This window comes from Pan troglodytes, chromosome 19 (assembly GCF_028858775.2).
Source record: "Pan troglodytes isolate AG18354 chromosome 19, NHGRI_mPanTro3-v2.0_pri, whole genome shotgun sequence".
Lineage (NCBI taxonomy): Eukaryota > Metazoa > Chordata > Mammalia > Primates > Hominidae > Pan > Pan troglodytes.
The window spans coordinates 24,306,600-24,449,495 of NC_072417.2; the positions used below are offsets into that span (position 1 = coordinate 24,306,600).

A 142,896-nucleotide genomic window follows, 5' to 3' on the forward strand; every position below is an offset into this window, starting at 1 on the left:
ACACAGACCTGTAAATAGGTTTAACTATGGTGCAGAGGAACAAATGGGGTAACAGCTAAGCAGAGAGGAGTCAGGAAGCACGGAGAAGACTCTTGGGGCTGGCTCAGAGGCAGACGAGAGGAGAAAACGTATCAAAGGAAAGGGACTGTGTGTATAAAGACAGAAGCAGGAAAGAAGGGGGACACACTTACCCCACACCATGAGGAGTCTGGTGTGACTGCAGCGTAGGATCCACGGGCAGCTGGTCCGACTCAGGGAGGCAATTTGTTCTGTTAAAGAAAAAATTATTCTTTTTTTTTGAGACAGAGTCTCACTCTGTCACCCAGGCTAGAGTCCAGTGGCACCATGTTGGCTCACTGCAACCTCCGTCTCCTGGGTTCAAGCAATTCTCCTGCCTCAGCCCCCCGAGTAGCTGGGATTACAGGCATCCACCACCACTCCCGGCTAGTGTGTATATATATATGTATACATAAACTATATATATAAACCATATATATAAACTATATATATAAACCATATATATAAACTATATATATAAACCATATATATAACTATATATATAAACCATATATATAACTATATATATAAACCATATATATAACTATATATATAAACTATATATATATATAAACTATATATATATACTATATATATATATATGTATTTTTTTTTTTTTGAGACAGAGTCTCACACTCTCACCCAGGCTGGAGTGCAATGGCGCGATCTCGGCTCACTGCAAACTCCGCCTCCTGGGTTCACGCCATTCTCCTGCCTCAGCCTCCCGAGTAGCTGGGAATACAGGCGCCCACCACCACACCTGGCTAATTTTTTGTATTTTTAGTAGAGACGGGGTTTCACCATGTTAGCCAGGATGGTCTCGATCTTCTGACCTTGTGATCCTCTCGCCTCAGCCTCCCAAAGTGCTGGGCTTACAGGCATGAACCACCGCGCCCGCCCTTAGTTTTTATATTTTTAGTAGAGATGGGTTTTCACCATGTTGGGCAGGCTGGTCTCAAACTCCTGACCTCAGCTGATCCACCCGCCTCGGCCTCCCAAAGTGCTGGGATTGCAGGCATGAACCACCGTGCCCAGCTGAGAAAAAATTATTCTTAACACTTATTAAAGACAGTAAGGAAGATCTTATTTAAGGGGGGCGGGGCTGCTACACTGGGGTTTGGCAATAGGGAAAAGCGATCGAAGACAACAAGGACAAGTGGAGATTTATAGCCAAGGAACAGGGTGGGGTCAGTGGATGGAAAATCACTAAGGAGAAGCATTCAGGCCAGGGGATTCCTGCTGAAGGCAGGCCAGGGTGATGCGATATCAAGGGTGGGGGATGAGGAATTTCATCAGATAGGAAGGATAGGGGATTTTTGCTAAATGGGCCTGGCAGGATTCGTGCTACAACTGGACTAAATTGCCCAAGGACACAGCCCAAGGTCAAGATGCTGTCAAAAAGAGGACCCAGAGGACCCTGACTCAGGTTTGATCAAGGAGAAAGTCTGTCAGGTCAGGGCATTGGTGAAACTGCCTTTGCATTGGGACTCCGTGCCGAGGGCACTGGAGAGTTGAGCAGGGAAACACCAAGGGGAAATGTGCACTTTGTCCAGGTGACCCTGGTGGCACTGTGAAGGCTGGTGTGGAAAGGGGTGGGGCTGGAGGCAGGAGGACAGTCAGAAGAGAGCAGGGGCTGACAAGCAGGGCAGTGGGGATGCAGAGGAGGGCAGGCTTTAGAAGACATTTAGAAGCCAGGCCGGTGCTTGTAATTGCAGCACTTTGGGAGGCCAAGGAAGGCAGATCACTTGAGTTCAGGAGTTTGAGGCCAGCCTGGGCAACATGGTGAAACCCCTTCTCTACAAAAAGTACAAAAATTAGCCGGGTGTGGTGGTGCACACCTGTAATCCTAACTACTTGGTGGGGCTGAGATGAGAGGATCACTTGAGCCTGGGAGATTGAGGGTGCAGTAAGCCATGTTTGCACCACTGTACCCCAGCCTGGGCAACAGTGTGAGAAACCCAATTCTGTCACCTTTGGTGGCTGGCTGATGACAGCTGTTCAACAAAGAAACACCAGTGGATGAAGGGAGACCTAATTTCCTAAAGAAGCCAAACCAAAACCTCATGCCACAATTCCTGAAGGACAGGAAGTATCTGCCCACAGCTGTTTTGTCCAGGCTGCTTGGGGCTGCAGTCAGCCAGGGAACCAAGGGAACTGAACCCCAGGGCCCAGTCTTTACTGGCAGCTGCCCATCTTAGAATCCACGGTACAATGGGGGAAGGCCCTAAGAGACAATTAAGGCATTTGCCTCCAACACAACTTAAGGGAGTGCCCCAAAACTCAGAAATCAAGATAGATAACTGATATGGTTTGGCTCTGTGTCCCCACCCAAATCTCATCTTGAATTGTAACTCCCACCATTCCCACGTGTCGTGGGAGGAACCTAGTGGGAGGTGATTGAATTATGGGGGTAGATCTTCCTGCACTGTTCTTGTGATACTGAATGAGTCTCATGAGATCTGATGGTTTAAAAAAAAAAAAGCAGAAGTTTGCCTGCACAAGCTCTCTCTTTTTGCCTGCTGTCATCCGTGTAAGATGTGACTTGCTCCTCCTTGCCTTCTTCCATGATTGCGAGGCTTCCCCAGCCACGTGGAACTGTGAATTCTCTATTAAACCTCTTTCTTTTGTAATTTGCCCAGTCACAGGTATGTCTTTATCAGCAGCGTGAAAAGTGACAAATACAATAATACTTTTTTTTTGTTTTTGAGATGGAATCTCACTCTGTTCCCCAGGCTGGAGTGCAGTGGCATGATCTCGGCTCACTGCAACCTCTGCCTCCCAGGCTCAAGCGATCCTCCCACCTCAGCCTCCCTAGTAGCTGGAACTACAGGCATGCATCACCACCATGCCTGGCTAATTTTTGTATTTTTAGTAGAGATGGGATTTTACCATGTTGGCCAGGCTGGTCTCCAACTCCTGACCTCAGGTGATCCACCTGCCTCAGCCTCCCAAAGTGCTGGGATTACAGGTATGAGCCACTGTGCCCGGTCCAAGATAGATAATACTTTAACGCAATTTTTAAAAATCAAAATTGGCCAGGTGCATTGGCTCACGCCTGTAATCCCAGCACTTTGGGAGGCCAAGGCGGGTGGATCATGAGGTCAGGAGATCAAGACCATCCTGGCTAACACGGTGAAACCCCGTCTCTACTAAAAGTACAAAAAATTAGCCGGGCGTGGTGGCGGGTGCCTGTAGTCCCAGCTACTAGGGAGGCTGAGGTAGGAGAATGGCGTGAACCCAGGAGGCGGAGATTGCAGTGAGCTGAGATCGCGCCACTGCACTCCAGCCTGGGCAACAGTGTGAGACTCCATCTCAAAAAAAAAAAAAATCAAAATTAATGTAAAAATTGATGATGAACAAAATATTAAGATTTCGAATAAACACAAGATCCAACCCTTCCCTCAATATCGTGTCTCATTCACCTCACCCTAATCTCAGTCTTGGTTCCAATAAAACCTTGTTTTAAAAAACAGGCAGCCAGCTCACAGACTGTAGTTTACTGACAACAAAAATATTGCATTAGGCCAGGCACAGTGGCTCACATCTGTAATCCCAGCACTTTGGGAGGTTGAGTCAGGAAAAGTTTTTTTTTGAGATGGAGTCTCGCTCTGTTGCCCAGGCTGGAGTGCAATGGTGCAATCTCGGCTCACTGCAAGCTCCACCTCCTGGGTTTACGCCCTTCTCCTACCTCAGCCTCCCTAGTAGCTGGGACTACAGGTGCCTGCCACCATACCCGGCTAATTTTTTGTATTTTTAGTAGAGATGGGGTTTCACCATGTTAGCCAGGATGGTCTTAATCTCCTGACCTTGTGATCCGCCTGCCTCGGCCTCCCAAAGTGCTGGGATTACAGGCGTGAGCCACCACGCCTGGCCTAGGCAGGAAAATTTTTTGAGGCCGGGAGTTCAAGACCAGCCTGGGAAACATAGCAAGAACCTGTCTCTACAAAAAATAAATAAATTAGCTGGGCGTGGTGGCACATGCCTGTAGTTCCAGCTACTCAGGAGGCTGAGGCAGGAGGATTGCTTGAGCCCAGGAGTTCCAGGCTGCAGTGAGCCATAACTGTGCCACTGCATTCCAGCCTGAGGCACAGAACAAGACCCTGTCTCTGAAAGAAAAAAAAAATGCATTAAATTTTATTTATCTTGATTACTCGGTGCCCCTTACATTTTGGGCCTGTGGTGAGTTCCTCACTCCCCTCACTCTAAATCTGGGCCAGCCAGAGAAGGCCCCTTCCTGGAATACAAGCCCCAGTGAGAAGACCTACAGCCTGCAGAGAACAATGTGCCCACATTAATTCTGCTTGGGATCACAATCATTCCATGTGTGCTGAGGGCTCCACATTGGTCAGTAACCCCTAATGCCCCTGTCCCTTAGATTATCTGATGCCACCATACACCTAGGACGAGTTATTTAAGCTTTCTTTTTCTTTTCTTTTTTTTTTTGAGACAGAGTCTCGCTCTGTCACCTAGGCAGGAGTGCAGTGGTGCGATCTCGGCTCACTGCAAGCTCCGCCTCCTAGGTTCACGCCATTCTCCTGCCTCAGCCTCCCGAGCAGCTGGGACTACAGGTGCCCACCACCACGCCCGACTAATGTTTTGTATTTTTTAGTAGAGACGGGGTTTCACCGTGTTAGCCAGGATGGTCTTGATCTCCTGACCTCGTGATCCACCCGCCTCGGCTCCCAAAGTGCTGGGATTATAGGCGTGAGCCACCGCGCCCAGCCTGCTGAGTTGTTTAAGCTTTCTAAGCTCATCTGTCTCATTTGTAATAGGGAGAGAGGAATGTTAATTTGCTGCTCTTCATGCCAAAGAAATCTAAATTGGCCTGAACCCAGGACCTTTTGCACATCCAATGCACCAGCACTGAGAGCATTGTGCCAGGCATTGTCCTGGGGAAATGTTGACAAACAGGGTGTGAGATGTATTCCCAAGCCCTACTCACCACAGTTTATATTCACAGCTTAGGAAGAGATAGGCCCAGGAGCCGGGTGCGGTGTCTCATGCCTGTAACCCCAGCACTTTGGGAGGCCGAGGTGGGCAGATCACGAAGTCAGGAGATCGATACCATCCTGGCTAACATGGGGAAACCCCGTCTCTACTAAAAATACAAAAAAATTAGCTGGGTGTAGTGGCGGACACCTGCAGTCCCAGCTACTTGGGAGGCTGAGGCAGGAGAATGGCGTGAACCCAGGAGGCGGAACTTGCAGTGAGCCAAGATTGCGCCACTGAACTCCAACCTGGGTGACAGGGCCAGAATCCGTCTCAAAAAAAAAAAAAAAAGAAAGAAAGACGTAGGCCCAGAAACCAAAATCACTCATTCATTTGTTCATTCGTTAATTTCTTCAGTAATAGGCATCCACTGACTATATATGCCAGACACTGCCAGGCATTGGTTGAGTCAGACATGATCCTTGGCCTCAAAATATTTACAGCCTAGTACAGTGAGATAGATAAAGAAAAATAACTGCAATACGAAGCTATGTGTGCTCTTTGAAGATAAAGGAATGTGGGAATTTAGAGAGGACAACTATTTAGCTGATAGTGGGGAGGGATTTCGCAGAGGACACAAGTAGAATTGTGCGAGACAGACGGACTAGCACTTTTCAGACAAGGACCTGTATGTGCTAAGGCAGAGTGTGAAAGAAAGCATTGTGATTACAGGCCAGGAGGCTGAGCAAAGCATACAGTAAAAGTAGGTGATGGGTCCAGGCCTGGTGGCTCATACCCGTAATCCCAGCACTTTGAGATGCTGAGGTAGGAGGATTTCTTGAGGCCAGGATTTCAAAACTAGCCTAGGCGTCATAATGAGACCTTGTCTCTACAAAACAGTTTTTTTTAATTAAATTTTTTTAATTTAAAATTTTTAAAATTAAAAAGTAGGTGATGGGCTGGGGTGGCAGGTGAAATAAACTCAGCATAGACTATGAAAGGCCTTGAATGCTGAGATTAAAAATGGGATTTTATTCTGTTGGCAATGGGGAGACTCTGGAAGCTTATAGGCAGAAGATGGCATGTTTTGATCTGTTTTTTGAAAGAGAATGCTGGCAACCATGGAAAGGAGGGATTGAAACTGGAAGTGTGGGGAGGTAGAAAAGTCAGTTGGGATATTTTGCATTAATTCAGGGAGGAATGATAAAGGCCTGAACCAAGGCACTGCTGGTGGAAACAGAGAGCAGGGATGGAGTTTAGTGAGATTTCTGGTAAGAAGCTATACAACTTAGTGAGTAACTATATGTGCAGGGTGAGGATGAGAAAGGAGTCTAGCTTGATTTCCAGTTTTCTCATTTGGGCAATTTTACATAGTGGTAACCGTATACGAATAGGTAAATACGGGAGGAGGCACAAGTTGGGGAGCAGAAGATGTGCTCGTCTGTGGGATTTGTTGACTCAGACGTGCATGGAAGATTGTTCTGATAAAATGATCAGATGAGATATGATATGCTTAGGGCTCAGGGAAAAGTTTAGGCTGGAGATACTGCTGTGTGAGCAGAGGGTATATGAGCCTGGGTGAGCTGACCCGGGGAGAGTTTAGAGGGAGAAGACAGCTGAAGGTGAGAAGCCAACAGTGGAAAGTGGAAGAAATAAGGGAGACCAGGGGGCAGCAAGGGAGATCTGGGAGGAAGAACAGGAAAGAGTGACATCCAGGAGACCAGGAGAGCTTATAAACGAAAAGAGGAGAAAGGGTTCCACCCACCAGAGTGAGAAGAGCGTGAGGACAAGAACCAAGCCGTAGTTTGAAGACAAGTTGGCCATTGATGACTTTAGCAAGAGCAATTTCAAAATTGACCAAAGTCTGCACCTCATTAAACCACAGATCATTTCCATGGAAGGGTGGAAAGCGAGTTGAGGAATCCATGGGAGGTGAGGAAGTGGAGGCAGTGAGCGTGGACAGCTCCTTCGATAAGTTCTGGGGAAAGAGGAAAGAGGTGGTAGTATGTGGGAGCCACAGGGTCCAGAGGTAGCGAGAAAATGAGCAGGCTTTAGAAAGTGAGAGAGACTTGGGTAGCATTTTAGATTCGAGACGCAATGGAAAGAGAAGTGAGATCCCAACTGGGCAGCACAGGAGCACCCTGTTCAGACCCCAACCACAGAGAGCCTTGGTCAAAATTCAAGACTCGTTTTCTCTCATGGTGCTTAGGTTCCCCAGTCAGACCCCCAGAACCCATTTCCCACATAATCCACCAGAAGCATGGTACAAATTATGCATGAGAAACACACTCCCTGTTCCAACTCAAAGTTCTAGAGAATATCTCACCATCTGAAGGATGCCGGAAGGTGGGAACAAGGCTCCCAGGAGTGGGCAAGACAGATCTCTATTCTGGTCTGGCTCATTTATCTACAAGGAACAGAGGTCCCCTTAAGTCACCTCAAGGAAAAGGGGAGTTTGTGGCAAGGATATATGTGGCTAGCAGTTTAGAAACAGAATGGGAATGGGAAAGCGACTGAGAAGGGTGATGGTGGTTGGCCCCTGACTCGTGGTCACTCTGCTTCTCTCTGGACATCTGTCCTCTTGTTCTCCTCTCTCTGCCAACAGCTTCTTTCACTCTGTTTTCTCACTTACCTTGTCACTTTGGCTTAATAAGGCTTTGGCTTTTCATCCTCAACCTCTTGGAATCTCTTTCAACTACTATCCCACCTGCTACTGGGTCCAACTTCTGTTTCCCAGTTGAGACAGGAATGTGACTGACCCAGCTCCTGGTTCAGGGCAGGGCTTTGGGTCACTAGCCAGGCTGTAGTTGGCCGTCTTTAGATAAACTGCCCACCTCTGCTCCAATCACTGGGGGCAGTGAGCAGAGACAGGGACTTAGGACACCAACACTGTTTAGCCTGGTCCCTCCTACAGAGGCTGGAATGAGCAGGCGATACCCCAAAGCATGTCTGGCACAATAAATCTATGTTCCTGGCCGGGCGCGGTGGCTCACGCTTATAATCCCAGCACTTTGGGAGGCTGAGGTGGGTGGATCACTTCAGGACAGGAGTTCAAGACCAGCCTGGCCAACATGGTGAAATCCTGTCTCTACTAAAAACACAAAACAATTAGCCGGGTGTGGTGGCGGGCACCTGTAATCCCAGCTACTCAGGAGGCTGAGGCAGGAGAATCGCTCAAACCCAGCAGGCGGAGGTTGCAGTGAGCCAAGATCACACCATTGCAATCCAGCCTGGGCAACAAGAGCGAAACTCTGTCTCTAAATAAATAAATAAATAAATAAATGTTTCTTTCTAAGCCAACTGCCTGATGACATGGTCTGAATTGGGGGAACAACTAGGGATGGGAAATGACAAGGCTTTGAACCACTATTCAAGGGTTCTTATGGTAGTGATCACCTCTTATAGACATTTGAGATTATTGCATGAAGATCAGGAAGAGAATCTGTAGCAGAGAATTAGGAAGAAGATGGTGGTGAATGCCCATTGCCCCCACTACACACATCATGGCTCCCTCCACCCAGAGATCAAAGGAGTTGCCTCCTCTCCAGAGGGCTCAGGAGATGCCCATGCTCAGTGCCCTCCTGGTGTGCTGACTGCGTGCTGGCCTTTAGGAGCCCGCCTCCTCCAGTAAGTGCCAGGCCTGGGGAGACCTTGGATGTAAGCCTGAGGGAGTGTCCCGGACCTTGGACCGCAGGCCCACCCAGCAGGGTGTCCTGTCCCCAGCACAGTGGAAAGGTCTTCAGTCCCCTCTCCCTGCCCTCCAGCCTTCAGCTGGACTCTCCCAGATGTCACTGGCTATATTTTCAAAAATAGGAAGAATTCCAAAACCAGATTCCAAGTGCTATACCTCCCACATCCTCCCATAGCCCCACCAGCCTGCCAACCTTTTGAGGCAATTATAATTAGAAACCAGGGTCAGGCGCAGTGGCTCACGCCTGTAACCTCAACATTTTTGGGAGGGCAAGGCAGGAGGATCCCTTGGTCCCAGGAGCTCAAGACTAGCCTAAGCAACAGAGAGAGAGAATTAGAAGCCAGTGTGTGTGGAAGACAACATCAGCAGACATTGTTCAGAGACGTGCAAACCACAAAGGGAGCCAGTCTGTGGAGGAGGCCAAAGAGTGGGGACCTTAGCTGACCCATCACCCCTCCTGTATTCCGGCTTCTTTCTCCTCCAGCCCTTCTGGACTCCAAAGACCTAGCTCCACAGGAAGCTTAAAGTGAGGTGGAATGTTCGCCACTGTTGTTATTAACAGAACATCCGCTAACATTCTAATTGAAAATTTAACTCTAATTATTCCAGTTTACCAGGAATGCAAGCAAAAGCAGGACCAACTGTGATGCACCAAACAGATACACGTGAAAAGACAGATAAGCAAATAGGAAGAGACAAAGCTGGGACCAGTGAACCAGGGGACCCCGGGACATTTATTCCACTCACAACTCAAACACCATGTTGCCTCCCACCTGGAGAACCTTCTACCCCTCAAATCGTCCCCAAATATACATCCTTTCCCACTGCCCCTCTGCTCTTCCCAGCCCTACACTAGCCAATGATCCCTACTTCTTGCTCAAATCAGACCTGCAATCAGAGATTTTACTGCTGTGAATACAAAAAATGCCTAGAGTCTTTTTTTTTTTTTTTTTTTGGAGATGGAGTCTTGCTCTGTCACTCAGGCTGGAGTGCAGTGGCGCTCCAGATCTCAGCTCACTGCGACCTCTGTCTTCTGGGTTCAAGCAATTCTCCTGCCTCAGCCCCCCGAGTGGCTGGGATTATAGGCACCCGCCACCACGCCCAGCTAATTTTTTTGCATTTTTTTCAGTAGAGACAGGGTTTCACCATGTTGGCCAAGCTGGTTTCGAACTCCTGACCTCAAGTGATCTGCCCACCTCGGCCTCCCAAAGTGGTAGGATTACAGGCGTGAGCCACCATGCCCGGCCTAAGACTGTCCTTTGAAAATGGTGCTTCACCCTCCACAGGGCATGTGGCAGTATGCAGCACAGTCTAAAAAGCCACAATAAATAAACATGGTGGCAATATTTTACTGAAATGTTTGGCAAGGAGAACCTTTATTCTTACCTAAAAACAACTCGGGTAGGTTATAAGGAAGAGAGCAACACTTGCATGCATATTACATAAAACACCATCTTCAAAATCATGCAGGCTAAATACAATGCTGTATCCAGGATTAGATCCTGGAACAGAATGAAGATATTAATGGAAAAACTGGTGGAATCCAAATGAAGACTGGAGTTAATTACTAGTAATGTACCAACGTTAATTTCTCAGTTTTGACAAAAGTACCAGAGTTACATAATATGTTACCATGAGGGGAAACTGGGTAAAGGGTATATGAGAACTATGTGCTATCATTGCAGTTTTTCTATAGGTCTAACATTATTTTAAAATGTAATGTTCATTAAAAAAAAAAAAAGCATGTGGCTGCTTCCAGCTTTCTGAATCCCCACCGCACCCTCACCACTCCCCAGCACAAGGTCACCGTCCTCCCCAACAGAGTTCCTTGGGCAGCAACCACTAGAAACCCCACAAAGACCAGCTGGGGCCAGAGGCAGGATGTGTGGTCCTGGGCAGGTCTGAGACAGATCAAACACAAGGTAATCAGTCTGCAGAACCACAGACAACACAGACCTACGCCATGGAATTCCAGATCATTCCAGATCTACAAGTCATTGGTTCATTCCATAGGTATTTATCATAGCACATAGCACGTGCCAAGCACCGTGCTAGGCTGTCTTGAGAATGGAGGTGTGGGGAAAGAGGGATGAGGTACAAGGATGCATATCCAGAGAAGGAATCTCCTCCCTTAAGGAAGCAGTGAGGGGAACAGACGAGCTCCTCACACACAAAGGGACGGGAGGAGAGGGATAGATACAAAGCCTGCTAGAGGTGATCAGGGAAGGCTTCACAGAGGAGGCGGTATCAGTCCCAGCAACTGTAGCCCAGTTGCTCCCCGTCACCCAAAGACAGCCACACCTGATCCCCTGGCTCAGGCAGCTGGAAAGAGGAGCTGAGAAAAAGGAGAGTCATGCTCTCAGCAAACATCAAGTGCTGTAAGCAACATAAAATCATCATCATCATCATCACCATCAGACACTGATGGCCCAGTGGGAGGCCTGGGACCCTGAAGAGAGCCCAGGTAACGGGCAAACAGGCTTGGAGGAGGCAATTGCCTAGGGCAGTGGTGTGGGGGTGGGGGGCTGCTTCCCCATACCTGTAGCTAGCAGGGCCTCGGGGTAAGGGGCATGTTGACACAGCTGGTAAGAAAGGCTTTGTCCCTGCCTCATTAATCACTTCAGCACAGGAGCTCCGAGGGAGGGGACGCCCCAGGGGCACTGGGCTAGCTCTCACGGGGGAGCCCTTCAGAGGCAGAGAGAGGGGGCCCGGCTTCAGGCCCAGGAGCCAGGGGAAGGTCTGAAGAGGGCAGGATGGCGTGGAAGGAGGCTGCCCAGGCCCTAGGGACCTACGGGCCAGGGGATTTCCCAGCCAGGATGTTTGTCGCAGAACATCAGCCTTCCTGCCCAGAGGCTAAAGCACTTCCAGCAGGCAGCCCGCAGATGGTAACCCCCTAACAAGAAGGTCCCAGGAGGGGCATATATATTTTCCTTTCTCATTTGGCCAAGCCAGTGTCAGCTGCTTGCCATGCGATTCCTGACCCTCCTGCCCGGGTGTGTGTGTGTGTGTGTGTGTGTGTGTGTGTGTGTGTGTAAAGGGTCACAAGCCTTTGCTGAGAACAGAGAGGAGGTCCATCCACCTTTGCTCTGAATGCAGCAAGGGAGAGGATGGGGAAGCAGTGGAATTGTTTCCACTTCTATTATTTACTATTCACTCCACAAACACTTATGGAACACCTACTCTGCGTCTGGCACTGTTCTAGTGACTGGGAGCAGAGAGAACACAGAACAGAGAGAAGGTCTGCTTTTCTGGAGCTTGCCTTCTAGAGGGGGCAGCAGAGAATGGGAAAACATTATGTTCACCAGAGTGGTCAGGCAGGCCAACACCCTTCTGGGCCAACTGAGCTCAGACCTAGTTTCCAGAACCACCCTCCCTGGGCATCCTCTTCCTCCCTCCCAGCCCTCACTGAGGCCTCTCCCAAATCTGAACGTGGAGGCCCCAAGGTGGGCTGGCAGCTGGAAGGCATGAAGAACTCCCCAGGATCCCCTGTCTCTAATGAAAGAGAGAAGCCAGTTCCGGGCAGCTCGCGTCCAGTTTCATTGTAAATCCTCTAGACTGTCGGATGGCCAAGTGGCCCAGGGTCTCCTCTGCCCTCTCTCCTCTGCCTGGGGGGTGAGGGGCTCTTTGCCTCTCCCTCTGTCACTTCCTCACTCCTTTCTCTTTCCCTCCTGCATTCTCTTTCATTCTTTCTCCTCCTTTCTTCTTTCTGCTTCCCCTCCCCAGCCTCTGTTCTCTCTCTGAACCCCCCTCCCCTTCTTCCTGTCTTGCATTTTCCTGCCCAGGAATCAGACCCCAGACAGTACCTAGGAAGTCTGCGGCCTTGCCTAATAGAACCGTAATAGTCCTCAGGGAGGCGCGATAATGACATCCTCCTTAAATAAAAGGACTTAATGGAGATTTCCCAAATTTGAAAACCACATTTCCACTAGCAACCCATTCAGCAAGCGACTGCTCTGGAAAGGAACTCGTGGGAAGCTGCAGTGGGGAGGGGGTGAAGTGGCAGGAGGTAAGGAGTTTGTGCAAAGAAGGTTCTATTCATAGGGGGCTTTCTGTGGCAGGACAAAGAAGCCGGTCTGAGGACACAGATCATAAAGGTGGGCCATCTCATCCCTCCTCACCCTATTGGGCCAACTCCTTAAGAGAAGGGCTCAGCATCAGGAAATCCTGGATGAGCTACTTCGCCCCTCTGAGCCTCAACGTCCTCAGCTGGGAGTTGGGTGTAATCTTCTTCCAGTTACTCAACGAGGGTCAGGAGATTAGCACTCACCTAGTTCCTGACATGTAGCAGAAGCCAAATGCACTTCAGGCTGCCTCCTTAACAAACACAGCCAGACGGGGTCCTCCTAATCCTGGGACTGAGCGGACAAACCAGCCCAGCCCACCCCACCCATTCACCCTGGACTTCAGGGAATAACAAGCTATTGCTGGGGACGGGGTGGTGGAGGGGAGATCATGGGTTTCTCATCACCTCTGTCACTAGGATACTGATAAACCGTTAAGTGAGGTGTGGATATAGAGTCAAGATCTTGGGGACTCTGGGATCCCACAATTTATCTCAGGTAATCATGTAAACCTTTTTGGGTCCCATTGGCTCCACTGAAAACAGAGATGCAAAGACTGAACCAAGGACTCTGGAGCCCCCAAGTAATTCCCACTACCCCCCAAACCCAAGCCAAGGATGTGAATGAAGCTAAGGGAAGAGCAGTATGGCAAATGTGTGTTTCATGAATAAACTGTCAGGAGTCCCAGATAAAGGGCACAGCTCTGCCACCAACTCATTCTGTGATATTGGGCAAAGCTCTTCCCCTCTGTGGGCCTCCATTCCCAAGGTGTAGAATCATGGAATTAAGTATTCCCTTTCTAAAAAGAATTTAAACTGGAGGTAAAATTCTTCCCATCTGGGCCTCGTAGCAGTGGAGGATGTGGTTTGTTTGCCAACACTGCCACCTTGTGGCAGCAGCACACAACTCCCGACAGACCTCTGGACTTGGCACCCTGTGGTCAAAGCCCAGGGGACACACGCCCCCTGCCCACCCCACCCCCGTTCTACAACGGACACACATTCCTATCAGCAGAGTGACTCTGTTTCAAAAAATCCCTCACTCACAGCTTGTAACATAGGACGCTCGTTTTTGCAAATAAGACCCTGTCTTGGAAGAGTAAAAGAACTACCATTTCCAGCCCAACGCTGTGGCTCACTCCTGTAATCCCAGCACTTTGGGAGGCGGAGGCGAGCAGATCACAAGGTCAGGAGTTTGTAGACCAGCCTGGCCAATATGGTGAAACCCTGCAAAAATTAGCAGGGCATGGTGGCACATGCCTGTAGTCTCAGCTACTCGGGAGGCTGAGGCAAATGAATTGCTTGAACCCAGCAGGCGGAGGTTGCAGTTAGCCGAGATCATGCCACTGCACTCTAGCCTGGGCGACAGAGTGAGACTCTGTCTCAAAAAATAAATAAATAAATAAATAAATAAATAAATAAAAATAAAAAACCTACCATTTCCAAGCTCCTTTTTTGTGCCAGTGACCACGATAAATATGTTATACATACCTTGTCTTGTTTGATCCTAAAAGCAACACTGTGAGGGAGATATTATCGGCCCTCATTTTACAGATGAGGAGACTGAGGCTCGGAGAGGTAAAGTGATGCCCAGTTTCACACAGCTAGAACGAGATCACCGTGAAACTCCGAGAAAGCTCCCCTAACTCTAGAGCTCAGGCGGCCTGCCCAGGAATGAGTAGTTCATTATCCTCAGCTACATCAGGCTCCATCTTCACAGGCCTCTGCAGTTGAGGGGGTCACTGAGTTGAAGGGGATGAGGGAGCGAGGTCTCTAAGGAACACCCCTGCCCTACTCCTGGGATGGGACTGGAGGAAGCCTCACCCTAGCCTCTGGGCTCACCATGCTGACTTGGGGCACATCAGTGCTTTCTGAATGCTCCCTGAAATGCCAAAGAAAAACCACCAGACCCTAAAAAAGGCGTAAACTCATGACTCAGAGGAACCAGGGACTCGACTCCTGTGTCTGGGGCATATTTGTCAATTTATTCTTTTACCACTAAACATCCCCCACCAACCTCCCAGAGTCCATGGCCAATCTGAGGGGGTGAATGAAGACAGAGACCCATCTGGTTCTCATACTCTTAGGAAAAGTGATTCTCCTGGTGCGTTCCTGTGTTATAGGAACAGGACCAGCCCAGTTCCAAAAATTATATATTCATAAAATTGCTTATAAGCAACCCCCACAAACATATTAGAACATCTTTCACAACCCCCACTGCATTTAACCACTCCTATCCCCATAACAGCTGACTTCCCATAAGCAACACAGGCAGCAGCAGGAGAGAAGGAAGGAGGGAGCTGTGAGGATGCCCTTTACCTCTATCTGGGGATATGTATCTGTGATCAACTAATCTTAGCTTAGCTAATCTTAGCTGATTCGTGTGAGCTTTGTGGCTTCTTGAAGCATAGTCACCCACCTGTGAGCCCTGGAACTGTCCCAAATAGACCAGGAAATTGTCAATATCTCCCCTACGGTCGGCTGATCTAGATGACATAAATACCGTGGCTCTGTGACTCCCCTGTTTCTAAAGACAGACTGTAAAACTCAAAGATTAAACAATAACAATAATAATAATAAAGGGTGCATGTAGTCACTGGACAGAGAGTTCACCAGCAAAAGGTTGTGTCCAAAAGCAAATGAAAGGAGGAAAGGCACAAGTCTTGCTCCCTGCAACCCTCTGCCCAAGCCAGGCTCTGTCAAGCTCACCCCAATTCCATGTAAACATGCCCCCTTTTAAACTTACTCTAACATTTTCACATTTATTTGCAATGCATCAGCATGTCCAAATGTCCTTTACTGAAGACATTGTCACTGTCTGTTGGTGACGTTCTTTAGCAGCAGCCTTGGCTCTGTGAGACAAACTCAGCAGCTACACACACAGACACAGACACAGACAGACACAGTATGTGCAGCCTGGTGCTGCTGGTGACAACAGGCATGGCACAGGCTGTGCAGCATTCCCAGAACCAGCACACACCATCATGAGAGCTGCTCTCCTACCAACGTGCTCCCAAGTTTTTCTGTTTAACATAGCTTTACCCTGAAACCCACCAGCCCACCACAGTGTCCCTCGTTCCCTGCCCTGCTTGATGACAGCGAGCTGGAAGAGTCGCTGAAGCAGTGTGCAGGCCAAGCGAACGCCACTGTGCCACGCGAACACTATTGTGCCACGCGCTTTACCTTATCTTCAGCCGGTTTCTTGGGGACAGGTTTCGCTTCCTTTTAAACTCTAGAGGAGTGGCTCCTGCTAACTGGCAGGACGGTGTCAGGAGGCCTGGTCAAGGGCAAGGCATTGACCTCTAGCTCCCAACACCCAGGTCAGAGCAGGTGTTATAACTCGAAGGGAACTGAGGCAGAGACCTCCAGCTCATTTCTCTGTGGGCCAGAGAGGTGTCATCTCTAGGCAGCACCCCAAACAGAGCCTCAGGCCAACCCCACCTAGGAGGGAACACGTGCACCCCAAAGCACCAGTTTGAACAGGCAAGTGGCACAAAGAAATTAGACAGCAGGTACTCCTCAATATGGTGTGGGGAGACCCAGGGGCCCAGTGAAGCTGCAGAAGCTGCAGGCTCTGCTGCCGACTGAGTCGGGGCAGAGGCTACTCTGGGCCTCGAGAGGGTTAAAAACTTGCTTTTGGATCCATGGCTCCATTCCAAAGGGTCTCCGTTAACACCAGAGGTCTCCTGATATCTCACTCTCTTTAATAGATTTTTCCCATTGACGTCTCAGTTTATTGACTATCATTTCCTTTTCTGCAGGAGAGCTATTTTCTGGGTCACTGATCCAACCAACTTAAAAGGGGTTGCATTGATTAGGTTTTATTGGTGGTGACTTGCACAGAGATGGGCTGATTTGCTCCTACCTGCTAACAGCTCCTTTGTTTCCCCTCCCAGCCCCCACCCACCCTGTTGACTTATGAGAGGGACAAAGCTGGAGCACTTAGGTGGTGAGCTTTATGAAGTGATGGGGAACTCCTGGCTGCCTTGCCTCAAGGTCTCTGCAGAGTTAGGTTAAAGTCCATTTAAAAAAAAACAAAAAAACTCTAAAGAATTTATGTTCACAGAGCTGGAGTAAAAATAGAAGCAAGTCCAGAAAGTCACCCATTCATTTAGTGAGCCTTTCCTGATCACCTACTATGTGGGATAATCATAAATAACACCTTAGTGACGTTTGCAGGTTTCAAAACTCTTTTGAACGTATTATCTCACCTGATGCTTGTAACTGAGTGATAAACACAATGATTATTATTCCTACTTCGTGGATGACAGCCCAGAAGCAAAGAGAAGAAACCTGTCCTAAATCACATAGTTAGCTAATGGCAAACTCAAAAATTTAAACCAAGGGTTGTTTGACTCCAGAGTCTCCATCCTCCTCTACTAAGAGTTCAAGGGGCTACCAAGAGGAATTAGGCAAAATCCTTTCCTTTTTTTGAGATGGAGTCTCACTCTGCTGCCCAGGCTGGAGTGCAGTGGTGCGATCTTGTCTCGCTGCAACCTCCGCCTCCCAGGTTCAAGTGATTCTCCTGCCTCAGCCTCCACAGTAGCTGAGATTATAGGTGTGTGGCACCATGCCTGGCTAATTTTTGTATTTTAGTATAGATGGCTTTCACCATGTTGGCCAGGCTGGTCTCGAACTCCTGACCTCAAGTGATCCGCCCACCTGGGCTTCCCAAAGTGCTAGGATTATAGGCATGAACCACCACGCCCAGACGGCAAAATTCATATTTGATGTAAGTATATGATTATATCATATACTTTGATATTGATGCATGTGCAGTGCATGTACCACTAATTGACAAAGGGGAGATGGGAAACATGGCAGTGGAAACCCTGGAGGCATCTAGTTCAACCCCCTACAACTTACAGGTGAGAAAAAGTGAGTCCCAGAAATGTAAAATAGCTTGCTCAAGGTCAAACAGCATTCATTCATTCATTCATTCATTCATTCATTCATTCACTCAATGTGCCAGATACTTGTATTTGGTCTCACTAGAGCCTAAGAGGGTTCAGCAGAGGAGTGGCTGGTTGCCTGCAGGAACACTCATCTATATAGAGATAGCATCTGTAGGCAGCCTTTGACCCTTCTCTACTCTGAGTCACTGATCTCTTTTCACCACAGGCCCTCCTGCCCCAGTCCATTACCACATTCAGAGTAGCCCATTTCCGACCAGGAACCCAAAGCTCAAAGCCCCCCAACTTGGTCTTGGTTCAACATTGGAATGCCCCTCCAGTCCCACTTTTCTCCCTCATCCTGTGCTGCTCAGGTAAACCTTGTCTAAAAGGACAGCTGGGCCGGGCACGGTGGCTTACTTGGGGAGGCTGAGGCAGGTGGATCACTTGAGGTCAGGGGTTCGAGACTAGCCTGGCCAACAAGGTGTAACCCCATCTTTACTAAAAATATAAAAATTAGGCTGGGTGCAGATCCCAGCACTTTGGGAGGCCAAGGTGGGTGGATCACCTGAGCTCAGGAGTTCGAAACCAGTGTGGCCAATGTGATGAAACCCTGTCTCTACTAAAAATGCAAAAATTAGCTGGGTGTGGTGGCTGACGCCTGTAATCCCAGCTATGTGGGAGGCTGAGGCAGGAGAATCGCTTGAACCTGGAAGGCGGAGGTTGCAGTGCGCCAGTGCACTCCAGCCTGGGCGACAGAGCAAGACTCTGTCTCAAAAAAATAAAAATAGGGCCAGGTTTGGTGGTTCACGCCTGTAATCTCAGCACTTTGGGAGGCCGAGGCGGACAGATCACGAGGTCAGGAGATCAAGACCATCCTGGCTAACACGGTGAAACCCCATCTCTACTAAAAATACAAAAAAAAAAAAAAATAGCCGGGCGTGGTGGCGGGTGCCTGTAGTCCCAGCTACTTGGGAGGCTGAGGCAGGAGAATGGCGTGAACTCGGGAGGCGGAGCTTGCAGTGAGCTGAGATTGCACCACTGCACTCCAGCCTGGGCGAGAGAGTGAAACTCTGTCTCAATAATAATAATAATAATAATAATAATAATAATAAATAAAAATAAAGCTGGGTGTAGTGGCTCATGCCTGTATTCCCAGCACTTCGGGAGGCCAAGGCAGGCAGATCACCTGAGGTCAGGAATTAGAGACCAGCCTGGCTAACATGGCGAAACCCTGTCTCTACTAAAAATACAAAAATTAGGCCTGGCACGGTGGCTCAGGCCTGTAATCCCAGCACTTTGGGAGGCTGAAGCGGGCAGATCACGAGGTCAGGAGATCGAGACCATCCTGGCTAACATGGTGAAACCCCGTCTCTGCTAAAAATACAAAAAAAAAAAAAAAATAGCTGGGCGTGGTGGCGGGCGCCTGTAGTCCCAGCTACTCAGGAGGCTGAGGCAGGAGAATGGCGTGAACCCGGGAGTTGGAGGTTGCAGTGAGCCGAGATCGCGCCACTGCACTCCAGCCTGGGTGACAGAGCGAGACTCCGTCTCAAAAGAAAAAAAAAAATACAAAAGTTAGTCGGGCATGGTGGTGGGCACCTGTAATCTCAGCTACTCAGGAGGCTGAGGTGGGAGAATCACTTGAACCTGGAAGGCAGAGGTTGCTGTGAGCCAAGATTGCACCATTGCATTCCAGCCTGGGTGACAAGAGCAAAACTCTGTCTCAAAAAATATATATAAAATAATAAAAATAAATAAATAAATGAATTAAAGGACCGCTACAGCTACCAGAGCTCTTCTGAAAGAAAAATGCCAATGTGTGCAGAACAAGAATCAATTGTTAGAATTCAATTCAGCCACCCTGAGTTAGGGGTGAGAAGTATGCGTTTGCAGGAGTGAATATTTGTGTAATGACTCTGGCATAGGAGGTGGGATGGTGAGGAACTATGTGGGTGTCTGTGCAGGTCATCCTGTCCATTCTTCTGATTGTGTGCTCATTCATTCATGCATTCAGCAAGCTTCTAGGCCAGTATCTCCTGCGAGGCACGGACTGCACTAGGATCTGATGATTCAGAGATGAATAAGACACAACCTGTACCCAAGAGAAACTGATGGCTGAATGTGGGAGAAAAACACATGGGCAAAGAATTATAGCTCAGTGTGGTGAGCATCACAGTCAAGATATTTGCAAGGGATGGCTGGGCGTGGTGACTCATGCCTGTAATGCCAGCACTTAGGGAGGCTGAGGCAGGTGGATCACTTGAGGCCAGGAGTTTGACACCAGCTTGGCCAACATGGCAAAACCCCATCTCTACTAAAAATACAAAAATTAGCCAGGCGTGGTGGCACACAACTATAATTCCAGCTATTCGGGTGGTTGAGGCACAAGAATCACTTGAATTGGGGAGGCAGAGGCTGCAGTGAGCTGACATCATGCCACTGTACTCCAACCTGGGCGGCAGAGCAAGATTCTGTCTCCAAAAAAAAAAAAAAAAAAAAAAGATATTTGCAAGGGAGAGGAAATGGGAAGCACATCATAAAAAACAAAGTATGAACTGAGGACATAACAAGGACAAATAAGGGTTCAACAAGTAGGCCAAGAGTGAAGGAGGGCCGGGTGTGGTGACTCATGCCTATAATCTCAGCACTTTGGGAGGCCGAGGTGGGCGGATCACTTGAGGTCAGGGGTTCGAGACCAGCCTGGCCAGCATGGCGAAACCCTGTTTCTACTAAAAATATAAAAATTAGCCGGGTGTGGTGGTTGGTGCCTGTAAGCCCAGCTACTCAGGAGGCTGAGGCAGGATATCGCTTGAACCTGGGACGTAGAGGTTGCAGTGAGTTGAGATTGCACCGTTTCATTCCAGCCTGGGTGACAGTGTGAGACTCTGTCTCAGAAAAAAAAAAAAAAAGAAGAAAGAAAGAAAGAAAAAAGAAAGAAAGAAAGAAAGAAGGAAAGAAAGAAAGAAAAGAGTGAAGGAGGATGTTCCAAGCAATAGAGAGAAACATGCAGAGGTGTGGTGTGTTCTTGGAAGGAAAACAGTCAAGTTCAAGGGAGGGAGAGAGAGGAGCCCGCAGAGGTGGGCCAGGAGATCGCACTGGGCAGGCTCTGCTGCTGGAGACTGAGACTGGGGGAAGCCCGATCTCCAGAAGGGCCAAGCTGGGTGACAGAGGGTGGAAGGAGGGAATGTTCTTTCTCAAATCTCACCAACGAGACCAGTTGTTTTTCACAGAAAAGTCCCAAAGACAGGCCCTTATTCTTTGGGCCACCATAACTACGCCCAGTTGTGAAATGTGTTCCCTTGGACAGAAGTCCTCTCCCAGCTCCAGCTGAAATCACCAGATTTCAACCTTCTGCATCCCTCTGTCTTTCTCACTCTCTCCTTCAGGCCCCTGTAATGCAAAATGTGTGTTTTGTTCCCTCTGAATGAGAGAATTAAATCATCTGAATAAAATAAATGTCTTCTCGTAGGCAGGAAGCTTGACACATTTCAGACAGAATTGCAGCAAACCCTTCAGAAACAGAGGGCCTGAGATCCACCCAAATGAGCAACAGCTAAAAGGGTCGGCCTGTTACCAGAACCCGTTTTCTCTGCATAAATCTGCAGCAATCAAGGGACATGCATTACAAAAACACATAAAAGCTGCTCACCGGAGGAGCAGCAGCAAGTGTTTGCCAGGCACTCGCGCCAGAGAAATGAGTCCCAGCACCTCTGCTGTACCACACACTACACACGTGCACCCACACAGGCCCCCAGAAAGTCCCAAATCGCAACTCCAAAGGGAGAGGAAAGTTTCTGGGCTCTGTTTTAGGGTGGTTCTCACAGACTCACACACACACTTATACCCACTTACACACATCTCACACATCATACATATACACACATATACACAATCATACCCATGCACAGGTACACACACACCCATCATATCTACACACACATCTCGTATACAACCCATACATATACTGACACATACTCATACACCTCACTCTCACAAACATAATCATAACCACTTGTACATACACACAGCTCACACCACACATATCCTCACAAATACATCCACTCATGCATACACAAAATTAACACGTTCACTCACACACACTTCCCACCCACAAACACACCATTAATACACCCTACACTCAATCACAGTTGCTCACACATGCACACACATCTCACACATGCATACTCACACATAAACACCACACAAACATCTCACACATAAACACCACACAAACATCTCACACACACACCACACATATACACTGTCACACACATACACTCACACATTTTCTGTGCTCCAAGGAAGCAGACTTTTTTTTTTTTTTTTTTTTTTTGAGACAGAGTCTTGCTCTGTCGCCCAGGCTGGAGTGCAGTGGTGCAATCTTGGCTCACTGCAACTTCCATCTCCGGGGTGCAAGCGATTTTCCTGCCTCAGCCTCCCAGGTAGCTGGGACTACAGGCATGCACCACTATGCTCAGCTAATTTTTAAATATTTTTAGTAGAGACAGGGTTTCACCATGTTGGACAGGTTGGTCTTTAACTCCTGACCTCAAGTGATCCGCCCATCTCGGCCTCCCAAAGTGCTGGGATTACAAGCATGAGCCACTGCACCCGACCAACCAAAACTAGCACTTTCTTCTTTTTTTTTTTTGAGACGGAGTCTCACTCTGTCACCCAGGCTGGAGTGCAGTAGCGCAATCTTGGCTTACTGCAACCTCCGCCTCCCTGGTTCAAGCGATTCTCCTGCCTCAGCCTCCTGAGTAGCTGGGATCACAGGCGCACATCACCACGCTTGGCTAATTTTTTATTTTTAGTAGAGACGGGGTTTCATCATGTTGGTCAGGCTGATCTTGAACTCCTGACCTTGTGATCCGCCCGCCTCGGCCTCCCAAAGTGCTGGGATTACAAGCGTGAGCCACCGCGCCCGGCAAAACTGGCACTTTCTATGTCAAGGTGCCAGATGTGTATGGATGAGAGGACCTTCTGTCCCACCTGCAAGGCTTGTGGGTGATGTCCTTTGCTGCTCAGCACAGCAATAGTGCTTGGATGACATCAGTTCTGCTTCCTGTCCCTAAAACTAAAAGTGAACACTAAAAGTTTACTGCTTCACCAAGATGGCTTTAGGGCTATTTCTTTTCCTTTTTTTTTTTTTTTTGAGATGGAGTGCTGCACTGTTGCCCAGGCTGGAGTGTGGTGGCTCAATTTCGGCTCACTGCAAGCTCTGCCTCCCGAGTTCACGCCATTCTCCTGCCTCAGCCTCCCGAGTAGCTGGGACTACAGGCGCGCCACCATGCCCGGCTAATTTTTGTGAGTGTGTATGTGTGTGTATTTTTAGTAGAGACGGAGTTTCACCATGTTAGCCAGGATGGTCTCGATCTCCTGACCTTGTGATCCACCCGCCTCGGCCTCCCAAAGTGCTGGGATTACAGGCATGAGCCACTGCGCCCGGCTGGGGCTACTTCTATGTACATTTTATTGGATTAGAACATCTGCCCAGAAATGTACCCAGTGTAGGTCTGATGCCTTTTCACAAAGACCATTCCCAGATCAAGAGACAGAATGTTTCCTCAACCCCAGAAGCCTCCATGTGCCTCCTTCCAGAGGTAACCACTCTCCTGGCTTCTTTATTTATTTATTTATTTATTTTTGAGATGGAGTATTGCTCTGTTGCCCAGGGTGGAGTGCAATGGCGCGATCTCGGCTGGCTGCAACTTCTGCCTTCCGGGTTCAAGCGATTCTCCTGCCTCAGCCTCCCGAGTAGCTGGGATTACAGGCACCCACCATCAAGCTCAGCTAATTTTTGTACTTTTGTAGAGACAGGGTCTCACCATGTAGGCCAGGCTGGTCTTGAACTCCTGACCTCAGGTGATCTGCCTGCCTCAGTCTCCCAAAATGCTGGGATTACAGGCATGAGCCACCGTGCCCCGCCCACTCTCCTGGCTTCTAATAATAATAGCACAGATTAGCTTTGCCTGGATTTGAACTTTATATAAATGTAACTAGAGGTGCACTTGGATGACCCATAATGACATCCACATCAGGAAATTCAGCACACTGCTGCTGCAGGAAACAAGAGCATAGAGGAGCTCTAGTCTCTCTAGAAGCCAGACTTCGTGCTGCAAGATGTGGGCCCTGGAAAAAGGGATGTCATGTACAACTTAGACTCTTTCCTTCTTGAGCATTTGTTCAAAGTGGATTGAGACTCAGGAGATCCAGATGAGAGGCCCAGTTCTGCCGTGAACTCCCTGGTAAACCTGGATAAGTCACTTTGCCCCTCATCTGTACAACAGGGGTGAGAATGATAATAACTGAGGTTTCTTGAGCACTTGCTATGTGCCAAGGACTGCTCCAACTCATTTATCCTCTAGACCAGGGGTCAGCAGTTATGGCCTCCTACCTGTTTGTGTACAGCCTGCAAGTTGAGAATCATTCTTACATTTTTAAAAGGTTTGAAAAAAAAATCAAAAGAATAATACTTCACAGCTGGGCGTGGTGGCTCAACCTGTAATCCCAGCACTTTAGGAAGCCTAGGTGGGAGAATCCCTTGAGGCTAGGAGTCGAGACCAGCCTGGGCAATGTAGCAAGACCTCTGTCTCAACAAAAAATTAAAAAATTATCCAGGTGTGATGGCATGTGCCTGTAGCCCTAGCTACTTAGGAAGCTGAGGCAGGAGGATCACTTGAGCCCAAGAGTTCCAGCCAGCAGTGAGCATGATGGTGCCACTGTGCTCTAGTCTGGGAAACAGAGTGAGGCCCTGTCTCTCTCTTTTTTTTTTGTCTTTGAGACGGAGTCTCGCTCTGTCACCCAGGCTGGAGTGCAGTGGTGCGATCTCAGCTCACCGCAACCTCTGCCTCCCGGGTTCAAGCTATTCTCCTCCCTCAGCCTCCCAAGTAACTGACACTATAGGCCTGTGCCACCACACCTGGCTAATTTTTGTATTTTCAGTAGAGATGGATTTTCACCATGTTGGCCAGGCTGGTCTCAAACTCCTTACCTCAAGTGATCTGCCCACCTTGGCCTCCCAAAGTGTTCGGATTACAGACGTGAGCCACCATACCCGGCAGACCCTATTTCTAAAAAAATAAATAAATAAACAAATATTGGGTACTGGGCTTAGTACCTGGGTGATGAAATAATCTGTACAACAAAACCCCGTGACACAAGTTTACCTATATAACAAACCTGCACATGTACCCCTGAACCTAAAAGTTAAAAAAAGGAATAATACTTTGTGACATATGAAAATTACATGAAATTCAAATGTCAGTGTCCATAAATAAAGTTTTGTTGGAACACAGTCATGCTCATTCATTTACATCTATGGCTGCTTCCAGAGTAGGTATGACAGAGACCTTATGGCCCTCAAAGGCTAAAATATTTACCACCTGACCTTCTATAGAAAAAGGTGGCTGGGCCGGGCACAGTGGGTCGTGCCTGTAATCCCAGCACTTTAGGAGGCTAAGGCGGGTGGATCACCTGAGGTTAGGAGTTCAAGACCAGCCTGGCCAACATAGTGAAACCCTATCTCCACTAAAAGTACAAAAATTAGCTGGGCGCAGTGGCGGGCACCTGTAATCCCAGCTACTCCGAAGGCTGAGGCAGGAGAATCACTTGAACCCAGGAGGCGGAGGTTGCAGTGAGCCAAGATCGCACCATTGGACTCCAGCCTGGGTGACAGGAGCGAAACTTTGTCTCAAAAAAGAAAAGAGAAGAAAAAGGTGGCTGACCCCTTCTCTAAACTGTGTTCTAACTCCCCTCTCACTCTAGACATTCTTTTTATCATCCCCATGGCCCAGATGCAGAGAGGTTAGATCACCTGCCAGGGAAACCCATCTTGGGGTGGTAGCAGGCGGGCTGGCTCCAGTTCACTCCCTCCAGGAAACACCCTATGTGAGGCTCTCTGAGGTGGTAGACATGGCATTGCTTTGCAAACTGCAGAGAAGTTTACAAATGCGAGATCCGTACCTCCCTTTCCTCCTGGTAGGCATCAGTGACTGAATCTACACTCACTCCCCAGATCAAAATGCCCCAACACCCTACACATACCACACCCAGCCCAAAGACCTCCTGATATGATTAATTAGCACTTTTTCTACAAGCTTCTACTTCAGAAGGAGAGGGTTGAGTCTACCATACTCTCCGTTCATGGCCTGTTGTCATAACTGGTCTGTGTAGTGCCCTGCTCTTGGTTTCATTCATTCATACATTCCCTTTTTTTTTTTTTTTTTTTTTGAGACAGGGTCTTCTCTGTCACCCAGGCTGGAGTGAAATGGTGAGATCAGAGTTCACTGCAGCCTTGACCTCATGGGCTCAAGCAATCCTCTCACCTCAGCCTCCTAACTTGCTGGGACTACAAGGACATGCCACTGTAATTTTTTTCATTTTTTGTAGAGATGGGGTCTCACTGTGTTGTCCAGGCTGGTCTTGAACTCCTGGGCTCAAGCGATCACCCCACCTCAGCATCCCAAAGTGCTGGGATTATAGGCATGAGCCACTGCACCCAATCTGTTTGCTGAGTTCTTTCAGGATGGGTAGTTATTTGATAGGCATGGGGTTTACTTACATAAATAGCATTGTGTTATATATTTTGTTTCCTACAATTTTTTTCCTCTACAACATTTGTTTGCTCTTTCCTTTCCTGTTGAGGTATAACATATATACGGTAAAGTGAGTAATGTGCACTGATCTGAAATATGAAACTTGATTTTTAGCCTACATATACATCTGTGTAATCATCACCGAGATCAAAATATAGAACATTTCCAGTACCCCAGCCAAGTTTCCCTTGTGTCCCTTCACAGTCAATAAACTGCCCCCTTCCCTGCCTGAGGTACCCACTCTTCCAGCTCCCATCTCCACCCATTCATTGAATTTTTTCTTGAACTTCCTCTGCATGGAATCGTACCTGTCTTTCATGTGTTGCTTCTTTTGCTCAACTTGTCTGGGAGACTCCCCTATGTCGTTGTGGGTAGAGAGAATTTGTATTTTTTGCTGTTGCGGAGCACTACGTTTTTGAGATCTATCGCGGGGCTCTGTGTACAGGCGTCAGTGCTTCTTGCTGCTACCTGGCGCCCCTTGGTGCTTCCACCCACTTGACCTTTCCACTCTCCCAGTGAGGGACACCCAGGGTGCCTCCTATGAGGCTGCTCTGATCATCCTCATCCACATCTCCTTATGGAGCCGTGTGAACAATTCACTGGATGAATACCTAGGAAAATAATCTTTTGGGCACAGGGAATTGACTGCCCCAGCAACTGACAAACTGCTGAAATTGACTAGCTCTTTTCCATGTCTACCAAGGCAGGAGCAGGGAGAAGGGAAGAAGAGCTGCTGCTTTGGTGATCCTCCTCTGACCCCACTCTCCCCTCCCCCTTGCCCTCCAGGAAAACCTTTCAGCTCCCCCACCTCTTCTTCTTGCAGGACCCAACTAAGCACTTTGCTTCCTGAATGTCGCTGCCTCCGCAGCAGCCCGCACCATCCTGCTGCATTATAACAGGACGATAATCAATGAACTGCTAACTCTATTGCAATAACGGAGCGAGCCCAACCTTATATAATTCTTTTTAATTGTTTTCTCACATTACAAGGTTTTTTTTTTTTTTTTGGCTAAACTTATTCCGCCGTAAGTTATGTCGTTTAATTTCTCAAAGTGCTAATAATTTAATTGCTTCCTTCCTGCAGACAAAGTGCCTGAACTGTCCTCCCTCCCCGGCACGGAGATTATAAAACGGAGTTGGCAGGAATACCTAAGAGGAGAGTCTTTTTGGCGGCAGGATTTGATGGGAAGCAGCTTTCTCAGAAGTCAGTATGTGAGGCTGGGAACCTGGCTTGGGACTTCAAAGGGGCATGGGGCCCAGCCAAGCCTGCCTAACTCGAGAGGGTTTATGATAATCACAGGGGAGGGGAAAGGGAAGAGCTGAGATTAGAGAGGCTGGACGAGGGTGGGGAGCACTAAACATGGAGCTTCCCGTCCTGAAAGGCTGTCAGGGAAGCTGGGCTCCATCTGCAGCAGAGGGATTTAGATCAGACTGGTAGGCGGAGTGGGGGCATTCCTGAGAGTCAGGACTTCGAGATGCTGACTGGACCCGGGACAGGGTGGGGAGGTAACATCTGATAACAGGAACTAGCCTTTATTGATCCCTTACTGAAAGCCTGAGCTTCCCTAGAGCATCTCAATTTACCTGCACACCCAGGTCTCTGAGGCAGGTACTACTAGTATTGCCGTTTTACAGATGAAGAAACTGAGGCATAGAAAGGTTCCAGGCCCCATAGCTTGTTGGTGAATGATGAGTTGAGTGATGGCATCACATCTTATGTGGCAAAAGGGGGACAGGATCAGGGATGAGCGACTCTTGAAGATTCCAAGGCAGTGACCTCCTTCCTCTTGCCTAGGGTCTGATTCAGTCAGAATTGCTTTAACCTACCCATGCTCTGCCACCCTGCCCCCGACCCCAGTGACTCCCATGATCTATAGGATATAATACAAGCTCCTAAACGAGGTCTTCAAAATGCTCACACTCCCTAGCCTGAGGGTAGGAATTTTGAGGACTACCCCCAAATTTGTCTCTCCCCTAGGATTTCCTTTCTGGCTCCTGCACCTTGGCAAATGCTGCTTCTTTAAACCTGGAACCTTCTCCCCTCTCCTAGGATGAAATTTCATTCATCCCATGAGGACTGGCTCAAATGCTGCCTCCCCACTTCCCCAAGCAGAGCCCCTCTCTCAAATCCCTGGGATACTCAGAGCACACCTCTGCTGGAGACAGACCTGATTTGCAGGGTTGCTGGCCTGAGCTTACTCATTGACTCCCCTTGCTATTCACTAGCTCCGTGACTTTGGGAAACTTTCTTTTCTTTCTTTTTTTTGAGAAGGAGTTTCGCTCTTGTTGCCCAGGCTGAAGTGCAATGGCGCCATCTCAGCTAACCACAACCTCCGCCTCCCGGGTTCAAGCGATTCTTCTGCCTCAGCCTCCCAAGTAGCTGGGACTATAGGCATGCGCCACCACACCTGGCGAATTTTGTATTTTTAGTAGAGACAGGGTTTCTCCATGTTGGCCAGGATGGTCTCGAACTCCTGACCTCAGTTTATTCACCCACCTCGGCCTCCCAAAGTGCTGGGATTACAGGCGTGAGCCACTGCGCCCGGACACTTAGAAACTTTCTAACAGAGAAGTTAGAAAGAAACTTCTCTATGCTGTACACATATATGATGTGGAATAAATGAGTAGCACATGCAAAACATTTAGCCTGGCACATGATGAATGCTGAAAGATTTGCTGTTGTTCTTGACTGTCGTTGACCCTGTATTCTCATCTCCTGACACAGTGCCTGGCATGTAGCAATTGCTCAATAAATGAATAAAATGGAAATAATTACTAACTACCTCCTCCCTCTACCCCAGCCCCAGGAATATTCCTGTTTGGAACCCTAGTTGAAACCCCAGGTATAACACCTATTTGCAGTTTCCATTACCCTGGTATTTCCTCTGGAAGGCAGGGGCCCAAGGGTTCTGTCTAAATTAAGGCCCTATCCTCCTCCTCACCTGACCCCAAAGGTTCGGCAACAGAGGGCATCTTGAATCAACAGCCACTAGGCATAGAGAAGCCAGAGCTTCACCACCAGCAATCCCTTTCTTTCTTAACTTCCTTTCTCTGACTTTAGCTGTCATCTCTGTTATCAGGAACTAGGATTCCTCAACTGAGCCTCTGCCTCCTTGCCCTGCGCCTCTGGACATGGGTGTCTGGGTCAGACCTCAGGTCTCCTGTTTTCAGTCCATTGAATCTACTGATACACTAGACAGAAGTTCACAGGCATTCAAGCTCCAACTGCCATTCTTGGCTGTGTGAGTCAGGCAAGTCACTTAACCTTTCTGAGCCTCCAGGTTTTGGTACAATAATATAGAGGGCTGGGTGAGACTCCATGGTGCAAAGCTGCACAGAGACGATTCTGTTGGGCTCCCTTCCCTGTAGCAGCGGCCTGCCCTGGGAGAAGGAATAGAGCAGGGTCAAAGCTGAATGACTTGAGGTCTCCAGAGTTTGAGATCCTGAGGGGACCAGCGAAGAGGGGTGGGCTGCAGAGCCCTGGAGAAGTGAGTGACTTGGAGGCATGAGCAGACACCCTCCTACCATGGGACAAGCAGGGCACTAGGAGTGTGACTCAAAGCTGCCGTGGTTCTCCCTCACATGCAGTTGCTGAAATTGGGTTGGGCAAAAAGAACAACTCACTCCCCCAGCCCTGTCTGAGCAGAGAAAGTAAGCTTTGTAACTCCCAGAGGGGGGCCAGCAGGACCCAAAGTCACGAATGCCCCCTTCCTCTACCCCCAGGAGACCCACAAATACCAGTGATCCCTCTGCACGAGGTCATGGTTCTGAAGTCTCCATCCTCAGTAGAGAGCAGCAGAGACCAAGTGAGGGTCTAGCACCTAGAATGATGGAACTTCCAGGACAAGCCAGCACTAAGCAGGGCAGGAACTCAGAGCCTCTGTGGGCTAGAACGGGAACACCTCCAGGAGTGGCTTCCTCTGCCCTCCTGTTGATATGCACCTATCCTGGGTTGCCTTTAGTGCTTAAACCTCAGTTATGAAAAATGTTATTATTATAACAGCACAGTACCACCTCCCACCCACCTCCCCGACTAAACAGGAAGTGTCTGGCAGGTAGAGGCCTGTTTTGCACCCCTGTGGACAAACCCCTTCCCCCAGCAGCCACTCACTCATTCCTTCACTCACAAACATTTATTAAGCACTGATGTAGTTGCCAGGAGGCCTAAGGCTTATCCTTTAGGGATGTCAGCTGCTAAATCTCCAGAACTTTGGCCTCCCAGGTTCCCAAAGGTAAAATTTCCTCCACTCCATCCCAGAAGGGAGGATGGGGTCCAGCTAGGACCTCTAAGGAGAAGCCACCAGCTTCATGCTTGCAAAGGAAAACCACTTCCCCCTTTTTCTTTCCTCAGTTCCAGGGGTGTGATGGCCCCATGGAAAATTCACAGGCAGGTCTTGGAATCTCTACCAGGGAGATAGCCCAGGCTCCACTCAGGGAAAGCCTTGCCACCGAGACCAGGCCTGCATCCAGGAAAACGTGTCCAAGGCCACTGATGTACAAAAGCTTAGGCAACCAGAGACTCTGACCTACCAGGGCCTCTCACGCTGGCCTGGAATTACTCTCAGCTTCGTGGCCAGCCGGCAAAGACATCAGGCCTGGGGCCACAGAGCCAAGATTCCAAAGAGAAAATTCCAAGGCAAATATCTCAAGGGTTTCCAAGGACTATCTCCCCACTTCCCAAAACTCCCTTCCACAGCACCCTAGAGTCTTCCCCCTCCCCTAATTTAACCTTGTGCTTCCCAGACTCCTGCCCTTGGTCCTGATATTCCCTAAGCCCGGAATATCCTCCCTCTAGCCCCACACCCAAATCCTACCCACCTCAATGCTAGCTCCAATGCCACCTCCTCCAAGAAGTCTTCTCTGATCCTCTCAGTGAGGAGGGTCTCTATCTCTCCTTTAAATACCAAAGTCCAGGCCTCTTCTGTGGCTGTGGACAGGTATTTGGCTTCTGAAAGCAAACAAGCCTGGGTTCACAGGCTAGCTCTACCCCTTCCCAGCAGGGCAACCTTAGGCAAGTTCCCTTCCTGCTTCCTGCTGGGCTGCCCTTGCCCCTGCCTTGCCCAGAGACACTTGACCACCTCCCTTGGGCTGCCCAACCTTCAACGTGGATTCCTAGTATTTGTGAATTAGGTTCTCTGCCTGCGAACTTTTTCTGTTCAGGGCCAGAGAGTAAATATTTTAGGCTTTTCAAGCCATACTGTCGCTCTTGCAAATATTAAACTGTCCTGTTGTAACACAAAGCAACCTAAAATAGTAAATAAGCATGGCTGTGTCCTAATAAAACTATTTCTGCACACTAAAATTTGAATTTGTCGGCCAGGAGCAGTGGCTCATTCCTGTGATCCTAGCACTTTGGGAAGCCAAGGCAGGCGGATTGCCTGAACACGAGTTGGAGACCAGCCTGGGTAATGTGGCAAAACCCCATCTGTACTAAAAATACAAAAAATTAGCCAGGCGTGGTGGCATGCACCTGTAGTCCCAGCTTCTCAGGAGACTGAGGCGTAAGAATTGCTTGAACCCGGGAGACAGAGGTTGTAGTGAGCTGAGATCACGCCAATGCACTCCAGCCTGGGTGACAGAGTGAAACTCCAAAAAGAAAAAAAAAAAGAATTTCTCATATTTTCACATGTCAAAAAATATTGTGTTTAAAAAATGTTTTTTCAGTCATTGAAAAAAAGCACTTTGTAGCTTACAGGCCATACACGTCCTTCCATATCTCTCCTGAGAGCACTCCTTGGCTGTGAACTCAGTTCCAGAGGCTGCACAAAGCTACTCCCTCTGATTCAGCTTCAGCAGGGAGTTTGCAAAGCCCTGACTGTTCCAGGGGCAGGCTTGGGTGCCACAGGGAGCACAGAAGTGAGGCACCCAGCCTGCTGTCTAGGAACTTCTAATCCAGTGGGGAGACTCAAGCCAGATCCACAGTGGGGAGACTCAAGCCAGATCCACAGAGGATTTCATAGTAACACAAGGTTGGGGAAGATGAGCATCATGAAAGAGACCTTATCTTTTCCAATGAACAAATACTTTCTTTTTTTTTTTTTTTTTTGAGACATAGTCTCACTCTGTCACCCAGGCTGGAGTGCAGTGGTGCGATCTCGGCTCACTGCAAGCTCCACCTCCCAGGTTCACTTCATTCTCCTGCCTCAGCCTCCCAAGTAGCTGGGACTACAGGCATCTGCCACCACGCCTGGCTAATTTTTTGTATTTTTTTTTTAGTAGAGACAGGGTTTCACTGTGTTAGCCAGGATGGTCTCTATCTCCTGACCTAGTGATCCTCCTGCCTCAGCCTCCCAAAGTGCTGGGATTACAGGCATGAGCCACCGCGCCCGACCAACAAATACTTTCTTCACAACTTACATTGACAAAGCTGAAGGAGAGCGCTGGCTCCCTGGGAGAAGAAATGCACCAGGAGAGACTTCACGGAGGAAATGGCATTAGACATGGACTTAAAAGAACAGGAATTCCGGCCGGGCGCAGTGGTTCATGCCTGTAATCCCAACACTTTGGGAGGCCGAGGTGGGTATATCATGAGGTCAAGAGCTAGAGACCATCCTGGCCAACACGGTGAAACCCCGTCTCTACTAAAAATACAAAAATTAGCCGGGTGTGGTGGCGGGCGCCTGTAGTCCCAGCTACTCGGGAGGCTGAGGCAGGAGAATCACTTGAACCCAGGAGGCAGAGGTTGCAGTGAGCCGAGATTGCGCCACTGCACTCCTGCCCGGCAATAGAGTGAGACTTCATCTCAAAAAAAAAAAGAAAAAAAGAATAGGAATTCCAGGACCGAAGCCGTCACCCTTCACTGTTTCCTCCTGAAAGGCAGCCCCTGACTTTTGCACAAAAACATTGAAGACTTATAGCCCCACACACCTATAATGCCATCACGAGATGGCGGGCTCCTTGGGCAGGGGCAAGGGCCTTCCTCATTTCTGAGCCTCTGGACATTTTTCTGAGCCTAGCACATGTTTTTTTGCAGAGTGTATTTCTGTAAATGCTTGTTGAGACTGAATTGAAGTTGGAGTTAGGGGAGATGATGACAAAGAAGATTCCTGATAGAAATTGGACCAAATGAGGTCGGGCGTGGTGGCTCACGCCTGTAATCCCAGCACTTTGGAAGGCCGAGGCGGGCGGATCACTTGAGGTCAGAAGTTCGAGACCAGCCTGGCCAACATGGTGAAATCCCTTCTCTACTAAAAATACCAAAATTAACTAGGCCTGGTGGTGTGTGCCTGTAATCCCAGCTACTCGGGAGGTTGAGGCAGGAGAATCACTTGAACCCAGGAGGTAGAGGTTGTAATGAGCTGAGATCCCGCCACTGAACTCCAGCCTGGGCAACAGAGTGAGTTTCTGTCTCAAAAAAAAAAAAAAAATCAATTGGACCAAATGGATTAGGTCATTCCCTCCATTTTATCCAGCTCCTCAGGCCCTGAAAGACATTTCCCAAGGAACGAGCCAACTGTCTTGGGCACAACCTTAGACCACCTTAAAGGGGACTCCTCATTCTCACTTCTTACCACAACCTTCTGACTTCTTAAAAATGAGATGTGAAACAGTGATTACTATAACCTGCAGGCGCGCGTGTGTGCATGCACACAGACACACACTCAGCCTTCCCTCTTCTGACAGCCTCCTTCTGCCTCTTTAAGCGGAAGCTCCACTTCTCTGCCCAGGAAGCTGGGGCCTTTTGTCCCAATAGCCACTGCAGACTGGGCCCCGAGGAACTCAAAGCCACCTCCCCACAGAACCCAAATGAGTGCAGCCAGCACCACCTCGGTCAGCACCACCTCGTAAATCAGAGAGGTCATTGCCTCTAACCTGGCACGCCCCAAACCATGACTAAGCAGTTGTTGATACTTCCCCAAGACAACATCATGCAGGAGAAGTTTTGTAACCAAAGGGGAAGGAATTAATTAATGTATGTATGTGAGGTATGAATTGGTTTGGATATACATGTATGGATCGTCTCACCAAGGATACACCAGAAACTGAACATAATGGCTGCCTCCAGGAAGGCAAACTGAGCTGCTAGAGGACAGAGAGGGGAGAGATTTAAAAATTTAACTGGCGAGCACTACATTAGTTTTGAATTTTGTGCCATGTGGGTTTTTTTTTTTTTTTTTTTTTTTGAGACGGAGTCACTCTGTCGCCCAGGCTGGAGTGCAGTGGTGTGATCTCAGCTCACTGCAAGCTCCTCCTCCTGGTTCGCGCCATTCTCTTGCCTCAGCCTCCCGAGTAGCTGGGACTACAGGCGCGCGCCGCCATGCCCAGCTAATTTTTTTGTATTTTTGGTAGAGACGGGGTTTCACCGTGTTAGCCAGGATGGTCTCAATCTCCTGACCTCGTGATCCGCCCGCCTCGACCTCCCAAAGTGCTAGGATTACAGGCGTGAGCCACCGCGCCCGGCCGCCATGTGGATATCTTATCTATTCAAATAAATAAATGTTTTACAACATGCACAATGTTGTCTTAAGCAAATGCACAATGTTGTTTTAAGCAAATGCAACCTAAAATGTGGATTCAATAGCTTGTTTTCAACTCTGCAGGCACAGCTGGGACAATAAAAGCAGAGATCTGGTTACTACCTTGTAGAAGGACAGAGGGGAAAACACAGAGAACCAAATGCCATTTAAAATCTCACCAGGCCAGGCGTGGTGGCTCACACCTGTAATTCCAGCACTTTGGGAAGCTGAGGCGGGTGGATCACCTGAGGTCAGGAGTTCAAGACCAGTCTGACCAACATGGTGAAACCCTGACTCTACTAAAAATACAAAAATTAGCCCAGTGTGGTGGCTCATGCCTGTAATCCCAGCTACTCGGGAGGCTGAGGAAGGAGAATCACTTGAACCTGGGAGGTGGAGGTTGCAGTGAGCCGAGATTGCACCACTGCACTCCAGCCTGGGCCACAAGAGTGAAACTCCATCTCAAAAATAAATACATAAAATAAAATAAAATCTCACCAAATGATCATGCCAAACAAGGATCCTGCCTGGGAAAAGACGGGAGTCAGAGAAGCCAGAGGGAGAGAATTGACAGAGAATAAACAGTACCCCCTGGGGAGGTGAGGAAGGGGAGCTCCAGAGGCCCATCCCCCCTCCCAGCATGAGTTTGCATGGGGAGGGGGAAGACATTAAAAGAGAGAGGAGACAGAGCCTGGTGACTCCCACCCTGTGATGCACAGAAGTTGAAGCCAGAGAGAGAAGGTGGCGCGCAGGAAAACAAGCCGCAGTGCCTGGCTCCACCTCAGCCACTCACGCATCCCCGGCACTTCCCCAGTCTGAGACTCAGTTTCTTTGTCTCTACAATGAAGGATTTGGCCCAGACAGATCTCCAAGGTGCCTCACAGCTCTAATATTCTCTGATTTGATGGCTGCAGCCTTCTGCAAATGTGCATAAAATAGATTAGTTTCAGTAGTAGTAAAAACAAAACTGAATATCAGATTTATCATTTTAATTAAATATACTTTACATTCTCAATTTCTAGGGAGCAAAATGCTCCCCCCTCCATCAGTTTTCCCTTTGTGGAAGACATTCATGTGTGACACGCAATTTAAGAAAATGCCAAACCACGTTGTAAGATACACAATTAACAAGATCCTAACAGGCATTTCTTAACAGGAAAGTGGGGTTTGGTGGGGTGGGGGAAGAACATAAAAAGGAAATGTCAAGAAGGGGAGGGTCAGGTGGGATCAGGATCCCAGAGAACTGGGGATCAGACTAGTAAGAACAACGTGCTATTGTCTTTACTCAGCCCTCAGAAGTCACTATCTCTGGAACTCCGTGGAGCTGGGGAGTCTGAAGCGGGTGGTTTGGTTGGTTCCCTCTCCCTGGGTGACATAAAGCAAATTACTCTCTGGACTTTAGAGTGCTCAACTATAAAATGGAACTAAATATACCTACTTTGAGGAATGCTGGGAAAATGTAATAAGATATCTTAAAAGGCTTAGGAAAACAATAAAGTGTAAAGCGCATATACAAACCCTGTATTTTTTTTTTTTTTTTTTTTTGAGACGGAGTTTTGCTCTTGTTGCCCAGGCTGGAGTGCAATGATGCGATCTCGGCTCACTGCAACCTCTGCCTCCTGGGTTCAAGCAATTCTCTTGCCTCAGCCTCCCAGGTAGCTGGGATTATACGTATGCACCACTATGCCTGGCTAATTTTGTATTTTTAGTAGAGGCATCTGCCTCTGCCTCCCAAAGTGCTGAGATTACAGGCGTGAGCCACTGCGCGCGGCCCAAACACTGTATTTTGGAAACTCAAGTTGGGGTCCAGAATGCCTGGTCCCCCTCTGGTTAGGTATTATATCCTCTCAGCATGTGTCCCCCTAACATCCTTTCTTTCTGCCATCCTCTTCTCCACCCAGGCATATGGTCCCCACAAAGCAAGAGGAAAGCAACGCCCCTACCCAGAAGGAGCATCATTTCCTGGGCTCTGTGCTCTGTGGCTCCAGATCATTAATTAACAACCGTGGTTGCAAATTACCAGATAAATCTGGGCTGGGGTCGCCAGTAGGACAGATGAGAATCAACAAGAAAAATAAATCTACAGCAGCAGCTCCCTGAGTTTCAGGAAAACCCTACAGCCTGGGGGCAGTCAGGGACTAGTGAGAGAGAAGAGTTTGTGTTTTGGATAAAAACAAAAACAAGGCTGGGCACGCTGGCTCAGGGCTTGATTGCCTGAGCTCGGGAGTTCGAGACCAGCCTGGGCAACATGGCAAAACCTTGACTCTACAAAAAATACAAAAATTACGGCCGGGCACGGTGGCTCATGTCTGTAATCCCAGCACTTTGGGAGGCCGAGGTGGGCAGATTGCCTGAGGTCAGGAGTTCAAGACCAGTCTGGCCAACATGGTGAAACCCCATCTCTACTAAAAATACAAAAAAATTAGCTGGGCGTGGTGGCGTGCCCCTGTAATCCCAGCTACTCGGGAGGCTGAGGCACGGGAATTGCTTGAACCAGGGAGGTGGAGGTTGCAGTTAGCCGAGATCGTGCCACTGTACTCCAGCTTAGGCAACAGAGCGAGACTCCGTCTCAGAAAAACAAAAACAAAAACAAAAAATACAAAAATTAGCTGGGAGTGGTGGCACCTGCCTCCTGAGATTGCACCACTGCACTGCAGCCTGAGTGACAGAGCGAGACCCTGTCTCTTAGAAAAAAAAAAAAAAAAAAATCAAGGCCAGTGTGCTAGCTCACACCTGTAATTCCAACACTTTGGAAAGCCAAGGCAGGAGGATCCCTTGAGGCCAGGAGTTCAAGACCAACCTGGGCAACAGAGCAAGACCCTGACTCTATAAAAATAAAAATAATAATTAAATATAATTTTTTTAAAATCTCAGAAAAAAACCAGGAATTCTCCCCCCAACCCATTACCACCATTCTCCCAAAAAGATTCAGGTAAGAGTCAAGTCCCCAGGCTTCTGCCAGTGCTGACAGAACTGTCTCTGTCCCTGCCTTATCAAGCTGGGGCGTCCACTCGGTTGCCCATTATTCCTGACAACAAGAGCAAATACAGACACTCTCAGAGGGCTGAGGAGAGGCTAAGTGGAATAAACGGTGTTTAATCTTTAACGAGAGAAATTGCCTTCCCTTAGCAGAGCCCCACCCAGCAGGCGCTGTGGCCCCTCATAATTCAAGTCCGTACTTAATTAAAAAGGGGAGCATCCTGGACTCTCCCCAACTGGCACCAATTCCATTCTCATCCTTCAGCCTGCTGACATTTGTCCGTTTGTCTCTCTTCAACAGAAAGAGAAAAAAATCAAAAGGGAAAGAAAATGTTATATCCTGCAGCTTTCTGAGAGGGCCCGTCCTTGAGCTGGGGCGCTTCATCTAGAAGCAGAGAGGGTTGAAATCTAACAGGAGGAGACAGAACAGGACAAGGAATGCTTTGCATTTGGGAGAGAGCCCTGAGCTACCGCAAATAGCAAGTATGAAAAGCTAGTCACCAGCACCTTCTAAAAATAAAACTTGCTCTCCTTGGGGCATCCTTGATTGCTGGCCTTCCAGCACTGGGCTCCAACATTTCCTCCTGGGACAATATTCCAGAAGAAAGGACGATGCATTTATTTAGCCTTGTTTAAAAATATTAAGATGTGGCCAGGCGCGGTGGCTGACACCTGTAATCCCAACACTTTGGGAAGCTGAGTCGGGTGGATCACGAGGTCAGGAGATCGAGACCATTCTGGCTAACAAGGTGAAACCCCATCTCTACTAAAAATACAAAAAATTAGCCGGGAGTGGTGGCGGGCGCCTGTAGTCCCAGCTACTCGGGAGGCTGAGGCAGGAGAATGGCGTGAACCCGGGAGGCGGAGCTTGCAGTGAGCCGAGATCACACCACTGCACTCCAGCCTGGGCGACAGAGTGAGACTCTGTCTCAAAAAAAAAAAAAAAAAAAAAAGAAAGAAAGAAAGAAAGAAAATTAAGATGTTTCTCACTGGGATCCTGACAAGTTCAATTTACAGCTCCCCAGAAGGTAACACTCCTTCCCCAATAAATAATTCTAAAACAATCCCTTGTAGATTTGGCTCCACAGAGGTCGTTGTGTTCATTCTTTTACTCCTGGGAATGTTACACTGTCACACACAAGTGGGGGTGAGGAGGGAACCAGAATCTCCCACCTGAAACTTTTTTTTTTTTTTTGGAGATAGAGTCTCGCTCTGTCGCCCAGGCTGGAGTGCAGTGGCGCGATCTCGGCTCACTGCAAGCTCCGCCTCCCGGGTTCCCGCCATTTTGCTGCCTCAGCCTCCCGAGTAGCTGGGACTACAGGTGCCTGCCACCACGCCCGGCTAATATTTTGTATTTTAGTAGAGACGGGGTTTCACCATGTTAGCCAGGATGGTCTCGATCTCCTGACCTCGTGATCCACCCACCTCGGCCTCCCAAAGTGAGGGATTACAGGCGTGAGCCACTGCGTCCAGCCATTTTTAGTTTTTTTATTTTTAGTAGAGACGGGGTTTCAACATGGTCTCGATCTCCTGACATCGTGATCCGCCCGCCTCGGCCTCCCAAAGTGCTGCGATTACAGGCGTGAGCCACCGTGCCCGGCCTCCCACCTCAAACTCTTAACTGCATCTCGGTCTGCTCTGTCTGCCAGAAGAAATCCTTCATGAGTCAGGCTGGGACAATCTGATCTTCTGTTTCTCCCAAGATTCTTGAGGACGTCCAATGCCTGCACCACCCAAGGGAAAAAGAGTCCTCATCTTTAGAACTTTTATATGGAGACTGCTCTCCTCCTCCACAGGGTGCCTCTAGGAATTGAGCAAGACATCAGCTTTATCTGTGCGCTTCCTCTTTAGCCCAATATACTCCCAGCTAGCAGGCTGAAGGAGAGCCCCATTTCTTTGGAGTCTCAAGAGAGATCTCAGGCTAAGTAAAAGATGGAGAGGAACAAGGGAAGTAGTTGTTTTACCTCCCTCCCCAGCACGTTCTCCAAAAGTGGTGCCTTTCCAACCATGTTGAAGGTGATATATATTGATAAGATATTTGTAAAGACATCTATGATTAAAAAATAAAAACCAGGCTGGGTATGATGGGTCATGCCTATAATAACCCCAGCACTTTGGGAGGCCAAGGCCGGAAAATCATTTGAGCCTAGGAGTTTGAGACAATCCTGGGCAACATAGTGGGACCCCATCTCTACAAAAAATTTAAAAATTAGCCAGTCGTGGTGGCGAGCACCTGTAGGCCTAGCTATTCAGGAGGCTGAGGAGGGAGAATCGCTTGAGCCCAAGAGGTCGAGGCTGCAGCAAATGAGACATGATCGTTCCACTGCACTCCAGCCTGGGTGACATAGTGACAACTTGTCCCTGCGCCTCCTCCACAAAAAAAAATCTGCTTAGTTCTATAACATTAAAATAATAAATACATACGAAAAAGAAAAATGTGCACCAGGCATCTTGGTGCAGGCAGTTAATTTCAGGGGTACATATCCACGTACCCATCATTCAGAAGCCCTGTAATTTAGAGGAAGCAATGTGAAAAGGGGACAATGACACAAGACAAAAGGAAGTCAAAGAGTGGCATGTTTTGGTCATCCTGACCCACCAGCCCATGGGGAGGACCACAGGCTCCCCGTCTTTCATCCCCACCACCCGACCCCTCTGTCTGGTTCATTCCTCTAGTGTCTCCAGTCTGGGAGACACTAAAGGGACATAGGACATTACTTGACCCTATTTATCTCATCCATCTGACCTTGCAGAGCTGTCTCCCAAGGTTACCCCACTGGATTCCACCCTTTAAGGCTCTGGAATTCAGCTCTTCCAGACCATGAGGAAGCTAGGCCTTAAGGATACTTCCATCCTTCTCTCACAGTCACATGGCATAGGTCACCCACAGGATGTCCCCAGCTAACCCAAACCAGAGAACCAAATCCAGCCCTATGCCGCTCATTCTTTGAAACCTGCCCTGGGGAAAGCCTGCTTCTCTGATGGCTCCTGAGCCACCTTGATGTCTGATCCAGATGAATCTATAGCTTCCTCTGCCTACTCATCACAGTGCTCTGATATTCCAGTCTCCTGAGCAAGCCACAGCCTGCCTTTATATGAACATTTGCATATCAAAGGCTCACATTTACATTTTATAACTTAGGCTCCTGGGAAACAGGTCAGAGCTCAGCCCCCAATCTACTAGCGTAGCCGGGAAAGAAGCATTTACCTGTGCAACCCCCCGCCAAAGATGTACTGGAGGGTGTCAGGGAGTACGCTGCATGTGTCCATGTAGGGGACTGTGAGCGTCCTGCATCCAAGAGTGTTCCTGTGTATCTCTGGCTCAGGTGTGGCCTCCATCTGGCCTGTTGTGTCTGCATGCCTGTGAGTCTGTGAGTTCAAAGTGTCTGCATGCCTGTGAGTCCGTTTGGGGTGGTCCTCAGTCTGTTGTGGGGGGCCTTGGGGTAGATGTGTGTTTGTGAGGGCTCTGTTTCCTCATTTGTAAAATGGTAATGAAAATCCTAATACTTACCTCACAGGATCGTTATGAGGTTGCCTGAGTTAATGCAGGTCATGCACTTACAGCAGGGCATGGCTGTACATGTCGGTTATTGTGACTCGATTCCCAACAGAAATTCCAGCCCCTCTATACCCTCCCCACCAACTACTTCCAGTGGTGTAAGAGGCTAATGTTCCCCTTGGAAATATCACTGTTTTGAGCCTGGACATTCAATCAGAGGTCAGTGACAGCAGCAGTATCTTCTCTTAGCCTGAGGGAGGAAGGCCACTCAGCCTCTGCCAGGGCTGGAGAGGATTGGGAATGTGGAGGGGGCACTTACTCACCAGGGAGCCAGGGGCCCTCCAGAAGAATATAAGAACTCAGAACCTGCAGCCTGGGCAACATAGTGAGACCCTGTCTCTACAAAAACAAACAAACAAACGAACACATTAGCCAGGCATGATAGTGCATGCCTGTAGTCCCAGCTGCTTGGGAGGCTGAGGTGGGAGGATAGCTTGAAGCCAGGAGTTTGAGGTTATAGTAAGCTATGATGGCACCACTGTACTCCAACCTGGGTGACAGAGGGAGACCCTCCTGTCTCTCAAAAAAAAAAAAAAAAAAAAAAAAGCCTGGGCTTGGTGGCTCATGCCTGTAATCCCAGCACTTTAGGAAGCCAAGTGGATCACCTGAGGTCAGGAGTTCAAGACCAGCCTGACCAACATGGTGAAACTCCGTCTGTACTAAAAATACAAAAATAGCCAGGTATGGTGGCGGGCACCTGTAATCCCAGCTGCTCGGGAGGCTGAGGCAGGAGAATCGCTTGAACCCGGGAGGCGGAGGTTGCAGTGAGCCGAGATTGCACCTTTGCACTGCAGTGTGGGCAACAAGAGTGAAACTCTGTCTCAAAAACAAAAACAAAAAAACTCAGAACCAGAGGGGCACTGGCATCCCTAGAGAGGTCCCATCCTACTGAAGTGCCCAGTACCAACTTAAAGACTTACTGGACTCTTCTTCGTTGTCATGGAGACCACATCAAAGCTGCCTTCCAGGAAGAGCCCTCTGTCCTCCTCTCCACTTCTCTTGGCCAGAACTCACACTTGTCTCTAAACTGGTTCCATCCAGCCCAAAGCTGGGATTTGCTTGGGCTTGTTTCTCCTTCCTTGGGCAGGGTTCCTGCTAAGCTCAATTAATTTGGTCTTTATTGTACCTATTCACTACACAAGCATTTCATGCCACCCTCATAAGCATGCTAACAGGCTGAGGAGGACTTTCAGAGGCAAATGAGCTCTGGAGAGCTCTCCATAGATAAGGATGACTATACCATGAGGCAGGATGAAAAACATCCACACCAGAGTTATCGTCAAGAATGTTGTATATGGCTAAAGGAACTGATTCAGGCTATCATGGAAGGCTTCCTGGAGGAGAGGGACAATAGACATGAGCCTTATAGAATATTACAGCACCTATAGAAAGGGAAGTTTATTTCCATTTGCACAAGCAGATCTCATGGAATGAGCCCTTATGAACACTAAACAGCAATTGTATGTTTTAGCCTTAGTTCTGGCCAGACAGGCCCAAAGAGCTTGCATGTGTCATTTCCTTCTCTGAAACTCCACTGCCTCATCTGTAAAGTGGCGGGTGTTAGGTTAGATGAATTTGGGAAGCCACTCCTGCTGGCCTGGCATTTGAACATTCTTTTGTGTTTATCACAAACAGGCAGGATAAAAAATCAGGCTGTCCTCAAAGGAGTGCATAGGCTGGAGACATAGAGAATTGTCTCAGCAAAAAGGCCTTTGAGGATTCATGTCCTTTGTGCCCCCATGGCCACAGCCCAAGCACCCCAGCTCCCCTCAGATGTCTGTCTTGGACATAGCTGCTTGCCTGGAACCCAGCACTGTATCTGACACGATAAATGTTTATTGAAAGAAGTGGTGAATGGAGGAGATGACAGAGACTATGACCAGCTTCTTAGCTAAAACTGAAACCCATCCTGCCTCCAGATCATCAGAACCTTTGGGGCTTTTGCTCCTTTTGCTGGCTCTCAGATAAGAGGGAAGATGGCTGAGAGGGAGCTACACTTTCAGAAATCATCTACCCTGGGGCTTCTGGTTTCTGCTGCAATCAGTAGAAAGTGGGTCACAAAACAGCTCTGCAGAGAACAGACCCTTGAGGAAAAGCCTGGATTCTGTGCCAGTTTACATTTATTGATCACCTACTGTGTATCAGTTGTCACATAGCTTAACTCATTTAATCATGGCTTCAGAGGGGTGTACAGGAGAGTGTGAGGGATTTGAGGCTGTAAACCCCAGAGGTGCTGACTAGCTGAGTGACCTCAGGCGAGTTACCATCCCTCTCTGAGTTTCATTTTTAATATCTGTAAGATACAAACGATCCATTTCGCCGGGTTATGGGAACGAAATGAGCACGTGGAAGCGGAGCGCTTCATAAATGCTAGTTATTATTGTTCCTCTGGGCACACAAGCCCGGTCGCCTCCCTCCTGGGCGCACACAGACATGTTCATACTCCCACGTACACGCAGATGCAGAGACGTGTGCAGACGCCAGCCGGAGGAGCACGCGGCGCATCAGACCCAAGACCGTGGCGAGACGGTGAAGAAGCCGCGGGGTCCTCGGCTTCTCTCTTTTTCTCTCGGTTCTTTATGAATGAACTCCGGCCGCGAGTTTTATTTTTTTATGAATGGGAGCCGGAGCACTGAATGAAGACGGGAGCCAACCCCTACATTCTGATTGGCCCCCGCGGCTGGGAAACTCCGCCCCCCGGCCAGGCCGGACGACTCTCCGGATTGGCGGGCGTGCCCAGCCCTGGGGTTCCATTCACAAAAGTCAATGAAACAAAGGGAAACGGGGGGCGGTGTGGCGGGGCGGGGGGTGGAGAGCCGAGGCCGAGCGAAGGAAATGCACCAATCAGCTGCTCCCCCGGGCTCACAACTGTCTGCTGCGCCCGAAAAACAAGTCGGTGCGCTGGGGACCCGGGGCCGGGGCCGCCTTACTCCGGCCTAGCCCCGCGGCCCTCGGTGCGGGCTCCAGGGCATGCTCGGGACCCCCCGCGGCTCCAGCCCAGACGCCCCGGCCTCAGGTGAGGCTGCGGGAGGGAAAGGGAGGGAGAGTGTCTGTGATTCCCCGCCTCGCCTCCAACGCACACCACACTCACTCTCACCACCCGCCTCCGCAGATTCCAGGGCGGGGGTGGGAGGTGCTGGGATTCAGGGTTGGAGGGGGCGCGGGAGTTGTGGGCATGCGATGGTGTGCGCTTCGCCTGCTCCTCCGCGCGCGCGCGTACACACACACACACACACACACACACACACACACACACACACAACGTCTTATGTAACCGAGCCCGGGTAAAGCAGGGCTGCAGAAAGCAGAAACGGCGAGCCCGGCTCCTGGGAGCAGGTGGGACCTCCTTTGGCCTTTGGCGGGAGGGGAGTGGTGGTGGCGCTCGGCCTGGCAGGCGGAAACCTCCCCACCGCCCCAGTGAGTCGGAGAAGTTTCGCCGTCGGACCCAGAGCCTTGGGGCTGCCCCCTCCCGCCACCCCTCCCCGCCCCCATCGCAGCCCTCCCTGGACGGTGTGCGAACGCAGCCCCCTCCCCCACCAGGTCTCGGCCCCCGCTTGGGGCCCCGGCCGTGCGGCCGGAGGGAGCGGCCGGATGGAGCGGAGGATGAAAGCCGGATACTTGGACCAGCAAGTGCCCTACACCTTCAGCAGCGTGAGCGCCGCGCCGGCCTCCACGCCCGCCCCGCCCCGCACCCAGCCCCTACTCTCACCACAGCCCCCCTCCCCGCGGTCCCAGCGGAGTCCTGGGCTGCCCCGCCCCTGAGTCACCCGAGGACCCCAACCTCGTCCCCCAGACTAAGCGCCTCAGGGTGACTCGCGGGCATTCTCCCCGCTTCTCGCAGAAATCGCCCGGAAATGGGAGCTTGCGCGAAGCGCTGATCGTCCCGCTGGGGAAGCTCATGGACCCGGGCTCCCTGCCGCCCCTCGACTCTGAAGGTAAAGAGCAAGAGAGACAAACCGCGACCCTCCTCCGCCACACACACACACACACACACACACACACACACACACACACACACACGGCCGATTCTGGAACCCCCGCCTGTTTCCCCAAAAAACTCGCCCTCCAAGGGATTCTGGTCATTCTTCTCGGTCCCTACTCCCAAGGCAGGGGAGTCACCGGGTCTTCCTAGGGCCCCTTCTCTCTTACCGTCCCCTCCACCTCACCTCCAATTCCACTATTTACCCCTCAGATCTCTTCCAGGATCTAAGTCACTTCCAGGAGACGTGGCTCGCTGAAGGTGAGTAGTTTTGTGACCTTTTCTATTTTGGGAGGCTGGACAGGGGGACACTCCGTAGCCCCTGGTATTCCACCCTAAGCCCTACAATTCTCCTCTCCCTTCCCTGCCTCAAGGAGTTCTCCAAGGCCCTCTCCCCAGGTCCCTTGCCACTCTACTCACCCCAGCACCCAGCGTGGACACTTATATTGATATTTATTTTCTCTACCCTCAGCCAGGCTTGTGTAACTAGGCTTGAGGATGAATCAGACCATTGTGTGGGGTATTTGCTTATTTGAATGGAACTTGGCCCCAGGCCCATTTTCCTGGTTGAAATTTTCATTTGTAAAGTTTGTTTTGCAGAAGCTGCCAGGCCAATGTGCGTGTTGGGGTGTTGTTGGTGGGGGGTGGGGGGAGAAATTAATTTGTCACTCATCTTCCGGAGTTGCCCAAGCATTGATTCTTATCCCCTGGGTTTCTCTTCTTCCCAACCCCCAGCACCAAACAATTTACTGTCCAAGCCAAAAGAACAACAAAAGTTTAAATAATTCTTTTCGGCAGTCCTTTGGCACAGAGAGCCCAGGGCTCCCTCCCCAAATAGCCTTGATTGTAATTCTAATAGCAAGTGTTCCTCCCTCTTCCATCCCGCTTGAATACCTCTGCCTCCAGGCAAGTTCCCCCCTTCCTGTGTGCTGGGGAGTTAGCTGTGAGCTGGCTGGGGTGGGGTCCGTGGCTGGGCCTGATGGGGAAGTGGTGTGTTCAGGAGGTTTCCTGGTTGGATTCTTCAGTGCGTTTTGGTGGGGCCTGAGGGTGTCGCTGGTGGGGCTGCAGGTGGGAGGGAAAATGGTGGTTTAGACAGTCTCTGAGAGGGAAGGGTTAACTACCCCCATCTTAGGGTTTATTTTAACACTATGAAAATGAAGAAGCCAAAACACTAGGAACTCCTTTTTTGAGGTCTTTTTGAGGTATTTTCCTTAGGATCTCCTCATCCCTCCACCCTGGGTATCTAATTTTTTTAAAGCTCAAATCCAACTACCCTGGAACTCTCCATAGAAGCTCGGAGTAAAAAGAAAATGACCCCTGACTAGATCCTTGGAGTGAGACTAGGTCTGTCTTGCCCACTATGATATTCTAAAAATATATATGTTGACAGAATGACTATTTAGCATAGAGCAAGCACTCAAGACATTTTGTGGAATTAATGGCTGAATGGCTGTGTGAGTGCTGGAGGGATCTGGAGGTTCTGAGGGTATTGTGTGCATCATCCCCGACCCTGCAAGTCCTGCATGCCCAGCTCCAATTTACAGGCAGAGCTTTGCCCTGTCTCCCCATCCTTCTTCTGAGGTTCCGGAGCTGGGCTAGAGCTGAAAAATGCAGAGGTGTCAGTTTCCGTGGGCTCTCAAAGACTTCCTTTCCCAGTGCCTGATTTCTCTCTGGCTCACCGGGCTTCATTCCTTGCCTGTCAGCTGAGAGTCCCCACAGTGGGCAGCTCCTAGGGCTGTGAGCTAGGGGTGGGCTGAGGTTGGCATTTTGGCAGCAGCTGGTCCATCTGTGCCTGGGTTTGAGATGGGAGGGGGAGGAAAATGCTCTCATCTCTCTACCTTGGAAGTCCCACCCCTTGGCCAGGGGTCTGGAGAGGGTACAAATGTCTGTCTGTGTCAGTGTCAGTGTGACAGCAAGTGTGTGTGTGAGAGAGAGAGAGAGAGAGAGTGTGTGTGTGTGTGTGTTAGTTACATGCTGCTGCCCTGTACATTTAAATCCAGTGGGTGGGGAGGTGGGGTGGGGATTGCAAGGCGGAGGTGAGGGGGGTGGGCGCTGGGTCTCCTTGGTTCCCTCTCCTTCCTTCTGAGGGAGCAGCTCAGGTTCCCAGCTGGTGATGGATGGCCAGGCCTGAGGGGGGGATGCTGAGGCCGATCGCTCTTTCTCACTTTCTCTGCGGAGACAGATGCAGCTGCCGGGGCCCTGTCCCCCTGCACCATCCCAACACCACCCCAGCCTCCTCTCCTGTCTCTTCCCACCAGGTCAGTGACCCCGGCAACCCATGGGGAGCTTTGGGGTGGCAGGGAGGGACTAGCTTGTTTGGAAACTTGCCAGTGGTGGGACGCATTAGGAGGAATGGGGACCAGAGCCCAACCTCCCTTTCTCAGTTTGGTTTTTTCCAAAGCCCCAATTTGAAGAGAAGCAGCAAGGGGGTCCTGGTAGTGTGGGTGGGTCTGTGAAGACAGCATTTGGAGGAGGCACAGGTTGGAGCCGGGCAGATACAGGAAGATTCCAGTGTGGTTGCAGGTTCAGTGTCCTGTGTCCGGGCGTTGAAGGGTGAGTGTGAGTGCGGCTTTATGGAGGCAGCTCACATATCCTTGGGGTTGGGTTTTTGTACACAGGGGGGAATGATGTGAGGCTAGGAGGGCGTGTCTGATTTGGGGGTGCCTGGGATCTGTTGAGATGTTGGGGAAATAATCAGGCTGCTACAGGGAGACCCAGGCTCAGGCAGGCTGAGCCCAATATGTGTCTGGCTATGGTAAAAGATATGCCGGTTTTTTGTCGAAGGTTCCTTTCCAGGCTTGTCAGGAGCCCTGAATCCTTGGGGAAAATGACTTTGTTGTCTATTTGGTAGTAAGGGCCATTGACTCTAGGCCATGACCCCTTTGTGTGAGGCTCGGGTCTGTGGATTCCCAGAAGCCCTATGGATAGGTTGCTGGGATCCTTGATCCCTCTGATACTGTGTGTAAAATTGCTGGAAGTGCACCATACATAAAGGTGTATGGATTTTTTTAGGAAGAGAATGACCCATAGCTTTTATCAGATTCTCAAAGGGATCGATCGATCTGCGCTCCCCTTTTCACAGGAATCACTGCTCCCCAACCCTCCTCCAAGGGCTCCAGTCCCTTTGCCCTTTGGCTGTCCCAATCATATTTGTAGGTCAAAAAAAGACCCCATGTGTGGAGGGCATGCATGGAGGGCACATTTCACCCTGTGCTGTCTTGCTGCTGCAAGAGTGAAGTAAAAGGAATTAGGGTGTGTGCATCCCTGAATATGCGTCCGAGTGCATGTACACTGGTGCCTCGGCATGTCTGTGGGGAGGGATGAGGTTAATCCCCTCCCTAATCTTTCCCAGCTACAATGCCTCCTTCTCCATCTTTCTGTCTCTTCCCCTTCCTGAAGACTCCTGGGGACAAATATGTCCCCTCCACAACTAGTGAACTGGTTCCTTCCAGTACAGAGGCTGCCAGGGTGGGGGCAGGGTAAGGGACAGCGGTGACACAATGGAGCAGAAGCTCTGGAGAATGCCTCTACCCCCTTCACCCTATGACTGGATCCTGGGAAGAGGGTGACCGAGCATATGTAGTGTGGGTGGCTAACCTATGGTGAGCTTCAGTGTATCTCTGTTTTAACCTCTCAATTCTTCCAGAATCCAGCTTGGGAGACCCCCAAGCCCCTCCTCTTTTTTTACTAACCCCCCTTTTTGAAAGGAGAGTCCCTAAAATTCTTTCTCTCTCTCTGGGCATTATGCTGTCTTGGCACTTTTCCCACCCCCTCCTTAATCATCTGCCTCGTCCCCAGACAGATAAACTCCATCTTAGTACCGGGATGGAGCTGGGGACAGACCCTGGCACACTGGCTTGGCAGCCAAGACTCAGCCAAGTTAACAAATAAATAAAGAGAGTGGTGTACACTTAAGACCAAACATGGTAATTAAAAATTCTCCTGCTCTCCAGGAACGCGAGGCTCAGTGTTCCTGTTTCTATCCTGTTGACAGTCTCTGGATGACTGAGGGCCCTGGCCTACCCCTTTGGGAGAAGGCCAGTGTTTGGGGGAGGGGCTGAGCTAGGACAGATTTCTCCTGGCTCTGGGAAGAGGATGGCACCACCTCTTTTGGGGTGTGGTCTGTGAGCTGGAGGAAGCCTCCTCCTGGATTCTGGGCCTGGAGGGGTCCCTGGTTAAACTGTCAGGCCCGAGGCAGGAAGAAAGGCAAGATGATGCTGAGGGTTCTCTGCTCTCCAGCACCAGTGACGCCAGCAAGAGATACCCCCAGCCCATTACCTCAATGGAAAGTAGCAGTTAATGAGGCCCCAGGGGTGGGGCCGGAATGCGTCAGCCACCCCTGAGTTCTGCACCACCCTTTCCCTTGGGACCCTTCTTGCCTAGTAGGAGGGAGGGAAATGTTGGTCACTCTGCTCCCATCACCCCAGCTTCCTGCCACCTTGGGGGATGTTGCCTCTGAATGGACCAGAGGGCACAATGGGGAGCCTGGCTTTGCATCCCTGGGCAGGTGGACAGATTTGGCCTCTTACCCTCTATCCAAATGTGCCTATTTTTAAGGTTGTGGTGGCTGAAGTGAAAGGATTACCTGAGCCCAGGAGTTAGAGGCTGCAGTGAGCTCTGATTGTGCCACTGCACTCAAGCCTGACACAGGAGACTTCCTTATAATAGATTTTAAAATGCAGATGCCTGGGCCCCACCCCAGTCCTATGGAATGGGACTCTCTGGAGGAGGGGACTGGGAATCGTGTTTTTATTTTATTTTTATTATTGTTATTTGAGACAGGGTCTCACTCTGTTGCCCAGGCTGGAGTGCATTGGTGCGATCTTGGCTCACTGCAACCTCCACCTCCTGGGTTCAAGCGATTCTCCTGTCTCAGCCTCCAGAGTAGCTGGGATTACAGGCGAGAACCACCACGCCTGGCTAATTTTTGTATTTTTAGTAGAGATGGGGTTTCGCCACGTTGGCCAGGCTGGTGTAGAACTCCAGACCTCAGATCGTCTGCTTGCCTCAGCCTCCCAAAGTGCTGGGATTACAGGCATGAGCCACCACACCTGGCTGTAATCGTGTTTTTAACAACGTCCTGGTGACTCTTGAATCAGGCCAGTTTGGGAATGGTTGTCTTTTTGCCGTGTTTGTGCTCCTGAAAAGATGTGTGCTGGCTGTGTGTTTCTGTTTGTTCTTGCCAGCGGATTTCATGTCTCATTGATGTCTTTGGTCACTTCAGACCAAAGTATTATTATGTTGACTTGTCCTAAGTTCTCGTTTAGCTGCTGGTGGCTCGGGATTCTTAAACTCCCTCTCCCTAATGCTTCTGTCAAGAAATCAACTATGTATTAATATAAGCCTATGTTTATAAACACTTGGCACCTATGATATTTAAAGCAAATTGTTGAAGAATATTCTTGCCAAGCAACATATCACAACCTAAAATATCCCCTGTGAGATGTGCTTTCCTGGAGAGGACCTGCCTCTAGTGTTGCCTTGTGTGTGGAGAGGGGGAGCCTGCAGGGAAGGGCTAGGATGGTCAGGATCTCTTCAGTGCATGCCCTCAGGCCCACAGTGCTGAATTCTGCCAGCCTGAGGACAAACGATTATTGCATGTTTATTCATGTAGTCAAGAAATAACAGCACTGAGCATCTACTCTAACCCTGTGCTGGGTGCTGGGGCATCAGATGACAAGAAAGATAAAGCTCTTGCCCTCACAGAGCTTAACTTCCTGGTGGAGGAGATAGGTAGATAACAAACAGGTAAACATAAATTAATATATTCAGGTGGCAATATGTGCCAGGGAGAAAACAAAACAGAGATGCAATAGAGAGCCAGGAGGAACCACTTTGGTTTAGGGGTGGTCAGAGAAGGCCTCTCCAGAGATGTCAAAGTGAGCTGAGACTCTGATGGCCAGGAAAAAAAGAAAAAGGCAAGAAAGCATCTGGGGAAGAAGGAACAAACTCAGCAGGTTTGAGGGCTAGAAAGGAGACCAGAGTGCTGCAGATTCACAGGCAAGGAGAGGCAGGTCAGAGAGGTAGGCAAGGCCAAGTCATGCAGAGCCTTGGAGGCCAAGGGCAAGCGTTTGGATTTCATGCTTTAAATAACAGAGAGAAATGATTTGATTTCTGTTGTAAAAAGATCACTGTGACAGCTAGGTGGAGAGCAAGGGACCATAGGAGGTAAGAATGAAAGTAGGGTATCCTGGTAAGAGGCCGTGGGTGAAATCCAAGTAAGAAATGATGGAGCCTTAGCCTAGAGAGAAGCAAAAGAGATGGGATATGTATTTGTATAGGCCGGGGGTGTGGAGGTTTTTTCTAGCCATCTCATACCCCTCACCAGCCATTTTGACCTCTCTGGGCATTTTATCAATCAGTTTCCCCATTGTCCAATCTGAGAGCAGTCTCCAGGGAAGGAGAGTCCAGCCTCCTCGGGCTACAGGTTCCACTGCATCACCCTAGAACCACTCTCTTCCTGGAATAATATCAGGAAGTTCTTCTTGGTGTCTACACTTCCTGCTGTGATCCATTTATTTTTGAGAGAGGGGCAAAAGTGGGCCAAGACTCTGGGATCAAGGGAGATTCTTAGCTGTATAACCACCTGAGAAGCCCCGCTCTGGGGAGGCCAGAATAAGAACTAGAAATCAGAGTTTGATGTTCAGGTTAGGAGCCATGGATGAGCTGCTGCTGTATTTCAGTTTTCCTGCCTATTCCCCAACCCAGCTCCACCCATCCTGGCATCCTGGGAGAGCTCTTCAGATCGCCAACCTTGGGAATCCCTCCCCTCCTTAGCTGCACATTAAGGGGATGAGGCACCTATGTACTCAGCCAGTGTCCTTTGCCTTCTGCAGTGGTCCCAGTCACCAGCCTCCTGCTCTCCCACTGTCATCCTTCTTTTTTATTTTATTTATTTATTTTTGAGATGGAGTCTTGCTCTGTCGCCAGGCTGGAGTGCAGTGGTGTGATCTCAGCTCACTGCAACCTCCACCTCCCGGGTTCAAGTTATTCTCCTGTCTCAGCCTCGGGAATAGTTGGGATTACAGGCGTGCCACCACGTCCAGCTAATTTTTTTTTTTTTTTTTTTGAAATGGAGTCTTGCTCTGTCACCCAGGCTGGAGTGCAGTGGCATGATCTTGGCTCACTACAAGCTCCGCCTCCCAGGTTCACGCCATTCTCTTGCCTCAGGCATACTCCTGCCTCAGGTTTAGCTGGGACTACAGGCACCCGCCACCACACCCGGCTAATTTTTTTTGTATTTTTAGTAGAGACAGGGTTTCACTGTGTTAGCCAGGATGGTCTCGATCTCCTGACCTGGTGATCTGCCTGCCTCGGCCTCCCAAAGTGCTGGGATTACAGGCGTGAGCCACCGCGCCCAGCCTAATTTTTGTATTTTTAGTAGAGACAGGATTTCACCATGCTGGTCAGGCTGGTCTCAAACTCCTGACCTCGTGATCTGCCCACCACGGCCTCCCAAAGTGCTGGGATTACAGGCATGAGCCACCATGCCCGGCCTTTATTTTTCACTTTTTTGGACAGAGTCTCACTTTGTCACCCAGGCTGGAGTGCAGTGGCATGATCTCAGCTCACTGCAACCTCTGCCTCCTGGGTTCAAGCAATTCTCCTGCCTCAGCCTTCCGAGTAGCTGGGATTACAGGTGCCCACTGCCACGCCTGGCTAATTTTTTAATTTTTTAGTAGAGATGGGAGTTTCACCTTGTTGGCCAGGCTGGTCTCAAATTCCTGATCTCAAGTGATCCTCCCGCCTCAGCCTCCCAAAGTGCTGGGATTACAGGCATGAACCACTGCGCCCAGCCACCCCCCTATGTGATTTTATTTATTATTTAATTTTATTTTTCTTTTGAGATGGAGTTTCACTCTTGTTGGCCAGGCTGGAGTGCAGTGGTGCGATCTCAGCTCACTGCAACCTCTGCCTCCCAGGTTCAAGCGATTCTTCTGTCTCAGCTCCTGAGTAGCTGGGATTATAGGCTCCCGCCAACACGACCAGCTAAGTTTTGTATTTTTAGTAAAGATGGGGTTTCGTCATGTTGGCCAGGCTGGTCTCGAACTCCTGACCTCAGGTGATCCACCCGCCTTGACTTCCCAAAGTGCTGGGATTATAGGTGTGAGCCACCATGCCCGGCCGCCTCCTATGTGATTTTTAAATCCACAGGATCCCACTGCTTATAATGCCTGCCCATCCTAGATGTGACTGTTGTGAGCTTTAAGGGAGTTTTGTAAACTCTGAGGGGCGAGGCTGTTTCACTTCAGAAAAATGGAGGAAATAAAGACAAAGCATCTAGAAAAAGAAAGACTGGAATCTGCTCAGACAGGTTCTGAGAACAGTCTTCCCTCCTGGGTCTTAGTGGAGCCCAGAGGTGGAGGACACTAGGACCTAGGGTGGAGCAGCCTTTAGTCTCAAGCAAGCTTGTCCAACCCGTGGGCCTGTGGGCCACTTTCAGCCCAGGGTAGCTCTGAATGCGGCCCAGGCCCAACATAAATTCCTTGTAAAATTTCTTAAAACATTATGAGATTTGTTTGTGATTTTAAGTTCATCAGCTATCGTTAGTGTTAGTGTATTTGTGTATTTTATGTGTGGCCCAAGACAATTCTTACAATGTGGACACCCCTGGTCTAAAGGCTGTTGGTCCTTTCTTGGCTGTTGCTAATCTGCAGGGCTGTAATAATGGAGCCTCCCAGGGGACAACCAGGGCTCCGCCCCAAACTCACCTCTGACTTCTCTCTGCAGCTCAGGTACCAGACAGTGATGAGCAGTTTGTTCCTGATTTCCATTCAGAAAACCGTGAGTAGAGGTCCCTGGGGAGAGGGTATAGGGAGTGGAGGATGGCAGGAAGTGAGTCATAGGATAGAGAATCACAGGAGAGCAGCTTGTTCTCTCCTAAAAAACAGTGGGGTTTGATCTTAAAGACCAAGGCAATAAATGGAATGAAAACCTTGGTTGAAATCTGGGGCTTGCCATGTTCTTGCTGTGTGACCTTAGAGCAGACACTATCCCTCTGGTTCTCCATTGCCTTATATGTGCAGTGAGGGGCCTGGGCCAGTTCAGCAGAGTCCAGTTCTAGTGTTGTTTGTTTGTTTGTTTGTTTTCCCCCCAAGACAGAGTCTTGCTCTGTCACCCAGGCTGGAGTGCAGTGGCACAATCTCAGCTCACTGCAACCTCCGCCTCCCGGGTTTAAGCCATTCTCCTGCCTCAGCCTCCAGAGTAGCTAGGATTACAGGCATGCACCACCACACCCAGCTAATTTTTGTATTTTTAGTAGAGATGGGGTTTCACCATGTTGGCCAGGATGGTCTCGAACTCCTGACCTTGTGATCCGCCCACCTGGGCCTCCCATAGTGTTGGGATTACAGGCGTGAGCCCAGTGCGCCCGCCCCCAGTTCTAGTATTCTAAGTCACTTTCATAAACTGGGGACAATTTTGCCTCCCAAGAGACATTTGGTAATATCTGTAGACATTTTTGGTTGTCACAGTTGAGGGTGGGGTGCTACTAGTGTCTAGTGGATAGAGAGGCCAGGGATACTGCTAAAAGCATCCTATGATGCTCAGGACCGCTCCTTACAATATTATTAATAAAACACTATCTGGCCCACACGTCAGTAGTGCCACTGTTGAGAAACCCTGCTTTAGGCTGGGTGTGGTGGCTCACGCCTGTAATCCCAGCACTTTGGGAGGCTGAGGCGTGTGGATCACATGAGCTCAGGAGTTTGAGACCAACCTGGCCAACATGATGAAATTCCGTCTTTACTAAAATACAAAAATTAGCTGGGCATGGTGGCGTGTACCTGTAATCCCAGCTACTCAGGAGGCTGAGGCATGAGAATCGCTTGAACCTGGGAGGCGGAGGTTGCAGTGAGGCAAGATTGAGCCACTGCACTCCAGCCTGGGTGACAGAGCGAGGCTCCATCTCAAAAAAAACAAAAACCAAAAAACAAACCCTGCTTTAATGTCAGATACTTTGCTGTCAACTGTCTTCACCAGTGAAACAACGGGGCACAAAGAATCAAAAACAGCAGAGAATAGTTGGTTACAAACGGCATTTGACTGGACTGGTTAAAACTGAATCTCACACCGGCTTGGAACCAACTCTTTGCTGCTCAGCCTCGTGGCCAGAGTTTGGGAACCCCGTAGGGGCCACAGGAAAGGCCAGTGTTCTTCACAGATAAGTAGGAGCATGTGTATAATGTTAGTCAGCTGACATTCAAGTGGGCCAATATCCAACCTCAACCAGAAAAAGAAAGATTCTTTTATTTATTTATTTAGAGACAGAGTTTCACTCTTGTTGCCCAGGCTGGAGTGCAATGGTGTGATCTCGGCTCACTGCAACCGCTGCCTCCCAGGTTCAAGCGATTCTCCTGCCTCAGCCTCCCGAGTAGCTGGGATTATAGGGATGTGCCACCACGCCCGGCTAATTTTTTTGTATTTTAGTAGAGATGGGGTTTCTCTATGTTGGTCAGGCTGGTCTCGAACTTCTGACTTCAGGTGATCCGCCCGCCTCGGCCTCCCAAAGTGCTGGGATTACAGGCGTGAGCCACTGCGCCCGGCCAAGAAAGATTCTTTATATCCTCAAATAAGAAAACATGTCACTCCCTTGGAATTTTCCAGGGCACTCAGGAAAACTATAGGCCCTAGGTTGGAGGTGCTCACTCCTTGAAAGTGTTTTCTGGGGCCTGGGGTTGCATTAAATGTTTTTGTTTTTTGTTTCTTTTTGAGACAGAGTCTCGCTCTGTCACCCAGGCTGGAGTGCAGTGGCATGATCTCGGCTCACTGCAATCCCCGCCTCCTGGGTTCAAGCAGTTCCCTTGCCCCAGCCTCCTGAGTAGCTGGGACTACAGGCATCCACCACCATGCCCGGCTAATTTTTTTTGTTTGTATTTTTAGTAGAGACAGGGTTTCACCATGTTGGCCAGGCTGGTCTTGGACTCCTGCCTCCCAAAGTGCTGGGATTACAGGTGTGAGCTACCGTGCCCAGCCTAAATGTTGAACTTTAGATGGTTTATTTGGTTAATAATCAGACACTAGTCTGATGTATAAACTAGACATAATGTAAATAGCCAAAATGTTCTTGTCTCACTGCGGGTCTCAGAAAATTGATACCCAGAGAGGGAAGGAGGCTGTACCAGTCACCCAGCTGGTCCTCAAAGCTCAGAAGGTATCAGAAGCCCTGCCTGCCTCTTGTGTGACAGGCTCTGGCCTTGCTCTGTCCCCTCCACCCCCACAGTAGCTTTCCACAGCCCCACCACCAGGATCAAGAAGGAGCCCCAGAGTCCCTGCACAGACCCGGCCCTGTCCTGCAGCAGGAAGCCGCCACTCCCCTACCACCATGGCGAGCAGTGCCTTTACTCCAGGTGAGCCCCAGCCTGGACCTGGTGAAGGGTAGGAGAAGGGTTCCAGAGGAGGGAGGCAGGGGGCACCCATGAGCAGAGGCAGCAGCTGAGATGCAAGTTAGACAACAGAAAGGATTTTCTAGCTCTTGTAAGGAAGCAATACAGCTAAGGATTTCCTCTGAATAGACGGAAAACGCAGCAGAGGGCCTCAGGAATACATACTGAGGCCAGAGCAGATTCTGTTTCCACCAAGAGGCCCACTGTCCCACCTAAACCATTGCTCTGAGCAACAAATCCCCCCTGTATGAATCCCAGGGGTTCAAGACTAGCCTGGGCAACAGAGGGAGACTGTCTCTGAAAAAAGAAAAGAATTGGCTAGGGCTGAGTCTGTGGCTCCTGCCGTTCCCTTCTCAGCCCCCTCTATCCTTCCTTCTCCTGTAATCCCTGTGACCTCGCTTTCCTAGGAATGAAGGGTTCAAAGATGCTTGCCAGCTTCTCTGCCCCCTCACCCCTGTCTCCTTCTCAACTCCAGTGCCTATGACCCCCCCAGACAAATCGCCATCAAGTCCCCTGCCCCTGGTGCCCTTGGACAGTCGCCCCTACAGCCCTTTCCCCGGGCAGAGCAACGGAATTTCCTGAGATCCTCTGGCACCTCCCAGCCCCACCCTGGCCATGGGTACCTCGGGGAACATAGGTAAGGAGACAGGGAAACCCACTGCTCATGGGCCCAGGTGTTTTTTCAATTCCTGAGTGTTCTCCATAAAGACTTGAGCTGTGGGGTGGTAGAGGCTGGGGGCAGCGGAATAGAAAGGGAGAAATACTGACACCCCAACCCCCTACCCCCCATTCCAGAGCCCACTCTAAAAGCCTAGGAGTAACAGGCTCGAGGAAGGATTAATTTAAAGTTCTCTTCTCTTCCTTCTCCATCCAACCACATCCAGCTCCGTCTTCCAGCAGCCCCTGGACATTTGCCACTCCTTCACATCTCAGGGAGGGGGCCGGGAACCCCTCCCAGCCCCCTACCAACACCAGCTGTCGGAGCCCTGCCCACCCTATCCCCAGCAGAGCTTTAAGCAAGAATACCATGATCCCCTGTATGAACAGGCGGGCCAGCCAGCCGTGGACCAGGGTGGGGTCAATGGGCACAGGTACCCAGGGGCGGGGGTGGTGATCAAACAGGAACAGACGGACTTCGCCTACGACTCAGGTAAGAGACTGGGGTGGGGCAGGGTGGCATGTGATCAAGTGAAGAGTTCAGTTAAGCCCAGAATGTCTCCTGAGTTTTTTTACATTGCTGTTTACCATTTCATACATCCAACCCACCCACCCACTTTTTTTCTTCATAATTTCAAAAGAATGTTACTTTTCTTTCTTTTTCTTTTTTTTGAAATGGGGTCCTGCTCTGGCCCAGGCTAGAGTGCAGTGGCACGATCTCTGCTCACTGCAACCTCCGCCTACCAGGTTCAAGCGATTCTTGTGCCTCAGCCTCCCGAGTACCTGGGATTACAGGCACCAGCCACCCTGCCCGGCTAATTTTTGTATTTTTAGTAGAGATGGGGTTTCGCCATGCTGGCCAGAATGGTCTCGAACTCCTGACTTCATATGATCCATCGCTTCGGCCTCCCAAAGTGCTGTGATTATAGACATGAGCCACCACACCCGGACAAATTATTACTTTTCAATGAGCAAACCTATATTCAGATTAAAAGATAAGGGGGGCCCCCGGGGCATGGTGAGTCATCTGTAATCCCAGCACTTTAGGAGGCCATGGCAGGAGGATCGTTTGAGCCCAGGAATTAGTTCAAGGCCAGCTTAGGCAACAAAGTGAGACCTCGTGTCTGTTTATAAAAAAGTAAAATTAAAATAAAGGGGGATGTAGATCCTGCCCTCAGGTAGCTTGTGACTTAATAGGGAAGTTAAGGCATTTATTTCTATTTAACAGGTGTTTGAGGTTTTAATTACCTATTAAGACCAAACTACTGTGACAGGAACACGAGTGTGCAGAGTTGGGAAATACAAAGATGAATAGGATGTGTCTGGTCCCTATCCCCACAGAGGCTTAAAAATACAAAGGGATTTGAATGAAGAGAAACATGAATTTGAAACTAGCCAGGCTCATGGTTCTTGCTAGTTCTCAATAGGAGGGCAGGGTTTTCTTGTTGTTTTGTTTTGTTTTGTTTGTTTTGAGACAGAGTCTTGCTCTGTTTGTTTGTTTTGAGATGGAGTCTTGCTCTCTTGCCCAGGCTGGAGTGCCACTGGGTTCAAGCGATTCTCATGCTTCAGCCTCCCGAATAGCTGGGGTTACAGGTACCCATCACCATGCCCAGCTAATTTTTGTATTTTTAGTAGAGACGGGGTTTCACCATGTTGATCAAGCTGGTAGAAGCACAGGTTAATATGTGGCTTACATATTTGAGCCTCCCAATTGATGTATGCCCTGGCCAGAGGCAAGGGCAGAGGAAGTAGGGACTTCTTTAAATTCTAGTTCCACCTGGCTGTTGACTGGAGTGAGATGCACTCACCTATGTTCATAAATAGCTATAGTTCAAAGCCCCAAGGGCCGAAGGAGGGCCAGTCCCAGGAAGGGTCCAGAAAACCCTGCCTTTTCTTCTTTCCTCCTGGCTTTTGTTACATTAGTAGCCCTAGATCTGAGTTTATTAGAGTAGGCCCAGAGCTAGCTAGAACTTTAGAATTTCCCGTTTTGTGGTGCCCACAACCGTTCAAGGGCAGGGGGATGAACCACAACCCCCCAGGCTGTCCAACTAAGAACCGGATGGTGCTCCTGTCCTCAAATCCAGGGCATAAGCCTGAGCCAGGCTTGGCAGTGAGCTGGGGAGAGGAGGGGGGAGGCACTCTTGCCGCTGACCTTCAAAGGCTGTAGACCGGAGGGGATTGTGTTACATGCCCTTGAACTCCTGCCCCTCCCCCCAGCTACTCCTGAATGGAGTCAGGAATTCCATTCACAAAATGGAGGCATGAATGAGCCCACCCTCCCGCCTCCTCCCGGAGGTGTCATGTTTCACCATCTTCTCATTCATAGGTGGGAGTGCAGTGGGGGGAGGGCGGGAAGGGGTTGGAACTTGAACGGGTGGCTTCACACTGCCGCCTTCCCGATGTGGAGTGGGGAGGTTCCTATCCTATGGAATGGAATGAAACGAAGTGGAATGTGCTCTGTTAGACCTGAAAAAACAAGGCCCAGTGCCCACTGCCTCTTCCCCAGGTGCATGCAGGAGCACGCTCTGTTTCTGTCACACACACACACACACACACGCGTGCACAGGGCTGGGAACCTGACCTGCTGACCGGACATTTTTGTCCATTCTGAGGGAGTCTTAGGCGTGGACACCGAACTCTTTCCCCGGACGTTCATCTCACCCTCCCTCCTCCCCCTGAACTCGCAGGAAACAGCTGCTCCCTGGCAGCTTGGGCCCTTCAGAACAGCTTGCCCAGCCCCCGCTGCTGCCTTCCATGGCCTCAGCCGCAGCCCTCAAGTTGAGGAGGGGTTCCAGCATCACACTCCCTCTGGGTGAACTTTCCCTGGGATTTTGTGGTTGGCAGGCAACCTGGGCAAAGAACAGTCACCAGGAAGCAGGCTGGAAGGAAGAACTTCTTGAATGTGGATAGGACTTCCTCCTCCCTGCCCTCGAGCTCCACCCCAAGCCACTTCTCACATCACCCCTTCTTCCCCCACAGATGTCACCGGGTGCGCATCAATGTACCTCCACACAGAGGGCTTCTCTGGGCCCTCTCCAGGTGACGGGGCCATGGGTAAGGCAGTCCCCCTTCCCCTGCCAAGCCCTCCATGTTGGGGAAGGGAGCGCTGCCATGGGGGAGGGTCTCCCTGGCCAGGAGTCCCTCTGGACTCTCTGGGGTCTCATCGGTGAACCCCCAGATCTGAGCAACCCCCAATTTCCTCCACAAGGCTATGGCTATGAGAAATCTCTGCGACCATTCCCAGATGATGTCTGCGTTGTCCCTGAGAAATTTGAAGGTCAGAGAAGTGACTGTTGATGGGAGGGTCAAGGTCTTATCACGCTGTGTCCCTGCCCGAGTTACATCACGTTTCATTGTTGCAAGAGGGTGGGACCCATAGAAAAGTACCTGGGGAGACCCCTTCGAGAAATCCCTGGGGTGGCAGGCGGTTGCTTGGGGGACCAAAAGACACAAACCCCACACCTCCTACTTTCGTGTTCCCCAGGAGACATCAAGCAGGAAGGGGTCGGTGCATTTCGAGAGGGGCCACCCTACCAGCGCCGGGGTGCCCTGCAGCTGTGGCAATTTCTGGTGGCCTTGCTGGATGACCCAACAAATGCCCATTTCATTGCCTGGACGGGCCGGGGAATGGAGTTCAAGCTCATTGAGCCTGAGGAGGTGGGCCTCTTGGATGTTCCCAGCCCTCCTTTCCAAAGTTTACAGCCTGGAGGTGGGAGAACCTGGGAAATGGTGGCACGTGCCTCCATCATGATTCTTGCTTTACCTAACCTGAATTCTTGCCAAGCCTAAGTTTGTGGGCTGATGCTTTGTTGCAGAGCTAGCTTGGCACTTTGCACCAAGAATCTCAAGTGCTCTTTCTGACCTTACCCCCATTTTTTCCTCTGCCAAGGTAGCATCTCTACCCCAAAACTGTTTTGTTCCCAGGTCGCCAGGCTCTGGGGCATCCAGAAGAACCGGCCAGCCATGAATTACGACAAGCTGAGCCGCTCGCTCCGATACTATTATGAGAAAGGCATCATGCAGAAGGTGGGGGCTGTGGGTCTAGGGACAAGGTGGTGGGGGGCAGTGGCTGTGAGAAGCTGACTGGGGAGAGGGTCAGCAGGGCAGTTCTCAGCAACTTTGTAGGATCAGATAATGAATCAGTCAGAGAGACAAGAAATTGTGGAGAATCCCAAGGTTCTCCTCCCCCAAAAAAGTGCAACACTGTAACTGAGAAGCCCAAGCATGGAGAAGTTGAGATGAAAAAGGAGTAAGAACTGTGAAGGGAGAGTCAGCTTCTCGGGAACCAGCATGGGAGAGAAATGCCCCGAGCATCTGCCTGTACTGGTAGAAGGGCCACATTCCCCACTCCCCCACCTTACCCCATACAAAGGCTGGGCGGCTAGCCAGGCTGACCAGACCTCTCTCCCCATAGGTGGCTGGTGAGCGTTACGTGTACAAGTTTGTGTGCGAGCCCGAGGCCCTCTTCTCTTTGGCCTTCCCGGACAATCAGCGTCCAGCTCTCAAGGCTGAGTTTGACCGGCCTGTCAGTGAGGAGGACACAGTCCCTTTGTCCCACTTGGATGAGAGCCCCGCCTACCTCCCAGAGCTGGCTGGCCCCGCCCAGCCATTTGGCCCCAAGGGGGGCTACTCTTACTAGCCCCCAGCGGCTGTTCCCCCTGCCGCAGGTGGATGCTGCCCTGTGTACATATAAATGAATCTGGTCTTGGGGAAACCTTCATCTGAAACCCACAGATGTCTCTGGGGCAGATCCCCACTGTCCTACCAGTTGCCCTAGCCCAGACTCTGAGCTGCTCACCGGAGTCATTGGGAAGGAAAAGTGGAGAAATGGCAAGTCTAGAGTCTCAGAAACTCCCCTGGGGGTTTCACCTGGGCCCTGGAGGAATTCAGCTCAGCTTCTTCCTAGGTCCAAGCCCCCCACACCTTTTCCCCAACCACAGAGAACAAGAGTTTGTTCTGTTCTGGGAGACAGAGAAGGCGCTTCCCAACTTCATACTGGCAGGAGGGTGAGGAGGTTCACTGAGCTCCCCAGATCTCCCACTGCGGGGAGACAGAAGCCTGGACTCTGCCCCACGCTGTGGCCCTGGAGGGTCCCGGTTTGTCAGTTCTTGGTGCTCTGTGTTCCCAGAGGCAGGCGGAGGTTGAAGAAAGGAACCTGGGATGGGGGGTGCTGGGTATAAGCAGAGGGGGATGGGTTCCTGCTCCAAGGGACCCTTTGCCTTTCTTCTGCCCTTTCCTAGGCCCAGGCCTGGGTTTGTACTTCCAACTCCACCACATCTGCCAGACCTTAATAAAGGCCCCCACTTCTCCCATTAGTTCTCCTGTGTCCTCTTTGCTGCCATGTGGGAACAGACCTGGGGGTAGAAAGAGCTCTGGTCTTGAAGCAGAGCTGACTGGTTTGGGGCCAGGCCCTGGCGCTTAAATCCTCATGTAGATTTGAAAAAAGGCAGTTCACCTGACTGTTTCTCTTCTGAAAAATGGGCTTAATGATACCTGCCCTTCCTCCTCCCCAGCATTACTGTGTGAGGATCCAGAAATAATGGACAGGGGGTACTTGATAACCTGGACAGGCGCCCCTTGTGCACTCTGGGCCTGCTTCCAGCAGCAGTCTCCCTGCCCCTGTGGGCGGGTCAGGTGGGCTACTGAGTGGCAAGGGTCTCCCTCCTGGGACTTCCTCAGGCAGGGTTTTGGTCTTTGGTTTCTGTGATCCCAGTTGTTCCCATGACCCTGCTGCCCCACATAGACCCCAATTGCATGTCCTCCCTCCTACCTCAGCTCTAGGTTGCTACTTTTGCTGGGGTTGGGGACAAGTGTCTGGAGAATGGGGCAAAGGAGAAAGGCTCCCAGGCCAGATGGTACAGAGAGAGGCTAGAGCAGGCCCTGGATTCTGGCCAGTGGAGATTAGATCTTCTGGGGAGTGGGAAACACCTAGATTCTCCTTGCCCAAATTTGGGAGAGATCAGAGTCCTGAGGCTGAGTTTTTTGGGGGTAGGTAGAAATGGCAAAGCGGACAACATGGTGACACCTATGGAGGATGTATGACTGAGATGTGACAACAGGTGGGAGGGGCAGAATGGGTGGTTCTAGAGCCAGCTGCTATGTAAACCGCTGCCCAGGAGACATGCTCAGGTAAAAACCGGTGCTCTCCTGTTAAATAGAAACTGCAGCTGTGCTGAGGTTGGGCCAGCCCAACTCTGTTCATGTCTCAGGTTGGCCCAGCACCAACCTGAGACCATCCCTTGCAGGAAGGGATGCCCCTCGACCACTACCTACAAATAAAAGGCAACATTACTTCTTCCTAGAAACACAAAATATCAATGTACTGACACAATTTAGTGCAAGAAACAAAATTTTAAAAACAGGTTTTAAAAATATATAATTTAATTCCACATTAAAGCCAAGCTATCGTGGTGGGAAGAAGGTGTAAAAATCGGTGGAAACCCTGAAGGCCAAGTACACACACAAAGAGAGAGGGATTTAGCTGAGAAGCAGCATCCAGGGAAAGAAAGGTCTCCACAAGCTGAGATGATTGCCCTCTGCCCTCTGAACTGTTCGTTAACAAGTCACTAGTCCCAGTTCTTTGTTCAAATCCTCAAACTTGGAGAGGCACTGCTCCAATGAGACAGCTACAGCAACCACGGGGAGGAAGTGCTTTGGGCTGCAGGAGAGACAGTCAAAGCCAAATCACGTCCAGGCGGGATGAAGTAAACCTGGACCGAGGAGCCTGACCCAGCTGCGGAGCTCACACATGCCCCATAGGGACGGTCCCGCCATATACACAAACAGCACACTCAGCATGTGTGCAGAGGCAGGCAACTCCTGAGCTTGGTTCTCGCGGGGTGGGGGTGAAAAATATACTTTAATGGCCAAGAAGATCCCAGCTCTCTGCATGAGACCCACATCCTCTCCTGGGCTGTCACTCAATCTTGGGAAATACTGGTTCAAGGAAGAGAAACAAGGGCTCCATTGTGTGAGAGCAGCAGGCAAGCTCCCCCTCTGCATCTGGACAGGACCCCCCCACCTTCTCCCTCAGAGCAGGCTCAGCTCAGCTGCTGACATTGCTTTCCTGATGGTCAAAAGGTCAGAACCCAGCTATGTTGTCATAGCAGAGAAGTGACCTCAGCTCTAGGGTAGAGAGATGGTCAAGGAACACCCACAGAATGGGGATCCTTCTTTTTCCTCCACCTGAGCCAGAAAAGATAACCAACCCTGCTGTCTCTTATCCTTAGCCCATTCAACATCCCTTTTCAACCTCAGCTTGAAACCCAACCCTCCCTCCCCAGGTGTCAACATTGTCAGTGCTGGGCACTCAGTCAGGACAGGCTGGGCCACTATATCCAGGAGTGTTTCTGAATGGGGAAAATTTAGGCTGGAATTAGGACTGGGAGCCAGGTGTGGTGGCATGCACCTGTAGTCCCAGCTACTCAGGAGGCTGAGGCAGGAAGATCACTTGAGCTCAGGAGTTTGATGCCAGCCTAGGCAAGATGGCAAGACCCTGTCTTAACAAAAACAAAAACAAAACAAAACGAGATTGGGGAGGTGGGTGCCCAGTCCCCGTTTCCCCTTTGGTTTCATTTGAGGTCCCTGTACTGTCTCTCCCCAGAAGGCCTTCAAGGTTAACACACAACAATGCCCTGCCCCTGGATTACTGGCCTGGGCTTACGAAGGCGCATACTCAGACAGAATCAGGAGGCACTCACTCAGCTTAATGAAGGGGCAGGGATCTGCAGCCAGCAGATTGCCTGGCCTATATTCCTCTCCCTCGGACTCTTTCTGAATTGTCTTTAGGGTGTGGTTTGCTGCCCAGTGACAACATACATTCCTTTATATCCTGGAATGTTACATAGTCTCTCTTAGTGTCTGGCATACAGTTCTACAGTAGTTCTAGCATTTACATCACTTCAGAACTTACTAATAACATAAGGACAGGAGAAGCAGCAACGTAACAGGATGTGCCCAATCTCTCAGAAGCTTCTCTACAAGCACTACATCCAGACCAGCTTTCCGTAAGTTCCGCAACCTGGCCTGGCAAGACCTGCCTGATGTTCCGCCAGGTAAGGAGCCTCCTCAGTGCAGAGGACAGTGGCTCTCGACTGTAATCCCACCGCTTTGGGAGGCAGAGGCAGGAGGATTGCTTGACGCCAGGGATTGGAGAGCAGCCTGGGCGGCATAGTGGGAACCCATCTCTATGGGAAGAAAAAAAAAAAAACCCTCCTCAGGAGCTGTGAGGAGGGCACAAGGAGGTGGCCATTCTCCAAGCAAGTGCTAGGAAAAAACCACTAAGAACAAGCCCTGCAGCACAGATACTGGCAGCACAAACCAGCTGAGAGGAGAGGTGTTATGTTTGTTTTCTGTTTGGAGTGGGGAAAGGGAGGTTTTGACCATAAAATCCCTTCGTTAAAGTCCATCCAGGACCTCAGGGGAAAAAAATAAAAACAAAATAAAATAAAAGCTGTGTTGTTACTTAGTATGTTTCAAAAGGAAATGGGACATGCTGCACATTGCGAACGTGGGAGGTGGAGGGAGCAAGGGGAAACCTTCTGTATTTAATATGTGCCATCTGTAGCCACTCAGGCCTCCAGACTGAAGTGCTCTGTGGAGAGGACATGGTTGATCATCGGGCGATCCCCCAGCACGGCCCGGCTAGTGCTGATGCTGAAAGACAAGGCTGGAAGTCTGGGCTGTACGTCGTTTCCGAGCGCAAAGAGGCCCTGCGCTCTGGTTTCAGGGGATTCAGGGGATTCTCATCATGTGTGCCAGAGCACAGATACTAAATCTCCCTCACCCTGAGCCCAGGCCAATATCCTAACCTTTCGGCTAAAAGAAAACAGTCACAGAAAACCATTTTTGTTTCCTTAAGAAAATAAATATTTCCACGAGGTCAAGCCAAAGTACAGGGGCTGGAGACGGGGTAGGAAGTGGGGCAAACACTTTAGATGAGCACAGTAGCTCCTGCTAGCTGGGGCATCAGGGCCCTCACCATGTCCCTGCACAAGATGCTCGCCCACTCCACCTTCCCATCCTGGGGCTGCACAAATTGTCCCTTTCTTGAAGTTGATGCAATGTGTCTCTGTGTTAGATATGAGCTCCCAACTGGGCCCAAGGATTGGGGTGATGGAGGCTGCAGGCTCTTGCCAAAGCCAGGTTTAAATCCCTGTTTCTATTTTACCAGCAGGGAAGAAATGAGAGTCGAGTTGAGAAAATGCTCAGTTAAGACAGTCAGTCACGGGACAGCTGTATCCTCAGGACCAGCCTGTCATCGATAAGTCCAAGCCCTGGCTACTGCTGCTGGAGAGGCAAAGGAACAATCTTGCCTTTCAGCGCCGTCGGAAGGCTCGAGATATTCTCCAGGCATTGGGTTCCTCATAGCGGTTGTACAAGGGTTCAAGACGCTGTTGCTTCTTCTGTTTGCTTAGCTTAGTTGGGTCTGAGACCTTGAAGAAGGCTGGGGCAAACTCCACAAGCCACCGAGGGTCGATGGTGGTAACTTCACGCATGTATTCCTTGGTGGTGAGCACCAGCTCATGGTACACCACCCTGAGGGGGGACAGAGATAGGACTCAAGCCTCTGGATATAGGCCCCACTCTACAGTCAACCTGGTCCCTAGTAGGCCTCAGCTGAGCTTACATTTTATACTATTACCTCTCCTGCCTGACACCTATAAGACTGCAGTCTGTTTATGACAGCCACACCCCAATACTGAAGCACCCGCACACCTCTAACCACAAGAAAGGTCTCAGGAGAATGTATTCTAGTCCTGGCTCTGGCTCTAACTAGTTAAGTGACATGGAGCCAATTACATCCCTTCTCTAATCTGTTTCTTGCTCTATAAAATGTGAGGATGTTTATTAGAATGTTTCCACGGAATTCTAGGGCTCTGAAGAGGGGCCTCACACTGCCACAAGGGATGGAGAAGGCCAAACATGCAAGGAGCCACATTTCTAACCCTTCTACTGTGATAACATGGTGGTTTTAAATCAGTTTTATATTAGGGTTCTAGATAGAGTCCAATTTTTTAAAAATGCTACTTTAAAACAAGTTTTTTTTTTTAAACTACATCACTAGGTAGTTGTTTTTTTCTTTCTTTCTTTTTTTTTTTTTGAGACGGAGTCTCACTCTGTCTCCCAGGCTGGAGTACAATGGCACAATCTCAGCTCACTGCAACCTCTGCCTCCCGGGTTCAAGCTATTCTCATGTTTCAGCCTCCCAAGTAGGTGGGATTACAGGTGCCTGCCACCACGCCTGGCTAACTTTGTAATTTTAGTAGAGACATGGTTTCACTATGTTGGTCAGGTTGGCCTGGAATTCCTGACCTCTGGTGATCCACCTGCCTCGGCCTCCCAAAGTGCTGGGATTACAGACGTGAGCCACCATGCCTAGCCCCTAGGTAGTTTTTTTTTTTTTTTTTTTTTTTTTGAGATGGAGTTTCGCTCTTGTTGCCCAGGCTGGAGTGCAATGGGCGATTTCGGCTCACTGCAACCTCCACCTCCTGGGTTCAAGCGATTGTCCTGTCTCAGCCTCCCAAGTAGCTGGGATTACAGGCATGCGCCACCATACCTGGCTAATTTTGTATTTTTAGTAGAGACAGGGTTTCTCCATGTTGGTCAGTTGGTCAGGCTGGTCTTGAACTCCCGACCTCGGCTGATCTGCCCGCCTCAGCCTCCCAAAGTGCTGGGATTACAGGCATGAGCCACTGTGCCTGGCCACTAGGTAGTTTTTTAAACCACAATTTTTTTTTTCAACTAGGTCTCACCCCTATGATTTTAATTCTCTCATAGGGTTTGATACATTGTGCCTAATTCAGGTTTCTGCTGCTCTAGAAAGGCAAGCAGTGTTATACTAGGACATACTGGGAGTAGTGAAGACACAATCACAAAATACCAGGAGATTTACAGGTTTTTCTCTGCCCAGAAAAGCCCCTAGACCTTGGGACATGTCCACCTACCATTCTGGCTGTCTGTTGAAGAGGGCACTGGAAGGATGGATATAGACCACCTGCTGGTCGATCAGTGTCCGGTAACCCTCCTGCGGGTCTTTCTTGGCAGCATTACGGAAGAACCCACTGCAGATGGCCTTCTGCACTCGGACTGTGGACTTGCCACAGGAAACAACATCCAGCTTGTGTCTATCAAGATAGGACAAAAGATATGAGCCCACTCAGCTTTCACAGGTCTATTTTCACAATGACAGTGCCCAACACATCCATCTTGGGGTGCCCAGAGTAGTCACCAGGACCTTCCTTCCAGCCCTAAGTGTACTACAGAGGCAGCTCTACACAGTGGGCAGACGGAGGTACTCAGAGACAAGACACTTTGTTTAGACAGGTATTCAATTCCACAGTAATAATGTTCCAGAGGGTTGCAAACAAAGAGCATTTTTTTCAACAACTAACAGATAATCTTCCTCTTAGGTATCTGAGGTAATTCTCAGGCATACCCTTACTTGGGGAGAAGGAATATAACAAAGATGGAAAAGCTGGAGGAAAAGGGTTATGTGAGGAGCAAGAGAAAAGGTGCCTATAGCTTTATAGGTACACACAGAGATGAAAAGACATGATACTCAAGGTGGTTCAACTCAAACATGCAGAGTCATCAGATTCCGGCTTACCTGTCCATTATGCCTAACATCTGCTTGCGAATGTCCTGGGCCCGGCGCAGGGAACGAGCCTGGATAAAGTTCTCATAGCACCATGGGTTGGAGAACTTGTTGTTCTTCCAGGAGTTGTACACAGCTAGCAGGGTGAGGTGGTCCCCTTCAGTCTGGTGGAATTTGGCCTTCTTCTGATCTGCAAGGGCTTGTTTATCCTGCCAAGCAGTGGGACAGAGGAACATTTCCGACTCAACAGCTACTAACTGAACATGGAGCAATTCTAGGGAGCCCTACAAGACCCTATCAAAAGTGTCCACATCAGGCTAGGCATGATGGCTCAGGCCTGTAATCCCAGCATTTTGGGAAGCTGAGGCAAGAGGATCACTTGAGGCCAGGAGTTTGAGACCAGCCTGGCCAACATGGTGCAACCCTGTCTCTACTAAAAATACAAAAATTAGCAGCGCACGGTGGCGCACGCCTGTAATCCCAGCTGCTCTGGAGGCTGAGGCGGGAGAACTGCTTGAACCCGGGAGGTAGAGATTGCAAGATCATTCCACTGCACTCCAGCCTGGGCAACAGAGTGAGACTCCATCTCAAAAAAAAAAAAAAAAAAAAGTCCACATCAAGCATTGGAATGGCAACAGGCCAACTACCCCAACTTCATGGCACCCCCATCTAAACTTGGATCTGAACTTCCTACCTTGGGCCTATAGAAGACGTTCTGCACAGACAGCATGGATACAATGGTCAGCATTTCCTCACTGCAGCCCAGATGCACAGACATGATGAGCATTTTGCATAGCATTGGCTCCAGAGGGAACTCTGCCATCTAGAGGGAGAAAAAAAGACTACAACTGCTTCCCTGTGGAAGACACATTTGGATTCACCATAGCAAGACCTTGGTCAGAGTGGGTAACAACACAGATTTTCCCAAAGCATAATGATGCCTTGGGATGCCTTTCTCTATCAGAAGAATGCTGTTGTTTATTCTTTTCCCAAATAAACTCCAACGGGATGTATGTGACCAAGCATATAACTACTGTTGGGGTAGATGAGAATTTTGCAGATGCCGTTTCTAATTAAGGCTACATTCAGTAATACATCCTCAGGCAAAATTATGAACAGAACACCTTTTTGTATAAAGAAGAAACAGTTTAAAGTGACAGTGGAGACATTCAGGTTAAAAACAAACATTTAGAATTTTACTCAAAGCTTATCCACGGCCTCAGCCTGATTTTGTACAGACCGAAGGATGTGAAAGGCTGACCAGGGAATCTTCCCAAAAGCACAGGAAGTTGAGTCCATCCCTTACCCGGCGGCCCAAGCGAGTGAGCAGGCCCTCGTCATCCAGGGCCCCCAGTGTGTACAGCTGCTCCATGGCTGTGATCAAAGTTTCCATAGGTGGGGCATCCATGAAATCAAAGGACAGCAGATCATTGATACCCATGGCCTAGAACAGAAAGGAAGAAGGCATGTGATAAGAGGGTCAGTCTAGCCAGTGTCAGCATGTGGGGAAGCTACTTGTTACTTTATTTCCCATTTCTTCAATTGCAATTAGGAAGCCACCGGTAAGACTGGCGGTAACTTCCAGGGCTGGGCCACATAAAACTCAGACTATTATAATAGAAAGCACATACTTGAGACAGAGTCTCACTCTGTCACCCAGGCTGGAGTGCAGTGGCCCAATCTCAGCTCACTGCAACCTCCACCTCCTACGTTCAAGCGATTCTCCTGCCTCAGCATCCCAAGTAGCTGGGATTATAGGCACTCGCCATCATGCCCAGCTAATTTTTGTATTTTCAGTAGAGATGGCGTTTTACCATGTTGGCTGGGCTGGTCTTGAACTCCTGACCTGAAGTGATCCGCCTGCCTCGGCCTCCCAAAGGAAAGCACATAATTTCTCAGGAAACTTTTTGAAAATACTCTCTCAGTTGGGCATGGTGGCTCACACCTGTAATCTCAGCAGTTTGGGAGGCCAAGGAGGGAGAATCGCTTGAGTCCGGGAGTTGAGACCAGCCTGGGCAACATGATAAAACGTCTTCCAAAAAAAAAAAAAAAAACAAAAAACCCTAACACTCTCTCAAAATGACAATACGTACAACTCAACAACAAAAGGACAAACAACTCAATTTAAAAAATAGGCATAGAGCTTGAATAGACATTTCTTCAAAGAAGATATACAAATGGCCAACAAGCACATAAAAAGATGCACAGATGCACAACATCAGTAGTAATTAGGGAAATGCAAATCAAAACTACAATGAAATATCACTTCATACCCACTAGGATGGCTATAATTTTTTTAAAAAACAGAAACTAACAAATGTCAGTGAGGACGGGAGATATCAGAAACCTCATGCATTGCTGGTGGGAATGTAAGATGTTGCAGCCACTGTAGAAAAGTTTGGTGGTTCCTTAACAGGCTAAATACAGAATTAGCACATGACCCAGCAATTACACTTCTAGGTATATATCCAAAAGAACTGAAAGCAGACTCAAACAGATACCTGCACACTAATGTTCACAGCAGCATTATTGATAATAGCCAAAAGGTAGAAACAATCCAAATGTCCATCTGCTGATGAATGGATAAACAAAATGTGGTATATACATACAACAGAATACTATTCACCCTTAGAAAGGAATGAAATAAATGGATAAACCTTGAAAATAACATGAATAAATCTTGAAAACATTATTCTAAGAGAAACAGGTCAGATACAAAAGAATATTGTATGATTCCACTTAAATGAGGCTATCTAGAATAGACAAATTCAGAGAGGTAGAAAGTAGAAGAGTAGTTACCAAGGGATAGAGGAAGGGGGAAAGGGGAGTTACTGTTTAATGGGTACAGAGTTTCTGTTTGGGACAATGAAAAAGTTCTGGAAATGGATGTTGGTGATGGTTGTACAACATCTTGAATGTATTTAATGCCACTGAATTGTATACTTTAAAAAGCTTACAATAGTAAATGTTGTTACGTATTTTACAATAATAATAATAATATAGTCTACCAACTTGTCCTGTCTCTTGCATACATCATTTCTACTATATATCTATGAGGGATCTCATACCATGTTAGGTGGGAGGGATATAAAGATGGCCAGGATATGGCCCCTGCTTTCAGAGAGTTCACACTGGGTAAGAACTATGTTCACAAAACCACCACAGTGCAATCTACATGCCTGGCATGTAGCATGTGTTCAATACATTAGCTAATTCGATGAATAAAAGAAACGACTGAATGATGCACGATTCAAGTGTATATAAAGTGTGATGTGGTAGGACCTAAGCTTTCTATTTCTTTCTCATAAAGTGATCGTGACCATAAACACAGCAGGTGTTCAATAAATGTTTATTGTGTGAATAATAACTATGAGGAATTATGTTAGCAATCATCAAGCACTGTGCCAAGTGCCTTTACCTACATTATCTCACTTATCTTTCCAACAAATACTATTAACAGCCCCTTTTTCAGAGCAGAACACAGAGCAGAGGGCAAAGTAAATAAACTTGCCCAAAGTCGCAGTTTGGAGCTGAAGTCCAAGCCACAGATGCCTCTCTGTTGGCACTTCAGAGACTGGAGTAGGTTTCTTTTTTATTTCCAAAGCTCTGTTTTAGCCTCTTTTACAGGGAATAAATAATAAATGACAACAGAGCACTCTGCACCAGAAAGTACCAGGGCTCCAGGGTAGCATCAGTGTCGGGGGAAACGCCATCAGCTGGGAAATTACTCATACAGCTCCTCCTGCCAAAAGAGAATGAAGTCCTCACTGGGGACTGAGAGAGGAAGAACAATGATTCAGAATGAAAACCAAGCCCCTGAGAGCCAGTCTGAAATCTGTACTGACAGTTCCCTTGCAAAGTTTTTGAACAGGGGGTTTTTCTCTCGTTCTAAAAGAACAGAATTGGATCTGAGCGCTAAAGTGGTTGAGGTTAGGTGTGTGTGTCCACAGTTTGGCATTGATTATATTTTTCTAATTTCCTTTTAGAAAATGCTCCTAACTAGAACCTTTTACAACCTAATATCCTGCTGGTTGTTATGGTAAGAAAAAATGTGTGTTCACAGCAGACATGCCAACTTAGCCCCAGACCTGCCGTGAGAGGCTGTTATCACAGCCATTTGCATTTCACTCAAAGGGACTGCTTTCATGAGGTTACTAAAGTATTTAACAAGGTTCATAAAACTGAAATTCATTTATGAAGGCCAGGATTGGACTGTTCCACCAACCCATTTTAACAAGACAGTGATTTCTACCTTGAGTGACAGCACTGTGCTTGCTAAGTTGGTTCTCTGGATTTCCGGCACGTTGGTGGTCAGCATTTCATCTCGGTAGGCACGTTCTGTGTACAACCTGTAACACTTCCCTGGGCCTGTTCTCCCAGCTCTGCCAGCTCGTTGCTTTGCCTGAGCCTAGAGGGGTGGGCATATAAAAGCAACATATCTGTTAAACACTGCTTAACAGCTTTACCCAGGATATCTGTTAAAAGGGGGACAATTAACAACTGGCAAAATCAGAAATGGGGTTGATTTCACTTCCTTTGGGACCATTTCCAAGACTACCAATGCTCTTATCTTCGCCTCTCCATACTCAGCACTTCGGGGAAGTTTGTTCGAGGGAGGCAATACAAGCAGGGTTAATGGAAGAAATATTATACAGATCTGAGACATATATCTTCAAAATAGTGTGGCGCAATATAAAAGAGAAAGCATAAAACAAGATGACAGAACACCATCCCCACAGTTATGACCAAAAATGTAAGTGAAATAAACATATTATGTCAATCATCCCAATGATGACTCTGCAGTCATTTTAAAAATTATGTTTGCAGGCCAGGCGTCGTGGCTCATGCCTATAATCCCAGCACTTTGGGAGGCCAAGGTGGGCAGATTGCATGAGCCCAGGAGTTCGAGATCAGCCAGGGCAATATGTTGAAACTTCATCTCTACAAAAAATACAAAAATTAGCTTGGTGTGGTGGCTCACGCCTGTAGTCCCAGTATTCAGGAGGCTCAGATGGGACAATCACCTGAGCCTGGGGAGGTCGAGGCTGGCTTCAGTGAGCCGTAATCACACCACTGCACTACAGCCTGGGCAACAACAAAGACTGATCCTGACTCAAAATAAAATAAAAAATAAAAATAAAAATCATGTTTGCAATGTTAAATGACAGAAGAAAATGTTCATTCGCATTAAATGCAAAATGCAAGTTATGAAACAATGTAAAATAATTTTAGTAAAAGTCTTTATATATCAACTACTAGAAGGAAATGACTAGGCGAAAAAAACCCTAAAATGTTAACAGTGGCTAACTCTGATAGTAGGCTTGCAGATGAGGTCTATTTTCTTTAGATTTTACCAAATATTGAACATGTATTATTCTAATAGGAAAATTAAATACTCAAAAAAATATACAAAACTGCATACTTACTTGACTACTAAAATTGCAACCATGAAAGAAATAAACATGAAAAAAGACTGGAATGAAAAACAGCAAAATAATAACAGTGGAGGTAGTAGGATGATGGGTAAATTTTTTTCTTCTGTTTTTCAAAAATAATATAACACTACTTCAAAAACACTGATTTTTTTTAAATTAAAAAAAATGTAGTTTAGCCATAGGTTGCTAGGAAACAATGAATAGCAATCTGAAGAGGGCCATTTTCTGACAAAACCATCTGTTGTTACAAACAGTACCAGGATTTACAAATTACTATGCCAGCTCCAAACCAAAGGATAGGTTATGAAAGGACAACTAACCACACAAATCCAGGCAGCAATCACACACAGTGGCTGGACTCCACAGCATTCTACACGTCTCTCTCCAAATCAGGACAGGCATGTGTAACTAATTTTTTGATCACCACCACCCTGACAAGTAGTATAGAGCATACAAACTGGAGCCAGGCTAACCAGGTTCAAATCTTGGCTCCACTAGCTCTGTGATGTTAGGCAAATCACCTAACCCCTCTGTGCCTCAGGTTCCTCATCTGTGAAAATAATATCTACCACATAGGATCAATGCGAGAATGCACTGAGTCAATGCATGTATCTAGGACGTTAAGTACACTGTAAGTGTTAGCTATTATTGGGCCAGGCGCAGTGGCTTATGCCTGTAATCCCAGCACTTTGGGAGGCTGAGGCGGGTGGATCATGAGGTCAGGAGATGGAGACCATCCTGGCTAAGACAGTGAAACCCCATCTCTACCAAAAATACAAAAATTAGGTGGTCATGGCGGCATGCGCCTGTAGTCCCAGCTACTTGGGAGGCTGAGGCAGAAGAATCACTTGAACCCAGGAGGCCGAGGTTGCAGTGAGCTGAGATCGCACCACTGCACTCCAGCCTGGGCGACAGAGCAAGGCCCCATCTCAAAAAACAAAACAAAACAAAAAAGTGTTAGCTATTATTATTACTTAAGTTTCAAAATAAAAATAGCCTTAAGGCTTTCACAAATTATGAAAGTAATACATACCCACTGTAAAAGATTAAGACAACATATAAAAGTATAAAAGAAAATGCACATCATCTAGTAGCACCACCCATAAATAATCTTGGCTAACATTTAGACTACATGCTTTCAATCTTGGGCACAGCTCACTCACACATACTCTGCAGAAATGCTCACTATCTATTTTTAAACAAAAATTGGATTATACCATTCATGCTGTTTTGTAGGCTCACTTTTTCAAATAAAATATTATAGTTACATGTTTATGTCATTAAATATAGATACACACCACCATGTTAATGCCACCAACATTCTATGGCATGAATATACCATAATTTATTAAACTACTTCCCTTTTGGAATACATTTAGAATTTTTTCCAGGTTTCCTCTGATATAAACCAATCCTTCGATGAACATCCTTTTCTATTACCTTTGGACATGTATTTAATCATTTCTAACTTTCAGATAAATTTCTAGAAGCAGAACAGTTAGGTTAAAGAGATGAACATTTAAGTTTTGGATATACTGTTGCCAAACTTCTCTCAAAAAAGTGATCGGGTAATTCATTTTTAAATGTCATTTAGGCAGGAAATTATTCCATAATTACCAAAAAACCAGAAAATCATATAATTTATTATTATCTCAGATATCTATCTCGTAGCTAAGCAAGGTACTAGAAAATAAAGTACTGATCTTTCCATCTAAAATAGGTAATATAGGGTACTAGGATTCAAACTTTTTTTATGTTCTAGTTTTATGGGGCATTTAAACAAATTATTATGATTATTTTAGAGACACAGTCTTGCTCTGTTGCCCCAGCTAGAGTGCAGTGACGCTATCTTAGCTCACTGCAGCCTCAGACTCCTGGGCTCAAGTGATCCTCCCACCTCAGACTCCTAAGCAGCTGGGACTGGTGGCACATGCCCCCATACCAGGCTAATTTTTTAAAAATTTTTTATAGTGACAGAGTCTTGCTATATTGCCCAGGCTAGTTTAGAACTCCTGGCCTCAAGCAATCCTCCCACTTCAGCATTCCAAAGTGCTGGGATTACAGGTGTGAGCCAAGGTGTCTGGCCTTATGGGGGCATTTTAATAGTGAAATACTATTCTAAAGATTAAAAAGGGCCAGGCGTGGTGGCTCACACCTGTAATCCCAGCACTTTGGGAGGCCAAGACAGGTGGATCATCTGAGGTTGCGAGTTCAAGACCAGCCTGACCAACATGATGAAACCCCGTCTCTACTAAAAATAGAAAATTACCTGGGTGTGGTGGCACATGCCTGTAATCCCAGCTACTTGGGAGGCTAAGGCAGGAGAATCGCTTGAACCCAGGAGGCAGAGGTTGCAGTGAGCCGAGATTGCGCCACTGCACTCCAGCCTGGGCAACAAGAGTGAAACTTAGTCTCATAAAAAAAAAAAAAGATTAAAAACTTCAAGGATCAATCAGACTTCAGGGATAAAAAAAGATTAAAAACAAATAACAAAAAATCCTTCCCTCATGTCATTATAGTACCCAGTATCATAAAAGTTCATCTCTGAAAACAAGTTTGAAATATATAACCATAAAAAAATTTCAGAAAGGCCCTAATCAGGATTATCAGGAAAACTGCTGATACAAGCCGTCATACCTGAGAAATAGGCGTCACCACGAGCTGGTCAATCCCTGTCTTGGAATTGTAAACTTTCTGCTTCACGAATCCTGGGTCCACCACATAGTAGATACCATCAATAGTCAGCGATGTCTCTGCGATATTGGTGGCAATCACAACCTGCAGGCAAGAGGGGCAAAGCTGGAGTGAGGTGCCCAGGCTCAGCCCTGAGGTGTGAAAAGGTCTTCTGAACCCAGATATCTTCCCAAAGGAATATGTGGCTATCTCTCACTCTAGACGGTTAAAATGACACTTAATCCCAGCTCAGCCTCCAACAGCAGAAGGGAGGTACCTTCTGCTTAATGGTTAAGTTGGAAAAGGGATGGTACCTGAGAGGTGAGTGGAATAGGAAAAAGCTACAGCCAATAAAAGCCAATTTCATTTGGTGCAAATAGCTACTGTGTATCTCATTTTCTAGATCCAATGTTGATTACTACAATTTTAATTTTCTAGCACCCTGGGAAAGCAGAGATTTCCTGGCATCACATGTGCCAATGCAAAATGAGATTTTTCTTTCCCCTACCGAGACATCTGGACTAAAAAATGGGCTGCTTGTATTTTGCGGAATATGTATGTGGAACAAGAGGGAGATTGCTTCTTTTTACTGATCATAAAATGAACCATGAGATGACACAGGAATTTCACAGTTTGCGTGTGTGTAGCAGTCTATGTGATCTGGAGGATTATTAGTCTCAGCTTGGCACTGTCACTGTTCTTCCACCTAAAGGTTCAGCTAATAAAACACAATTGCTTGGAAAAATCATCACTGGGGGCACCGGAATATCACGCATCATGCCAGCATATTACTGGTCCTGAAAGGCTTCTACCTGCTACAGAACTACAGAAGCCCTGCTTAGAAAGAACTCTCATTATTAGGAATAGAATAGGGGAGAAATTCACCATCTTTCCACTCAAGCCTCCTCCCATGTTTCCCTCCTCAGTGCCATCTTCCATCCAGCTGCCCAAGCCAGAAACCTGACAGTCATGCCTGACTTCCCTCACCCTTCTTCCCTTTACCTGCTAGTACCCACCAAGTCTTGTCCATTTTAACTCTTTAACATTACTCAAGTCCATCTGCCTTTTTTTTTTTTTTTTTTTGAGACAGAGTCTCACTCTGTTGCCCAAGCTGGAGTGCAGTGGTGCAATCTCGGCTTACTGCAACCTCCACCTCCCAGGTTCAAGCGATTCTCCTGCCTCAGCCTCCCGAGTAGCTGAGATTACAGGCACGCGTCACCATGCCTGGCTAATTTTTGTATTTTTAGTACAGACTGGGTTTCATTATGTTGGCCAGGCTGGTCTTGAACTCCTGACCTCATGATCCATCCGCTTCAGCCTCCCAAAGTGCTGGGATTACAGGTGTGAGCCACCACACCCGGCCAAGTCCATCTGCCTTCTACTCTTAGGTATATGTCCAAGAGAAATGAAAACATACGTCCACACAAAAACTTGGGTTTTCTTTTTTGAGACAGGGTCTGGTTTGCTCTGTAGCCCTGGCTGGAGTACAGTGGTGTGATCATGGCTCATAGCAGCCTCACCCTCCCAGGCTCAAGTGATCCTCCCACCTCAATCTCTTGAGTAGCTGGGACTATAGGCATGTGCCACCACGCCTGGCTGATTTTTTTTTTTTTTTTTTTTTTGTAGAGATAGGGGTCTCACCATGTTGCCCAGGCTGATCTTGAACTTCTGGGCTCAAGGGATCCTCCCACCTTGGTCTCCAAAAATGCTGGGATCTGCCAGGCGTGGTGGCTCATGCCTGTAATCCTAGCATTTTGGGAGGCTGAGGCGGATGGATCATCTGAGATCAGGAGTTCGAGACCAGCCAGGCCAACATGTTGAAACCCTGTCTCTACTAAAAATACAAAAATTAGCCAGGCATGGTGGCACATGCCTGTAATCCCAGCTACTCAGGAGGCTGAGGCAGAAGAATCACTTGAACCTGGGAGGCAGAGGTTGCAATGAACCAAGATCATGCCACTGCATTCCAGCCTGGATGACAGAGAAAGACTCTGTCTCAAAAAAAAAAAAAAAAAATGCTGGGATCACAGGCATAAGCCACTGCGCCTGGCTCACACAAAAATGTGTAAACAAATGTTCACAGCAGCATTATTCAAGAAAGCCCAAAAGTGAAAATGACTCCTATGTCTATCTTTATCTTCCTTTTGAGATAGTTTTGCTCATTGCCCAGGCTGGAGTGCAATGGCACGATCTCGGCTCACTGAAACCTCTGCCTCCTGGGTTCAGGTGATTCTCCTGCCCCAGCCTCCCAGGTAGCTGGAATTACAGGCACCCGCCACCACGCCTGGCTAATTTTTGTATTTTTAGTAGAGACAGGGTTTCACCATATCGGCCAGGCTGGTCTTGAACTCCTGACCTCAGGTGATCCATCTGCCTCAGCCTCCCAAAGTGATGAAATTACAGGCGTGAGCCACTGCGCTCAGCTCCAATGTCCATCAACTGATAAATGGATAAACAAAATGTGTTGTGCCCATACAACACAACAGTATTCAGCAAGAAAAAGAAATGAAGTATTGATACATACTACAATGTTGATGAACTCTGAAAACAGGCTAAGTCTGGAAAAATCACTGGAAATAAGCCAGCCACAAATATGTGATTTCATTTATATGAAATGTCTAGAATAGGCAAATCCACAGAGATGGAAGATATAGGTTAGTGGTTTCCAGAGGCTGAGCAGAGGAGTAAATGGGGGTAGATGACTGCTAAAGGGTACAGCATTTCTTTTTAGGGAGATAAAATTGTTCTAAATATAATTGTGGTGATGGCTGCACAATTCTGTGAATATGGTTAAGCCCTCTGTATCTGCTGGTTCCCCATCTGTGGATTCAACCAACAGCAGATTAAAAATATTTGAGGAAAAAAATTCAACAATAAAAAAATACAAATAAAAAATACAGTAAAACAACTGCTTATATAGCATTTACACTGTATGAGATATTATAGGTAATCTAGAGATAAAGTATCACACAGGAAGATGTGCACAGTTTACATGCAAATACTACGGCATTTTACATAAGAGACTTGAGCATACTTGGATTTTGGTATCCTCGGGGGTCCTGGAACCAATCCCCACATACCATGGGTAAAAGCCTTTGAATTGTACACTTTAAAAGGGTAAATTCTGGCTGGGCACGGTGGCTCACACCTGGAATCCCGGCGCTTTGGGAGGCCGAGGGGGGCAGATCATCTGAGGTCAGGAGTTCAAGACCAGCCTGACCAGCATGGAGAAACCCTGTCTCTACTAAAAATACAAAATTAGCCGGGTGTGGTGGCACATGCCTGTAATCACAGCTACTCGGGAGGCTGAGGCAGGAGAATCGCTTGAATCTGGGAGGCGGAGGTTGCGGTGAGCCGAGATCGCACCATTGCACTCCAGCCTCGGCAACAAGAGCGAAACTCTGTCTCAAAACAAACAAACAAACAAACAAACAAACAAAAAACAGTAAATTCCAATCTGGGCAACATGGTGAAACTGTGTTTCTACAAAAAAAATACAAAAATTGGCTGGGCGCAGTGGCTCACGCCGGTAATCCCAGCACTTTGGGAGGCCGAGACCGGCAGATCACATGAGGTCAGGAGTTCGAGACCAGCCCGGCCAACGTGGGGAAACCCCATCTCTACTAAAAATACGAAAATAAGCCAGGCGTGGTAGTGGGTGCCTATAGTCCCAGCTACTCGGGAGGCTGAGGCGGGGGAATCGCTTGAACCTGGGAGGTGAAGGTTGCAGTGAGCCGAGATTGTGCCGTTGCACTCCAGCCTGGGCAACAAGAGTGAAACTCCGTCTCAAAAAAAAACAAAAACAAAAACAAAAACAAAAATTAGCCAAGAATGGTGGCATGCACCTGTAGTCCCAGCTGCTTAGGCGGCTGAGGCAGGAGGATCACTTGAGCCTGAAAGGCAGAGGTTGCAGTGAGCTGAGATCACATCACTGCACTCCACCTTGGGTGACAGACTGAGACCCCATCTCAAAAATAAATAAATAAATAAATAAGTGGGGGGTGGAGGGAGTTAATTGAAAGGTATGTAAATTATATCTCAATAAAACTGTTACTAAAAAAATACCTACATCCATCTGTCTCCTTTCCTGTTGTCTCATACACACAGTCATATACTTGGTTCCAGCCACTGGAACTATGCCATTCCCTGAACTGGCCCCACTTGCTCGTCTCCAGGCCATCACAGATAGTTCTGTGTCCTTAGAATGCTTGTCCCCTTGCCTTTCAAGAGTTCTCCAGGACTACCTTAGATCCTTATTTCCTCTAGGAAGACAGGGTTGGGTGCTCCCGCCTGGGTATCCAAGCATGAGTGGCATTTTCACACTAAATGCTGAAAGTCTGTTGACTGGGGGATGCCCCACAGCAGATAGAGGCTTGTTCTCACAATGCAGCTCCCATGTGTAGCCCAAAGCCTGGTAGATGCTCAAAAAATATTTGTCAAATGAAGAAGAGGAAGAAGAGGAGAGGTCACATACTAAACAAATTGGTTGGACCTCATTCCTAAACAAATTGGTTGGACCAGTCTCTGAAACCTAACAAACAAGACTTGCATACACCTGGCCGGGCGCGGTGGCTCACATCTATAATCCCAGCACTTTGGGAGGCTGAGGCGGGCGGATCACGAGGTCAGGAGATCGAGACCATACTGGCTAACACAGTGAAACCCCGTCTCTACTAAAAATACAAAAAATTAGCCAGGCGTGGTGGCAGGTGCCTGTAGTCCCAACTACTCAGGAGGCTGAGGCAGGAGAATGGCGTGAACCAGGGAGGCGGAGCTTGCAGTGAGCTGAGATGGTGCCATTGCACTCCTGCCTGGGTGAGAGCGAGACTCTGTCTCGAGAAAAAAAAAAGACTTGCATACACCCTAAGCAATCCCTACTATGGCTGACAGGCTGCACACAACACATGGTTTCAGGGCACACGGAAGCTTCATTTTTGCCCATGTTACCTTTCTGCTGCCTGGTGGAGCTGGGTCAAAGATTCGGGTCTGCATCTCACTGGGAAGAGCAGAGTACACTGGGAGGATAATTAACTCTGGAACATCAGGTCCCAGGGATTTCATTCTTTCATACAGGATCTCACAAGCAGTATCAATTTCTTCCTGACCAGTCAGGAAGACCAGGATATCACCTACGAGCAGAATAGAACATTCATCTACTTTCTGTGTGTGTGTGTGTTCTATACAAAGGCTATGGTGATATTAATAAAACTTCAAATAACAGAACATATGCATTCATATTCTGACCAGTAAGTAAACAATACAAGTTTGTTTATATATGACATTATAACCACCATCATTTCAAACATACAAGCCTGAGGCTTGCAGAGAGATGAATATTTAGAAGGTGTTTTTAAAAAGATTAGCAAAAAAGATACCCATATGAGGACTTTTGGCCTAAGAGGGAAAATTAGGCCTCCCAAAAAGGAAAATTGCTTTTTCCCCTTACCTGGTGGTTCTGTTAAATGAATCTGCATAACAGTAATCAGGCTGGCATCCAGATAATCTGTCTCAGGTTCCTTTGTGTACAGTATTTCCACTGGATATGTTCGACCTGGGATGGTGAAAATGGGAGCTTCATAGAAGTATTGAGAAAACTTCACTGCATCCAAGGTGGCTGAGGTGACAATCAGCTTCATGTCCTGCCGTTTCTGAACTGTCTGAAGAGAAATATTATGTGGCTTACTGAAAAGGACTACCCAAAGACACAGGTACTCAAATCCAACTGCCAGAATTCAGCTTCCAACAGGTAGAGGGGTCATTAAAGAGCATCTAGTTACCTTTTTCAACAATCCAAAGAGCACATCAGTGTGAATTGTCCTCTCATGCGCCTCGTCCAACATGATGATCGCGTACTGAGTGAGGTCAGGGTCAATCAAGCACTCTCTAAGCAACATCCCATCTGTCATGTACTTGATGACTGTTTCAGGGCTAGTGCAGTCCTCAAATCGAATGGTGTAGCCCACCTAAAGCAGAAGAGAAGGGGAAAACCTAGGATACAAATGTCTCCTTTTCCCAATCACCAGGCAAGATTTCAGCCCAGTCACTGTCACTCATAATCTTAAGAATCTGATCAAGATGTACAGTAATTTCCTCATAGTAAGGTATGTCTTAGACTATACTCTGAACAGACTGATTATGACAATGGGAACCCTCTCTCCCTCAGGAGAAACCTGAAAAAAGGCAGTATTATTAATATTTCCATTTGATAGATTAAGAGACCTGGGCCTTTGCTTCTGGTATTTTTCGAGCGACTCCACTATCTACTTACCTCTTGGCCTAAGCAACAACCAAACTCCTCTGACACTCTTTTGGCCACCGACATAGCTGCCACTCTTCTGGGCTGGGTACACCCAATCTTGCCCCTGGAAGTGTAGCCTGCCTCCGCCAGGTACTGGGTGATCTGTGTTGTCTTTCCAGATCCTGTCTCACCAATGACAATCAGGATCTGATTGTCATGGACGGCCTAAAAGCAACAGAATATAAATATGGTCATTAAAATCTGCCAGAATATAAATATGGTCATTAAACAGAATATAAATATGGTCATTAGAATCTACATTACTCTGGAATAAAATAATTACTATATTCTAACAACAAAGAAAAGAGGAATATACACATATAGTTGAAGAAGTCAACAATGAATTTAAAAGATACATAAAAAATGTTCCTTCCCACTGTAACTCCCAAATTTCTATATCTTTCCCCAAAAGTTATTTCTTATTTCTACGTTGTTTGTAACAGCCAAGGATTACAATCAACGATGTTTCTATGGATATAGGACTAGTTAAATAAACCAGAGCCTATCCAAATAATACAGCCCATAAAAAAAGGCTTTTTTTTTTTTTTGAGACGAAGTCTCACTCTGTCGCCCATGCTGGAGTGCAGTGGCATGATCTCAGCTCATTGCAACCTCCACCTTCCGGATTCAAGTGATTCTCCTGCCTCAGCCTCCCAAGTAGCTGGGACTGCAAGTGCCCGCCAGCACGCCCGGCTAATTTTTGTACTTTTAGTAGAGACAGGGTTTCACCATGTTGGCCAGGCTGGTCTCGAACTCCTGACCTCAGGTGATCCGCCCGCCTTGGCCTCCCAAAGTATTGGGATTACAGGTGTGAGCCACTGTGCCTGGCCTGGCAATTTTGTTTGTTTGTTTGTTTAAGAAGGCCAGGCACAGTGGCTCATGCCTGTAATCCTAGCACTTTGGGAGGCCAAGGAGGGAGGATTGCTTGAGTCCAGGAGTTCAAGACCAGCCTGGACAATATAGTGAGACTGCATCTCTACAAAAAATACAAAAAACTAGCTGAGCATGATGGTGTATGCCTTGTAGTCCCATCTACTTGGGAGTCTGAGGTGGGAAGATCACTTGAGCCCAAGAGGTAGAGGTTGCAGTGAGCTGAGATCATGCCACTGTACTCCAGCCTGCACAAAGCGAGACTCTGTCACACACACATACACACACACACACACACACACACACAAATCTCTGAGATATATCATTAAGTGGAAAAAGATGTAGAACAGTGTATATAATATCACTGCCACCTGTAAACACACACAGTACTCATATAAAATGTGTGTGCGTGTGTGTGCATATATTTGTACTTGCTTGTATACATATAAGATATTGTTGAAAGGATTCACTGGAAACTAGTAAACCTGATTACCTCAAGGAAGACTCGGTGGTCTTAAAATCAGAACTCCAGAATATAGAGTACCGAAGCACTCTATGAGTTGCCCATATGAGTTTATTGACTGAGTATCCTCATTTTTAATTACCGAACAGAGCTGTTGGTCCATGCAACACAATACTCTGCCCACTTGGAAACTGTTCTAGGGGCCCCAGGAAAAAGAAGATATACAGACACATACATAAGTATGTGTGTCTGTACACGCACACACAAACATTTGTGATATGGGGTCTCACTTGGTCGCCCAGGCTGGAGTGCAGTGGTGTGATTGCAGTTCACTGTAGCCGCAACCTCTCAGGCTCAAGCAATCCTCTTATCTCAGCCTCCCGAGTAGCTGGGACTACAGGCATGGACCACCACACCCAGGTAATTTTTTTTTTTTTAGACAGAGTCTCTCTCTGTAGCCAGGCTGGAGTGCAGCGGCGTGATCTTGACTCACTGCAACCTCCGACTCCCTGATTCAAGCGATTCTCCTGCCTCAGACTCCAGAGTAGCTGGGATTATAGGCATGCGCCACCACGCCCAGCTAATTTTTTGTATTTTTAGTAGAGACAAGGTTTCACCGTGTTGGCCAGGATGGTCTCGAACTCCTGAACTTGTGATCCGCCCACCTTTGCCTCCCAAAGTGCCGGATTACAGGTGTGGGCCACCACGCCCCACCAAATTTTTTATTTTTTGTAGAGACAAGATTCCGTATGTTGCCTCAGGCTGGGTTGAAACTCCTAGGCTCAAGTGATCCTCCTGCCTTGGCCTCTGATGTGCTGGGATTATAGGCATGCACTACCGCGCCCAGCCCCATTTAAAAAAAAAGTATTTAGAAAGTTTTCTCCTTCTTTCGTAACTCTTTTGGATGAGCCACTTCAAGTAGGCACATACTTGTCCCGTTAGTTTCAGTTTAAAAATATCACCCCTCTTTTAGACAATAACCCTACTCCCCACCAATACATCATAAAAGTCTTCTCACCTGGACCAATTGCTCCTTCAGTTTGTAGATGGGCAGGCTCTCCCTCTGCTCAAGGATTGACATCTGAGTCTTTTTTCCGTAAGAGGCTTTGTTGCCCCCAAAGGCATGCTTCTTCCACTCAGGAATATCATTGGGCATCATCCCAATACCCCTCATGTTGGCAGCAATCTGTCTGCCTTCCGCTGGAAAGGAAAACAGGCAACTTAGTATTGTCCTCAAGCTACCTCAAGATGTACCAGGAAAAAAATAAAATGGCATGTGGGCACTGCACATGCAGCATCTCAATTCAGCGACCCGTGATCAAAAGTACTCAAAGAAACAAATTAATGTGAAGAAAAGAATATAGAAGGGGCAGCAGGGAATGGGAAAGAGACTGTAACAAGTGGTGCTACACACCTGTGATGTCAGAAAAAAGGTTAGTTGAGAGAAGTGAAGACCTGACTGTTTGACACTGGAATTATTTTTTTTTAGGTAGGGTCTTGCTCTGTCATCCAAGTGGGAGTGCAGTGGTGCAATCCTGGCTCACTGCAGCCCCGACCTTCTGGGCTCAAGCGAGAAGAGGTCACTCTATGTTGCCAGGCTGGTCTCGAACTCCTGGGCTAAAGCAATCCACCCATCTCACCCTCCCAAAGTAATGGAATTACAGGTGTGGCCACCATGCGCAGCACTCTCCCCTTTTTAAATAACTGCTATATTGAGATGTAATTCACAAACCATGTCACACTTTTTTAATTTAATTTTATTTTTTTGAGACAGGGTCTTGCTCTGTTTCCCAGGCTGGAGTGCAGTGACGCAATCATGGCTCACTGCAGCCTCAAATTCCTGGGTTCAAGGAATCCTCTCTCCTTGGCCTCCCAAAGTGCTGGGATTACAGGTATAAGCCACCAAGCCAGGTCTCCGTGTTACTCTTTTTAAGTGTTTAACTCAGTGTTTTACTGTATATTCATTAAGTTGTGCAACTATCCCCACTATTTAGAGTATTTTCATCATCCCAGAAAGAAACCCTGTACCCATTAGCAGTTACTCCCCATTCCTCCCTTTTCCTTTCCCTTGGCAACCATTAGTCTACTTTCTATGTCTACGGGTTCTAGTCTGGATATTTCATACAATATGTGGTCTGTTGTGCCTGGCTTCTCTCAGATTAATTTTTTTTTTTTTTTTCTGAGACAGGGTCTGGCTCAGACGCCCAGCAGGCTGGAGTGCAGTGGCGAGATCTCAGCTCAGCAACCTCCACCTCCTGGGCTCAAGCAATCCTCCCACGTTAGCCTCCTCAGTAGCTGGGAATACAGGTGCACGTGATTACACCCGGCTAAACTTTTTTTTTTTTTTTTTTTTTAGATGGAGTTTCGCAATTGTTGTCCAGGCTGGAGTGCAATGGCGTGATCTCGGCTCACTGCAACCTCGGCCTCCCAGGTTCAAGTGATTCTCTTGCCTCAGCCTCCCTAGCAGCTGGGATTACAGGTGCGTGCCACCACATCTGTTAATTTTTCTGTTTTTAGCACAGATGGGGTTTCACTATGTTGGCTAGGCTGGTCTCAAACTCCTGACCTCAGGTGATCCACCCGCCTCAGCCTCCCAAACTGCTGGGATTACAGGCATGAGCCACCATGCCTGGACTAATTTTTGTATTTTTTTAGAGACAGGGTTTCACCACATTGCCCAGCTTGGTTTCAAATTCCCCAACTCAAGTGATCTGTCTGCCTCAGCCTCCCAAAGTGCTGGGATTACAGGTGTGAGCCACCTTGCCCAGACCTAGCTTATATTTTCAAGATTCACCTTGGAATTGTGGCTTGAGGAGCAAAAAAAAATGAGCAGAATTTTAGTGGCTCTCTAGCATATGCAAACATTTTACAAATTTGATGCCAAAAGCTGGCTACGAAAAAATACTTATGCCTACTAACCAAATAAGTGAGCTTTGGCAGAGGCCAAAGGAGGGTCATGGAGAACATTTCACTAAAGGGTAAAAGGGAATGAATGGGTTTATTCTGAGGAAATGGAAGATGATATTGTTAAACAATGAACGAATATGTCCAACCTTCTACTGTAAATCTAATATTTTGGTTTTTATTTTTGTCGTTTTTAAAAATTTAATTTTAAAATAGAGACAAGGGCTAGGCACGGTGGCTCACCAGTAACCCTAGCACTTTGGGAGGCCAAGGTGGGCAAGATCATTTGAGGTCAGAAGTTCGAGACCAGCCTGACCAACATGGTGAAACCCTGTCTCTACCAAAAATACAAAATAATTACTCGTGCGTGGTGGCAGTCACCTGTAGTCCCAGCTACTTGAGGCTGAGGCAGGAGAATCGCTTGAACCCAGGAGGCAGAGGTTGCAGTGAGCCAAGACTGCACCACTGCACTCCAGCTGGGGCAACATAGTGAGACTCCATCTCAAAAATTAAACTAAACTAAACTAAAATAACAAAACAAAACAAAATAAAATAAAATAGAGCTTAAGGTCTTACTATGTTGCCCAGACTGGTCTTGAACTCCTGGCCTCAAGCAATTCTCCTGCCTCAGCCTCCCAAAGTGTTGGGATTACAGGCGTGAGCCATCATGCCGAACCTAATCTAATATTTGAATCTCTATTACATGCAGCCAAACTGATATCTAAATTAACACAATTCCCAAACTTCTGTCTCCAGCCCAGACCTCTCTTCTGAGCTCTTATACTCAATTCTACACTGGATACCTCAACCTAAGATGTCCTCTAGTTGCCTCGGACACAAGTCCAAAACGGAATTTGACCATCTTTCCCCACAAACCCATTTCTCCTCCAGTGTTCCCATCATTCATCCTAGTGCTCATACCAGAAACCTGGAAGTCATCTTTGACCATTCCTGTTGCCCCACATTCAACAAATTACTTTTCTCAAGTACATCCCTCCTCTTTGCTACCTCCATGTTCAAGCCACCATCCTCTCCCTTCTGAATTATCATAAAAGCTTTCTAAATCATCACATGTGCCCCATCCAACTCATTCTGCAGGGCACCCTGAATCATCCTTTGGAAATGCAACTCTGGTCATGCCATGTGCCAGCTGCAAACTTTCAACATCTGGCTGGGCACGGTGGCTCACACTTGTAATCCCGGCACTTTGGGAGGCTGAGATGGGGGGGATCACCTGAGGTCGCGAGTTCGAGACCAGCCTGACCAACATGGAGGAACCTCGTCTCTACTAAAAATACAAAAAATTAGCTAGGCGTGGTGGCGCATGCCTGTAATCCCAGCTACTTGGGAGTCTGAGGCAGGAGAATCACTTGAACCAGGGAGGTGGAGGTTGCAGTGAGTCGAGATCATGGTGTTGCACTCCAGCCTAGGCAACAAGAGCAAAACTCTGTCTCAGAAACAAAAACAACAACAACAAAAGAACTTTTCAACATCTCCCAGTGCTATTAGAATTGAGCCCAGCTTCCTAATGCCACCTACAAAGCCCTGGCCTGATGTTCTTATCTCATCCCCTACCACTGCCCACTGCTCTCTCTATTCCATCCACACAAGCCTTCTTTCAGTTCCTTATTTCCCACCCCACAAACCCAACACGGGCTACTCCTCAGGCTGGAGCATACTCCCCAACCTCCATCCCATCTCCACTTGACAGACTGAGTCCCATTTATCCTTTGGGTCTCGATTTCCCCAGGGAAGTGACCCACCACAGTCAATTACACTGCCTGTACTTCTTCACATGGCACTGATCATAATTTAATTATTTGGTAATTATTTAATTAATATCCATATCCCTGACTAAGTTGTAGCGCATAAAAGCAGGGATCATATCTGTTTAATTCAAATCTGTATCCCCAGTTGCCAAACACAAATTAAATTAATAAGTATTTGTTATGACTATATCTAGTAGCTAATATTTACTGCACAAAGAATTATATGAAAAAGGAAGTTTCAAAGCTGTATTACCTTTAGAATAAAATTTTTTTTTTTGAGATGGAGTCTCACTCTGTAGCCAGGCTGGAGTGCAGTGGCGCGATCTTGGCTCACTGCAACCTCCGCCTCCAGGGTTCAAGCGATTCCCCTGCCTCAGTCTCTCGAGTAGCTGGGACTACAGGCGCGCACCACCACACCCGGCTCTTTTTTGTATTTTTAGTAAAGACGGGGTTTCACCATGTTGGCCAGGATGGTCTCGATCTCCTGACCTCGTGATCCGCCCGCCTCAGCCTCCCAAAGTGCTGGGATTACAGCATGAGACACCGCGCTAGAATAACATTTTTAAAGTGATTCAGAAGAAAAACTCAGTCTAATGATTTGACCATGGCTATTAAAACATTTTTGGTTTTAAACATGTGTTTAAGAAAAAAACCAAACATGCTCTAACTGAAGTGAAAAACCAAGGGTAAATTTTTTTTTCGAGATGGAGTGTCATTCTATCACCCAGGCTGGAGTACACTTGCCTGATCTCAGCTCACTGCAACTTCCACCTCCTGGGTTTAAGCGATTCTCCTTCCTCAGCCTCCCGAGTAGCTGGGATTACAGGTGTGTGCCACCATGCCTGGCTAACTTTTGTATTTTTTTAGTAGAGACTTGGTTTCACCATGTTGGCCAGGTCGGTCTCGAACTCCTGACCTCAGGTGATCCACCTGCCTTGGCCTCCCAAAGTGCTGGGATTACAGGCATGAGCCACCGCCCCTGGCCCAAGGGTAAATTTTTAGTGTGTGCCGGGAGTGACCCTTCCCTGTGTTCTGAAAGGCTCAGATTTTTAAACAAGGTCCATACACCCCTCCAAGGGTCCTACCATCAGGCAGAGGGTCAACCCAGTGTTTGTTGAGTCCCATGGGAATAGAATCCATCTCAGCTTCCCGCTGGGCCTGTTTGAGTTCCCGCCTTTCTTTGGCCAAGGCACTCTGCATCATTGCTGCTTGGGAGAGGGAGCCGTCTGGGTTCTGGTGCAACAGAAGAAAACACAACATGGATTAAAAGTCTGGGAAATAATATGTAGAAGTTAAGCTCCTGTAATCTAAAACATGAGACCACATCTGGAATAAAGTTCTTATCAATGTAACAGACTATATGAAAGAAATGGATAAACCGTAGCATATTCAGATAAAATGAACAAGGACAATGATAAATCATTGAAGGAATTGGATGTTTAGTTTGAAGATGAGAACCCCAAAAGAGATAGGAATGATGTGCTACCTTTAAACGTATGAAGGACATAAGAAAGGTATAAGAATTTTTCTGTATGACCCTGGGAACCAAAATCAAGACCAATGTGGACACTTCAGTGAGCGAGGTTTCAGGTATGCCTAAAGAACTAGCGATCAGATCCATCTCATGATGAAATGTACCTCCTTAAGGGCTGGTGAATTCCCTGTCACTAACAATGTCATGCAGCTATGAGATGACCATATGAGAAGAACACCGCAGAAGAATGATATGCGTGGATTATAAGCATTTCATATGTGCTGGGCTGGGAGACCTTTAAATATACCCTTTTCCATACCTAAAATGTTTATTGTTCTATGAATTCTGGTTTGGATTCCCCTTACAGCTCTGCCCTCTCCAACACCCAGTGCTACAGCTCTCTATGGTGGCCAGCCCCAAGTGCTCAAGTAAATCCTTCAAAATTGCCTTTGAATCTGCAAGATTCAAGCCCTAAGGAATCCAGGCAAAGGCAATGATGGCAGATTAAGCATTCCTATCTATCTCTGCTTCCACCCAAAATACACAAAAGGAGCACAAAAGAATTCAACAGGCAAAAGCAATAAAGCCAACCCAACCTCCATTTAAAATAAAACTATTATAGACCCTGGCTAACAGCCAGTAATACTTTCTGTGGCCCAAGTTCTACTTACGCAGATCTAATAACCTGACCCATTACTTTAGAAAAAGAAGTCCACTTGACATTTCCAGGTTAAAGGTCCAGTAATTCTCACCTTGACAATTTTAATGGGGCTCATGTCCATGCTTTGCTTAGTGTGCCCTCTCAGGAATGGAGGCTCTTCCTCAACCAATTCAATCTCAAGGTCCTCATCTAAAAGTCCCCCCAAAAGAAGAATTAGCCATAAACAAGAAAAATTAACAATTTTCACCAAGACAATTAATTTCCATAGGTACCAACAATCTTTATCAAAAACAGCTTCCCCTGGCGGGGCATGGTGGCTCACGCCTGTAATCTCAGCACTTTGGCAGGCTGAGGCAGGAGGATCACTTGAGGTCAAGAGTTTGAGATCAGACTGGTCAACACAGTGAAACCCCATCTCATTAAAAATCCAAAAATTATCCCGGCTTGGTGGTGGGCACCTGTAGTCCCAGCTACTCAAGAGGCTGAGACAGGAGAATAGCTTGCACCCAGGAGGCAGAGGTTGCAGTGAGCTGAGATCAAGCCATTGCACTCCAGCCTGGGTGACAGAGTGAGACTCTGTCTTAAAAAAAAAGAAAAAAGAAAAAAAAGGCCGGGTGCAGTGGCTCTTACCTGTAATCCCAGCACTTTGGGAGGCTAAGGCGGGCTGATCACCTGAGGTCAAGAGTTCCAGACCAGCCTGGTCAACATGGTGAAACCCCATCTCTACTAAAAATACAAAAAAATTAGCTGGGCTTGGTGGTACAGACCTGTAATCCCAGCTACTTGGGAGGCTGAGGCAGGAGGATCGCTTGAACCCGGGAGGCAGAGGTTTCAGTGAGCCAAGACCGCGCCACTGCACTCCAGCCTGGGCAACAAGAACGAAACCCCGTCTCAAATTAAAAAAAAAAACAAAAAACCTTCCCAGGTCAAAGGACAGCAACGCAAGTAAAACTCTAACCCAGGTGACTATTCCCCCATCACCAGCCATTTCTAGAGCATTTGTGCTCCAGCCCAAGAACTGATCAGACCTACTTTGAAAAGAAGTTAAGTCTGTGAGAAAATGCTCTCCTGACATTCTAAATGGTACTAGGGCATTTGCCATCCAACTTCATTGTGGAATAATTCTTAACCCATAATAAATTTGTAAAAAATTAGTTCGACAATTGAACAACACCAAGCGGAACTTGCTTACACTTATGGCAGAAGTATAAACGGTACAGAAACCAACAGAAAACAATTTGGAACTGCCCAGCAAAGTCAAACACACACATTTCTTACTACCCAGTAATTTTTTTTTTTTAAGACAGGGTGTTGCTCTGTTGCCCAGGCTACAGCACAGTGGCACGACCATGGCTCACTGCACCCTCGACCTCCCAGGCTCAAGCAATTCTCCCACTTCAGCCTCCCCAGTGGCTGGGAGTACAGGCACACATCACTACACCTGGCTAATTTTTTTTTTTTTTTTGTAAAGACAGGGCCTAGCTATGTTGCCAGGGCTGGTCTCAAACTCCTAGGCTCATGCAATCCTACCATCTCAGCCAGCCTCCCAAAGTGCTGGGATTACAGGGCTGAGCCATGACACTTGGCCTACCCAGTAATTCTATGCATTTAGGGAAAAAAGAACATTTTGCACATAAGCACTAAGAGACAATATAGCAATTTCAAAATACTATTATTCACAAAGATTAACCAAAAACCAAGAAACAACTCATATGTACATCAAAAGTAAAATGGATAAATTATAGACAATTTATATATAAACACTCTATAGCAATGAAAATGAGTGAAATACCAATATAAATATCAACATAAATATCAAAAATATGTAAGTCAAAAAAAAAAGAAAAATGAGTTAAGTTCAAAAATAGACAACACAATATAATGTTTAGGGATAGATACGTAGAAGGTAAAACTAAAGAAAAGCAAAGGAGTAATTAACACAAATGTGGGATGGTGGTTACTCCTAGGAGGAAGAAAGAAGATCTAAGCAGAGGGGAGCATGTAGGGGCTTCAGAGGTGCTTGTAAAATTCTACTTCTTAAGCTGGGTGGTGAGTACGTAGGTGCTCACTTACTACTACAATATAAGTTACAGAATTCTATCATAAGATTTCATAATTTCAAAAAAGTCATTATGGGCTGAGTTAAAAGTTGTTTCCAGGGCAACTCAGAGGTAATCTAGGTGGATCCAGGGTTTTCAGAATAATTACTAAGAATATGAGATCAAATTTACTCCCAAAAATACAATTATAACTTTTTATACCTGAAAGCTTTTTTTTTTTGATAGAGTCTCACTCTGTCACTCAGGCTGGAGTACAGTGGCGCGATCTCGGCTCACGGCAACCTCCGTCTCCTGGGTTCAAGCAATTCTCCTGCCTCAGACTCCCGAGTAGCTGGGACGATAGGCATGCGCCACCACACCCAGCTAATCTTTGTATTTTTTTAGTAGAGACACGGTTTCACCATGTTGGCCAGGCTGGTTTCAAACTCCTAACCTCAGGTGATCTGCTGGCCTCGGCCTCCCAAAGTGCTGGGATTATAGGCGTGAGCCACCATGCCTGGCCCTGAGAGCTTATTATAAGCAACAGGTATAATAATAATAATAATACATAAGCACTTGTCAGAAAAATGAACTTCTTGCTTCCATCATGGTGAGATCCTTTTTTTTTTGAGAGATGAGTAGTGAGATCCAAAGAACAAATGATTAATAGCCACTGGGTTAAACTACAGGCAAATCACCCAATTCAATGGCTCAACTTGCCAATTACCCTTCTCGATCCAACTGACTAGTTACCTTCTTCATCATCCACCTTAGGGAGAATGCCAGTCTCTTCATCAAAGTCTGGAAATTCTTCTTTGGAAAGGACATTGGCAGCAATCATCTAGCCAAAGAAGAGAAGGCAGCATTTGTAACCTGCTAAGATCAAAACTTTTTTTTTGTTTTTTGGTTTTGTTTTGTTTTTTTGAGACAGGACCTTGCTCTGTCACCCAGGCTGAAGTGCAGTGACCTGATCAAAGCTCACTGCAACCTCAAACTCCTGGGCTCAACCAATCCTCCTACCTCAGCCTCCTGAATAGCTGACACTAGTGGCGCACACCATAATACCTGGCTAATTTTCAAATTTTTTCTAGAAACAGGGTCTCACTATTTGTCCAGGCTGGTCTCAAACTCCTGGCCTCAAGCAATCCTCCTGCCTTGGCCTCCCAAAGTGCTGAGATTACATGTGTCAGCGACATGCCCAGCCAAAACTCTTCTTTTCTAGGAGAGTTAATTACAGAGGTTTCATGTAGGGAACCCAGTTTTTTTCTCCTCTGACCCACGATATCGGGACCTCAAATGTCATATATCCCATTCCAGGGTTGCAGAGGTGGTTCTCCAACATGGTGCTGTAAAGTATAAGCTCAAAAGTATTATCCCCAGGAAGAGTTATCTGCTCTTTCCCTTGTTTCCACAGCACTCTGGTACATTTATTATGTAATACGTAGGCCAGACACGGCAGCTCATGCCTGTAATCTCAACACTTTGGGAGGCTGAGACAAGAGAATCACTTGGAGCCCAGGAGTTTGAGATGAGCCCTGGTAACACGGCAAGACTGTCTCTACAAAAAATTAAAAAATTAGCCAGGCATGGTGGCATGTGCCTGGGGTCACAGCTAATTGGGAAGCTGAGATGAGAGGATGGCTTGAGCCTGAAAGGTTGAGGCTGCAGTGAGCCATGGTCATGCCACTGCACTCTTGCCTGGGCAATAGTGCAAGTAAGAACTTGCCTCAAAAATAAAGGAAAAAATACGTAACCCCTCACAATTATTTGTTTAGATCTGTCTCCTCTGCTGGACTTTGAGTTCCTTAAGCATAGGAACCATGATATATTCGCGTTTATAGCCCTAGCCCTGCATGGTGCTTGACACACCACGGTTATGTTATTTAGTGAAGAAAGATGAAAACAATAGGCTGGGCACAGTGGCTCACGCCTGTAATCCCAGCACTTTGGGAGGCCGAGGTGGGAGAATCACCTGAGGCCAGGAGTTCAAGACCAGCCTGGCCAACATGGTGAAACCCCGTCTCTACTAAAAATTCAAAAAAATTAGCCGGGCGTGGTGGTGGGCGCCTGTAATCCCAGCTACTCGGGAGGCTGAGGCACGACAATCGCTTGAACCCGGGAGGCAGAGGTTGCAGTGAGCTGAGATCGCACCACTGTACTCCAGCCTAGGTGACAGAGCGAGACTCCGTCTCAATTAAAAAAAAAAAAAAAAGGAAAGAAAACAACAGAATGAAGACTTACATAGCAATTACCATATGCTAAGCACTAACCTAAGAGTTTCACTTTTTTTTTTTTTTTGAGACAGAGTCTTGTTCTGTCGCCCAGGCTGGAGTGCAGTGGCATGATCTCAGCTCACTGTAACCTCCGCCTCCCGGGTTCAAGCGATTCTCCTGCCTCAGCGTCGTGAGTAGCTGGGATTATAGGCGCGCACCATGACGCCCGGCTAATTTTTTGTATTTTTAGTGGAGATGGGGTTTCACCATACCGGTCAGGCTGGTCTCGAACTCCTGAGCTCGTGACCCGCCCGCCTCAGCTTCCCAAAGTGCTGGGATTACAGATGTGAGCCATCACGCCCAACGACTTTCACCTTTAATTAATCCTCACACCACCAACACTGGTCCTGTTTTATAGAAAAGGGTACTGAGGCATGAGGTAGAGTAGCTTAGCTAAGGATGACACGGCTAATAAGTGGCTGATATGGTTTGGCTGTGTCCCCACCCAAATTTCATCTTGAATTTCCACGTGTGTGGGAGGGACCCAGTGGAAGGTAACTGAATCATGGAGGCAGCTCTTTCCCACGCTGTTGTCATGATAGTGAGTAAGTCTCATGAGATCTGATGGTTTTAAAAAGGGCATTTCCCTGCACAAGCTCTCTTGTCTACTGCCATGTGAGATATGCCTTTCACCTTCCTCCATGATTGTGAGGCCTCCCCAACCAAGTGGAATTCTAAGTCCAATAAACCTCTTTCTTTAGTAAATTGCCCAGTCTCAGGTACGTCTTTATCAGCAGTGTGAAAACAGACTAATACAGTGGCCAAAAGTTATCCCAGGCCATCGTGCTCCAGGGCACACCCCTAAGCACCATGCTACATGCTGAATGACTATCTGGTCATGAAAACTAAAGGCCCCAACCTGTTTGATCTCCCACTTCTCTGGGTCAGAGATTCGGGTGAGGCGCTTGCGTTCCAGTGAGTCGTCCTCTACTTCGGGAGCACTGACAAGGGACAAGTGAGTGGGTCTATCAGGATTCCGCATTGAGGTCTCCTCATTGGTCTCCCCGACAAGATTTCGCCGTCTATTTGGGTTTAGATCTTCTCCAGTCTCTTGATCCACATCCTAAGGCACAAAAACAAGGGAGCTGTCTCACTTGCTGTCCTCTTCCATTCCCTTGGCCATCACATGTAAGAACAGGCTGACCATCTCACCTACCTTCATGCTCAGGCTGGTCTTGGTCCCAGTGAAGGACAGCACTTTGACTTTGACCCTCTGGCCTTTGCTCACGACATCAGCTACATTGGCCACACGACCCTCCCGCCGGAGCTCAGAGATGTGCACCAGGCCTTCCCACCGCTTCCTGAGGGAGAGCCAGACACATCTGGAACATGCCAAAAAATATTTTTCCCCCAACCAATTTCTACCCTTACTGGAACTAACGAAAGAAAATGGTCTTAAACTCAAGAGAAAAGTACCATGAAGGTGGTCAAACAATAAAATAGTATTATCACTCTCCTCATGGGGAGACATGGGGTGGGGAAGCAAATTCTATCTGTCCCAACAAGCAAAGGACAGATCTCCTGAAGACAGAGAAAGGAATAAATGGCTCTGTAACATTTCAAAAGAGTCAATTTCTAAGAACCATGTATGGCTGATTTGACTAAAGTGTCATTAATCAAAGTAACTTTTTAGAATGTGAAAATCCTCAGTGATAAAAGAAATTCTGCCCATCACTGGTGTGAACAGAAGAGCACCAGTCATTACCTTAGTCCTTCCAGCTGCACAAAGCAACCAAACTGCATGATGCTGGTAACTTTGCCATTATAAATGTCACCAATGGTGGGCTCTTCTGGAGGAGGGCGGTCCACATGCTTATCCCGCCATCTATCCAGATTCCGCTCTCCATATTTGTCCCGGTCCTTCCGGTCTTTGGGGGGACTCTGACTCCTGCTCCTGGACCGATATCTAGACTTCACTTTATTCCTCTCCCGGGTCCTGGAACGTGATCGAGAGCGGGATCGGTGTCTCCGCTTGTGGTCTCTATCTCGGTTTCGTTCCCTATCTCTGTCTCGATCTCGGTTTCGATCTCGGCTTCGACTCCGCTTCTTCTTCTTTGTCCTGTCCCTAACAAATCAATAAGCACCTGTTTAAAAAAGAAACCAATCCGATTTCATCTTCGCATCCCCAAGCACCCAGTACAGTGCCATGCACATGGTAGGTACCCACTAGGTTTTGAACTGAATTAGAGTTTCAATAACTATGACATCCCTATAAGCCAATAAAGAATTGAGCCACAAACATATTCAGCCTCTTTCAACCCTGATTTCTGTATTCTGAACAACCTAGCATTTGCTACATACACTTAGCAGGAAGCAATGAAAACAGATCCAACAATATGATATATGACCAGTCCAGATTCTGTAAACTTGCCCAAAATTTTGCTTGGCTGGTCCATAATATTCAACTGTCACAGTACCCTAAACTTCCAAAGGACAGGACACTAAGGACAAACCGGTGTTCAGCATCTCTTTGCTTCTCCTGGCCTGCTGCGCTGGGCATTAAAGCTTCCAGTTCTTTCAGGACATCCACAGCAACTTTCACATCATCTTCATCCAACATGGTCTGCAGAGGTAGAGGCCAGCAAAGTTAGGAAAAAAAACTACTCAAGAATCTGTATGTACCTCAGGTACATCTATAAATCACTAACCACTATGTGAGGGAAATAGAAGAGGGGCAGAGATTTCAAACTTGATTCAGGATAGATGCAGAAGAAATGGAAAAAAGGCTCTTGAGAATTACTGCTACATTTGACAAATCCCCTCTGTCCTTAATAGAATTCTATGAAAGGCAGTTAGATATTAATCATCCCTGCCATGAAAGAATGCAAGTGATGATTATATTAATAGAAAACAGGTGTTAAAAATTTTAAAAAGCAACTCTCCCTCTGCACTCTTCCTCCCTACCCCCACTCCAGCTTTATTTTTTAAAATAGCCCTTATTGCTATCTGCTATGTTACATACCTATTTGTTAGTTTATTGCCTATCTCCTCCCCACCAGAATGTTTACATGTTTATTTCCTGCTCCCTACCCCAAAATTAGGATATAATCTCCAAAGGCTGAAACTCTTGTCTGTTCTGTTCACTGCTGTTACCCAGGTACTTAGAAGAGTGTTTGGCATACAGTAAGTACTCAATAAATATTTATTAAAATGAAATTTAAAAATCAAAATGCTTTAAAAATTAGACCTTTAACAAGTAACAGAGCAAAAAAAAAAAAAAAAAAAAATCTAATTTCACACATTAGGCATCTGTTCCAGAACCTTATTTCATATTCTTAATCACTACTTCCCCAAATTCCCAATCTCATTTCCCTTGAATATCATTCTCAGAACCCCTTAACATATTCAATACATAGTACATGCTCAGGGAGTGATCAAACACTTTCATTCTTAAAAATAAGTTACAACAAAGGCAAAGTTAAAATTAATAAAATTACTATGAGACAAAGAAAAGGGGTTGCGAATATATATTTATAGTAGACACTCTTAAAATGGTATCAGTACCCGAACAGAAGGGTTGTCCGGTTGGCAAAGGACTGGGAAGAGTTCCTTCAGCTTTTCTTTTTCTGTTTTAGGTTTAACAACTGGATCTTGTTTCATTAAAGAGCATGAAGAGGTTAAAAAAAGAGATATATTTAATATTATTAATGATTAACAAAATAACTTCAACAATAGGTTTGTATCAAACTGAAACAGAACATGGCATTTTGCTATATATTAATCATACCTGTTACTATAAATGTAATTTAATTTTCTAAATACATTGATCACAAACTATCTCGAAATGTAGCAGAAAGAGGAGTGTAGCAATACTCATTGGGTTATGTCTTATCTTTTTTATTTTGTCTTAAGTCGTTTGAAATTTTTTTCCCCTTGAAACAGGAGAAAAAAACCTCTGTCACTCAGGCTAAAGTACATTGGTGCAACTATGGCTCACTGCAGCTTCACCCTTTTGGACTCAAGCAACACTCCTTCCTTAGCCTCCCAAGTAGCTGGAACTACAGAGGCACGCCATCATGCCTGGCTAATTTTTTAATTTTTTTGTAGAGATGAGGTCTCTCTATGTTGCCCAGGCTGGTCTAAAACTCCTGGGCTCAAGTGATCCTCCCACCTTGGCCTCCCAAAGTGCTGGGAGTCCAGCAGTGAGCCGCTAGGCCCAGCCCATTTGAAAAATCTTACTGGAACATTTACTTGCTCAGCAACTGCTGAGAGGAAAACAAATGCAATTTACAGGATGTTCAAAACCTACACCATTCTAGAAGCTAAGCTCAGCTGGAAGCTCTGCTTACCTTTGCTAGTGGAAGGCTTCGCTGGAGGCCGCATGGTTTGTATGAGACGCAGCAAGTTACTAATAAGAGAATCCTTTGAAAAGAAACATAGAACGAAAATTGTCAGCTCCCATATCAGTGCTTAAATACACTTAAAAGGCAAAGAATGTCCTGTAGGGAAGGGTGGTTACGCACTTGAATTTAGCTAATTGGAATAAATGAAACATAGTGTGTCAACCTGGTGTAGCATGAACCTAGTATAATAGCTTCAGAGAAAGCCGACATTTAGGACTCTTTGGGGAGAAAAGTTATTAGGCTCCCTGCAACCATTTTATTTCCCAAGGTTTAGAACTACCCCCAAAACTTGTTTCCAACTTCCTGACTCACAGAACAAGAATGTAAATACCTACAAAGACTTAATGATGAAAATCCTGCCCTGTTTTCCTAGAGAGGTATCACAGAAAATCTGGTTACACCATCACTACTTAATGGTATGAAAACATTATACACTTAATGGCTTATTTAATTGATATGTATAAAATTGTCTCCTTCCTATATCAAAATCCTATATTAAACCCTATCAAAATTTAAAATCAATAGTGACATTAAAACATAAATTATGTAATCCTAGCACTTTGGAAGGCCGAGGCGGGTGGATCACGAGGTCAGGAGATCAAGACCATCCTGGCTAACACGGTGAAACCCCATCTCTACTAAAAATACAAAAAATTAGCCAGGCATGGTGGCAGGCACCTGTAGTCCCAGCTACTTGGGAGGCTGAGGCAAGAGAATGGCGTGAACCCGGGAGGCGGAGCTTGCAGTGAGCTGAGGTGGCGCCACTGCACTCCAGCCCGGGTGACAGAGCAAAACTCTGTCTCAAAAAAAAACAAACAAACAAACATAAATTAAAACATTAATATCTACAGATTGTCTTCTCCACATATACATACCGTAAATTCTGCACCATTTTTGACGAGAGAAGCCTTAAAAGTATCAAAGGTGGTATTTTTCTCAGCAAGACTGATCACAAATTCAGCTGCAAATAAGAAACAGAATTCAGAAAAGAAGAGACATGAACAAGAAATCAGTTTCAAGTATGGTGAAAACAAAACTAACTAGGTTATCCAACAGTAATAAAAAACAAAGACCACCATCTGATAAGGGTAAAGAGAGAAAATCTGGCCAGGTGTGGTGGCTCATGCCTGTAATCCCAACACTCTGGGAGGCCAAGGCAGGCGGATCACTTGAGGTTAGGAGTTCAAGATGAGCCTGGCTAACACAGTGAAACCCCGTCTCTATTAAAAATACAAAAATTAGCTGGGTGTGGTGGCAGGCGCCTGTAATCCCAGCTACTTGGGAGACTGAGGCAGGAGAATCACTTGAACCCAGGAGGCAGAGGTTGCAGTAAGCCGGGATTGTGCCACTGCACTCCAGCCTGGGCAACAGAGTGAGACTCTCAAAAAAAACAAAAAAAACAAAACAAGAAAACAAGAGAGAAAATCTAGACTACTGAAATTATCCACACATATTCTAGTGAATTTATACAAATGAAAGGAAGATATTACTACAAAATGGCTCAATGTAGCCCTTGAGTGCATTTAAACTAGGAAGACCTATTTGACCCACATCATGGTACCCTCTTCTCACAAAACCACTACCTGGGCACGCTGCCACCTAGACTAGACTGTAAAGGTGACAATTAAAAGCATGAGCCCATGTAGACACACAGAGGCACACAACAGAAGGACAGACCCAATCTGTATATGAGGGCCAGGCAGCTGCTGGGTGGTGCAATCTCCACATTGATGAAAGACTTACTTTTTTGCCAAATTTTTCTCCACAAACCTGCCTAGTTCTTTTCTTTTTTTTTTTTTAAGACAGAGTCTGGCTCTGTCGCCCAGGCTGGAGTGCAGCGGTGCGATATCGGCTCACTGCAACCTCCACCTCCCGGGTTCACGCCATTCTCCTGCCTCAGCCTCCCGAGTAGCTGGGACTACAGGCGCCCACCACCACGCCTGGCTAGTTTTTTGTATTTTTAGTAGAGACAGGGTTTCACCATGTTAGCCAGGATGGTCTTGATCTCCTGACCTTGTGATCCACCCGCCTCAGGTTCCCTAAGTGCTGGGATTACAGGCATAAGCCACTGTGCCCGGCACACCTGCCTAGTTCTTGAAACTTTCTTTTTTTTTTGAGGTGGAGTCTTGCTTTGTCACCTAGGATGGAGTGCAGTGGCATGATCTTGGCTCACTGCAACCTCTGCCCCCTGAGTTTAAGCGATTCTTCTGCCTCAGCCTCCCAAGTAGCTGGGGCTACAGGTGCGTGCCACCATGCCCGGCTAATTTTTATATTTTTAGTACAGACAGGATTTCACCATATTGGCCAGGCTGGTCTCGAACCCATGACCTTGTGATTTGCCTGCCTCGGCCTCCCAAAGTTCTGGGATTACAGTCATGAGCCACCGCACCTGGACTTTTTTTATTTTTTTATTTTATTTTTAACAGTCTCACTCTGTCTCTCAGGCTGGAGTACAGTGGTACGATCTTGGCTCATTGCAACCTCCGCCTCTCGGGTTCAAGCAATTCTCTTGTCTCAGCCTCCTAAGTAGCTGGGATTACAGGTGCCCTCCACCATGCCTGGCTAATTTTTGTAGTTTTAGTAGAGACGGGGTTTTGCCACATTTGCCAGGCTGGTCTTGAACTCCTGACCTCAGGTAATCCTCCTGCCTCAGCCTCCCGAAGTGCTGGGATTACAGGCATGAGCCACTGTGCCTGGCCTAGTTCTTGAAACTTCTAATATTAGAGCTATTTATTAAGCTACTTTCAGACAGTGGCTCATGCCTGTAATCCCAGCACTTTGGGAGGTTGTGGTGGGCAGATTGCTCGAGCCCAGGAGTTAAAGACCAGCCTGGGCAACATGGCAAAACCCCATCTCTACAAAAAATACAAAAATCAGCCAGGAGTGGTGGTATGCATCTGTAGTCCTAGCTACTCGGGAGTAGACTGAGATAATAAGCCTCATACTATGAGACCCACAAAAAAACTGTAATGCTTTCATTTGAATGCTAATCCTAGAAAAGTAAATGAATAAATAACATGAAAGATCTAGATGACTAACTCATAAAGTAGTACTACCATACAATTTCCATCCTGGAATGTGCCTTTATCTTTCTGATGAAGTGAAAGCCAAATGCCATCAGGCTACACGAACACATCTTATGCATAATAAGTTAGTAACGATAACGTCAATGGTTAATACTTTTTGAACATTACTACGTGCCAGGCACTATGCTAAGTGCTTTTTATGGGTTACTTCATGATCCCCAAAACAACCCTCATAAGTAGGTGCTATTATTGTCATGTTTTACAATGAGGAAGCTGACGGTTTGAGACACTGACCTACCCAATAATAACTGGGGGGAGCTAGGAATAAAACCCAGGCAATCTAACTTCAGAGGCTACATTCTTTCAAGAAATGTGGAGGGAGAAAGAACTAAGTCCCATGGTGCTAGGCATGTCATGCTCAAAAGAGCCCCTCCCAAAGCAGTCTGCAGCACATTCTCACTGCCAGCCATCAGTAATCATTTTTTTTTTTTTTTTGAGACAGAGTCTTGCTCTGTCACTAAGGCTGGAGGGCAGTGGCACGATCCTCTCACTGCAACCTCCCCATCCCAGGTTCAAGTGATTCCCCTGCCTCAGCCTCCTGAGTAGCTAGGATTACAGGTGTGCGCCACCACGCCCAGCTAATTTTTGTATTTTCAGTAAGACAGGGTTTCACCATGTTGGTCAGGCTGGTCTCGAACTCCTGACCTCGTGATCCACCTGCCTTGGCCTCCCAAAGTGCTGGGATTACATGTGTGAGCCACTGCACCTGGTCCCATTAATCAGTATTTTTAATTTTCACAATTATACAGGGGAATCGTTAAATTAACTGAATCCATTATAAAAAATTAATTTATAGTTTAAAAAAATTCATTGGTGAAAACAGTAAAAATAACACTAATTTAAATGATAATCCAGTATTATAGTTCTTTTAGAATTTGTCTAGCAGGTTTTCCAGTTTTCATCAGAAACTCTACTATCTCAACTCCCCCAAAAATTAAATACATAAATTAATAAGTCATCCATCAGGGTCAAAAGCAAAAGAATCAAGCCAGCAAACAAAACATAAAAGAAGCAAATATATGCCTTTCTGTTATTAAACCCAACTCTGCCAATTTAGTTTCAACAAAAGACACTGTCTATTGCATTAAACCAATATTAGTACTTTTTTTTTTTTTTTTGAAATAAAGTCTTGCTCTTTTCGTCCAGGCTGGAGTGCAGTGATGTGATTTCAGCTCACTGAAACCTCCGTCTCCTGAGTTCAAGCGATTCTCCTGCCTCAGCCTCCTGCATAGCTGGGATTACAGGCACCAGTCACCATGGCCAGCTAATTTTTGTATTTTTTTTTTTTTTTTTAGTAGAAATGGGGTTTCGCCATGTTGGCCAGGCTGGTCTCAAACTCCTGACCTCAGGGGATCGGCCTGTCTTGGCCTTCCAAAGTGCTGGGATTACAGGCGTGAGCCACCGAACCCAGCCAATGTTAGTACTTTTAATGTTACTGGTTTTATAATTCTGTATGTAACAGAAAAAGCATATTTGTGGGTTTTCTGCAAATTAATTGAGCTCTTTAGCTATAAATAAACTAAAAGATTATGAAGTTTATACTTCGCTCTATTTTTGTACACAAATGAAGTTAACATCAAAACAATTAAACACCGGGGGTTAATGTCAATAACTTTTTTGTTTCTTCTAAAAGGCCAAGGTATTAGGAGTTAAAATGAAAACAGAGAGAAAGGTAAGCTCCCTGAAAGCAGAAATCTGTCTTGTTCTCTGTGGTATGCCTAGCCCCCAGCTCAATATTTGCTGAATAAAGGAAACATATTAACGAGATAGCAAAACCGACGAAATTATCACCTCATTATCAACTAAAAGAGAAGAATCCTGCGGGAAAAATTATATAGGACAGACACATCTTGGCTGGGAGGCAAGAGAAAAATGTAAACTAAAATATACTGGCTGCAGGGCATCTTCCTAAATGCTATGTGGTGACCCTGTGAAGACATCGTCCCACTTCACAGATGAGAAAAACAGCTTCAGAGAAACTATGAATCTTACCAAAGGTCACTCGTCTAACTTCCCTAACCCCTCCTGTCACCTGCCCCTTCCCTTCCATCCCTCCGGTTGATGACTTCATCTTCATTTAGGAAACTGAAGAGTGGGCTGGAACTCTCTCACTCATCTTCCCACCACCAATCTCTAAACTCATCTGAATCTGCAACTGTATTCTCTGTCCTCGCTCCTGTTACAACTGAAGAAGCCTTGCTGTACTTACCAAAGGTCAATCCCTCCATTGGTTGCCCTTGATCCCATCCATCCTCTGTACCTTCATAAAGGCTCCATCTGTCTATGGCTTTAGCTTTAGGACCCTAGCCTTTTCTAATTCCTCAGTTTGGGCTCCCCAGATGTAGTTTGCCCCAAAACATCTAGTGACTGGTGTTTAAGACATAGTACAGGACGCAATGGCTCACGCCTGTAATCCCAACACTTTGGGAGGCCGAGGGAAGAGGACTGCTTGAGCCCAGAAGTTGGAGACCAGCCTGGGCAATACAGTGAGACCCCCGTCTCTACAAAAAATTTAAAAATGAGTCGAGCTTGGTGGCGCCCGCCTGTAGTCCCAGCTACTCGGGAGGCTGAGGTGGGAGGATTGCTTGAGCCCAGGAGGTGGAGGCTGCAGTGAGCCGAGATCGTGCCACTGCACTCCAGCCCGGGAAACAGAGCGAGGCCCTGCCTCAAAAAAGAGTACAGGATGAACGGTCAAAGAACACAGTTAAAAGCACAGACGCTAACTACTATGTCACAGAGTGGCGTGAAGACCAAATAAAATAATGTCAATAAAGAGCTGAGCATCGCATCTAGCACATAGTGAGCACCCAATAAACGTCAGCCATCATCGTCGTCATCGCAGCATCTGCTGCTGTTGTTGTTAAACATGTTTAATTGAGGCTGAAAAAACAAACAAAAAACAATCAAGCAGAGATGACCGCCCCGGGCTTCACTGACAGCTCTGGGAAAGTTTCTAAAGTTTCTAGAGGGCTCTCAAGCCGAGGCCACGGCAGCGTGTACCCTGGGCACCGGTGTCTGCGACAGAGAGAGACAGATTCACACGAACATACTTTCGGTCCATCAACCACCTTTCTCCTTCCTCTTTCTGCTTCCCTCAATCCCAAACTGAGGTCCCAGGGACCTCCCCGGGCTCACCAAGGTCCTTGTCGTTGATCCCCAAGTGATTGTCCAGCTCAGTGCAAACCTTTGACACCAAAGACAGGTACTCGAGTTTGGCAAGTTCTTCCGCGGGGCCTGGCTCCGACCCGATTAAGGCTCCCGCCATGGCTACAGCCACAGCCATGGCTATAGCTTGCCCAGAACCTCCTTCCTCACAGCCGGCGCTCAGAGCTACTCCGGCCGGGTTCCAGCTTTCACTTCCGGGTCAGCGCGCGTCCCCTTTGTTTACGGTAAATTGAAAATTTGAGGAACGAATCAAGTCGCAACTGGATGGATCATAGAGATCAAACAGGAAGTGCTTAAGGAAGGGACAACTAGAGTGGGTTACTCTGCACGCCGATCTGCGCCCTCTACAGGCGAGAAAAATCTCCGCCCGCCCTCAGGCCTGGAAACGTTCACTCAGCGCGCTCCCGCCCTGGGTCGGCAGAGGGCGACCCCGGCCTGCACAAGAGGCGCCGGGAGGCAACCGCAAAACAGCCTGCGCCTGCGCTTTAGAACACTTGAAAAAGGAATCTTAATGCACGTCTGGAAAAAGACAAACTTGCTTTACTGTGGATCCGCAAATTCCCGACCTCACTTCTTTGTGGTTCCTGTCGTCCGATCTCAAGTGACCCTTGACAAGCCAGTAGGCAGTAGATTGCCTGCTCTTGTTTTACACACGAAGAAACTGGCACTTCCAATGCCAGCTGGCTGCTTGGGCAAATCAATCTCTGGGGCCTTAGTTTTCTCATCTGTAAACTAGAATAATGTTGCTCTACCCTAAATGGAATAACTGCAAGGAGTGTGACACAGAGTAGGCACACCGCAAATGACAGTTACTGTTAATATCACAAGGCTAGGCCGGGTGCAGTGGCTCACGCCTGTAATGCCAGCACTTTGGGAGGCCGAGGCTGGTGGATCACTTGAGGTCAGGAGTTCCAGACCAGCCTGGCCAACGTGGCGAAACTCCATCTCTACTAAAAATAGAAAACTTAGCCGGGCGTGGTGGTGGTGGGCGCCTGTAGTCCCAGCTACTCGGGAGGCTGAGGCACGAGAATCGCTTGAACCCAGGAGGCAGAGGTTGGAGTGACCTGAGTTCACACCACTACACTCCAGCATGGGCGACAGAGTGAGACTTTGTCTCAAGAAAAAAAAAAAAAAAAAAAAAAATTCAAGGCTGAGATGATGGTCACAGTAGAGCTGGCCTCTGGTCTGTCAAGCACAGATCCCCTTAGTCTGGGAACCCACAGAGCCAGCTGCCTCCACTCTTGTGAAAACCTGCTTTTCAATCCCCAGTTTTCCTGTATCCTCTCAGAACTTATTCCCCCAGGGGCCAGGCACAGTGGCTCACCCCTGTAATCCCAGCACTTTGGGAGGCCGAGACGGGCGGATCACTTGAGGTCAGGAGTTCAAGACCACTCTGGCCAACATGGTGAAACCTCATCTGTACTAAAAATACAAAAATTAGTTGGGAGTGATGGTATGTGCCTGTAGTCCCAGCTACTAGGGAGGCTGAGGCGGGAGAATCGCTTGAACCTGGGAGGTGGATGTTGCAGTGAGCTGAGATCTCGCCACGGCACTCTAGCCTGTGCGACAGAGTGAGACTCCGTCTCAAACAAACAAACAAAACACACACACAAAAACAACAACAAACCTTATTCCCTCAAATATCAGCTGTGCTGTAAGTCCAAGGTCATAAGCTCAGGTCTCCCAACTTCTGCTTCAGGTCTTTTTTACCTTTGTGGCAACCTTAATGTGGGATGGGGATTTTTCCCACACTCCAGTGCTCTGTGTGATGAGTAAGGAAACAGAAGCACCCTAAAGTGAATGGCTCTCCAATCAATCGGAAGGAGGAAATCAGTCTCCTGCTTTTCACTTTGGCAACATTTTTACACTGGTGTACCTTTGGACTCTGTTTCTTCAACATCTCATCATGGACTGAAAAATGACAGGCAGAGAAAAACCCAGCCATTGTTCTCACTGTCTCCAGAAGCTCCATGTTTCCAGGTTCCTAAGGAATCACTACTATACCCTCTGAGTTCTTCCTACTCCTCCCCATTTCGCTTCCTCTTTCTCCCCATGAATAGAATGGAAAACTCTGCACTTGATCCAATGTGCTCAATTTGCCAGCTTGGAGTTACGATTTCAAGGGCTTATTCTATCTGATGTTCATTCTCTGTGCTTCTTTCCCTTTAAAAATTAATATTACTATTCTGCTTTCCTCCAATATTTAACCGGAAGGAGGAACAGATAGGGAGTTTGTTTTGTTTTCAAAGCTCTGTCAGAATAGGGGCTATGGAACCATAACATGTAGCAGCAGTAGTAGCAATAAATACTAGAATTAATAATTAATACTAAATGTTAGAGTTGTTTGGGAATTATTGAACATATATATCAATAGTAAATATTAACAGCAAAACATTACATTTTATTTAGATATGCCATTAACTGCACATTTTAAGAAGTGACAGTTTTTCTGCAATATACATATTTCTTGCAACACCAAAAATTTCTTTGAAGCCAAAGGAAAACAAATAGTTATGTAGATACAGATAACTTGACAGCCCAAACACAGATGCACATGGAATCCTCCTACTCTTCCTCCCCATAAGAGACCGTGAATCGAACGCAGTGCAAAAGTAAATGTTTCCTAACTGTCCTCTGGATAGAATATTTTTCAACATAATATCAGATATAATTAATTTTCATTATTAGGCCGGATGCAGTGGCTCACACCTGTAATCCCAGCACTTTGGGAGGCTGAAGCAGGCAGATCGCCTGAGGTCAGGAGTTCGAGACCAGCCCGGCCAACATGGTGAAACCCCGACTCTACTAAAACTACAAAAATTAGTCGGGCTTGGTGGCATACACTTGTAGTCCCAGCTATTCGGGAGGCTGAGTCAGGAGAATTGCTTGAACCCAGGAGGCAGAGGTTGCAGTGAGCCAAGATCACGCCAATGTACTCTAGCCTGGGCGACAGTGATACTCTGTTTCAAAAAATAAAATAATAATAATAAATTTCCATTATTATTGTATGACTTTCCTTGGACAGACTCCATGTGGCCCTTTAATAGCCCAGTAAATAATTTACCTCTACATGTAACTTATGCTCATACTACCCATATCACCACTCATGATGGATAAGAAATTATTTCCTGATACCAAACTTGTAGTAACAGGGATGTTGCTTTTCCGCCTGTTCCTAGACTTATAGATGTGTTTAACCCTTCCCCCAATTTCCATGTTATTTCTGCTCTGTCCCAGAGACTGGTCCCAGCTGCTGGAATTTGGGAAAGAACTTGGGGGTTGGGATGAGGTAGAAAGCAGAGAGAAAGTACTGAACCTCTTAGCAACATCAGGTTGAGTTGGTAAGGGAGAAGAAATTATCTAAGTACGTGTAGCTGAGAGACAGCATCCTTAGGGAAGTTTGTGAGAAAAATCATAGGGCTTTCTGTCAAAACAGTGTTGCCACAACCCAGACAACCCTGGCCTTTTCTGCTGGGGTAAAATGAATCTTAGGGGAGACATCTCTGCTCTAGGAGGCAAAATCAGAATGGTTTGCTTCTAAGCATGTGACTACCACTCAACTGTTACTGTCATTCATGCAGGGAGACTTCAGAAAGAGTGGCCCCTTCTTCCCTGCTCCACTTGGGCCCTGACCCAACCAGAGAGCCTGGGAGCCCCCAGAGAAAGTAAAATTCCTTATTTTTCACTGTTTGACTTTTCCCCAGAATTCATCTCCAAATTTGGACCAACTTATTAAATTTGTATTAAACATCAATCTTGTGACCAGGCACTGTGGCAGGTTCTAAAAAGGATAGGAGGTCTGAAAGTGGAAAAACATCAAGGAAGAACTAGAATACTCTGAATGCCATTCTCAGCCAAGGGGTCTCCTGGCAGAGCTGTGTTTATAACTTAGATCTCTGCTGCTTAAACATGAGGGCAGGTAATTGGAAGACAGAAAAAAAAAAAAAAAGGTGGTCTGTTTACCGTCATCTGAGGGCAGGCAGATTGGGGTTGGAGGGCAAGTCTACTTCACGGGGCAGTTTATCCTGTTGCAATCTGTTATTTGTTTGCCTTATTTTCTAATACCCAAGCGCAGCCTCATTTTTGCGCAAAACATTCCTGACCTACAGTTCCCTCTCTTTTTAGGCCATCAACCTGCCATCAGCAATAACAGATGCTTTAGATTCTAAATTCTCCAAGGCTTTATAGTATTAGGCAAAAAAAAAAAAAAATGTTCTTCCTAAGCAGATTTTTTTTTGGTATAGTCAAGTTTCCCGTTTCTCTTGCATTTTAAGACTCTTCAAAATGTCAGGCAAAAACAAACACAAAGCCAGGCACCCAGACACCATTATGATATGAACTTGTCAAGAAAATGTTATTCCCCCATCTCGGCCTCTCCACCTTCTGTGGAAATGGCAAGGAATTTTTTCATATTTATTTATCAGTTTTTCATCTTTTTTCTTTTTTCTTTTCTTTCTTTCTTTTTTTTTTTTTTGAGATGGTGTCTTGCTCTGTTGCCCAGGCTAGAGTGCAGTGGCACAATCTCGGCTCACTGCAAGCTCCGCATCCCGGGTTCACACCATTCTCCTGCCTCAGCCTCCTGAGTAGCTGGGACTACAGGCGCCTGCCACCACGCCCAGCTAACTTTTTGTATTTTTAGTAGAGATGGGGTTTCCCGTGTTAGCCAGGATGGTCTCGATCTCCTGACCTCGTGATCTGCCCGCCTCAGACTCCCAAAGTGCTGGGATTACAGCCATGAGCCACTGCGCCAGTTACTCATCTTTTAAGCGACCTTGATTCAGGATCTAGTTGGTATTTTTTAGACTTAGTTTAGGTTGATTTTATTTAAAAAGAAAAACACTGGGCTGGGCACGGTGGCTCACCCCTATAATCCCAGCACTTTAGGAGGCCAGGGCAGGCAGATCACCTGAGGTCAGGAGTTCGAGACCAACCTGGCCAACGTGGTGAAACCAAGTCTCTACTTTAAAAATACCAAAATTAGCCAGGCATGATGGTGGGCGCCTGGAATCCCAGCTACTCGGGAGGCTGAGGTAGGAGAATCGCTGGAACCTGAGAGGTGGAGTTTGCAGTGAGCCGAGATCGTGCCATTGCACTCCAGCCTGGGCGACAGAATGAGACTCTGTCTCAAAAAAAAAAAAAAAAATGGCCAGGCATGGTGGCTCACACCTGCAATCCCAGCACTTTGGGAGGCCAAAGTGGGAGGATTGCTTGGGGCCAGGAGTTGGAGACCAGCCTCAACAATAAAGCAAGGCTCCAACTCTATTAAAAATAATAAAGAACAAGAAAACAATTTTAATCAATATTATAAGTATGAATGACAAAGTGACAAGTTACACTGGGCTTTTTCTGTTTTCCCCCTCCCTAATGATATTTAGCCTCTGCTCCAGGGTACTAGGGATTTTTGTAGTATCTGGTTTCTATTTGAGGTAATTTCTTCAGAAATTAATAAGGATTTCCTCAGGAGAAATGCAAAAACAAAAACCAAGACAAACCAAGGAATGAGTTGATGGGAAAAGATGAGAGAAGAGGAACTGAAGTTCTGAAGTTCTGTTGACGTTCTGTTTGCAAGTCAAACGTGTCAACAGCTGGGCAGTGTGGGCTGTGCAGTGAGCCGAGGGCCAAAGCTCTGTCTTAAGCCACAGGCTTGCCACTAACACAGAAGAAACTGCTCCTCCAGGATCTCCATTTCTCCCAAGTAAAGGAGAATGGGCTCCAAGCACACCCTCCACCCCAAATCTAAGAGTGTCCTGGCAGAACCAGCCATATGCAACTCTTTCCCCAGCTCTCAGGTAGAACAGCTTTGGCGGTACAAATAGCTGCTGCCCTTGTGCCAGAATAGCAAGTCCCTTCGTCTTGGGATTACAGTAATTATGGTGATTTATGCCTCCAGAGTGAAAATTAGCAATCTGGTGAGGTAACTAAAAATGAATGCATCTCTTCCCAGAGTTCACTCCACCCAGCTGAGCCACCGAATAAAACCAGCATATGGGGCAATTAGAGAGCCAAGTGCTGCTTTCAAAATGCAGTATAAAGAGACAGAGTTCAGGGGCCCAGGTTCCCCTGCCTGGTTCAATAATGATCACAAGTTCCTAACAAGCATCCTCTTTGCCTCACAATACCATGCCAAGTCTGAGTCCTCCCGTAAACACCAACCTGCAGTTGTGTCTTTCAAGCAAAGTAATTTGTTCCACGACATCACCATTTTACCTTTTTAAAATTATTATTATTGCAAATTGACTGAGGGAGGGGAAAGGGGGAAGTGAGGATAAACCTCTATTACATGGATACGTGTGAAGCAAAGGTTTTTTTTTTTCCTTCTTAGTCATACATTTGCTTTTATGTGACACAGACTCTGATCTTACCTAACTTCCACAGTCTACTATCAAATACTGGTGACAGTAGAATTTATATTAAAAGTTTTGCTGGGCATGGTGGCTCATGCCTGTAATTCCAGCACTTTGTTTTATTTATTTATTTATTTAGAGACAGAGTCTCGCTCTGTCCCAGGCTAGAGTGCAGTGGCACCACCATGGCTCACTGCAACCTCAACCTCCTGGGCTCAAGCAATCCTCCTCCCTCAGACTCCTGAGTAGCTGGGACTACAGACATGTGCCATCATGCCCAGCTAATTTTTGTAATTTTTGTAGAGGTGGAGTCCGTGTTGCTCAGGCTGGTCTCAAACTCCTGGGCTTAAGGGATCCAACCACCTTGGCCTCCCAAGGTGGTGGGATTACGGATATGAACCACCACACCCAGCCATTCTTAGTACTTTGGGAGGCTGAGGCAGGAGGATCCCCCGAGGCCAGGAGTTCAAGACCAGCTTGGTCAACATAGTAAGAACCCCCGTCTCTACAAAAAAATTAAAAATTAGCTGGGCATGTAGCTCATGTCTGTAGTCCCAGCTATTTAGGAGGCTGAGGCCGGAGAATTGGTTGAGCCCAGGAGTTAGAGGCCGCAGTGAGCTATGATGTCACCACTGCACTCCAGCCTGGGTGATAGAGTGAGATCCTGTCTCAAAAAAAAAAAAATTTTTTTTTGAAAGACATATAGGTCCAATAGTGATTGATTATCCTTATCATTGAGCACGTGCAGAAATTCCTAAAATAGTCCAAGTCTATCCCCATGGACTTGGACTTGATGGGACTTCATATGTAACAAGGATAGATTGGGGTCACACTGTCAGCCACTTGGAAATTTGGATGTAAGTGCAGTATTCACTCACTCATATTTCTCATAGAGTTTTAGAGTTGAAAGGGGTTTAAGAGATAATATAATCAAACCCACACATTAGATTCTATCATTATTTAAAGTGGCTTGACGTCTAAATCTCATTCTGTGAAATTCCCTCTGACCCAACTTATTCTTTTTCTTTTCTTTTTATTTTTCCTACCTCAGGTTTATTTGAGGACCCCAGCCCCGTGCAGATGGCAGCTCAGGGGGTATCGCACCAATCCTTCTGTACTCACGTTGGCAGACAGAGATACCTACTCTGAAGCCTTTGTAGGGGCCTGGGCACCTTTGGGAGCCTGAGCTGGAACCGAAGCTGGAGCTGCAGCCTGGGCCTTGGTTTGATCCTTGGCCTTGGCCTGATCCTTGGCCTTGGCCTTTGGCCAGCACAGCCTGAGCCCCTTGGCAATGCGGGCACGAGCCCGCTTCCCAAGCTTGGGGTGGGCAATGTAGGCAAGTCGATCGAGCTTGCAGCTGACACCCTTTGGGATCTTGAGCTTAACCTCCTTGGGCTTTACGAGGGCCTTGATAACCTCAGCACGTGCACTCATGGCCTTGTCACTGTTGGCCTGCATCTTCTTTAGGACCTTCTTGTTTTGCTTCTTGGCAAAGCACATGTTCCTCGGGAACTTGGGGTCCATCCCCTTAAGAGATTCATATCTTTGTGATCGGGGTTTCTTGATACCATTTCTGTGCCTTTTTCGGGACTAGTTGTTTGTGCTGTGGTTCTTGGACTTGGCCATGTCTGCACCTTAAGCTGTGGCTCCTGAAGCACCTAGAACTGGAAATATTCTGCTTTTTCTCTACCACTGAACATTTCATGGTGTCTCTAAGTCATTCATCTACACTTTTCTCTCCAATTATCAGCACTCTTTTCATTTCACTCATATTTCCTCCTGGCCTAGATCTCATGCTCAGCCATTTTGAAATTTGCTCATAAATGCCAAGGATTTCTTCCCTTCACTGGTTTTCTACTGCCCGTGTTTTCCCAGCCCCAGCTGGCTCGTATTGCCCTGTTTCTCCCCTCCCACACTGCAGGGTATTGCTGGAGAAAGTCCCAAGGTCACGCTGGTTTGACCCAGTATAGATTCACAATTCCAAACCTCACCTGGGCTTCACTTGGGCTTTTTTTTTTTTTTTTTTTAGATGGAGTTTCCCTCTTGCTGCCCAGGCTGGAGTGCAATGGTGTGATCTCAGCTCACTGCAACTGGCTCACTGCAACCTCCGCCTCCCAGGTTCAAGTGATTCTCCTGCCTCGGCCTCCCAAGTACCTAGTATTACAGGCGCCAGCCACCATGCCTGGCTAATTTTTTGTATTTTTGGTAGAGAGGGGGTTTCACCATGCTGGCCAGGCTGGTTTTGAACTTCTGACCACAGGTGATACAGCTGCCTCGGCCTCCCAAAATGCTGGGATTACGGGCATGAGCCACGGCGCCTGGCCTGGGCTCTTTTTGACGATGGCTTTCTATACAGTGTTGCCTAAGACTTCTCAACTCCCTTAAGCCAAAAATCCACCCCTGCCACACTTATTATAAGACCTCATTTTCTACTTACAGGGAAGATGGAGGTCATTCAAGACCCCACCCCACCCCTGCCATCACCTTTATCTTAGAATTAGTCCATATCTTTACCTTCTGTCTCTAGGAACATCTCTTCCCCTGCAGAAAGCACATGCCTCATCTCATCCCCCTCCACTGATGACTCCTCTCATCCCTCATGTCCTTACCCTTTTTCTCTCTCCTTACTTCTTACCCTCTTCCCACAAACATGCTCAATTCTGCATCAACCTAAAAATAGAAAATCTTTTCCCGGCTGGGCACAGTGGCTCACACATGTAATCCTAGCACTTTGGGAGGCTGAAGCAGGTGAACCGCTTGAGTACAGGAGTTCCAGACCAGCCAAGGCAACATGGTGAAATCCCATCTCTATAAGAAATACGAAAATTAGCTGGGTGTGGTGGTGGGCACCTGTAGTCCTAGCTACTCAGGAGTCTGAGGTGGGAGGATCATCTGAGCCCGGGAGGTTGAGGCTGCAGTGAACTGTGATTGTGCCACTGCACTCCAGCCTGGGTGACAGAGTGAGACTCTGTCTCATAATAAAATAAAATAAAATAAAAATACAGAAAATCTTTTCGTATCTGCTTCTCCCTCAATGTGCTACCCCTTCTCTTTTTCCTGATACAACCAGAGTTTAGGGAAGAGTAATCTGTACTTAAAGCTCTCCCCCAACCTCCACTTCCAACTTATTTCCTCAACCACTGACCATTTGCTTCTATCCTCGTGGTGTTATTCATTTATGTATTCGCTCACTCAACAGATAGTTGTCAAGAACCCTCTGTATGCCAGTAATTGTCAAAACTTCCATCTCAGAGAGTTTACCAGTTACCTCCTGATCCCATAGTTCTCAAACTTTGCTGTGCATTAGAATCACTTGGTATTTTTTTAAAATCCTGGTGCCTGAGTCTCACCCTGAGATATTCTGAATTAATTGGCCTGGGTGTGACCTGGGCTTCAGGATTTTTTTTTTTTTTTTGACAGAGTCTAGCTCTTTTGCCCAGGCTGGAGTGCAGTGGCGTGATCTTGGCTCACTGTAACCTCTGCCTCACGAGTTCAAGTGATTCTCCTGCCTCAGCCTCCCTAGTAGCTGGGATTACAGGTACATGCCACCACGCCTGGCTAATTTTTGTGTTTTTAGTAGAGACGGGTTTTCACCATGTTGGCCAGGCTGGTCTCGATCTCCTGACCTCAAGTGATCTGCCGGCCTCAGCCTCCCAAAATACTGGGATTACAGGTGTGAGCCATCAGGCCCAGCCTGTCCTAATCTCCTAATGCAGGGTTTTTCAACCTCAGCACAATTACTATTTTGGGCCAGGATTATTCTTCGTTGTTGGGGGTTTTCCTATGCATTGCAGAGTGTTTAGCAGCACCTGTGTCCTCTAATTTCTAGATGATAGAAGCACACACATTTCCTTTCACAGTCATCACAAACCAAAAATGTCTCCAGACATGGCCAGATGTCCCCTGGAAGTGGCAAAATAGGCCCTGGTTGAGAAGCACTGCCCTTGTGTCTTCAGTTCTCCTCCTCCTTGATCTGTCTGTAACATTGTGAAACCCCTTTCAGAAGCCTCTCGTTATTAAAAAAATTTTTTTATAGAGATGAGGTCTTGCTATGTTGCCCAGGCTGGTCTTGAACCTCAGCCTCCCAAAGTGCTGGGAGCACAGACATGAGCCACTGTGCCTGGACTTTTTAAAAAAAATATGGAACATTTCACGAATTTGCACATCATCCTTGCACAGGGGACATGCTAATCTTCCTGTATGGTTCCAATTTTAGTAAATGTGCTGCTGAAGCAAGCGCTCTCATTTCCTTTGGCTTTCACAGCACTGTTCTCTGTGACTCAGTATGGAAGGACATAGTGATATTCAAAAGATGTTTGTAGAATGGATCTAGAAGTTGCTCATGTGTATTTGGCTCACCTCTGATTGGCCACTTATCTGTACGGGAGACTGGAAATGTAATCTTTATTGTGGGTCTAGCATGAGTTTAGCTAAAGACCAGGGTTCTAGTCCTACAGTACATCCAGGTCATACTTTTAACTCGTTTTCTCCTTCCCACTGCCTGGAAGTACAGTTACAGTAGTGTTAAGTCATCTTGGACAATGTGAGCAAAGGCATGACCCTGGGCTTGGTGGAGCAAAAAGATAGGAGGAACCTGAGTCTCTGACGTCCCAGAGCCACCACACCAACCCTAGACTGCTTACTCTTGAATTATGTGAAAAAGAAAAAAAAGGCCAGGCGCGGTGGCTCATACCTGTAATCCCAGCATGCTGGGAGCCCAAGGCGGGTGGATCACGAGGTCAGGAGTTCAAGACCATCCTGGCCAAGATGGTGAAACCCCATCTCTACTAAAAACACAAAAATTAGCCAGATGTGGTGGTGGGCACCTGTAATCCCAGCTACTCGGGAGGCTGAGGCAGAGAATTGCTTGAACCTGGGAGGCAGAGGTTGCAGTGAGCCGAGATCGCGCCACTGCACTCCAGCCTGGGCGACAGAGTGAGACTTCGTCTCAAAAAAAAAAAAAAAAAAAGAAAAAAAAGAGAGAGAAAAAAAAATACGCTCTGTCTGGTTTAAGCCTACCATTAATAGGGTATGATGACTGCATTACCTGAACCTACATCCTAATAAGTAGACCCAATCAGGTTCAACTTTCACTTTCAGCAGCTCTCAGATCTATATGTCCACTGAAACACTCCCAAGATCCAATCCCACATTTCAGCTACCTTCTGGACTCTCCAGCTGAATGTCCAACTAGAATCTTAAAACCTAGGATGTACATTTAAAACCAAAGTCGGCTGGGTGCGGGGGCTCATGCCTGTAATCTCAGCACTTTGGAAGGCTGAGGTGGGCGGACCACCTGAGATCAGGAGTTCAAGACCAATCTGGCCAACATGGTGAAACCCCGTCTTTACTAAAAATACAAAAATTAGCCAGGTGTGGTCGTGGGTCCCTGTAATCCCAGCTACTCTGGAGGCTGAGGCAGGAGAATCACTTGAATCTGGGAGGAGGCGGTTGCAGTGAACCAAGATAGCGTCACTGCACTCCAGCCTGCGCGACAGAGCGAGACTCCATCTCAAAAAAAAAAAATTAAATTAAAAAAGGGCAACCCATTTTCCAAGTCACCTAGGCTCCAAATCTGTGATACCTCCCCTCTTATGACCTCTACATCCAATAACTAGCCCCCCAACAACCTTAGTCCCCTGCACTCTCTGCATGCCCCATATACTTCAACCAAATCAGACCACTTGCTTATCCCCATTCCTGAATATACCATTCTGCTTCTAGAACTATTGCAGATTCTGTACTTAACTCTACTGAAAGTCCATACCCAGTAGGCCCTTCTCTTTAAAGGCATGTCTGAGTCATCCCTCAGAAGTCCATCTCAAAGCCTTGTATGAGGTAGGTATGCAAAGCAAGTATTTTTCAGATTGAAGAAATAAAGTGGTTTGCCCCAAGCCACGTGGCTAGTTACAAATGTTCTGCCATATGATGGAGTCTGCACATTCAGATGATAGACACTATATTTCCTCCTTTCTTTATTGGGCTTACAATGTCATAAGGATATGGACTTCTTAGGAAAAGGTAGTGATTTGAGGAATTCTAAACTACAATTTAAATAACCATCCTGCTATTTTGAGCCTTTGGCATACCATACACTATAATTTTGTCCCTGTGTCTGTGTAACACAAGATAACTGATATAAGCATTTTATATATGTTCATGGGTTAGATGTGAATCTTTATCCAAACATGCTGTAGCCTGCCTGATTCCTTATGGGCCAGGAAAGCATTTAGAATACTAAGATAGATTTCCAATTGTGCTTGCTCAGATCAAATTGAGAATCATTGTGGGATCCCTGGGTGAATTTTAAACAAATCAGAGGGTAACACAGCCAATATTTGAGCCACGTAGCTGGCTCTTACAATGAAATGTCTATAGCCAACCTTGTTTGTGTGCTCATGATTTTTTTTTAAAAGATGTGTGGAGCCATTGAAGAAAGAAAGTAAAGCAGTATTTATTGAGTACCTACTTAGGCATGTGACTAGATACTTTGACCATTATTACCACGACCCTAAAAGTAGATAGGAACTACAAGAAGATACAGGGAGGTGGAGAGACAGGCAGCAAGGCCATTTGTCCAGACCTCAAATGATGGGGCCTCAATTTTGGTTGCTTTTGAGAGGCAAATTTGAGCAGGGCTGGTTTAAGCCTTGAACTATATCCTTCAGTTCTTTCTAAGAGCCATATTGCCCTCAGTTGCCAAGGCCTGATCTAGTCTTTCACAGTACCTGTAAATGCCAGCTAGGTTTGTGATCAAGAAACTGTTACCTTGGCCACTTAAGAGACAGCGCTCAAAGTTATTATAATTTCTGCTTATGATAACTTTCTTCCTCCGGAACATAGAGAAATATGCTCTTTGGATGTCATTCAGCTATTTCCATAAATATAAAAGAAAATGATTAATTGCACATATTCTTATATATTATAAATTGCATACATAATGATATCTATTTTAATGTATTGGTTTATGATAGCTTGAAATTCCTGATTTATCTCTTTTTTTTTTTTTTTCGAGACAAAGTCTTGCTCTGTCGCCCAGGCTGGAGTGCAGTGGCCAATCTTGGCTCACTGCAATCTCCACCTCCCGGGTTCACGCCATTCTCCTGCCTCAGCCTCCCAAGTAGCTGGGACTACAGACACCTGCCACCATGCCTGGCTAATTTTTTGTATTTTTTTTAGTAGAGATGGGGTTTCACCATGTTAGCCAGGATGGTCTCGATCTCCTGACCTCGTGATCCGCCCGCCTCGGCCTCCCAAAGTGCTGGGATTACAGGCGTGAGCCACTGTGCCCGGCCTTATTTCTTAAATTCTTTATAATTTTCTACATTTCCCCTTTATTAGCTTTAAACATAATTTACATAAAACAGAACAATTTCACATTCGATTATGTTCTTATATACTTACAGTAGTATTTTTGGGTTTTTTTTTCAGTTCTGTAATAATATTATTCAGATAAGTTTGATTTGTTTTTGTTTTTCTTTTTGCTTTTTTTTGTTGTTTTTGTTTTGCTGTTGTTGTTGTAGTAGTTGTTGTTGTTTTTGAGATGGAGTCTCGCTCTGTCGCCCAGGCTGGAGTGCAGTGGCACGATCTCAGCTCACTGCAAGCTCCGCCTCCTGGGTCCAAACCATTCTCTTGCCTCAGCCTCCTGAGTAGCTGGGACTACAGGCGCCTGCCACCACGCCCTGTTAATTTTTTGTATTTTTAGTAGAGACAGGGTTTCACTGTGTTAGCCAGGATGGTCTCGATCTCCTGACCTTGTGATCTGCCCACCTTGGCCTCCCAAAGTGCTGGGATTGCAGGCGTGAGCCACTGTGCCCGGCCTATGTTTTGTTTTGTTTTTGAGACAGGGACTCACTGTGTCACCCAGGCTGGAGTGCAGCGGCATGATCACAGCCCACTGCAGCCCACTCCTGGGCTCAAGCAACCCTCCCACCTCGGTCTCCCAAAGCACTGGAATCACAAGGAAAAACCACCACACTCAGTCCCAGGATTTTTGAAACTGGAATTGAGGGAAGAAACCAGGCCTTCTTTGATAGTGAAGCTAGATCCATGAGATACGAGAGATACCAAAAGCCATGATCCCCTCTCTGGGGAAAAAGCTGGACTGAAAGAATAAAGCCAACATGTGGGGAGGGGGACAAACAAAACCAGGAGAAAGTATCCTGGAGACATTTTAGTCCTCATTCCAGTTATCCCTTATTCTAGATGCCCTACGATCCTACCACTACATTCTCCTTTTTGCCCAAGCTGAGTCAAGCCATCTTTATATCACTAGTAACTGGCAGAGCAAAGAGGCCTGGATGGGTAAGTCTGACTCCTGAGCCCATGCTGTTTTCGCTGCAGGAGACCAAGTTTCATCTAATCACTCAGATCTTATCCCTGACAACATGGGAATCAACAGCACAAAGGTACCAAACCCAGCCCTTCAACTTCACGTGACTCATACCCACTTCAGCCTCAATCTTCTACAGAATGTGGGAAGCTGGTGTTCTCACTGGTGTTGTACATTTCAAGATGACACGTGCATCTAGGGGCATGGGTTCCGAAGGAAATACTACACTCCCAGCTGTGTGTCTACACCGAACTTAGATGGGGTATGGTGAATAATCAGCCCCACAAAGCCACACCCAGGCAAGCTTGTACATACTTGAAAGAGTAAGAGAATGTGGAAAATCTGAATTAAGGCAAAGGTAACAGGCCTCTACATGGTTATATTCTTTGCTGCTCCCAATATACTTTCCCATGTTATCTTGTTTTGAGTCTTACGGCAATCCTGGAGGGACAAAGAGCAGGTATAGTATCAACTACATTTTACAGAAAAGAAAACTATGAAAAAACAGTTGCCACCATGCCAGGGCAGAGCAGATGCTCAGTAAACTCCTTCCTCCATTCCATGCGGTTTGGATGCTCAGTGACCATACGATGCATGAACAAATGTGGCTCAGTGGCATGAAGTGACTCATCCAGTGTGACACAGCTAATAAGGGGGCAGAGGAGGCACTTAAACTTGGATTATCTCGCCCTGGGCCACACTACACAAAGCTACATCCCAAACTGTGAGCATTTCTATCCGCTTCTTGAATTCATGGACTGCAAGTTCAGAGACCTTAATTCCCCACTGCATGAAAGAGGCTTTCTCATGCCTGCCAGCCCTGCAGAAAATTCTTCAAATAAATGCTTGCTGGCCCTTGAAATTATTAGATCTTCCAGCATTGAAATATCTTGATTCTCAAGCAAGCTGTATCAGAAACCGATGGCTCGAGCACAAAAACGCTCAAGAAAAAAAAAAAAAAAATGAATACCACAGGAGCTAGCAAGTAATTTATGAACCAGACACGCGGCCCAGTCTCCTTTTGCTGCTCCCAGTGGTATTTGAAGCTAATTTGAGGAGGCAGCAGGACATTCCATTGCCTGAAACCCATGGAGGTGAAAACCCTGCCCTTCTATTAGTAGGCAATCCCAGCAGTAGAAAAACATGATTTCTCCTGATGAGCACATGAAGATGATTCAGGCCTGTCCTTGCTTTATTCCCTTCCCACCAAAAGAATATCAGTTCCGATATCACATGCAGAAATTAGATCAAAATGTAAGTGGGGGCGGAGGCAGTGCTGTCACTTGGGGAATCTCCCTCGGCTGAAGTTGCAGAAGCTCTCCCTGCACCCACGGGGAGACATCTGTCATTGACTTTCCTGGCACCTGACAGATGCTCCTGTTCCCTGGGCAGGCAGAATCAGCTGGGTGTGAATATCTAACTCAAATCTGTCTTGGACCATCTGAGTTCCTGGCTGGATTCCAACCAGACCCAATCCTGAGGAAATAAATAGAATAATCCTCATGGGGAGATAATTTCCTCCTTTGGACAGACTCTTCCAGGTCAACCAAGACCAGCCTGGGATCCCTGTCAGCTTTGGGAAAAATGAGAACTCAAGTGTATCCCAGGTCACAGGGTGGCTGGAGGCATTTGGTCATACAAGCAAGCAAGCAAATGAGAAAAGCAACTGAGTACCCAGTATGTGCGAGGTGCTGTGGAAGATTCAACAGTGGCGAAAAGCCTTCTTCTTCTTTTTTTTTTTTTTTTTTGAGACAAGGGTCTTGCTCTGTTGCCTAGGCTGGACTGCAGTGGCACAATCATGGCTAAGTGCAACCTCCCAGAAAAGTCTTCTTTTTTTTTTTTTTTTTTTTTGAGACTGAGTCTTACGCTGCCACCTAAGTTGGAGTGCAGTGGTGGTTGGAGTGCACTGCAACCCTTGCCTCCTGGGCTCAAGCAATCCTCCCACCTCAGCCTCTGGAGTACCTGAGACTACAGACTACAGGTGTGCACCACCACACCTGACTAATTTTTTTTTTTTTTGTAGGGTCTCACTATTTTGCCCAGGCTGGTCTCGAACTCCTGGGCTCAAGTGATCCGCCCGCCTTGGCCTCCCAAAGTGCTGGGATTACAGGTGTGCACCACTGTGCCTGTCTGGGAAAAGCCTTCTTTTTATAATCTAGAGAGGAGGTAAATCACATAATGGCAATTAATTCATTTAATAGACATTCTTAGAACATCCACCAAGAACAAGTACCAGGAAAGATGAGAACATGCTGGAAAGGATTTTTTGTATCTTTTGTAGAGACAGAGCCTCACTATGTTGCCCAGGCCAGTCTCAAACTTCCGAGCTTAAGCAATCCTCCAGCCTTGGTCCCCTCAAGTGCTGGCATTACAGGCTTGAGCCACCACGCCCAGCCAGGAAAGGATTTTGAAGCAGGGCTTCTTAGGACAGCTAAACTTTGGTTGATCACTCAAACCTCAAGTGAAGACACTGGATTTTAAATCATGTCAGTCCCCCTACGTTGGTAAGCAGTCTCCAGATAATTTATTGATACTTGCCAAAATCATCAGGAGATGAACTTAGAAATCAGAAGGCCAAGTTGACCATTTATAATGAGGGCAAAGCTTTCCAGTGCTAGCAGGACTCCAGCCTAAAATTACACAGGCTCGGCCGGGCGCGGTGGCTCACACCTGTAATCCCAGCACTTCGGGAGGCTGAGGCGGGCGGATCACGAGGTCAGGAGATCAAGACCATCCTGGCTAACACGGTGAAACCCCATCTCTACTAAAAATACAAAAAATTAGCCAGGTATGGTGGCAGGCACCTGTAGTCCCAGTTACTGGGGAGGCTGAGGCAGGAGAATGGCATGAACCCGGGAGGCGGAGCTTGCAGTGAGCCGAGATCTGGCCACTGCACAGAGCGAGACTCCGTCTAAAAAAAAAAAAAAAAAAAAAAATTACACAAGCTCTAGGACCACGTGTCTGTGTCATAGGGCACTATTTTAAAAGGAAAGACTTTTGTAGAACACTAGGAAAGGAGCCATTTGTAACCCTCTTGTAAAAGACTAGGACAAATGAAAATTAATTGTAAGCCCTTAAGGGTAACCGAAACCCTTACAATACAATAATACACCTTGGTGCATAAAATCATAATGGCATTCCAAAGAGTCCTGAGCACAGATATCAGCACAGCTTCTCCTGCACACTGGGACATCCAGCGGGGGCAATTGTTCCCATGTTTTCTCATCAGTCACTCATTAACATCCACTTGTCTGGCCAAGTCACTCAGGAGATGCCTGACTCCTACTAACTCAGAAAAACCTGGAACATGTGGCAAGCTCTGCAGGCAAAAGATGTTTAGTGGGCTGGGCATGGTGGCTCACACCTGTAATCCCTGCACTTTAGGAGGCCGAGGTGGGCGGATCACTTGAGCTCAGGAGTTGGAGTGGCCAATATGGTGAAACCTCTGTCTCCACTAAAAATACAAAAATTAGCTGGGCATGGTGGCACATGCTTGTAGTCCCAGCTACTCAGGAGGCTGAGGCAAGAGAATCACTTGAACCCGGGAAGCAGAGATTGCAGTGAGCCGAGATGGTGCCACTGCACTCCAGCCGGGGCGTTGTAGCAAGACTCCATCAAAAAAAGAAGAAGAAGGAGAAGGAGAGAAGAAGAAGTTGTTTACTGATTGCAGGGAAGTAATCTGTTTGGTGAGTGAAAGGGGCAGTACTCAGTCCTTATTCTGATTTCCAGCTCAAATCTGAGAAGATTACAGGGCTAGAAAAAATGTGTCTGTCTTCAGAAATTCTGGGAAAATTGCAAGCAGGCAACATTTTGAAAAAGCTTTTTGAGCCAAGAACAAACTTGAGTCCACATCCCTTTTTCTGATGCCTTTTCTCTTTTTTTTTTTTTTTTTTTTGAGATGGAGTTTTGCTGTTGTTGCCCAGGCTGGAGTACAGTGGTGGGATCTCAGCTGACTGCAATCTCTGCCTCCTGGGTTCAAGCAATTCTTCTGCCTCATCCTCCAGAGTAGCTGGGATTATAGGCGCTCGCCACCACGCCTGGCTAATTTTTTGTATTTTTAGTAAAGACGGGGTTTCATCATGTTGACCAGGCTGGTCTCGAACTCCTGACCTTAGGTGATCCACCCGCCTCGGCCTCCCAAAGTGTTGGGATTACAGGTGTAAGCGACCGCACCCAGCCCCAGCACCAGGCGCTGTCTCAAGTAATCCCTTGCTGAGGCTGGCCGCTTCCTTTGCTGCTAAAAGGATTTGCCTAACCTAACTTCTTTGAGCCTCAATTGTGTCACCTGCACAGTAAGATAATAGTAGGTAGTGCTTACCTCACATGCTGCCTGAGGATTAAATGTGTTAACGCTGGTGAAGTGATTGGACAGAACTTAGCACATAACACTCAGCCAGTGTTAGAGATGACACCGCCATCACCATCATTATTTCTGGTATTTCCAACTGTCCTTTCCTCCCTCACAGCCAGTTCTTTGCCAATCCTATTCTTTCTCAGTCACTATTTATTATTCATTTGGAAATATTTTCCATGGCTCCTGTTTTTGTCCTCTGCACATATTTTTTCCGTATATTATCCATATGTTATTTCCAAATATTACTTTAATAGCAAGAGCCTAACAAGGTCATTTTCACAACCCCCTTATCTTGCGTTAGTGACCAGCGAACTGAATGTCACACAGGCTAGAGGTAATTATGACTTTATTTACAAAACAGCTGACGTTGAAGAGCTGTATTTGAAAGACCAAAGTAACCAACCATCTTGGGTCGCCTAGGACTGACTGGGTTCCCAGGACACAGGATCTTCAATGCCCAAATCAGGGAAGTCTTGTGCAAACTGGGACAAGTTGGTCACCATAGGCAGAAGAGCATAATGTAGGCTCTGGAAACTGGATTCAAATTCTTTTTTTTTTTTTTGGGATGTGGTGGCTGAAGGAGGCAGAGCTGTGGAGGAGTCCAGTGTCCGAGCTCTGCCCCCACCCCACCTAGTCCTGCCTTCCTGGATTCAAATTCTGACTCTGCTGTTTCCTAACTGTGTAAACTTGGACAAATTACTTAACTTCTCTGAGCCTCAGTTTTCTCATCTGTAAAATGGAGATAATACAAGTACCTACACAGGATTGTTATGAGAATTAAATGAGTTAATAAATGTAAACACAGCTCAGGATATTGTCTGGGACATAGTATCTGCATGACATATGTCACCCACTATTACTGATTCAAAGTTGTGTAATATCAAAGCACAATCTGAATGTACAATAAAATCCCTGTTATTAGCTGGGTGAAGTGGCTCACACCAAGAATCCCAGCTACTCTGGAGGCTGAGGTGGGAGGATTGCTTCAGGCCAAGAGTTCAAGCCTGCAGTGAGTTGTGATCATGCTACTGTACTCCAGCTTGGGTTACAGAGTGAGACCCTGTCTCTCTCTCTCTCTCTTTTTTTTTTTTTTTTTTTTTGGAGACAGAATTTCGCTTTTATTGCCCAGGCTGGAGTGCAATAGTGTGGTCTCTGCTCATTGCAAACTCCGCCTCCCAGGTTCAAGCGATTCTCCTGCCTCAGCCTCCTGAGTAGTTGGGATTACAGGCGCCCGCCACCATGCCCAGCTAATGTTTGTATTTTTAGTAGAGACTTGGTTTCACCATGTTGGTTAGGCTGGCCTCAAACTCCTGACCTCAGGTGATCCACCCACCTCAGCCTCCCAAAGTGTTGGGATTACAGGTGTGAGCCACTGTGCCCGGCTGAAACCCTGTCTCTTAAAAAAAATAAAATAAAATCTCTGTTGACCAGACACATTCTAACGTGTATCTTTTTTTTTTTTTTTTGAGGTGGAGTCTTGCTCTGATGCCCAGGCTGGACTGTATTAGTGGCACGATCTCTGCTCACTGCAAGCTCCGCCTTTTCGGTTCACACCATTCTCCTGCCTCAGCCTCCCAAATAGCTGGAACTACAGGCGCCTGTCACCATGCCTGGCTTTTTTTTTTTGTATTTTTAACCAAAAATATATATATTTTTTATTTTAGTACTTCCCTTTTAACTGGGAGTACAAAAGCAGAACAAGCCAATAGTTTGTTTTCCCCAAATGTAAAGTCCAGGCTTAGTCTTAAGTGTTGCTATGGTTTTAGCCCAAATCACTTACATACATTTGCTGTCATGTATATCATTGCTGATGCTGAACATAATCACTCCGAAACAAACCCCTTGATACTGAATCAAAAAGTATCCATCCCATCATCTTTACTACACTCTTCTAGAATCATGGGCCAGGACAATGTAGAAAGATTTACAATAGGCCGGGCGTGGTGGCTTACGCTTGTAATCCCAGCACTTTAGGAGGCCAAGGCTGGCAGATCACCTGAGGTCAGGAGTTCGAGACCAGCCTGACCAACATGGAGAAACCCCATCTCTACTAAAAATACAAAAAAAATAGCCAGATGTGGTGGCATATGCCTGTAATCCCAGCTACTTGGGAGGCTGAGACAGGAGAATCTCTTGAACTCAGGAGGCAGAGGTTGTGGTGAGCCGAGATCGGGCTATTGCACTCCAGCCTGGGCAACAAGAGTGAAACTCCATCTCAAAAAAAAAAAAAAAAAAAGAAAGAAAAAAATTTACAGTAGGCCAGGCCAGGTGGCTCACATCTATAATCCCAGTACTTTGATCGCTTGAGGCCAGGAGCTTGAGAACAACAATTTGGGCGACAAAGTTAAACCTCATCTTTACGTTTATTGTGGCACTGTTCACAATAGCAAAGACTTGGAACCAAGCCAAATGTCCGACAATGATAGACTGGATTAAGAAAATGTGGCACATATACACCATGGAATACTATGCAGCCATAAAAAATGATGAGTTCATGTCCTTTGTAGGGACATGGATGAAGCTGGAAACCATCATTCTCAGCAAACTATCGCAAGGACAAAAAACCAAACACCACATGTTCTCACTCATAGGTGGGAACTGAACAATGAGAACACATGGACACAGGAAGGGGAACATCACACACCGGGGCCTGTTGTGGGGTGGGGGGAGTGGGGAGGGAGAGCATTAGGAGATATACCTAATGTAAATGACGAGTTAATGGATGCAGCACACCAATATGGCAGATGTATACATATGTAACAAACCTGCACATTGTGCACATGTACCCTAAAACTTGAAGTATAATAATTAAAAAACACCTCATCTTTACAAAAAAAAAAAAATTCTAATTAGCCAGATATGTAGTCCTAGCTACTCAGGAGGTTGAGCTGAGAGGATCACTTGAGCTTGGGAGGTCGAAGCTGCATGCAGTAAGCCCTGATTGCACCACTGCACTCCAGCCTGGGTGACAGCAAGATGCTGTCTCAAAAAAATAAAAAATAAAAATAAATAAAAATTTACAAGAAGCATTCTAAAAAAAGAGGGTTTTTTGTTGTTGTTGTTTTTTGTTGTTGTTGTTGTTTGATGGAGTTTTGCTCTTGTTGCCCAGGCTGGAGTGCAATGGCGTCATCTCGGCTCACTGCAACCTCTGCCTCCTGAGTTCAAGAGATTCTCCTGCCTCAGCCTCCCAACTAGTTGCGATTACAGGTGCCTGCCACCACACCCAGCTAATTTTTGTATTTTTAGTATTTGGCCAGGCTGGTCTCGAACTCCTGACCTCAGGTGATCCACCTGCCTCAGCATCCCAAAGTGTTGGGATTATGGGCGTGAGCCACTGGGCCTGGTCTAAAAAAAGAGATTTTTGTTAGCCCTCCTTTAAACAGAAAAATCCATTATCTGGAACTTCGTCTATTCCCAAACATATATAAGCTTTTCTAAAAAAAAATTTAGCCAAAGAAACCCTAAATCCATGCTGTAGTATAGAAAATGATTCTGGATTAATGGGAATAGCTCTACCACAACCCAATCTATCTGTGCATCAGCATTTTCTTCCTTTTTTCTAAAGAGGATATTCTCTTTAATCTGGACACATCTGTCTGTGACAAACATGGTCCCTGAACAGGACCATACATTCAACAAACACTGAGAATTTTTTATGTTTCAGGCACTCTTCTTGCAGGCACTCATGATAAGCATTGGAAAACAAGACAGAAATATCTCTGCTCTCATAGAGCTTTCAATCTGGCCACAAATCAATAAGTAAACAGGATGGTGTTTGATAGTATGGGGCGGAAAGGTGTGATACCTTTCCTCATCTTCTATCATAAGGGCCATGGCTGACACTCAAAACGAAAGACAGATTAACAAGAGAAAAGGATAGCAGATGAATTTAATCAAAGTTTTACATGATATGGTTGCCTTCAGAAATAATGACCAATAGACCCAGGGAAAACTATTTTGACACTTAAGATTCTATGAAGAATGGATAGCCATGTAGAAGTGATTGCACAAAAGGATATGATCTAGCCGGGAGTAGTAGCTCATGTCTGTAATCCCAGTATTTTGGGAGGCTGAGGCAGGGGGATTGCTTAAGCCCAGGAATTCAAGACCAGCCTGGGCAACATAGTGAGACTCTGGTCTCTACAAAAACAAAAAAACAAAAAAACAATTAATTAGCTAAGCATGGTGGTGTGTGCCTGTAGTCCCAACTACTCAGGGGGCTTAGGTGGGAGGATTGCTTAAGTCCGGGAAGTTGAGGCTGTAGCGAGCCATGATCGTGTCACTGCACTCTAACCTGGGCAATAAAGTGAGACACTTTCTCAAAAAAGAAAGAAAGAAAGAAAAGAGTATGATCTAATGGCAATAGACTGAGGGAGAAAACCCAGCAAGATCCATCCATTCAGATTCTTCCTGGCCTCTCTGTGTAGCATTTCTTCCCCCTTCCCTCCCCAATTCGTATGAGACAGGACCCCTCTGGAATGAGGGTTTTCCAGGGAGAAGGAAGAGAGTGACCTTTCTAAGTTTTATGTCTTACTTTGGGAGAGAGGGGTTCTAGCTTCTATGAGCTGCCATCGGGAAGAGAAATTCTCCACTTCAGGGGAGAAAAAGGAGTGGAAGACAGGAGGGCAGGAGAAAGTCGGACAGACTTTGCCTCTGAGGCCTTCCAGTCTCCTTTAATTCAAAGCACTCAGCATGCCAAAGTGCCATATTTTGGAGGTATCACTTTCTGAGCCCTGACAACAGCAATAATGGTTATGGCTATTCATTCATTCATTCATTCATTCATCCAACATTCATTCAAATAAGCTGTAGTGAGCATCAACAATGGGCCAGGTACTGTGCTAGATATTAGAGACATATCAATGAGCAAAGCCTGACAGAGATCCCTGCTCACTGGACCTTATTATGTTTCAGCTCCTAGAGATGACAGTTATTGTGGGGTTGGAGGTGGGAATCCTATTTTAGAAGCAGTGGGCAGGGGATGCTTCTTTGAGAAAGGAACTTTAGCTGAAGGCGGAGCCTCTCCAAGAGCCTGGTAAGGAGAACAGCAGGTACAAAGGCCCTGAGGCAGGAAGGCAGCTTCCAGGAATAGAAAGGAGGCTAGTGGGCGGGGTGCAGTGGCTCACACCTATAATCCCAGCACTTTGGGAGGCCGAGGTGGGCAGATCACTTGAGGTCAGGAGTTTGAGACCAGCCTGGCCAACAGGTGAAACCCCGTCTCTTCTAAAAATACAAAAATTAGCCGGGTGTGGTGGCGCATGCCTATAATCCCAGCTACTCAGGAGGCTGAGGCAGGAGAATTGCTTGAACCTAGGAGGTAGAGATTGCAGTGAGCCAAGATCACGCCACTGCACTCTAGCCTGGGTGACAGAGCGAGACTCCATCTCAAAAAAAAAAAAAAAAAGAGGCTAGTGGAGTTGAAGCAAAGCTTCGCGGAACTCATACTTTGTGAAAAAATTCTCAGGTCCCCCAAACTTTTTTTTTTTTTTTTTGAGACGGAGTCTCGCTGTCACCCGGGATGGAGTGCAGTGACGTGATCTTGGCTCACTGCAACCTCTGCCTCCCAGTTCAAGTGATTCTCCTGCCTCAGCCTCCCCAGTAGCTGGGACTACAGGCACCCGCCACCACACCCGGCTAATTTTTGTATTTTTAGTAGAGACGGGGTTTCACCATATTGGCCAGGCCGGTCTTGAACTCCTGACCTTGTGATCTGCCCACCTCGGCCTCCCAAAGTGCTGGTGTTATAGGCATAAGCCACTGCACCTGCCCCCTTTTATTATTTATTTATTTATTTTGATACAGAGTCTCACTCTGTCACCTAGGCTGGAGTGCAGTAGGATGAGCATAGCTCACTACAGCCTTGATCTCCCGAGTGATGCTTCCTGCCTCAGCCTCCCTAGTAGCTGGGACTACAGGCACACACCACCACACCTGGATAATTTATTTTTATTTTTTTATAGAGACAAGTTCTTGCTATGTCGCTGAGGCTGGTCTTGAACTCCTGAACTCAAGCAATTCTCCTGCCTCGGCCTCCCAAAGTGCTGGGATTACAGGCATGAGCCACTGCTCCTGCCCCAGGTCCCCAAACTTTCAAACGGTAGTTGGACAGGAGGATCTGGGGCACCGGGGAGGAGGAAAGCTTTCACTTCCTTCTACTTACCTAGTTCCTGTGCCTGGGACAGGACCCTGAAAGGAACAGAACAGTTCTCTAATCCCAAACTCCCAGGGAAGTGAGAGTGCTGGTGAGGAGACACTGGTGTGCTACTGCCTGCCATGTTGGGAGCCAGTCATCCCTCTCCAAACTACAGAGGCTTCCTCTGCTGGGTGCATTACCTTTCCCTTTCTGGAGAGAGTAGAGGCACCCAGCCACGTGCTATAATAGGTATACTAAATTTTTCCAGCATCCCAACACCACGTCTCACTTCCCTGCTTTGTTAGAGCTCTGATTTTTTTTCTGCCCCCAGGTGCAGAACAATGTGTGATAAGCTGGGTTTTGATCTGCTTTCGTTAGGTCTGTTTGTTTTCTCCACTTAGGGAATTCCTCCCACCCCCTAAGCAGCCTAGACAAACCCATTTCAAGTCTTGTGTATTTTCCACCTCTGGGTGTGAGGGCCAACAACTGGCAAAGGCATCTCCACAGGGCAGCCAGCAGCCACCCTGCAAAGGTGTAACATAATGCTTTTGGGGGTAATTTACACTGAAAGGACATGTTGAAAGTTATTCTTCATTTGCAGCTTGCTGGCATTTCACACAGTGATAAAACTCAGTGGTACTCCCAGAAAGGGGCCCCTCTAGGCCAGGTCACTGATGCCTTTTGCATCTCTCTCTCTCTCTCTCTCTGTCTCTGTCTTTCTCTCTCTCTCTGTGTGTCTGTCTCTCTCTCTCTTGCACACACACACACACACACACACAACTGTGAATTGCCACCTTTCCATTTACTTTAGAGGGAAAAGGGAGTTCAGAGCCACACCCCAGAGCTGGCAGGCAGAACGGGGTGGGTCAGGGCCTTCTCTTCAACATTCACTGATGTAAGAATGACCCACCCTCCCTCGCCCTAGGGCTCAGCACTTCCTCTGCTTCCCAGCCACTTCTGGGAAGGCTCTCCCTTCCCCAAGGGTGCTGAGAAACTGGCTTCTTAAAGTGCAAGAGAATGTAGGAGAAGCCCCATCTTAAATTAGGTTGGACAGCTGCCTTCTTAGAATAGCAGGTTTTCAGAAGCTAATGGGGTTATTATCTTCTGTTTCCATGAACAGCTTCGAGAGAGGCTTCTACATAGAGAAAGAGGACCCCAGTAGAGCAGGACCCCAATGCCTAGTCCTGGGAAGAGACAATGGGGTCCCCAAAAGATGGTTTAGAGAGGCTTTCCCCTGTCCTGTAATCAGCCACCCCTGCTCCCTGACTTTGATGGGTGCTATTGATTGATACTGACTGTTCCCCAGTCTTTTGTAAAGGGCAAGCCCCCCTCCTACCCTACATGTTTTCACCCTTTATGCCCTACTGGATAGAAATTTTGAAGCCACACTAGTACAAATAATAATAGCAATAGCTTGGAAGCTGATTAAGACCGTCTGCCATCCACACTCTCAACCCTAAAGTATTCTATATTTATAGAATGCTTCATAATTTATACATCCTTTTCCTCCTTAAGTTATTGATTTAACTTCATGATGAACCCATGAGAAAATAGTTCAGGGCTATTAGCCCCATTTTACTACAGAAATAAATGTAGTAAAATAAATGGAATATTCCAGAAATAAACAACTCATAATTTTTAAATTACATCCTGTTCTGAATAGCATGATGAAATCTCACACCTTCCTGCTGTGTCCTGCCTGGGACTTAAGTCACCCCTTTGTCCAGTGTATCCATGCTGTACACTGGACAATATACAGAGGAAACTGATACTCAGAGAGGTTAAGTAACTTGTCCAAGGTCATCAAGCTAATACAGGAAGTGGTGAAATAGGGATCGGATCCAAGCTTCTCAATTCCTAGTTCAAAAGGCTGAACCCCGTGTCCCCTCTGCTCCGTGTAACCTCAGCTGCTCCTCCACCCACATCTCTGTGGTTGGCAAACAGAGACCACATGTGCTTAGATTGGCTGGGGGAAGAGGCAGAATCGAGTTTCCCTTGTGAGGTGGTGGAGCATGCTGTCAGTGACAGCCTCATTAGGATGATTAAATCGTCCTGTGCTGGTGACAGATTGTAAGACTGGAAGCAGGTGGACAATGAACCGAGTGAGCCTCTGGGATGGCTCAACCCATGTGAACCATATATCATTAGGAGCTGGCAGAGCCCACTGGGCTCCTCAGCACCTCTGGGGACAAGACAGTCTGGGGCTCTGATGAGCCAGATGTTATGTCCTGCCATTTGCATCTAAAATTCCTCATTTCCTCGTGTGGATTGACGGAAGGGGCATAAAGGGGTGGTATAATGGGGTTGGCACTTTCAGCTCCTTTCCTAACCCCATTTAGGGCAGCCTCAGGGAGGAAGTTCCCCAAAGGTTAAATGACTTTAGGTGACAGCAGGAATACAACTGGACAACTTGGCTAAGAAGTGTTGGAGGCCTGTGGAGGGGCAATTAGGCAGAATCCATCAGGCATTCAAACAAATGAATTTATTCTACAAACATATTCTCTCATGGGCCAAATGAAGCGTTCATGAAGACATTCACTACAGCATTTGTCCAGGTATTGAACAAATGCCTAAGAAACATTGAAGAAAGCGCAGAGGACATAACAAAGCAGCTGCCCTCATGGGCTTTCATTCAGGAGAGGGATCATTTATTCATTCATTCATTTTTTATCTTTTTTTCTAGAGACAGGGTCTCTGTTGCCCAAGCTGGAGTGCAGTTGCACAATCATAGTTCACTGCAGCCTCAAACTCCTGAGTTCAAGCGATCCTCCCACCTCAGCCTCCAAAGTAGCTGGGACTACAGGCATATGCCAGCATACCCGGCTAATTTTATTTTTTTTTTAATTTTGTATAGAGATGAGCCTCGCTTTGTTGCCCAGGCTGGTCTCGAACTCCTAGGCTCAAGCAGTTCCCCCACTTCAGCCTCCCAAAGTGCCCAAAGGTTTTGAGCCACAGCACTCTGCCTCAGTAAATTTTTACTGAGCCCCTACTATGTACCAGGCTTTGTTCTAGGATAGGGTTGTCAGATAAAATACAGGTCTCTCTGTTAAATTTGGACTTCAGATAAACAGCAACATTTTGTTTAGTATTACTATTCCTCAAATATCCTACCCTTTTGGGTCATAAGTATGAAACGTGTTTATACTAAGGAATTACAGTAGTCCCCTGTTATCGTGGGGGGATACTTTCCAAGACCCCAAGTAAATGCCTGAAACTGCAGATAGTAGCAAACCCTCTATATACTATGTTTTTTTCCCCATACATACCTATGATAAAGTTTAATTTCTAAATTAGGTACAGTAAGAGAGATTAGCAACAACAATAATAAAATAGAACAATTATCACAATAAGCCAGCATCACTACTCTTGCACTTTGGGGTCATTATTAAGTAAAATAAGGGTTATTTGAACACAAGCACTGCAATACTGAAATAGTCAATCTGATAACCTAGACAGCTACAAAAAGTGACAAACAGGCAAAGAGCATATACAGCATGGATACATTGGACAAAGGGGTGACTTAAGTCCCAGGCAGGCCACAGTGGGAAGGTGTGAGATTTCATCACACTAGTTAGAACAGCATGTAATTTAAAAATTATGAGTTGTTTATTTCTGGAATTTTCCATTTAATGTTTTCAGACTGCAGCTGACCATGGGTAACTGAAATCCCAGAAAGTGAAACTATGGATAAGGGGGTTCTACTGTGTTCCTTGTTATCTGCATTTCAAATTCAAAATTGAAATTTCAAATAAAAAAATCGAATCTCAAATTCAACACTGGGCAGCTTGTATTTTAATTTGCTCAATCTGGCAAGCCTATTCTAAGAGCATTGTTTATAGAAGGAAAGGTTAGGCAATAACCTAAGTGTCCATCAATAGGGGACCTGTGAAGTGAATTATGGTAAATCCAAACAACAGGAAATTGTTACCAAAGAAATAATGAGATAGATTTATATGATGACTTGGAATTCTTTCCAAAATGCATAGTTAGGTGAAAAGAGGAAGGTTCAAAATAGTGTACAACTTATCCCACCATCTGGTAAAGAACAATAAATATGGAGATATGTACATATATTTCATCAAAGCATAGACTTTCTGCAAGATGCTCAGAGATGGGTAGCAGTGCTTGCTTCTGCAGAAAGGGAACAAGAAAACTAGGGAATAGGCCTGGTGCACAGGCCTATAGGTGGTTCACACCTGTAATCCCAGCACTTTGGGAGCCCGAGGCAGGCAGATCACCTGAGGTCAGGAGTTTGAGATCAGCCTGACAAACATGGAGAAACCCTGTCTCTACTAAAAATACAAAATTAGCTGGGCGTGGTGGCGTATGCCTGTAATCCCAGCTACTCGGGAGGCTGAGGCAGGAGAATCACTTGAACCCAGGAGGCAGAGGCTGCAGTGAGCCGAGATTGCACCATTGCACTCCAGCCTGGGCAACAAGAGTGAAACTCCGTCTCAAAAATAAATAAATAAATAAATAAAAATAAAAATAAAGAAAAAGAAAACTAGGGAATAATAGGGAAGCATTAACCTACACCCAGGCTGGAGTGCAATGGCGCAATCTCGGCTCACTGCAGCCTCGACCTCTGGGCTCAGGTGATCCTCCCACCTCAGCTTCCCAAGTAGGGACTACAGGTGCGCACCCCCATGCCCAGCTAATTTTTGTATTTTTTGTAGAGTAGGGGGTTTTCCATGTTGCCCAGGCTGGCCTTCTGTACTTTTTGAATTTTGAAATATATCTATACTTAACTGATTTTTTTTCTTTTCTTTTTTTTTTTTTGTTTGTTTTTTTGTTTTTTTGAGACAGGGACTCTATTGCCCAGGCTGGAGTGCAGTAGTACGATCTCAGCTCACTGCAACTTTTGCCTCCCGGGTTCAAGTGATCCTCTCACCTCAGCCTCCTGAGTAGCTGGGACTATAGGCGCACACCACCATGCCTGGCTAATTTTTGTATCTTTTTGATAGAGATGGGGTTTCACCATCTTGGACAGGCTGGTCTCGAACTCCTGAGTTCAAGTGATCTGCCCGCTGTTAGGTCTATGACTACGCCAATTGTCATGCTGAGGTCTGAGGGAAGTGGGTGGATGAGCAGAAAGAATACTCAGGAGGCCGTAGGCAGGTGAAAGATTATTTTATTCAGCAGCAACTTTCATTAACAACTTTCTCACACTATCATCCCTGTCTCAGCTGCTTAGTACAACGGCTCTCACACGCAGCTGCACACAGCTGGCTCTCCCTTGCCTTCAGGGTTAGCGGCTTAACTCTTTCTCTCTCTGGGCACGAGCGAGCTGAGCTGTGTCCTGGCTCCCTCCTGTCCATCTCAAGATGGACAGCTTTGACTCTCTCTCTTTCTCTGGGTGTGAGCACCTGTACAGTGTCAGCAGGGCAATTATACCTTTACAGACAATAGTGGCATAGGGCCAAGGGATGGCTTTCCCATGTTATGGCTATATGGCTATGATAATATGTAGAGTTATACACCTGCGAGTTATGCAGGGTGTAAACATCCCACCTCGGCCTATCCTTGACCAACACACAGCCACGTTCTTTATACCCTCCTTGGCTTCCCAAAGTGCTGGGATTATAGCCGTGAGCCACTGAACCGGGCAGTAACTGATTTTTTTTAAGCAAACTTTTTATCTGTATGTGTTTTCAGATATCTTGGCTGGTGGGCCTGTAAGACACTGGGACAGAGTTGCCATAGCCTCCTTAAGGATTTTGGGATGGCCCCAGAAAGAACAGAATAAACTTGGCGAATCACCTAGGTTCAACATAAAGAACTGGGAATGTGGACCATGGCACACACTCAGGGCTGGTTACAGAATTTTCAGGGGCCAGTATAAAATGTATGAATCCAGCCAGGCATGGTGACTCATGCCTGTAATCCCAGCACTTTGCGAGGCCGAGGTGGGTGGATCACTTGAGGTCAGGAGTTTGAGACCAGCCCAGCCAACATGGTGAAACCCCGTCTCTACTAAAAATACAAAAATTAGCCAGGCGTGGTGGCAGGTGCCTGTAATCCCAGCTACTTGGGAAGCTGAGGCTGGAGAATCGCTTGAACCCAGGAGGCAGAGGTTGCAGTGAGCTGAGATCGCGCCATTGCGCTCCAGCCTGGGCGACAAGAGCAAAACTCCGCCTCAAAAAAAAAAAAAAGGATGACTCCTTGTTTCTAAATTATTAAGACGTTTAAATGGTGACAGCAGAGCATTAAATCAAGCAGGGGGTCCTTCTAAACATGGGGCCCTGCTTAACTGCACAGGTCACACATCAATGGTGCTGGCCTTGCACACACACAGTGGCCAGTCACTCAGAAAGGGGCAGTTTTGCCACAAGACATCCCAGTCCTGCAAAGCCGAGAAAAACCCACAGCTGCTGCTAGGTTTCCTTCCACAAGCACACCTGGGAACGTAATTCTTCACAGAGCCATTTTCCACATGCACCACCACTCTGGTTATGAGTTCAGAAGAGAAACCAAAGCAATAAAATAAACATAAATCAAAGCCAACCGTGTTAATAAAATGGATCCAAAGGGTCAGTGTGGCAGGCAGGACATTAGATTTCAGACAGCTTTAGTATCTTCCCGGACAAATTACATGAACTGCTGTCAGAGGTACCCCCAAAGTTCATGCAAAATATGCCTCCTGGCTCATTTAACTCCCATTTCTCCGCCAGTAAATTATTAACGGAACAAGCTCGAACTGGCAGAGCTGTTGTCTCAACATAGGCCTGATGTCCACACTGAAAATTGCTCAATAATTTGTACCGGAAGTGACCTAGCACTAAATTCATTCCCTGAGCACTGGCACCAGGGCACCAGACTGCAGGGGGAAAGAATCTCCAAGACAGCATCCTGCTTCTGTTTGGAGTAGAGTGTAAAGTCCCCATCGAGGGGCCAAAGGTGACCCTGCAGCCTCAGAGCAGCAGCCCATAACCCAAGTGTCGGTGACTTCATAAGGCCAAGGACACAAGAGGGGCCCATAGAAGCCTCTGGCAGGTGAGAAGGAGAGACAGGGAAAAGAAAGAAAAAGACTTGATGAGAGGACAGCGCAGGATGAAGAGAGGAGGGGATGGAACAAGAAAGAGGAAAACTTCTCTCTTTGGGGAGGAATATATGGTTTGGGGCAAAATATAGGTTCTAAAGAGCAGCTTCCACCACTTCAATGCACCCATCTCAGCTTCTGGAAGTCTTTCCAGGCCTTGAGGTTCAGCTCCAATGACACCTCCTCCAGGAGGTGGAGGGTAGCTTCCCCTGATGGCCACAGAACAACGTTGCTACCCAAATAAATGATAATACAGTAGATAAGAGTGGAGAGTTTCCCTTTGCCACCTACACCCTCTCATTTCGTACCCCCAGCCCTTCCATGGGCATTATTACTGCCCTAATTTTGCTAATGAAGAAACCGAGGTACTGAGAGATTTAGTAACTTGCCCAAGGACATACAGGTGGTAAGTGCTGCAGCTGGGACCAGACAAACTGACTCCAAAGTCCTTACTTGTAACCACTTGGCTCTACATTTCCCTCTTCTACCTTATTGTGGCTCAGAGGAACGCCTGAGCCCAAGAGCTCAAGACCAGCCTGGACAACATAGTGAGACCCCGTCTCTACAAAAATTTCTGCCTGTAGTATAGACAGTAGTGTTCAAAATTCACCCCTCCTCCAGGAAACCTCTCTTGAGGATAGGGACTCCATCTTACTTATATCCCTATTCCTCCAGCAATCCACTACAACGTCCAGCACATAGTAAGTGCTCAGTAAATGTTAATTCCATACCTTTCTCTCATCAGACACATGTACAAAAAGTATTGTGTCCAAAACACAGACTAAGAGAAAATATTTACGAATCATATGTGCAACACAGGATTTGTATCCAGAATTTATAATGGGCCAGGCGCGGTGGCTCATGCCTGTAATCCCAGCACTTTGAGAGGTCGAGGAGAGTGGATCACCTGAGGTCAGGAGTTTGAGACCAGCCTGGCCAACATGGCAAAACTCCATCTCTACTAAAAATATAAAAATTAACTGGGCGTGGTAGCGGGTGCCTGTAATCCCAGCTACTCAAGAGGCTGAGGCAGGAGAATCACTTGAATCTGGGAGGCGGAGATTGCAGTGAGCCAAGATTACGCCATTGTACTCCAGCCTGGGCAACAAGAGCAGAACTCTGTCTCAAAAACAAAACAAAACAAAAACAAACAAACAAAAACCAGAATTTATAATGAACTCTCATACCTAAATAAGAAAACAGATTACTGACTTTAAAAATGAGCAAAAGACGTAAACAAATACTTCACCAAAGAGAATATTAAGATGGCAGATAGGCACATGAAAAGATGTTCAACAGCCAGGCGAGGTGGCTCATGCCTGTAATGGGTCACTTCCAATACAATTACTGAGACAAGAAGATTGCTTGAGGCCAGGAGTTCGCCCAGCCTGGGCAATATGCAAGACCTCATCTCTACAAAAAAATAAAAATAATTTTTTAAAAAAGAAATAATCATCATGTACAGTCACTCAAACCTGAAATCCCAACACTTTGGGAGGCCAAGGCAGGAGGATTGCTTGACCCCGGGAGTTGGAGACCAGCCTGGGCAACATAGTGAGACCTTGTCTCTACCAAACTTTTTTTAATTAGTTGGGCATGGTGGCACACATGTGTGGTCCCAACTACTCAGGGGGTTGAGGTGGGAGGATCACTTGAGCCTGGGAGGTCAAGGCTGCAGGGAGCCATAATTGTACCACTGCACTCCAGCCTGGGAGGCAGGGCGAGACTGTCTCAAACAAACAAACAAAAAAGAAGTATCAATCTGAATCCCATAAATATGTACAATCATTACATGTAAACTAAAAATAAAAGTATAAATAATCACCAAATGGGAGAAAAACAGTGCTTGGCATATAGTAGGCATTCAATAAATATTTGTAGAATTAATAGTCCCAGTGAAGCAGCCAGTCATTCATTCTATTGCAAAATAGCTCAAATGAAAAGAAGTTTATGAAATTTTTTTTTACTAATGTTAAGCTGAAATCACCCCTATATAAAAAGATTTATGGGTCGGATTCGGTGGCTCATGCCTGTAATCCCAGCACTTTGGGGGGCCAAGGCAGGCAGATCACTTGAGGTCAGGAGTTCAAGATCAGTCTGGCCAATATGGCAAAACCCTGTCTCTAATAAAAATATAAAAAGTAGCCGGGTGTGGTGGTACATATCTGTAATCCCAGCTACTTGGGGGGCTGAGGCAGGAGAATTGCTTGAACTCAGCAGGCAGAGGTTGCAGTGAGCCGAGATTGCACCACTGTACTCCAGCCTAGGCGACAGAGCAAGACTCCGTCTCAGAAAAAAAAAAAAGTATCCAAGACCAAGATAATGAAAATATACATTCACACAAAAACTTGTACAAGAATGTTTATAGCCGCATTATTCACAATAGCCAAAAAGTGCAAACAACCCAAATGTCCATCAGCTGATGAATAGATAAATGAAATGTGGTATATCCATACAATGGAATATTATTCATCAATAAAAAGGAATGTAGTACTAATACATGCTACAACACAGATAAACCCTGAAAACAGCATGCTAAGTGAAATAAGCTTGACATAAAAGGCCACAGATTGTGTGATTTCATTTATGTGACATATCAAGAGTAGGCAAAGCCATAGAGGGAGAGAGTCTCTATGGCTCGTATTTGCCAGGGGGTGGGCGGAAGGGGAAATGGGGAGAAGCTACTGTGGATTCGGGGTATTTTGGGGAGACGAGATAAAAATGTTCTGGAATTACTGGTGATGGTGGCACAACTTTACAAATATACTAAAAACCATGAAATTTTACATTTTTTTTCTTGTAAATCTAGGTCTGAACAGAGAATTGTATAATTTGGTAACTTGTTTTCCTCTCTTTTTTAGAGACAAGGTCTTTCTCTGTCACCCTAGCCAGAGTGTAGTGACATGATCATAGCTCACTGTAACCCCAAACTCTTGGGCTCAAGGAATCCTCCTGTCTCAGCCTCCTGAGCAGCTAGGATTAAAGGCACTTGCCACCATCCCCAGCTAATTTTATTTATTTATTTATTCATTTATTGGTAGAGACAGGGTCTCGCTGCATTGCCCAGGCTGGTCTCAAACTCCTGGCCTCAAGTGAGCCTCCCGCCTAGGCATCCCAAAACCCTGGGATTGTTTTTTTTGAGACAGAGCTTCACTCTTGTTGCCTAGGCTGAAGTGCAATGGCGAGATCTTGGCTCACCGCAACCTCCACCTCCCGGGTTCAAGCAATTATCCTGCCTCAGCCTCCTGAGCAGCTGGGATTACAGGCATGCGCCACCATGCCCGGCTAATTTTGTATTTTTAGTAGAGATGGGGTTTCACCATGTTGGTCAGGCTGGTCTGGAAATCCTGACCTCAGGTGATCTGCCCGCCTCGGCCTCCCAAAGCGTTGAGATTATAGGCGTGAACCACCGTGCCTGGCCTCAAAACCCTGGGATTACAGGTGGGAACCACTGCATATGGCTGAGTTGTACACTTTAAAAAAAATTTTTTTTTAAATATGGAACACTTCACAAATTACAGTGTCATCTTTGAGCAAGGGTCATGCTAATTTTCTTTGTATCATTCCAATTTTAGTATATGTGCTGCTGAAGTAAGCATTGAATTGTATAATTTAAAAGGGTAAATTTTGTGGTATACTATACTAATTTTATGGTATACCATAAAATTGTGGGTATACTTTATAAAAATAAAATTATGGTATGTAAAATGTTATGGTATACCATAAAATTATGGTATACTTTATGGTATACCATTAAATTGTACTCAGGCAGTATAAAAAACTCAGTATAAAAAAATTCATAGACCTGTACACCAACAGAAAAAATTTTACTGCATAATTAAAAAAAAAAAAAAAAATTAAGTCCTGTGTCCGAAAGGCAGGAGCCAGGTTCTCACCTGTTGTGTGTCACCTAAGTTGCCTCATACAATAAATGCTGAGGACAGTGGTTCCCGGATGTGGGTACATGTCCAGGAACCACCTGGTGGGGGGAGGTCTTTGAAAACTTCTGATGCCTGGCAACCACACCCAGGCATTCAGATTTAATTGGTCTGAGGTACAACCTGGGTACTGAGATATTTTTTTAACGCTTCCCAGGTGATTCTAACATGCAGTAAAATTTGAGAACCACGGGCTTAGCAAAAGGTTGATGAACAACCATTCTTGGGAGCCAAAAGCTAATCCCCGCCCCACCTTACCTCACTTTCACCTCAAGGCAATCAGATCAGATCTGTCCTTGGCAAAGAGAACAGCTACAGCCATTCCTGCTGTTCACCATGCCGGACAGAAGTAAATCAGAGCATTCTCTCCAGTTCCTTAAGGGCCACTGCTCTCTCTATAAACATGTGGTTGATGAGATCAGCAATTCCGAAGCAGGATCCATTCTACAAAGCATGGTTTCTTCCGT

At 46.9% G+C, this 142,896-nt stretch overlaps 2 protein-coding genes, 3 non-coding genes and 1 pseudogene across 17 annotated transcripts; 2 read left to right on the forward strand and 4 right to left on the reverse strand.

Moving 5' to 3' along the window:
• Positions 1-43,932: 43,932 nt before the first annotated feature.
• ETV4 (ETS variant transcription factor 4) lies at positions 43,933-62,555 on the forward strand. Of its 4 annotated transcripts, XM_063799591.1 has the most exons (14): positions 44,501-44,556; positions 44,761-44,871; positions 45,062-45,155; positions 45,413-45,460; positions 47,382-47,457; positions 53,930-53,983; positions 56,421-56,547; positions 57,059-57,220; positions 57,468-57,733; positions 60,220-60,294; positions 60,449-60,517; positions 60,725-60,897; positions 61,165-61,266; positions 61,655-62,555. In XM_063799591.1, exons 5-14 carry the CDS (start codon positions 47,382-47,384, stop codon positions 61,877-61,879), a joined length of 1,329 nt encoding a protein of 442 aa, XP_063655661.1. In that variant the 5' UTR covers positions 44,501-44,556; positions 44,761-44,871; positions 45,062-45,155; positions 45,413-45,460; the 3' UTR covers positions 61,880-62,555. The 4 variants fall into 4 exon arrangements, with proteins under 4 accessions (XP_511536.3, XP_003315466.1, XP_003315465.1 ...); XM_511536.7 differs by lacking the exons at positions 44,501-44,556; positions 47,382-47,457 and adding an exon at positions 43,933-44,236; XM_003315417.6 differs by lacking the exon at positions 47,382-47,457 and having other exon boundaries at positions 44,359-44,556.
• Positions 62,556-63,603: 1,048 nt separating this feature from the next.
• DHX8 (DEAH-box helicase 8) lies at positions 63,604-106,762 on the reverse strand. 10 transcript variants are annotated; one of them, XM_016931728.3, is made up of 23 exons: positions 106,260-106,520; positions 100,914-100,999; positions 99,985-100,057; positions 99,200-99,285; positions 98,149-98,258; positions 97,401-97,754; positions 96,852-96,996; positions 96,555-96,758; positions 94,176-94,263; positions 91,475-91,572; positions 90,334-90,481; positions 85,594-85,775; positions 83,213-83,407; positions 82,722-82,907; positions 82,391-82,601; positions 81,892-82,073; positions 76,909-77,049; positions 73,089-73,244; positions 70,143-70,280; positions 69,531-69,659; positions 68,849-69,045; positions 68,187-68,366; positions 63,604-63,898 (listed from the first exon to the last, which is right to left on the reverse strand). In XM_016931728.3, exons 1-23 carry the CDS (start codon positions 106,405-106,407, stop codon positions 63,796-63,798), a joined length of 3,540 nt encoding a protein of 1,179 aa, XP_016787217.1. In that variant the 5' UTR covers positions 106,408-106,520; the 3' UTR covers positions 63,604-63,795. The 10 variants fall into 10 exon arrangements, with proteins under 10 accessions (XP_016787217.1, XP_001154075.1, XP_009430337.1 ...); XM_001154075.6 differs by having other exon boundaries at positions 97,401-97,760; XM_009432062.4 differs by having other exon boundaries at positions 63,604-64,176; positions 97,401-97,760.
• LOC112206138 (U7 small nuclear RNA) lies at positions 103,977-104,037 on the forward strand. Its single transcript, XR_002940341.2, has one exon. It is a non-coding gene; the product is annotated as a U7 small nuclear RNA (small nuclear RNA).
• Positions 106,763-113,735: 6,973 nt separating the features above from the next.
• Positions 113,736-114,259, reverse strand: LOC454714 (large ribosomal subunit protein eL29-like; annotated as a pseudogene).
• A 2,508-nt stretch (positions 114,260-116,767) lies between these two features.
• LOC112206230 (U6 spliceosomal RNA) lies at positions 116,768-116,873 on the reverse strand. Its single transcript, XR_002940414.1, has one exon. It is a non-coding gene; the product is annotated as a U6 spliceosomal RNA (small nuclear RNA).
• Positions 116,874-141,983: 25,110 nt separating this feature from the next.
• LOC112206234 (U6 spliceosomal RNA) lies at positions 141,984-142,090 on the reverse strand. Its single transcript, XR_002940417.1, has one exon. It is a non-coding gene; the product is annotated as a U6 spliceosomal RNA (small nuclear RNA).
• Between the last annotated feature and the right edge of the window lie 806 nt (positions 142,091-142,896).

Excerpts from the sequence above, each read along its gene's own strand:
- ETV4 (XM_511536.7), top strand. The coding sequence starts at position 44,812 with ATGGAGCGGAGGATGAAAGCCGGATACTTGGACCAGCAAGTGCCCTAC. Across the intron at positions 44,872-45,061 it reads TGCCCTACACCTTCAGCAGC|AAATCGCCCGGAAATGGGAG; the intron begins GTGAGCGCCGCG and ends CGCTTCTCGCAG. Across the intron at positions 57,734-60,219 it reads GGACTTCGCCTACGACTCAG|ATGTCACCGGGTGCGCATCA; the intron begins GTAAGAGACTGG and ends CTTCCCCCACAG.
- DHX8 (XM_001154202.7), bottom strand. The coding sequence starts at position 106,407 with ATGGCTGTGGCTGTAGCCATGGCGGGAGCCTTAATCGGGTCGGAGCCA. Across the intron at positions 94,264-96,554 it reads AGAAGTGGGAGATCAAACAG|ATGATTGCTGCCAATGTCCT; the intron begins GTTGGGGCCTTT and ends TTCTTTGGCTAG. Across the intron at positions 69,660-70,142 it reads TCACTCGCTTGGGCCGCCGG|ATGGCAGAGTTCCCTCTGGA; the intron begins GTAAGGGATGGA and ends TTCTCCCTCTAG.